At 32.7% G+C, this 105349-nt stretch overlaps 10 protein-coding genes and 2 pseudogenes across 20 annotated transcripts; 5 read left to right on the plus strand and 7 right to left on the minus strand.

Moving 5' to 3' along the window:
* Positions 1-7423: 7423 nt before the first annotated feature.
* Positions 7424-22924, plus strand: LOC123227023 (probable UDP-N-acetylglucosamine--peptide N-acetylglucosaminyltransferase SPINDLY). Of its 5 annotated transcripts, none has more exons than XM_044651634.1 (18): positions 7424-7878; positions 8475-8915; positions 10977-11138; positions 11249-11424; positions 11518-11593; positions 12409-12537; positions 12699-12818; positions 12922-12990; positions 13075-13156; positions 14264-14358; positions 15337-15401; positions 17055-17253; positions 17808-18002; positions 19481-19575; positions 19691-19826; positions 19909-20126; positions 20835-20962; positions 22013-22924. In XM_044651634.1, exons 2-18 carry the CDS (start codon positions 8505-8507, stop codon positions 22426-22428), a joined length of 2772 nt encoding a protein of 923 aa, XP_044507569.1. In that variant the 5' UTR covers positions 7424-7878; positions 8475-8504; the 3' UTR covers positions 22429-22924. The 5 variants fall into 5 exon arrangements, with proteins under 5 accessions (XP_044507569.1, XP_044507571.1, XP_044507568.1 ...); XM_044651636.1 differs by having other exon boundaries at positions 7424-7868; XM_044651633.1 differs by having other exon boundaries at positions 7425-7878; positions 8505-8915.
* A 135-nt stretch (positions 22925-23059) lies between these two features.
* On the minus strand, positions 23060-30760 carry LOC123227025 (peptidyl-prolyl cis-trans isomerase CYP18-2). Its single transcript, XM_044651639.1, has 6 exons — positions 30600-30760; positions 30405-30500; positions 30241-30302; positions 29849-29982; positions 24091-24175; positions 23060-23332 (listed from the first exon to the last, which is right to left on the minus strand). Exons 1-6 carry the CDS (start codon positions 30669-30671, stop codon positions 23287-23289), a joined length of 495 nt encoding a protein of 164 aa, XP_044507574.1. The 5' UTR covers positions 30672-30760; the 3' UTR covers positions 23060-23286.
* Positions 30761-32674: 1914 nt separating this feature from the next.
* LOC123227024 (casparian strip membrane protein 1) lies at positions 32675-33444 on the plus strand. Its single transcript, XM_044651638.1, is given in 4 exon segments — positions 32675-32759; positions 32762-32933; positions 33020-33143; positions 33205-33444. Coding segments are annotated over 4 exon segments (621 nt in total).
* A 4357-nt stretch (positions 33445-37801) lies between these two features.
* Positions 37802-39583, minus strand: LOC123227853 (increased DNA methylation 1-like). Its single transcript, XM_044652971.1, has one exon. The coding sequence runs from the start codon at positions 39581-39583 to the stop codon at positions 37802-37804; it is 1782 nt and encodes a 593-aa protein (XP_044508906.1).
* Positions 39584-42988: 3405 nt separating this feature from the next.
* On the minus strand, positions 42989-44794 carry LOC123227854 (increased DNA methylation 1-like). Its single transcript, XM_044652972.1, has one exon. The coding sequence runs from the start codon at positions 44792-44794 to the stop codon at positions 42989-42991; it is 1806 nt and encodes a 601-aa protein (XP_044508907.1).
* A 6206-nt stretch (positions 44795-51000) lies between these two features.
* Positions 51001-52212, minus strand: LOC123228230 (probable F-box protein At2g36090). Its single transcript, XM_044653551.1, has one exon. It carries the CDS (start codon positions 52138-52140, stop codon positions 51115-51117), a length of 1026 nt encoding a protein of 341 aa, XP_044509486.1. The 5' UTR covers positions 52141-52212; the 3' UTR covers positions 51001-51114.
* Positions 52213-61909: 9697 nt separating this feature from the next.
* LOC123227286 (small RNA-binding protein 11, chloroplastic-like) lies at positions 61910-63920 on the minus strand. The gene is made up of 4 exons (XM_044652022.1): positions 63722-63920; positions 63422-63490; positions 62442-62548; positions 61910-62351 (listed from the first exon to the last, which is right to left on the minus strand). The coding sequence occupies exons 1-4, from the start codon at positions 63834-63836 to the stop codon at positions 62202-62204; spliced, it is 441 nt and encodes a 146-aa protein (XP_044507957.1). The 5' UTR covers positions 63837-63920; the 3' UTR covers positions 61910-62201.
* A 3903-nt stretch (positions 63921-67823) lies between these two features.
* On the plus strand, positions 67824-87942 carry LOC123228112. 7 transcript variants are annotated; one of them, XR_006504614.1, is made up of 19 exons: positions 67825-68108; positions 68897-69386; positions 70593-70684; positions 77018-77182; positions 77285-77678; positions 78370-78488; positions 78586-78658; positions 78740-78960; positions 79052-79096; positions 79664-79736; positions 80826-81017; positions 81624-81724; positions 81829-81910; positions 82674-82823; positions 83388-83513; positions 86299-86469; positions 87151-87210; positions 87308-87502; positions 87580-87942. XR_006504614.1 is itself a non-coding variant. In XM_044653342.1 (18 exons), exons 1-18 carry the CDS (start codon positions 68065-68067, stop codon positions 87419-87421), a joined length of 2712 nt encoding a protein of 903 aa, XP_044509277.1. In that variant the 5' UTR covers positions 67825-68064; the 3' UTR covers positions 87422-87550. The 7 variants fall into 7 exon arrangements, 2 of the variants coding, with proteins under 2 accessions (XP_044509278.1, XP_044509277.1); XR_006504613.1 differs by having other exon boundaries at positions 87308-87485; XR_006504615.1 differs by having other exon boundaries at positions 80826-80999; positions 87308-87485.
* LOC123228114 (protein trichome birefringence-like 8) lies at positions 87385-89734 on the minus strand. The gene is made up of 4 exons (XM_044653344.1): positions 89289-89734; positions 88252-88641; positions 88012-88170; positions 87385-87836 (listed from the first exon to the last, which is right to left on the minus strand). The coding sequence occupies exons 1-4, from the start codon at positions 89687-89689 to the stop codon at positions 87509-87511; spliced, it is 1278 nt and encodes a 425-aa protein (XP_044509279.1). The 5' UTR covers positions 89690-89734; the 3' UTR covers positions 87385-87508.
* Positions 89735-92901: 3167 nt separating this feature from the next.
* LOC123228162 lies at positions 92902-93422 on the plus strand. The gene has a single exon (XM_044653441.1). It carries the CDS (start codon positions 92975-92977, stop codon positions 93161-93163), a length of 189 nt encoding a protein of 62 aa, XP_044509376.1. The 5' UTR covers positions 92902-92974; the 3' UTR covers positions 93164-93422.
* A 1657-nt stretch (positions 93423-95079) lies between these two features.
* LOC123228267 lies at positions 95080-98375 on the minus strand (annotated as a pseudogene).
* A 4448-nt stretch (positions 98376-102823) lies between these two features.
* The window catches only part of LOC123227855, a 3181-nt pseudogene continuing 655 nt past the window's right edge, over positions 102824-105349 (plus strand).

Here is a 105349-nt window from a genome sequence, read left to right on the forward strand (position 1 = left end):
TGATCGAAAGGTGTGTAATCAAATGTTTGTAAAATCCTTGCAATGTGATAAAAGGGGTAGATTTAATCTTGTTTGTAATGGTAACCCACAATATAACAGTGTATAAATATGGTGAAATATCTAAATGAAAATAAGTTGTGCATGCTCTCAAAATACTTGTTTTTGGAGTTCTCTCAATTTTTGTTTTCATTCCCTGTGTGTTTAGAAGATTTTTTATTATATCAGAGCCTGCAACTAGCATCAATGGTTATTTTTCATCTTTGTCTAACTCCTCATTTACTTTAGAGAGTATACATTTCAAGACCATTGTAAAACTATGTTGCTTGTTCAATAACTAATTTTTCGGTGTTGAATATGCAAGTAGTAACTCTAGAATTGATTGAAGAAAATTACCGCTATTGGAAAGCGCAAGCATTGTAAATGGTGGGAGTGTATGAGCTTGAAGATCACTAGAGTGTATGAACGGGAAGATCACTAGATTGGTGTGTTGCAATGTCCTTCACCATTTGTTGTTGCACATAATGATTCATGTACTTCTATTAAGCAACCGAATACTCCTTTTCATGTTTAGAAGAGATATAAGAAATAGTTAATGAGATGGCTTCTTGCATCTATTTCTAAATCTATGTTTAGCCATGTTTCTAAGTGTGAAAATGCTAGTATTGTGTGGACTGTTTTAGAGAATTATTTTGCAATACAGTCCAGGGTTAGAGTAATGAAACTTTAGAGTACTCTTCAAAATTTGAAAAAAATAAGGTTTACTAATTCTACATGAATATATAAAGAGGATGAAAGAGATAACAAAGGCTTTAGGAGTTAGTGGCCAACATGTGTCTGATGAAGAATTACTTAATTACATAACTGATGGACATGGATCAAAATTTGATCATGCAATAATCGTATAGGTTCGAAACTAGATTCATTAATCGAGCATATAACACTTGCTTGCACGAGATCATGGCTAAGAATGACTATGAGAGGTTAAGTCATTCATATCAAGAAATGATGCACGCCCGTTCACATAAGGCATATGATTGTGTGTCAAAGTAAAGAAGAATGGGTGTTCATAAGTCATGTTAATTTGTTTGTAGTAATGTCCCAATAATATTTAGGGACGTATAAGGTATGTAGTAGTACTGAATCAAGTTAAGAGAATGTGCACATGAATTAGACATGAGGAAATATGATTTAAAGGTGAAAAGCAAGATACAAGCCTAGGTTATATGTTTAGTGGCTCGAGTGCATGCACATAGGTTACATGAAAACCTATCACAACATAGTTTTTCATGAGGCTAGTTTTTATGCATGTTTTCCAACATTAGGGTATAACCATGTTTTGGAACTAATCCTGTAAGACACATAAGTAACTATTGATCTATAGTACATATGTGGGACCTAATCCTATAAAACATATGAGGACCTTGGATACCTATAGCACATGTTTGGGACATGTTCCATAGTTTCAATTTTAAGAACACCAACAAAAGCATGTTTCACATGATAGTTTGTCTTTTGATATGTTTTCATAAGGGTTGCTACGTGATAACATCTGTGAGTTTTCTCTATACACGCCTATAATAAGGCATAATTATGACACATCAATTCAATAATATGTGTAGGGAAAAAGGATTGTATAGTTGTGTAACTCACATTGCTAATGAGACTAATCCTTATTTCAACCTATACTAATTAATATAGAGAAAAAGTTTTTCAGAAAAAGTTTTTAAAAGAAAAATTCTTTCATCAACATTTTTACTTGTATTGTATGTAGAGTGCCATTACAGTAGAAAATCCAAAGGTGCAACCTAGATAACCAAGAGAATATCATTAAAATTATGGGTTCGAAAGTATTCCTAAATGAGTAAGTTAAGTTAGGAATTCCATGTTACTAGAGTTTGAAGTTTGAAGACATATTCTAGATGACCAAATTTTGGTAAAATGAGATTATAAGTATTTAAAAGGGAAAGTTATAGTGGTGTAGGATTAACTCCTACTTACTAAATGACTCGTCACTTACCCCTCTTTTTTTCATGTTTGCAAGTGAAATGTAAAGAGGATGATGGTTGCGAAGGGCGACTTAACACGAGAAATTAGCATGAGAGTATATAAGTCATTTTTAGTCTTTCGATTGTTAATGTTCATGAGTTTATATATTTGAACTTTACTTTATGTTATTTTAATTTGATTAGACACATTTTTAGGACGCTTGTTTTAAATGTTTACAATATTAATGATGATATTAAGGGTATTTTTGTAAATTATGCATAAGCTTTATTTTGTGCCAATTAAGGTAACTAATATAAAGCTATTTTAGTTAAGAATGGTAACACTTCTTTCTAGAAAGTAGTATTTATGAGAAAAGGGTGTCACATGTGTTGTCTTGTTAAGAATGTTGATGATTTTTAACTAACATAACGTATTAAACCTCACTACAAAACCCATGTATATATAATTATATTATATCTAATTATATGCCAATGTCTTAAAACTTCAATAACCAAACTTGTCTTAAATTTCACATTTTGTTAAGCATAGTGTCTATATCTTGACAATTGCTTTCCACGTGAGAAATTTGGTTGAAGTGTTTATTATTTATTATTTTTTGTTGATGACAGTAAATTATATAAAAATATATATGAGAGATAAAGAGATATCACTTACTATCACATTACTAGTGAAAAAAATTATAATTCAATTTATAATGTTTCAGTCTCTCCAAATCAGTAGCCACATTTTAAGAGAAAGACGGACAAATCAAATTTATGCGAGTCTGAACTCAAAACATATAATTTTTACTTAGTTTGACTTACGCCCAAGTCCATAAGGTGGAGACAGTCGTGGGTTGTGTCAAGCTAATTCCAATGTAGTCTACCGTGCATAGGTCTGCCGATTGACAAGTTTAGTGGATTGGGCAATTTGCTAGCATAGTAAAGCTTGTGTTACGACCTAAGACTTTTAGAGTTTTTAGGTTGCACCATTATGGATCAACCCATATAAATGTAAAATTTTTAATATAATTATTTATTATTTTTTAATGGGTTGTATTGCACCACCTATAGGCCTTGCCCCAAGGTCCCTAACATGGTCTGCAGGCTTAGCATAATCCACAATTTTGCGTGCATGCACCTACAAGCCATGTAAAAAATAAGGGGTGAGTCAGACAACAAACTAGTCTAGCCCCCTTGCCATGTCTAGGTGAGAGAGTATAAGCCTCAACTTAGCAGAAAATTTCAAGAGTAAATAATATTTTTTTCATCCAAGGTTTGGGCTAAAAACATTTTTCAAGCATTTGTTGATATAAATAATATTTTCTCACCCAATATCGCTATGTTTAAGAAAATAACGATATAAAAGTAACATAATAATTTTATCATCAATTAATTTAAAAAAAAAACTTTCAATCAAATCCAAATGTTTTAAACATATTAATAAACCTTTAAAAACTGACATATCAATTTTTAAAATCTTTTCAATTCTCATATATATTTTGAAACTATTATATGACCTCAATATTTGTAATATAACATTTATATTAATAATTTATTGTATTTTATTCAATTTTTTAGAGGATATAACTGTTATTTTTAAAAATATTAGAGATAGATTGATATTTCAAAAGCTATTAAAAGACCACCAGACTTTTTTTGAAGTGCTAACGACCCTTAAAAAATTCAAAATAACCTCAATAATTTAAAAGATTAATTTAACTTTTGATGTATAATTATGCCACAAATACACCCTTATTTATAGGAAAAGAAGAAGAAGGGGTGAGAGTGAAAAGAAAAGAAAATAAGAACTTTTTATATAATTTGAATATTTAAAATGTTATTTTTAATTTTTATTAGTTTAGGGTATAAAATAATTTTAAAAAATGAAATAATTGAAATAAAATATTAATTTCACTTACACTTCTATTTCATTAATCAAGTTAATTTTTGGGTGGAAAAGTGTAATTTATGCTTAGTTTAGGGTGAGAAAGTGTTATTTATAGGAGTGAGTTGGAGCCAATCGATTTCTAAAAATAAGAACCTAAACCTAGAATTTACAAAGTTCAATTCTAAGTAAAAACCAACGTTATAAGTTTCAGATAGGTTATGGTTTATATTCAGAGCCTATACTATATCAAATAGTTTAAAATATTTTTATTCTTTTTGGTAGCTTAACTCAGTAAAAAAGCATTTGGAATTTAACTTCTTGTTGAATATATGCAAGAGTAACCATGGCTAACTATTATTTTACAAATTAATAAAGGTAAAAGACTTATAAGGTTTCTATAAAATGCGGCATGTTAATATTAATAAAATCATAATTAATTGTTGAAGAGCAAAAACATATAAGATTACTAATTTAAAAGGCCTTTTCAGGATGATGTTCATTGAAATTAAGATCAAACTATCTAAAATAATTTAACGCTTAGAATATTTCTTTTACATGATATCTATTTATAGGTTTCGATTCCGGTTTTAATTCTTTATAAGGTGAAATCGGAACTGAAATTGAAACTATCTAGTTCCGAAAAACTAGAACCAAAATCTACTCAAGATAGACATATTTTGGGTAGAAATTGGAACCGAAAGCTGGGTATTTGCGGTTGTGATTCCAATTTGGTTTTTTTGTTCACCTTTTATTATTTATGTTAGGTAGGAATGGAAAAGTGTTTTAAGACCAAACCTTGGGTGGGAAATTGTGATTCACTCAAATTTGTGCTATGCTTTAGGTCTAATTCATAGCTTTTTGGGAAAATGATGTTTGTAATTTATAGAGGTGTCGATGGACCGGGCCGGGCTGGCTCAGGCTCGGCCCATCGGGCTAATAGGCCGGGTCGGGCCCAAATCCCAAACAGTAATGGGCTTTCGGTAGGGCTGGTCTATTAATATATAAAGATCAAATCCATATAAAAATGAGTCTTAAATGGGTCGGACCGGACTTTAAATATTTAAAAAAAATTATTTAAAAATTTTAAACACAAATTATTTTTCAAATTATAAAACATAAATAAATATATACTATGATAATATTCAAATAGATTGAATTCATTTGAGACTTGATCTATTTGTAATATTTGTAATGATAAAATAAAAATAAAAATAAAATTATAAACAAAAAGAATTATTATTTATGAATTCAGATATTTTCTGAAAGATAATTGATGAGAAAAAATGATATTAAAAATATAATGAAATAATTGAGATTTAGAGATTTGTAAATGAAAGTGGAAATGAAGAAAAATTGAATAGGTTTATATAAAAAAAATAAATTAATTAAAAAATTAAAAAAAAAAATGAAGTCTTGCTTCTCTCTGCCTAACAAGGCTTATGCCGCAACGCAAAAGGATACACAAGGCAGAAGCCTTGCTTCTGCCAGCAAAAATTTAAAAAAAAATTATTTTTAAACAGTATCAGATGGGACTGGGCTAACCCATGAGCTTAATATTAAAGTTCGAGGCCCAACCCTATAGGTCTAGCCCGACATGCTATAGTATCAGACCAAGCTTTTTTGTGCTGTACTTTTTTTTCGTGTTTTATGTCAGACCTTTATTTGACCTGACGCAATTGACGTGTCTATTTATGCATGAAAATTTTCTCCTTTATTGATTGAACGGGTATGACAATGTATACACTTAGTAATAACAAGAAATTTTATATTTATTGAAAAAGAATTCAAAGTTGCATTACGAAATAGAATTTGAGAAGACAAATTAAGCATAATTGGGAAATATAACAAAAGGCGGAATAACTATTCCCCACCCAATCTTTGATTTTAAAAGCACCAAAATTTTATAATTATAGAAATTAAGCATTAAAAGTGGCCGGTGAATGGAGCAGATAGGGGTGGAGATGAATCGAGCCAGGTTTGAACACTTCTTGACTCAAATTTAATTTGAATAAATAATGGTCTGACTCAAGTTCGTCAAACCAAAATTTGTTCTGGCTTGATTTTGACTCAAATGAGAAATAATTAAGCTCGGTTTGGTTTAAGTTTGACTTGATTTCATAGCTCGAATAAATAGTTCGAATTCGTAGCTTAGTTAAGCTCGAATTCATGATTCGAAGTTACGGCTTTGATTCGTGGTTCATTGACAAAATACTGTCATTTTACGCATATAATATTCAAAATTACTGATTTGAATCAAATCATAAATTTGAACTATAAATTCAAATTGAATACATTCTAGCTTGAGTTCAATTTGGTTTCAAAAAGTGAATCAAATCTTTTAATTTAAATTCGAATCAAATTAAACAAAACTGAATCAACTTTTAAGATTAAGTTGACTTATATTATATCTAGGCCTAGGAGCAGGCTCAGTGGTGGATAAAACTACTTAATTTACTTAGCCATGAAGAATATGAATAGAATGCTTGTGGAAGACGTACAAAATTTGTGGATATTTTGGGATCAACAACATAGTTCAAAAGAAGGCCAAATAGCTATTTCTCACCCAAGTTTTAATGTAAAAACAAATATCTATTACGTAATTTTAAAAACTTAAATGTGCACCCATGGGTTAATTACTGTTAAATTTTTCTGTTAGAGATAAAGATAAAATTATTATTTTATCATTACACCCTAAAACCCTAAAAATTTATATCATTCTCTTTTATTGGTTTAAAAAATTAATAATTTTCTCTTATGATTAAGTTTTGAAAAAATCAGTTTTTCCCTTCAAAGTTTCAAAATCCTCATACCATTTTCTGGTGATCGGCTTCACTCAAGCCATCTTCTTCCTTTGTTGTCAACAATGGATGACAACATCTTACCAGCGTAATTCGTTAGTGACGAAAGCACACCACAACAAATCTAAAAGACAAATTGTTTGATTCATCTTCTAGACGATGATAATACTAGACAAGTTTGTCTTCATGATTGCTTTCGTCACTGATGGATTGTGTCAATAAGATGTTGTCATCTATCATTAATGGCGGAGGAAGAAGTTGGTCATTAGAAGATGAAAGGAGGTTTTGAAACCCTTGGGGGAGGGAATTGATTTTTTCAAAATTTTATTTTAGAAAAAAAAAATTAATTTTTCAAATAAAAAAATATAAATTTTTAAGATTTAATAATAAAGCGATGATTTTATCCTTATTTTTTATAAAAAAATTAATATTAATTAATTTATAAATAAATATTTAAGTTTTTCAAACTTTCCAAATATACACTTGTTTTTATATTAAAATTTTGAGTGGGAAACAACCCTTTGGCCTTCAAAAGGACCCAAAAATAGATTCCCAATTGGTTTGGTTTTGCACGGAATCCCACGTGGGGTGTAAATACGTTACCCTTACTCAACCTTTGCACGGATCAAATTCATTAATGCCACCAACTCCTATGATAAATACCAACCCATTATAGGATTTGATAAAAAGAAAAGAATGATTCAATGGCAGGATAATAGGAGTTTTTCCGATAAAATTACGTGTAGATATTTTAAGTATATAAAATGAGAATATAAATGATGTATTAATGGGGAATAGAAATTAGAACAGAGAAATAAAATGATGGGCAGCCAGCCACGATGTAACTCTAAAACGACAACGACTTCTTAAATCTCACCCTGTGCACAGTTTTTAACACCAAGGCTCCCCTCCCTCCCTCCCTCACTTGTATTCAGTGTTACAACAAAAATTCAGTCAAACCGCGGCGGTTTAACTGACAATTATTTTTTGTAATTAACGAACGGACATCATACTCCTTTCTCTTATTTGTTTTTGTGAGAAGGAGACATCGAATCTAACCCTTCTGTTTCTGTGTTCCTGTTATCTTCCTGCTGTGTTGGTGTTGAGGTTTTCAGCACAGGGAGAGATGGAGAGGGGACTCTTCTAAGCCCATTTCAAAACGCACGAATCAACGAATGAGAAGACTTTGAACTGGTAAAAGCAGGCAAGGGCTAGCTTTTTTCACTTTTCTCACTTTTTCGCAAACATTTAGTTTGCATTACTAGTTAGGGTGGAGCTTCTTTTTTACTGTGAATGTGAGTTTCCCGGCCCTAATTTTTTCTGCCTTTTGGTTTTTATGTGTGTATTTATGTGGGATAATAGTTAATTAGAGATTTGATTGTGGGTAGAATTTGGTTAGATCCCATATTTTGTCATTCTTTTAAGTGAGATTTTCTTGGTTTAACGGACAGTTTTGTTTTAGCTGTTTATTCTTTTCAGGGTTTTCTCCATAAAGGATGTTGAGTTCGGTTAAACTGTGTCCATTTGGTTGTGGTGTAGCTACTACTGTTTTGCATGGTTAGGTTTTTTGTTACTGTTCAAGTTTTCATGGAACTGGTTTTGCCGATTTCTGTGTGTAAGAAGTGAATGAGTTAATATTATAATTCTTAGCTTCTAGGGGGTCAATTCTATTTCTTTTTCTCCGAAGGTTTCAAACTTTAGTTTATCTGAGTTCATTTTTTGAACTTTGAGATTTTGGATTATATGAGACTAAATTTAAAATATTTTTCTAAATCAAAATGGTGTTTTGATTTTTTTCAGTTAGAAGACTGACCTTTTAGATATTCCCAGATGGCATGGACGGAAAAAGATGTCAGCAATGGCCAAGAGAGAGACCCAATTCAAGAAAATGGATATTTGAAGGGATCAAAATCTTCTCCTGGTACCAGTGACTCTCCTGTGGCTGTCGCTTCAGCACAAAAAGAGTTTGAAGGGAAGGATAATCTCTCTTATGCGAACATTCTGCGATCAAGGAACAAGTTTGTTGATGCTCTTGCACTTTATGACCTTGTTTTGGAGAAAGATTGTCGCAATGTTGAGGCTCACGTTGGGAAAGGAATATGCCTGCAGATGCAGAAAATGGGAAGGCTTGCCTTTGACAGTTTTGCAGAGGCCATCAAGTTGGACCCGCACAATGCATGTGCTTACACACACTGTGGTATACTGTACAAAGATGAGGGACGCCTGGTCGAGGCTGCAGAGGTATGCTTATGGCAGTTAAGTCAATTTTACATTGATGACATTGTTGTACTATTTCATGACAGATAATTAGTATGTATTATGCTTATGTAATTATAGTGTCGAGACATTGGTGAAATTTGATATTTTTTGCTCCCACTTTATGTATTATATGTAGTTGGTGATACTATTTTGCTCTATGTTTTTATGATTGATGTGATGAACTCAGTTAATCAATGTTGCTTATAATATTGTTTCAAAATGGGTGAGTTACCGAATATAATGTGCAGTGATTTTTGGATCTTCATTTGTTGAGGCACATAACAAAATCGGTTACTCTTGACACTTCATCTTTTTGCATTCTTCTTGCCTTTTAAACCCAATTCTGTTAAGGAAATATGGGTTCAACCTTGTTCAATGTAGTTTAGGTTGAGCTTGATGTGACAAAGGCGAGTCTTGAAACTGTGCAACAAGACTAGTTAATGGTCCATCTAATTTGGGTAACAGTACACCCAACAGAAGCTCAGTTTGGCAACTCTGCCTGTAGAGAGATGCAGAATCTGGTGGTTCTGCCTGCACAGCAGTTGACTATCTTATCTTTGTACTGGTCTCAGTTGGCATTGCTTTCTTGCTGTGGTCTCTTTGTGAATTGGCACTAGAAGTCCATGTTACCACTTAAGGGATGCAACATCATTTCACTCCTTTATCAAAATAGATTAAAGGTGTGCTTGGGAATATATTTAGTTTAATTTGCTTCTGAATCATTGATGTGGTATATGGCCAAAGTAGTCAAAGTGCTTTTTCGAGGGACAAAAAACATTTGGAATGGCTTATGGAAAAGTACCTGAACTTTAAGTGCTTTCTTAATCTGATTATTTTCCAGAAATGCTCTGACACATTTCTACAAAAGCATCCTGCACGTTCATTGCCTTTGAAACAATCTCTATGTTTTTCATACCATTGCTGCAGGTCGTGCAACTTATTGAATGTCGTCCTTACCATTGCTGCAGGTTGTAGCAGTCCTTGTCCCACACTGCCCTTAAACTTTATTTTTTAAGTTATTACTGATAGCCATATGTAGTGACTGCAGTAGTTCTTCTCCATTGTTGCCAAACTGCTTGTGTGTTATTCTTGTGGGCGGTTCAGTCATGTTGACGGCAGGAAATTTTTGAATTTGATAAATTTATCTTTCTAAGGTGGAGACTGAGCTTTCTTGCTACGTTTTTTGGAGTTTGCTGTTAATTAAACTTTTCTCTGTTCCTATAACTGACAGCTTGCTCTTTCCCCTAGTGGTAAAATTCCTGACCATGCATTTGGCAAACTCATATGCTTCCATCTTTGTTGTCTACTGTCCCACTGCCTTGGCCTTCCCAATAATATCCTTTGTATTGCTAATTTTTTCTTGAAATACATGACTGCTTCTCTAGCTTGCCTGTGTTGCTATCTTTAGAATGTTTGATTGTTTGGACCCTAGCAATTTCATTTTTCATGCTTACCACCAGAGGATTTAGATTTAACAACTCCTATGACTGTTGAGTGAGTAAGCTTGCTTAGAAAGACAAATGGTTCCTTTCTATTGGAAGGTTCAATATTATCTAAGTTCTTTCTCACTGAAGTGGATGGAGGGGATAATTGTGGTCTTTGTTATGCTGAGATAGTCATCTTTGCTGCTTGGTGGGTTATTTGACTTCTGAATGCCTTTTCATTTCTCTAGTAGAAAAGAGATCTTTTTTTTCATTGTTGCATATATATTTGTTTCTCAATAGAGGTTCAATATCTTATAAATGTAGTTTTCAGAATTATTTAGATTCAATGAAAGTTCCAAATTCTTCTAGGTAGCTGGAGAAATTCTAGTTGACTGTCATGCTGATGTATTCGATTGCACTTCTGCTTTATTTATTGTGCTTATTTCTGATATATTTTAAATGCCATCCTCTTTCAAATTTTATATTCTGCTCTGTACACTGTTCTTAATAACTGAAATTAAATTTTGGCCCGTAAAGAATGAATTATATATATATTTCCTTCTAAAAAGTTTTTATTTTGTCTGATTATTACTAATGCTTGATCAATTTACTTGCACAGTCCTACCAAAAGGCGTTGAGCGCGGACCCCACATACAAGCCAGCTGCAGAGTGCCTAGCAATTGTTCTAACAGATCTTGGAACCAGCTTAAAGCTTGCTGGCAAAACTCAAGAGGGAATTCAGGAGTATTATGATGCCTTAAGAATAGATCCTCATTATGCTGTAATTCATGTTCTTTCTTATTCTAATCTTTTGTTGTTTTTTTCTTTTGTGGGTATACTTATTCAGTTTTGTCTTTTTTTGTTAAAAACACCTTAAATTTAAATGTGCAGCCAGCATATTACAACCTTGGTGTTGTCTACTCTGAAATGATGCAATATGATATGGCGCTTAGTTGCTATGAGAAGGCTGCATTGGAGAGGCCTTTGTACGCTGAAGCATACTGCAATATGGGTGTCATCTATAAAAATCGTGGTGACTTGGAGTCAGCCATCGCATGTTATGAGAGGTGTTCACCGGAATGTTCTCATTTTTGTATCTGTGCCTTATTGTTTTTTCTACCCCTTGCTGAGGCTATGTGTTCTAAATGCTGCTGTCTCAGGTGTCTTGCTGTGTCACCAAATTTTGAGATTGCAAAGAACAATATGGCCATAGCCTTGACAGATTTAGGAACAAAGGTGGTTTCTTGTGGTCAGATATCTTCTTGCAGTAACGAATGAAATTACATTTTGTATCTTTATGCCAGAATTTTGAAATTTCCATTTTTAAGTTTTAACTGACCTTTAGCTGAGGCAAAAATATTAATTAGATTGGCTGGAATCAGAATCCCCCCAACCTGGCCTCCCTTCTAAAAGAAAAGAAATGAAAATCTCTTTTGACTAAGTATCTAAGGTTTTTATGAAATTGATGTGAGCTTGAGCTTGAGCTTGTAATTTTGTCAAAAGATGAAAAATAAAGATGAAATTGATACTTGATGCTTAAGATGGATTAAGGTGCTAAACTGATTGAAAATCTTTGCTCACTTGTGTTAATCAGGGAATTATCTACTTAAAGGTATCTAAATTAACCCGACACTTTAGATTCAAACTATTGAATTTAACATGGTATGATAAAAGTGATTTTTTCCAGGTATGATGGGAACATGAGATGAACTTTTGGTAAAATTTCCAACCTTTACTTTGTGCGTGACCCTTTCAATCAGTTTCATCCTCATGTTTTTCTGGATAAACATTATTATACTGTTTCATTTTCAGTTTTGTTTCATTATGGCAAATTATAGATTCCAGTTAATGGTGGTGTTATTGTAAACTTTTATGTTATTTTCTTTCTAAAGTAATTCTCTGGTTTCTTTTTTCCATATGTTTTCTTTTATAAAGAAGTACACTGACCACTTTCCTGTCTGTCAACTGAATTCCATTGATCTTTTGTCTATCATGATTAGCTTTCAGATATCTTTAATCTGAATTTGGGTTCGCTGGTTTAATTTATTCAGGTTAAATTAGAGGGCGACATCAATCAAGGTGTGGCTTATTACAAGAAGGCTTTGTATTATAATTGGCACTATGCTGATGCTATGTATAATCTGGGGGTTGCTTATGGTGAAATGCTTAAATTTGACATGGTAGGGACATGTTTGTGCATGCATGTGCATCTGTTTATGTTATATTTGGAATGATGATCAACAAAGTTTTCCCTTTGGTTATATATGTAATATGGATCATACTTTTTTCTTTCTTAATCATTCTTCAGTTAAAATCTAATAATTAAAATTTTATTGTACAGGCAATTGTGTTCTATGAGCTTGCTTTTCATTTCAATCCCCATTGTGCTGAAGCATGCAACAATTTGGGAGTGATATACAAAGATCGAGAAAATCTTGATAAAGCTGTAGAGTGTTATCAGGCAAGTTTCAGTGCTTGTGTGGTATTTTTAATTTTTATTAGTCAGATGCTTGGGGTTTGTTCCTTTGGTTCTCATTGTGATTGTCATCATTTTCATTTTTCAGATGGCTTTATCAATTAAACCAAACTTTTCCCAGTCATTGAACAACCTTGGTGTTGTCTATACTGTCCAGGTTTGCTTTTGAATGGTTTCTAGTTTTATATATATGAAGAGGGCATACATGGAGAGAATTGCTGATTATCTTGTCTGTTGGCAGGGTAAGATAGATGCTGCTGCAAGCATGATTGAAAAAGCTATTGTTGCTAATCCAACATATGCTGAAGCATATAATAACTTAGGTCTCTCTCTCTCTCTCTCTCTCTCTTGCCAGCTTTCTTTTTTGCTCAATCACACTTTCTTTGGCTAAATTGTCAAAAATAATCCTGCACCTCAGACCTGAAGATGCAATCAATACAACTTTGAACTTGATTAATAAAAAGTTTTAAGAACGGGTAAAGAATCAGTTTCAACAGGTAAGCTTTTTGCTTTTCTTTGGTTCTCTGTCAATGGAAAATTGAAGACGCCCGTTCATTTTTTCTGTTGTAGTAGAGAAGGGTTGAGTTATATTTAATGGGTTCTGGCTAAAGGGCCTTTGCTTTTCTCATAATTATACATATAGTTGCACAAATATCGTTTTTGATATCCTAATCAGGATTTTGGTTATACTGATTGAGTGGACACCTGGTCCACATTTCTATCTCTCTTTCCTTTTATAGATACAAATTCCACACTTTGTATATAAATAATCACATTCAGCAAAGAGTGAATTTTCAAGAAACCCAAAAGTAAAAGAAACAGTGGTATGCACAAGGAGATTTTTGCTTTTGGGAGAGGAAAAAGGGCCAAGACCGTATGGAAAGTATGGCGTTAATTCTTCTTTGTGTGATTTGACTATAAAGAAATGACCATAGCTTTGAAGGGAAAAATTAAGAACACAACATCTTGCGGAACAATCCTTATATTCTAGCATCTTTATTGGTCTTTGTGTCTTTAAAATTTTAAAATTCTTCTTCTGTATTCAGCTTAATTGAAAAGGGTTGTAACATAATTATTTTCATGAGGGCGTTTTAGTGGTAAGGATTAGTAACATATTTATGAGGCTATGTAGATGTAGGTTCACACAGAGGGATGCACAGTTTTTGTCTTTTCTAGGGCTTTGTTATTTATGGACGCATGACTTCATGAACACAACTTTCAGTTGTTTCCTGTCCCAAAAATAACAAGAAAAAATGAAAAACTACAGATTGTCCAGATATAGTATTTATCCTGGTTTAAACTCCTTGTTGCTTTCTATATTGTTCTTGACTTTACATTTTCAAGTTGCCTTAGAGGACATAATGTTTTTGTTTTCTTCTTATATCCGAAGTTTCTGATGCGAATGTGTTCTTTATTATCTTTATTTGTAGGGGTACTCTATAGAGATGCTGGCAACATCACTCTAGCGATTGAAGCATACGAGCAATGTCTCAAGATAGACCCCGATTCTCGTAATGCAGGCCAGGTACCATGACTTCTTGGCCTTTCATGTGAAGTTTTAATGCTTGTAAAGTTCTTTTCCTTGTGATGGTTGCATGCCTTTAATAACATTTTCTACTGTTGTGAATATGGCATGTTATGTTGAAGGTCTAGCATGATTACCTTCCAGCATACTTGTTAATCATTTGACATGCAGACTATGTGGGATTCGGATTGATCATTTGATTTTTTTTTTAAACCATATTCAGTTGTTTCCTGACCTCCCCTGAGGTTTCAAAAAACATCAGCAAGACCCATAAAGTATGAGAAATCTTCAGTAAGTCCCCTTAGATTTGGCAAAATAATCAGTTACTTTCTTTTGACCATGAAATTCAGAGGTTTAACTCAACATGGTCAGGGGAGGTAAGTGATGATTTGATGAAATGTGAGGGGAGTGACAAATTTTTAATACTTGTGGGGTTGGATATTTATATATGTTGGATGTGAAATTATGAAAAGAAAGAATTAGCAATTCGATATGTGTTTTGCCCAAAAGTGTTTGATGCTGATGCTTTTTTGAAGGAAAATATCAATTCCTCAGAAGTTAGACTGTATCTTGGAATTATCTGTTGATCTGAAGTTAAACTGGTTATATTTTTACCAAACAGTTTTTTCATCATTTATTAAACTCCTTATCTTTATTAGAAGTTAAAGCAGACTTTGTTGCCTTCTGCATTGCTATTTTTACATTTGTTGAGATCTTTGTTGTGATCAAATTTGGAACTTGAGTTGTGGTACTATCTGCTATGAAAATTTGAGCTTGAGATTTCTTGCTTATCAAAAGTAGTCACTGTTTGAGTGCGTTTAGTTATTTTGAATATTTGTGACTGAAGACAACTTGATTGAAGGAGCAGATGCGTGTACACATTGATTCTGTGCTAAATATTTCTGTTCTATTTTTGTTGATCTGTCTTCTTATATTCTTGTTTTTTGTCTTTTCACATTGTTGCTTGTTTCTTTGCAGAATCGATTGCTTGCTATGAACTACATAAATGAGGGACATGATGATAAACTTTTTGAGGCACACAGGTTTCAATTAAATCCTTTCTGTTTGTCATGCTATTATATTTTTTCTTTATTTATTTATTTATAAGTGGTGACATTACTAAATTGTTAGAACATATGATAAAAACCTAAGTAGTTTGGATTAATGCTTAATTCATGAATCATTATTACAAATATCTTTCTGATCGATTTAAAAAAGATTCCTTCAACTGGTAGCAAGGTCTTACTGAAATACATTAAATGTGTTTCTCTCTCTCTCTCTTTTATTCTGTAGGATGTTGTAATATTTTATTTTTTTGATATTATGTGCAGTTCTTGTACATTACGTCTTTGAAAACAATGTAAACTTGGACTACTTTGGGTTGCTAGTAATTTTTACATGATAGCTTAAAGTAATTTTGTGGTTCATATATTAGCTAATCTAGTTCATGAATCCAAGCTGACAAAATTGTCACATGGTTTAAAACCTCTTAATTTTAAACTTGGAAATTACTCCATACAGCCACAATACACACAACAAAATGCAAATTAACCGGCATCTGAAACTCTCTCCAAATTAATTTCTAAATTCTGTAATTCTTTTTGTAACCATTCATATATAGGACATTAATCTACTTCATTGATTGCTTTTCTCACTTTCAAAATGTAGTAAAACCACAAACTAAACCCACTCATCTTCCAGTGGGGGAAGAGGAAGGGGGAGGAAGGTAGAGAGAATTGAGAAATTATGGATTTTGTCAATGCAAAAGTTTAGGGTAGTCATTTTTCAGAGAGTTTCAAATGTAAAGGTTAATATGCTGTTGTGTGAATAGTGGCTAATAGCACTAATTTCCGTAGAAATTCCCCTTGAGAGCTCAACAAAGTGCATATTACACCATGCTGCAGAGCATCTTATTTCTTCTATTCTTCTATCCTTTGTTTCTCCTTGAACATATTTAAGTGTATGTATACCTAGTAATTACCTAAATTTTTATTTTGATCTGCCTGCTTAGATCTACATGTACAACTTTATACTTTAGTATTATTATTAACCATAAAAAATTTGATGAAGTAACTAAAACCTGCATTCATTAAATTGCAATAAGGTTTTCATAAATCTTATTTTTTATACCCAAGTGTCAACCTCATTCAGAAGTTTTAATTGTCTGTGCTAGCGGTTGTCACAGTGTCAACCTCATTCAGAAGTTTTAATTGTCTGTGCTAGCGGTTGTCACAGTCTTGTTGATTTAATACTGTAAAGAGCTTCCTTTTATTTCATGTAATCTTGAGCTGTAGGCCTTCTCAGTTTGCAACCCCAGAATAAATTTTCTCCTTTTGCGATGGTTAGCTGACGACTCAACTTGGCATCTGATTTTTTTTTGATGGAGCTTTATCACTCCCATTGCCTTAGCCTTCTGTTATTTTTTTCTTGTCCTTTAATTTTTTTTTGTTTACTTTATATGCTTTGTTGTGTTTCTTGAAGGTTTTTTTCTAGTCTATTTGTTAACCTTAATGTTACCTGTTGCCTCTGTACAAATTGATATGTTTGAATAATGTTGTCACTTTGAGCTTTATCACTCACATATGCTTTATTGTACATTTTAGAGATGCATGTGTTTGAATAATGTTGTCACTTTTGTGGGTTGTGAAGTTTTGGCTTAAATGAGGTTTTATCTAAATTGAAGTTAATGCTTTTAGGGATTGGGGAGGACGCTTTATGAGGTTATTTCCTCAATACACATCATGGGACAACCCAAAAGATCCGGAGAGGCCCCTTGTGATTGGATACGTATCGCCAGATTATTTTACTCACTCTGTGTCGTATTTCATTGAAGCTCCACTTGTCTATCATGACTATGAAAATTACAAGGTGGCTGTTTATTCAGCAGTTGTGAAGGTATTCTGGATGTCTCCTGGCAGTGCTCCGCGTTACTCTGTACTTTGCTTTGGTTGCATGTCCATTGCTGGGAAGTTAATTTAAGTCTAATTTGCATGCATTTTCTTTCATCACATTTAGCAGAGTTTTAATGCCATTTATCTCTAGCAAAAAATGCATGTCCTTTTGTTTGATCTACCAAGTGCACTTGCTTACGAAGAAATTTATTATGGATTTTGTTAGAAAACCTAGTCTATGATAAGTATGCTTTTAATGGATTTTTTTTTTTTTTTTTGTGATGTATCTGTTTCTCCCTCTCAAAACCAAAGGAACCCTTGCACAATAGAAAGATAGCGCTGCCACCACCCCACCCCCCCACACCCCCCCCCCCCCCCCTTTTAATTGTTTTCTGGATCTGTTTTGTAATGAATGATGAATGACAAATGAGATAGTTGATTTTATTTTTTTTTGGGGATAAAAAGAGCAAGAGATCTTTGTAGTCTAAATTTAGTTGACTTTGGGCCTAATATGATTTTCTCTGTCTTTTTGGGATTGATTTTAGTATTGTATTGCAGGCTGATGCAAAAACTGTTAGGTTTAGGGAGAAAGTCTTGAAAAAGGGTGGAAAATGGAGAGATATCTATGGTATTGACGAAAAGAAGGTTGCTACCATGGTTAGAGAAGATAAAGTTGACATCTTGGTAGAACTTACTGGTCACACAGCTAATAATAAGTTGGGAATGATGGCATGCCGACCAGCCCCTGTTCAGGTACACTGAATCTTACCAACCAATTCAATTCTTCTTTTATTTTTTGCTGAAAACTTCTTTTCTATTTCTTTGGTGAAATTTCTGTATATTCTATATAAGAATCTACAATTCTGGAAATGTTACATAGGTCAGTGGAAGATGAATTAATAATCAGTGGATTGTAAAGAGCAGTTTTTGATTTTATCATTATTTGACGTAATCATCTTGCTTCTCCAAGAATTAATTGTTTGACTATTTTAGTTTCGAGAAATAGTTTTCCTTTTTTTTTCTTGTTAGGTTCCTTTTTGTTTTGGTGTCATCAATTTGCATATTTATTAACTCAATTTGTAATAAATTTACTTGGACCTTTTTTCATTTGATAATAGGTTACTCAGAAATTGACGTCACCAAGAGAATGAGCTATTGATAAGTTAGTGCCGATTGCCAGTGTTGTTTTGTTAGTGACTTATGGCAAAAGATGCTGATTTTTTAAAAATAAGAAACTATGAACTTTTATTAAATATGAAGCTGAGTAGATACAATTGTGGACCAAGTGTCTACAAACTAAAGCCAAGGAAAGAGAAAAAAATCTATTTACTATAGAGAATAATGGTGTGGCTTTTTGCAACCAAAAATATACTTAATGTTTTTTCTTTACACCCTTAAATGCCAGTATTAACTCTCATTTCTTTCTCTTTTCATTTTTTTGTATATGTTCTGTTGTTATTTCTACCCAAACTAAGTTGTTTTGTTACCTCTCATCCTCCTCAACACAGAAGAATGTTGTTTATGTAGCTGTCTGCTCAGGTGTATAAGTTTTTCCTTTGTTCTGGTCTTGGTTGTTGAGAAACACAGGAAGAAGTTGTGATAGATTGAGAAAATCGAGTCAGCTAAATATTTTAGTTCTTAATGGTGTTGGATCCTTTGGTGATTATGTTGTCTACTCCATTCATTGGTTGATTTTGCAAATTAATACCAGTAGCCTAAAGGAATTTCTTTTAAAAAGAGGAAGAAAGCAGTAAAAATGTTCAAAAAGATTTTTGAAGTCTAGTAATGAGTGAAGTACAATAATCAAGTATGCAAGAATTTCATCTCTTCCTAAGCAGACATGAGTTTGTAGCTCAGAGCAGTCACTGTCTGTTTCAAAATGTTGCAATCGGGTTTCTGTGTTTTCATGTTCTTACGCGTTTTTAGGTTTTCATTCAAGGTATTTCAATAATAAAAAGTACTTGTTAATTATGGATGTTGAGTATAAACTTTTGCATGTCATAGCCCCAACCCTGGAGTAATCATCCTTCCTTTAACTAAAACCCAAAAATTCAAAGAATTCAAACCAAAAGCCATCATAGTTGAGATTAAGAGAAAACGAAGTCTCAAATTTCTTAGCAAACGTAAGCTTGGAGGGAAAGGCTCGCTGGAAATAAGTTGTGTATTTGATATATTTTAACTGCTATATTGCTTTGCCCCTGATCTTGTTTTGCTTTGCCTTTATCTATAAGGTGACTTGGATTGGCTACCCAAACACAACCGGTCTGCCTGCAATTGATTATAGAATCACTGATTCACTGGCAGACCCTCCTGGTACAAAGCAGAAGTAGGTCTACATTCTAACTTTGTTAAGCATTTTCAAGATAATCTTTTTCCAGACTTGATCTTCTTGATACAATCCACTATACCATCTCTTTATGATATTCTTTTTAACTTGGCAGGCATGTTGAAGAGCTAGTTAGATTACCTGAATGCTTCCTTTGTTATACACCTTCACCAGAGGCTGGGCCTGTTTCCTCAACTCCTGCGCTTTCCAATGGCTTTATTACATTTGGTAGCTTTAATAATCTAGCAAAGGTATTTGTTAGGTCTTATCCAGACAAAATTTCCACCTTTTAATGGCTTTGTCTTACTTACCTTTTTGGTGTACCTTTACCAGATAACTCCCAAAGTTTTGCAAGTTTGGGCAAGGATACTTTGTGCTGTCCCCAACTCTCGGCTTGTAGTAAAATGTAAGCCTTTTTGTTGTGATAGTGTAAGGCAGAGATTTCTTTCAACATTGGAGCAACTGGGATTGGAATCACTACGTGTTGATCTTTTGCCTCTAATTCTTCTGAACCATGATCATATGCAAGCGTATTCTCTTATGGACATCAGGTAAATTGTGAGTTTATTTATTTACATTTGTAAATCAGTTTACAAAAAGTTTCTTTCTGTCATTTACATTTTGTTTCTTCAGTGTTGTTGTCCAGAGAAAGCAAAATTGCCCTATGTTATGGAATTATAGAATACCTTTTAATTTTCACTATTATTGATTATATGTCCATATGAAGGTCTATCTGTATATGTATGTTATTCCTTTCTTTTTATTCTCTTTTTTATATTTAAATTTTCTCTCTTTTCTAATATTTTTAATGGAATGACTTTGGTGTGAAAACATCTCCTCTTTTTAGATTTCAAACTTCATTACAAACTTGAATTGACTTAGGTGACTATCCAAATCATCAGATATTGAAGAACTTTTGGAGCATCTTAATTCTTCTTAGGATTCAATGGATGACATTTGTGAACTATATTAAGTTCTATGGATTTTTAACCTTATATTATAGTGTAAGTTGAACAATTTATCACATTTTTGCTTACCTTAATTGTACATTTTGCAATCAAGAAAGAAATAAATCTTGCGCTGGTGGCTAATGCTTACATGAGCATTTGAATTTGAGTATTTGACGCCATATAGTTTTGGCCTTGAAACCAGACTAGTATTTAGTCCAGTGGATTCATATTTATGTGATATGTTAGTTTATGCTACTTCAAATTTACAACTTGTTTGGAGGTTCTGACCTTACTATATCATTTCTGCAGCTTGGATACATTTCCATATGCTGGAACAACGACAACCTGTGAATCTTTATTCATGGGAGTTCCATGTATTACTATGGCTGGTTCTGTACATGCTCACAATGTCGGTGTGAGTCTTCTCAGTAAAGTAGGTAAGAAACTTATTTTTCTACCTTTTCCCTTTATGCCTATGTGATGTGATGTTACTTGCTTGAAGACTTCTGCTTGAGTTGTTTGCTGCCTTGTATTTGTTCAGTCTATTTGGTATGCAATTTCATGCCCGAATTATTTTCTTATTCTTCTTTTTTCTAAGACAATAATGTTATGGCCCCAAGCATTATGAATATATATGCAAAATCTGAAGTCCTATTCTTTAGCCAGACCAGGACATCTTTATAGAGACTCAAGATTCAGATGTAGTTAAACAATGTCATTCTGAAATTGAAGCCTTGATCTAGAGGGCTCACCCTTATATAATGACACCTGGAGTCACTAAATATATTCATAATTTCAATAAACTTAAACTACTATGAGCCTCCAATATAAGCATTAACTGAGGATTGAGGAAGTTGTGTCCTGATGACTTGTGTGGGCTGATGATGCTTAAAAATCTTTAATTATTTTAACTTGAATGTCTGGATTTAAACTATAGAAATGTAGCAGCATGAATGCCTTATTCAAGGAATGGAACAATGCTTCAGTATTTAAACAGAGTTGAGAAAACATAACTTGAGCTCTTGTGGGTTTGCCGTAACAATGATGTTACTTAAGGGAGAGTGTTGGAAATCCAGTGTTAATTGTGCAGGCATTGAGCTTAGGAATGTGATTAATTGATGTTTTCCTGTTTGTAAAGTAAGTTTGTGGTTTTCTTGTATAGATTAGATTGCATATATGTTGCTTTCAAATATAGGAAATCAAATTCCTGTATCTGTCATGTAATTTCATGGTAAAATTAAGAGAGAAATCATACAAATCTGCTACTCTTTGTTTTAGATTTGATTTGTAAAAGTCAACTTGCTGATGATTGCATATGTTGATGCTTTTGTATCTGCCGTTCCTTTTTTTTTTTGCAATTCTTTTAACTGCATCACTACCATTTTTCAATTGTGTACTTTATTGTGTTAATTGTACTTCTTTTGTTATTATTATTAGACTGTAGTTTTATGTTGTGTAAACTAACTTGCTGCCCAACTGAGAAACAGGCTTACCACATCTGATCGCTAAAAATGAAGATGAGTATGTCCGGTTGGCACTGCAATTGGCCTCTGACATTACAGCACTCTCAAACTTGAGGATGAGCCTTCGGGAACTAATGTCCAGGTCCCCTGTATGTGATGGGCAAAACTACATGCGTGGTCTGGAGTCAACATTCCGGAACATGTGGCATAGGTACTGTAAGGGCGATGTGCCATCTTTAGGTCGCTTGGAAATGCTTCAACAGCAAGAGTTATCTGAACAACCTGAGCCTAGTGGGAGCACATTCTTAAGTGACAGAACTTCCAGATCTGTCAATACTAATGGATTTAATCAGACTGCAACATCAATTTTAAAAACCTCTAATTGTGAAGAAAACGGAGTCCAGTTGAATCAGGGTACTAACACAGGCAAACTGAATTGAACTTTAGATTTGACTGACTGGCAATGGGATTGTATTCGGATGGATGCAGCTTACTGTATAACCATGGTACTTTGTAGTGTAATAGTCTGGTGGTAACAACGCGGCGGCCAAGTTGCTATTTGCGTAGGATCAGATTTTTTGGGATAAGAATGCTGCAAGTTCTCCACAATTTCTATTTTAGATGTCCAAGCAACATCGTGGATTGGAAGAGCTGAAAATTAGGTATATAAATGGCATTTTTCCCCTTAAGTATAGGAAATGGTTGGCATGTAAGTTATAGAAGGGAGTTTTTGTCCTCTCTGGTATGGTTTGGTTCTTAGATGTTACAGTGAATGGTTAGAACACCACCTGATGGGGGAATCTCTTTGGGCTTTGTTGGGTTCCCGAAAAAAAGGAGAGGAAAAACAGAAGGCAAAGAGGCTCCCTTGAGTTGACATTGATTATCAGAGTATTGATATAATGATTCAGTTGATTGCCTAGATTGCAATTTTGATTTTGCGAAACCCTCCCAAATATAATCACAGATTCAACTCTTACCCGTTTCTCATTGTGCTTAAGATTTCAGCATTATCCAATGAAATATGGCTATCATATTTTAATTTATTTCAAAAATCATAATTATCTAGCAAAGTTAATAAAAGATGCATCTTTTCTAAAATCTTTAAGAAGTGTGTTACACGATTTCCAATTTGGAAAAAAAACTGAAAATCCATATCCTTCAAGTATTATCATTTTCCTTGTATTTTAAAAGAGAAGTCCAGAACTTGTGTTCTGAATAAGATTATTTGGTACATTGAAAATCAGAGGTTACACCATTTTGGAATCATTGGAATAAGGATAACCAACAGCAACATGGCATCAATCTTTAACAGAGGTCCTTAGTATCTTCACATCATGGATGGGCCTGTAAAAGTTTAAAATATAAATATATGGTGAGAATAATTTTGCATAAACACAAAGTCAAATGTTCTTGAATAGCAGAACTGAAAATCTGAGCAATAACATTACAAGCATTTGATTAAGCATATTGAAGACTAAATAAATACCCTGGCAATAATAGAAATATGAACAGTGTGAACAATGAATCTCTTACAATCCACATGCTGAAAATCTTGATTACTTCTAACATTATCCAGCAAATTTCATTAGCCTCTCTAACATTCTAACCCATGTTTACCAATTTAATTTTGTTTCAACGTACAGCAGTGCCTTAAAAGACATCATATGAGCAACCAATTGTTTCTAACAGGAACACATTAAGATAACAGTATGACAATATTCCATTCACTTCTACAAATTATAAAACTTAATACAAAGTGCTTAAGAGGGCACATTTCAGGCTGACATGAGTTGCCAACTTAATCTCCAAATTTAGGTTTTTTGCGCAGGGGCATAAACCAATGGCGCAGAGGATTTTCGAACAGTTCAGATAACTCAGCCAAGTGGACCAAAGTGGTATGGAGTTTCAAAATGATGAACTAACAAAGTAACTAATAGTATTAAATTTCAGTACTCTATCAAGCATATAAAATCACTCCCACACTGAAATGCAATTTTATTAAACGCCAAAGTGAAATTATAACCGCCATAAAATGTAACGGATTGTACTAAATTAAGGACTCAAAAAGAAAAATAAATAAATAAATGTAAGAAAACACATACCTATCATCTTTATCAGTCTGGACACTGCCTAATCTTTTGATCACTTCCATTCCCCTACATACTCTTCCAAATATAGTGTGTTTTCCTGAAAAATTCAGAAAGAAAAGTAGCAATAATATTAAATTAACTCATCAAGGTAAAGCATGACTGAAATCGTACCAGAAAGATTAAATACTAAAAGGAAATTTAAACAACTGCATCAATAAAATTCAGATAAAATTCATCTGGGAAAGGTCTGCTTATAATTAAGAGAAAGATAGGCAGTTCTTGCGTTCAAGACACTGGTAGTGCTAGGAGAACCTACTGCTTCAAAACACGCTTCTAATTTGAAAAAACAATAAACAAGACAGTAAAAGGACTTTACAGTCCTATTTATGTTGAAACAAACTCTGAAAACTTTTATTTTCTGTCTCACAGTCATAATGGCACAAGGAACAGAAACTGGTGATCTTGCACAGGGAGATCCTGCCACTAACACAAGAAACAATCTACCCCTGCCAAAGCCTCATGCTGTCAGTGCTGCAGTGAATCCTAGGTCCCCACCACACTTTGTCCCTGACTTCATTTTGACCTCACCCCTCCTTTCACTACATTTCAAAAGACTGACTAATCAAGCCAAAATTTACTATTTTTCCTCCCATCTACACCATCACCAAGGCCACACAAGGAAACCTCCAAAGTAGACCTCTCTTTTCAAAGGCAGAATTCATCATTAGAGGAACCCACATTACCATGAAAGACCTTAATTAGTGTTGGAAGATATTAGTTGTTTCAAGTTTAGAAAGTATTGAGTCCAATAAAATAGGAAAAGAATTATTAATGTATTGCATTTTCTTTTTTCTTCAATTTATTTCCTTACTTTTAGATTGTATTTCCTTAACTTTGTGTAACATCTTTGTATAAATTCCCTTGATAAATGAATAGAAAGTGTAGAAGAAATTATTCAAACCAAGAAACCACTGTTTTGTGGTATCCGAGCCTCAATCTCATGGCAAAAATCTTCTCCTATGTTAGAGGTTACCAGACAAACAAAAGAGTTGTCAGAAACACTATCAGAAAGTAATGAATTGCCAAAAAACTCAAACATCACTGGAAAAAGCATAAATGTCCTAAACAATCACAAATGTCGTCGAAAAAGGCACAAATGCAAACCGGAAGTTCAACGATCTTGACGGAAACCTACCAGAAAACATCACAAATCTCATAAACTTCTGAATGACCACACCATATATTGGAAAAGCACAGACGCTGCCAATGATTTTCTAAGATATTACAGAAGTGACCAATCTGCCAATATCACCCTGGGCTGCTAATATCACCCTTTTGGCAAATTTTAAAAAGCCCCTGGTGGAAAATTAAAAAAAAGCCCATTGTGGCAGATTTAAAAAATAAACTTGTAGCAAATTTCAAAAAACCATTCTAGTGGCAAATTTCAAAAAACCCATGTCAATTCTTTTCAGGAAGAAAACCTAAAAGTCTTTCACCTTATTCAAGAGCTGCTACCATTGTCGATGCCATTTGATCTCAATCTATTACTACTAATTTCATTTGACATTTTTTTTTTTTTTTTACCGATTTACCCACAAAGCCACAGATCCTTATATATGGAAAATATTATCTTAAATTTCACAATATCTATGATTAATATGGGTAACCTTTACTGGTCTTTTTTATCTAAAAGGCTTATTGAAAATGACTAAGTCTATGAATAATATGGTGGACTATACTGAGTGCGATGGAAGTTTGAAGGCGTTAGTGGTAGATGGTAAAACATCTCTAGTTGTAGGAAAAGGGAGAATTGTCTTATCAACCCTAAATTAAACTCAATGAGGCATTCCAAAGTTGAAGAGCAATCTTTTGTTGGTTAGTAGGTTGATCAAAGATATGGATTGTATAGTAACTTTTTCTTCTTATTGTGTGTTTCAGGACCAATTTTTGAGGATAATCGACAATGCTAAAGAATTGGAGGGGCTCTATTATGTCTCCGGCAGTGAAGCTCATCCAATAAATAGGTCTCTCAATAAATCTTTTTTTTACAATATTTTCTAACTCAAAATTAATACTTTGGAATAAATGCCTTGGTCACCCTAGCATCTCATATGTAAAATCATTATATCCTCATATGTTTACCAATAAACATATTGTTTTTAAATCTCATTATCTAGTTAATTCACACAAACCTTCCACATGTTTTCATTTGATACATTGTGATATTTAGGATCTAACGAGAAGAACAAATGTATCCAATACTTAATGGTTATGACATTCATTGATGATAACACTCAGGTATTGTTGGGTTTATCTAATGAAGTTAAACTTGAAGCTAGCACTGTTTTCAAAACGTTTCACAAATCGATCCTAAATGTTTTTCATACACCCATCCATCTCTATGCCAACAATGGTCGTGACTATTTCTCACACGACCTTACAGAATACCTAAATTCTAATGACATTATCCATCAAAGCACTTGTGCTCATACATCCCAACACAATGGAATTGCTAAAAGAAAGACCTGTCACCTTCTTGAAGTTGTCCGATCTATAATTTTTTTCTAGCCTTGTCTTAAATTTCTATTGGGGCAAAGTTGTTCTTATGCTTTATACCTAATTAAACGATTACCTTCTAAAGTTTTCCAATTCTGCACCCCATCATGTGTTCTTTTGTCCCATTACCCTCATGTTCGAATAATAAACTCTCTTTAACCAAAAATATTCTGGTACATTGCCTATGTCCATAACCATAATCCCCACCATCATAAACTTCAACCTAAAGCGTTAAAATGTATTTTTTATTGGGTATTCACCAACACAAAAAGGATACAAATGCCATTAACCTCCTACAAGTAAATTGTTTGTAACTTCAAATGTCTCAATTCTTGAAGATAAACCCTACTATCCCTATGCTCCTCTTTAAGGGGAGAGGATAAGCGAAGAGAAATATTGGAATCCTACAATATCATTATTAATTTCCCTTCCCATTCCAATCACAAACTCTCAAGTCATCTTAAAGATCCATTTGTCCCATGTCAGTCTGTAACCGTTGGGATTCAATAAGACCCTTCCTTTCCAAGTCATCTTGTAAGTGTAGGATTGAACCTTTTCTTGTGTCACCCAAAACCATATCTAAACCCAAACCAATGACTATTCAAAAGGAAAGTTCGAATTCAAGGAAATTGATTTTGGTTTACTCTTAAACACTAAAATTAGTACCTCAACATTGTCAAATGTCTGAACCAAAGAAGTCTTGATGAGGTATCACTTCCAACAAATGGTTTGAATCTTTCTATTGCTCTCAAGAAAAAGGTGAGATCTTGTACTAAACACCTACTTTCTAACTTTTGTACACATTCTAGATTGGCTTCCAGTTTCAGAGCATTTGCTGAAACAGTTGATGGAGTGAATACACTAAGAAATATTTAAGCCTTGAAAGAACCAAAATGGAGTGAAGTAATTCATGAATAAATGAGAGCTTTAGTGGACAATGGTACATGAGATGCTGTAAATTTGCATGCAAATAAGAAAATTGTGAGGTGCAAATGGGTGTTCATAGTCAAATACAAAGATGATGGTAGCATTGAATGGTAAAAACAATGTTGATAGCACAGGCATTTGCATAGGCCTATGGGATCGACGATGAAAAAGCTTACTCCGGTGGCAAAACTAAATTCTATTCTTGTACTATTATCTATTGCAATTAACCTTGATTGGGAGCTCATACAACTTAATATTAAAAATGTTTTCTTGAATGGTGATTTTGATGAGGAAATATATACAAGGATGCCACCTAGATTTGAAGAAAAAGGAAGAGTTGGGAGAGTTTGCAAACAAAAGAAATCATTTTATGGTCTAAAACATTCACCATGGGCGTGGTTCACAAAACTTGATACGACTCTTGGCAAATTGGGGTATCAATAGAGTTAGGTAGAACGAACTTTACTTATAGAAATTAATTCTAGGGGTAAGAGATATGCATTAACTGTTTATGTGAATGATATCACAATTACTAACGATGATTGCGCAAAGATGATGAACCTCAAACAGCAGTTTGAGGCAAAATTCAAAGTTAAAACCATAGGCTCTATGAGATACTTTCCTAGTATGGAAATGGCAAGGTGCAAAGAAGAAAGCTTCATTTCTCAAAGGAAATATACTCTTGATCTCTTGAAGGAAACAAGAATGTTAAGGTGTAAACCAACGAGCACAACTTTGGATAGAGATTGGAAATGTAATATGGTGCTACTCTAGTAGGTAAAGGGAGATACCAAAGGTTGGTAGGACTGTTGATCTATTTATCACTTACTCGATCCAATCTTGCTTATATTGTTAGTATGGTAAGTCAATATATGCATTCTCCTACTTGGACACACCTTAGTGCAGTTATGCATATTCTGAGATACTTAAAAGGGACTTGTAGGAAGGGATTTTTGTCTCGAAAGAGCGAGAACAAAGAGATAGTTGGCTTCACTAACACTGATTGGGCTAGTTCACCAAAAGATAGTTGCTTAGTTTTTGTACAAAATATGAGGTAATTTAGTAACTTAGAGAGAAGCAAAAGGCAATCAATGGTTGCCTGAAGTAGTGCAAAGGCTAAGTTTAGGGTGACTGCTCAAGGAATTAATGAATTGATATGTTTAGAGAGAATTTTCTAAGGACTTATAGCCACTCTATAGTGATGGACAATCTGCTATTCGTATAGTACATTACCCAATTCAACATGATTGAATAAAGCATGTAAGAATAGACAAAAAACTTTATCAAATGAGCAATTGAAGGAGGAATCAAGCTAACATACATTCTATCCATAGCATAAGAAGTCGACATTTTGACCAAAACTATGCTAAAACCAAGTTTTGAATCATTAATACAGAAGCTGGGAATGATTAACATCTATTCACTAGCTTGAAAGAAACTGTTGGAAAATGTTTCAAGTTTAGAAAGTATTGATTGAGTTCAGTAGATTAAGAAAAGAATTATTGCAATATTTTATTTACTTCTTTCTTTGATTTATTTCCTTTTATATAGTTTGTAGTTCTTTAAATTTGTGTTATATCTTTGTATAAATTCCCTTGATGAATGAATAAAAAGTGTGGAAGAAATTATTCAAACCAAGAAACCATTATTTCAATTAGTATTTAGAAATGAAGAATGAATGGCAATACATATAATTCATGCAATCATATATATATGAATCAAGCGAAAAAACTTAATAATATACTTTATATCTCCCACCCTAAGTCAAAAAAGAACCAAAAAAACTGTCAAGTTTATACCACTTAAAGAATTAGCTTTGTATTTGCAAGATTACCAAGTCATTACGCATGATGCTAACAATTGTAGATAATAAAACTCAAGACATCAGAGCTTTGGTTTAATGAACATACAAGATATAAAAGAAATGCTAAATAAGACTATCAAATATTCTTTGGTCCGGTGGCTTGGGGTGAGTAATTTATATCCAACTGCCTTAAAACCTGATTGGGAGATGATAATTAATACAAAATTTGACATAAAAAAGTCCACCCTGTTCAGCTCAGTTAAGCCTAAGACACTGACTGGGTGTGTACAATTGCTAACTCTGCTTTAATTTACTTGAAACAAAATCTGCAGATAAGGTCACAAGAGTAGCTCACAGCTTTCAAATTGAATAAGATATCATATTAACTTTCAACTACACAATTAAATTCACATGTTTTAAAATTCCCTAATAGATGCAAAAATACTTATGGTAGCTAAAAATATATAAAATGACTGATATTACCATCTAGATGAGCAGCTGGTGCCAAAGTTATAAAGAACTGGCTTCCATTGGTATTAGGACCAGCATTCGCCATGGATAATATACCAGCTCCTGTATGTTTTAACTCTGGTTTTATTTCATCTTCAAACTTATGGCTGAAAATTGAAATGCAGAAAAATTAAAGGACACATACAACATAAGAACCATTAAATACCAGAAGAAAATAAATAAAACATTCACAATAGTAAAAAAATTAACTGGTGAAACTAAACCTAAGGTCAAAGAATTATTCCCCTTATGCTTTATAAAAGAACATATTTTAGTTTATTAATAATTAAAAAAAATCTTGAAATACGATGGTGACTAACTGAATATTAAAAGTAAAGAATGAAAAACTGTTAAAAAACATATACCCATATATGGATTCTCCTCCTCTTCCAGTCCCAGTTGGATCTCCACCTTGCACTATAAAATCCTAAACCATGGGGAAAAAAAAAAAAGGAAAGAAAAAAAATTAATGATAAATTTCTTTTAAAAATTAAGTAAGAATTTAAACCCAATTAAGCAGAAGAAATACCTTGATAATTCTGTGAAATTTGGTGTTATCGTAATAACCTCTACGAGATAGTTCAATGAAGTTTCTGCAAGTTCTTGGTGCATGCTTGTAGTATAGCTGCAACGATTTTTAATTGCTTTCATGTTTTCAAAAATTCAGAAAAAATGTAAAAATTAACATTAAAATTAAAAACAAAAATGATGGGGAGAGAGGCACCTCAACAGTGAAAGTACCCGTGGAGGTCTCCAAAGTCACCTCCGGTGGCTCACCTTCGGCATTTCCCCACATCTTCTTGGGTTTAAAATTAAGCTGAGACTGATGCTGAGTCAGAATAATAGAGAGTGCGCCAAGGTTTTTCCCTGAACTCGGGTCGGGTCAAACAGTTTCTGGAATGGGCCGGGTCAACGATTTTTAATTTTACCTCTAATATATAAAAGAAATTTGTAGTAAACACAATCATATTTAATCAATGTTTTAGATAAGGCGATAAAATTTTTTTCGCGTAAACGTTTTTAAGTAAACATACAGTAGTTTTACTTTTATAAGTAAATTTTTTTATAACTCCAAAAATACCCTTTGACTTATTACGTCATTTTTAACTATTTCGTGTGTGGGATATCAAGGGTCATACAGGGTGCGTGCACAGGGTGTGTGGGTGCGCGCACAAGGTGTGTGCGAAGTGCGTACAGGGTATGTGGGTACGTGAAAAGTGCATGAGTGCATGCGAAGTACGTGAGTGTGTGCAGGTGCATACGCACCCTCATATATATATATATATATATATATATATATATATATATATATATATATATATATATATATTTATATTTGTTACGCACCCACGCACTTTGTACGCACCCATGTATCCTGTACTCATCCTACGTATCCTGTATTCATCTTACGCATCTTGCACGCACTCACGCACCCTGTACGCATCAATACACTGTGATACGTACATGTAAATTACTGAAAATTACGTAATAAGTCAGAGAGAGTATTTTTGGAATTAAAAATAAATTTGCTTATAAAAATAAAATTATTACACGTTTGCTTAAAAAAGTTTACGCGGAAAAATTTTTGTTTATTTTAATTAATATTCAAAATTAAATGGATATATTTAAGTTTGAATTTGATTTTTATATGTTTAGGGTTTACATAAATTCTGAAAATTCTGCCATGTGAACGAATTGGGTTGACTTTTTAAAACACAGTTTCAATTGGAGGTCTTTTTATTTTGGGCCAAAAGACTTAATCTCATCGAGGATTGTTAAAAAAACAAAGTTGTATTTATTAAGTTTTGAAAATTTAAATACTTATTTATTTATTAAAATTTATTCTTAAGGGTAAGAATAAAAATATTATTTAACTGAAAATATTAAAAAAATAAAAAATTATCTTATTTTTTTTTAATTAAAAAATATAACAATTTTTTTTAATTTAAAGTTTGAAAAATAATAATTTCTCTTTTAAGTTTTTTTTTATTAACCAAAACGATAAAGTTTGTCATCTTTAATTGTGTTCTCTCCCCCTTTCTACCAATCTCTCTCCTAGTCGTCTTTATCAAAGACAAAAACGACTCAAATATTTCATCTTCATTTTGTCGAAAATGACTAGAGAGGGCAATAGGAGAGACTGGAGGGAGGGAGAGAGAGAGAGAACATCAACAATTGGAGAGTAAATGGTTATTAGAGAAGAGGAGAAAAAAAAAAACTTTTAGAGGAAAATAGTTATTTTTTAAATCTTAGGTGGACAAAATTGTTAGATTTTTAAAATTAAGAGAAAAATATAATAATTTTTAGTATTTAAAATATTTTTAATTAAATGATATTTTTATCCCTACTTTAAAAATGAATTTTAACAAATTGATGAATATTTGAGTTTTTTTTTAAATTTAATGGGCAGAATTTTGTTAATTCAGCAAACCTTGGGTGGGAATTAGTCTTTTGGCACGTTTTAACGCATGTGATGTGAATGAATTGGGTCAAGCGGAATGGCAGAAATCTAGAGTAACTTGGATGAGAAAGAATTATATGGTTCAGTTGACTGGTACGAAAACTCCCACTCCCTCTTTTCATTCTTATATTCGTACAACCACTCCCCTTTCTTTCCATTATGTACCAAACAACACCAAATATTAATCAAACTTCCCTAACCAGAACTGTTCTTTCCTTTTCTATATAACCCTCTTACTCATTCATTCAACCTCCTCATCTTAACACATTTCACTTCTCTAATCATCCAACATTCTCAACTTCTCATCTCAAGCTTCAAGTCTCTTTCACTCGACAAAAATGAGGAGTGATTCAACTACCATTGATGCCCCTGAATCAAATGCTGTTGCCAAAGGAAAAGCGCCTCTTATGCCGGCTTCAAAGTCAGAAAAAGTTCATATCTGAAGGGCTTAGCAATATTTGACTTCCTTTAGAGGATAGGTGCCATTGTGACAACTCTAGCTGCAGCTGCCGCTATGGGAACTAGTGATGAAACTCTCCCTTTCTTCACTCAGTTCTTTCAGTTTCAAGCTAGTTATGATGATCTTCCCACCTTTATGTATGTTATTTCCCTCACATGCAACATCGCAGTATCAAATTTAATCAGAAGTGCTACTGTCACCTCTGACATTTGCATTTTTGCAGGTTTTTTGTGATTACAATGGCAATAGTGGGTGGCTACCTAGGCCTTTCCCTTCCCTTCTCCGTTGTGACCATTGTTCGCCCTAGCGCAACAGGACCAAGACTCCTCTTAATCATTCTGGATACAGTAAGCTCACCTTGCATAAAATTTCTTGAGATGTAAGATAATTTTCGCAATGACATAACAGGAAGATTTTCAATTTTATTTGCTGATGGCACTAACTCTAACTACAGCTGGGGGTTCAGCTGCTGCTGCCATAGTTTACTTGGCACACAATGGCAATGCAAACACAAATTGGCTAGCTATTTGTCAGCAATTTGGTGATTTCTGCCAGAAAGTCAGTGGGGCTGTGGTAGCATCTTTCATTGCTGTTGTGCTCTTTGTGGTGATGGTGGTGCTGTCAGCTTTGGCTCTCCGAGGGCATTAAAAAATTAAAACTGGTTGAAAATGATTTTCATGCTTTTATGATACCCTCGGTGTGTCCAGAAATTTGAGTTTTGTTATATACATACTACATATATATATATATATATATATATATATATATATATCAGAACATCTGAGTCTAAAGAAGTTACGTTTTGATCAGGTTTGAAACATTAAGATTGTGCTGATTGATCACAGAGATCTTCCTTCATATGTACACTCAAGAACATTTCATTACTTCTTGGATTACAAATTTGTCAACTTAATTTGCTAGAAGCAATACCGAATTGGGCCTGGAATTTGTCTACTTAACCGTGCAGTGGTTGACCAAGTTGCCCCAGGTTGGCAAAAAAGGGCTTCTTCACTAATGGCTTATGGCACATGACTGTATCTCGGAAATCCAGGAAAGCATAGTTGCAGTACTTGGTCTCTCACATTTTGTCGTCTTTGACCCGAACTTTGTAATCCATGTACTTGGCAGACTAGGGACTTGAGGCAACGTTAGAAAATTTATTGATACGGACTAACTGAACATTTTCTGAATTGGAGATTAAAATTTTGAAATTTGGGTTTAATCTAAAATCTTGGCATCCTGTATCATCCCCTCGCGTTATCACCTATACTATTATACATGACGTTAAACAAAATAACCCGAACACGATATATTATGAAAGGTCAATCTAAACATTCTCCAATTTGTAAACAAGTTAACCTAAACACAATTCAAACTAAAATTCGTCTATAGAAAACCTTATGGGTTCTTTGGCTTATCAAGTACCATTATTGAATAAAAAGTTTCTAATATTTAAAAATTATTCTAGTATCTAAGAAAGTTTAGGCTTGCCATTACAGAAATGAAATTCTAATACGAGTTTGAGTTAATTTATTTCTTCTAGGAGACATGTCGGAACCATTTCTATTGAGTGTTGCGACTCAATTACACGTTCAAGGAGAAAAATAAGTTCTCTCTATTAGAAATTTCCGATATGATTAACATTAATTATGTTTTATTTCATAAAATCAAGTGATTAAATAGTTTAATATCAGTTTTACAGATGAAACTTGAATGATTAATAAAGATAAATCTAATTCATTTAAAAGTTATGATCTAAGTGGATAGTATAAATATTAACCTTGAAGTTTATTGGATTTGATAAGTCAATTAACCTATTATATATTTCGACTGAATGCAATATTATTATAGTATAGTTTACTCATTCAAAACTGTCATTAAAAGAGATTTTTGGAATAAAAGACTAAGTCATATTGAGAGATAATATATAATTTCAATAACTTTATAAATTTAAATTATGTGAAAATCTAATTATTTCTTTTTCTAAAGTTTGTTTTAGTAATTTAAAATATATGCATACATCAGAGATTATAGATAGGTGATTTGTTTTATTAAGTTGACACTCTCTTCATCTTCCTCTGGAAGTATTGTGAGATTCTGCGGTTTAGTAAAAGAAAACCGGCTTGAATCGCACGAATTCTTTAATTCCTATTATGTTACCTTTTTCAGCATTTTTTTTCAAGTATAAGCATTATGTTTCTCAACCTCTACAAGGATACATTCATTCTCAGCTAATTCATTCCTCCTTCAAAGCTAATTCTTGCTCTTTTAGCTTGTTTCTTCCAAGAGCACATGGCAAAATCTGTCTTAAGTTTTGAAGAAGATAGCTTAAAGCAGACTCAAGATCATCAGCTGCGTGATTGGCTTGGGAAGCTTAGAGAGGTTTTTTATGAAGCTGAGGACGTTTTAGAAGAATTCGAGTTACAAACTTCGAGGAGCAAAGTGATGAAAAGCAACAGAAGAGGTCAATAAGAAAGGTATGTCACTGCTTTTCGAGTTCTAATTCTATTGTATTTGGCTCTGAAATGGCTCATAAACTCAAGGAGATTAGGCAAAGGTTAGATCAGATTTCAGATGATAGGCAAAAATTTTCTCTTTCTCAGAATTACGTTGATGTTAGGCATGTAATTCCAAAGGAGAGAGGGAGAGACTGATTCCTTCTTCCAAGCCTCTGAAATCATTGGAAGAGAGGAGGATAATGAATTAGAAGAGTTACAAGATGTTGCTGTGAGATGAATGAAAGATTTATAGTTAAGGTGCTTCATAGAGGATTTTGAAGAAATATATCTTTTATATTATAGGTTTAAAATGGATGATCTTATGCTTGATCTTGTAATATCAGTGCCCAAAAGTTAGTGTGCTATAATAAAATCCAGAAGTCAAATAGCTGATGAGAGCTTTGACATTTTACATTCATTAACTTGGATTATGAACATCAAGAACCTTGAGAAGTTCTAGTTAACAGATCAAAGATGGTTTGATCTGTTATTGTTCTGGAAAAATACTAACATATTGGTGTATCAATTATCAATACATGCATACCCAAATTCAAGCACCTCCGGCTGCTATTCTTAGAATCTATGAAGTTTAAAGTCTTGCCAAACTCTGTCCATACATTGATACATTTAAGATACCTTAAGAGAGAATTTTTTGTTGAAGAAACTTGCTAAATCTATTTGTCAGCTTCAGAAGTCGGAAACATTTTTATTTGGAACTTGTTTCAAGCATAAGAAATTGCCTCGAAATATAAGAAAGATGATCTCCCTTGGACATTTGGAAAGAACCTCAAAAGAGTGACATCTAGGAGAAAATGGAATCGATTGTTTTAGTTCTCTTTAATTTTTGCATTTCTTTTCCTGCCAGAATCTGGTAACATTGTCCCAAGGAATGGAAGGTTTCACAGGCCTCCGAACATTGATCATTACAGATTGCCCTCTGACCTTGTTGCCATCTGGTATCAAGTACCTAAAGAGATTAGAGAAGCTATTTCTAAAGATGTGTGGGCAACTTGATTTGAAGATGGGGTTTCAAGGAGAAGATGAAGATAATCTTCGGTTGGGAGTTCAAACATCTATAATCATAATTCTTTGCTCAAGAATCCACACATGAAATCAGTTTTGTACGAGAATGCATCAATAATGCAATGGCATTAAAGGTTTTTTTTTTGGTAGTTACGTATTATATTAACAAAAACAAAGTGGCGAAAGTCACGGGAAACAATCTAAGTTCAACCAAACCCTTAAGAAAGGGAGGCTAGCACAACAAACAGAAAACAAACCAAAGACCCCACTGCCAAAGGAGCAGGCTCACACGCACGAAACAAAACAACTGGCCCTAAGGAGCCATCCCTTGAAGGCCTATCTAAGTTCTACAGAGATAGAGTTCAAGAGGTTGTTCTTACATGGGTTTAGGAATCCTACATACATAGTTTCTAGGCTAGGCCTGCTCAACAAACCCAAAAAGACATAATCAAGGGCTGTACAATCTAAACACACTAATTTTCACATTGTGAGAAATTGTCCAGCAGCCTGGAATCATTGGTGGCATGGGCAGGCTTGTTGATGGAGACGCCAGCAGTGAAGTTGTTAGGAGCAGAGCAGAATAGCACAAAGTCGGGGTAGGAGTCAACAAGGTTGTTGCAGGAACAGACCACAGAGCACAGAATCGGGGCTGGCACCCTGGGCAGCACCCTATATTGCTTCTGATGTTCAGCCAACCATTCAACAAAAATTTGTAGCAGATACCCAGAAAATGTAGCAGGAGGACAGCAGACTTGCCAGGAAAAAACTGCCCAGCCTGCAGGAATAAACTACATCAGGTCGCCAATCTTCCCAGGCAAATGAAGAGCATCCTGCTTATCCCAAAGGAATTAAGATTGTTCACAGTGTGCAGCTTATCGAACATGGGCCAGCTATCTGTAATTTCCAACCAAAAAAAGGAGCTGCTAAGCCTGCTGGCGTGCTCTTGCAGAAGAACAGCAACCCAGGTTCCTGCAAGAGCAGAAAATCTGCTGGAATTTCCAGTAGAACCAGACCAGGTCACAGCAAACTTAATCAATTGCAGGCATGATTTTGCAGCAGACCTGGGGTCAATTTCCAGAGTATCAAGGACTGAAGGGAGGTAATCAAAACCCTGCACTACAGTCTCACATCACCAGTACTCTTCAAAGAAGCAGAAGACAGCAGGAAAGAACATTAAGTCCACCTGGATGCTGTCCAGCTTCCAGTTTGCAATGCAGGGCAGAATGTTGAGATGGCACATATTTCTTCCTGAATCCGAATAGGTAATAGACATCTTGGTATTCCAAAAATTATATATTCTACAGTTCCATTAAAAGCACATATATCTGCATTAAGATCCTAATTAAACAGTATGAAACAAGAACATCTAAGTCTGAAAAACGTAAATTTCATTAGGTTTGAAACAAAAAAACTGACATAATTGATAACAAAGATCATCCTTCACATCTGCACTGAAAAAAATTCCATTTTATACAGCTCTCTGCTCAATCAGCAACAAGAAATACGGAAGTGGGGCTGGGGCTGAGAAATTTCGTATCAGCACTTGCATTTGTTGGCCAAGTAGCTCCTGGTTGACAATTGCTTAACAGCTTGTGACACATGATTGTATCCTGGAAATCCAGTAAAGTATACTTCAAGTACTCAAGTCTCTCACATTCTGTCATTTTGGAGAATCCGAACCTCGTAGTCCAAGTATTTAGTACATTAGGGGCTGAAGGCAATACCAATTTCATCACTCCCATTCCAAAAAGCTGCCTCTCAAGCTCACCCATCAAACTCTGACACATTCCTTGTCTGCGATACTGGAACTTGGTAGCAACTAATGGTACCTCAGCAACCTCTTCAAACACTCTAACAGTGGCTACAGAAACTATTTCTCCTTTCTTCTCCACAACAGCTGTGTAGAATCCTTCAAAGTTTTTATGCCTCATCTCTGATTTATTATTTAAGATCACATCTTCAACAAGATCTTTTCCCATTAGAGGATCCTCAGCTGGCTCAAAACACTCATGCATAACGTCAATCGCATCCTTTATCTTTCTCTGGTTCTCTTTCAGGACCATACCATTCTTCAATAATCTCCAAGTTAAATCATCCACACCTAGTGATATAGGCAGTCCTGTAAGGTTATTGAGGCTAGTAAAAACATGTCCACACCTATTACTACAAAACCATTTATCATGAGCATAATTTTTTGCCACAACCTCTCCTCTCTTCCTCAGACAACCCATATGATATTTATGCTCGCATTGATGACAAGTCCGTACAACACCATCATCAACGGAATTCTCCCTTGATATGTCAAACTTTCCCTCACCACAGATCGCACAACAGCATGAAGGGCAGAACCAGTCTCCAGTAGGAACCTCCTTTAGGCCAAGGCAGTCCTTGTGATAAGTGGTAGGACATAAATCACATATGATTAATTCACCTCCATAGTGGCAAACACAACAAGCATCATAACTCACATCTTGATGATTACCATCACTTGCCGATTCATTATTGATCAACAGTTCCTTTTGACAGTCCAACAAAGACCTCCCATCTTCAAGAAAAATGTTAGCAGCAGGCCTATGCTTCTTGCTACCCAGATGAGCCTCAAAATCACTCATGGTAAACACCTTATTGCAACATTTACACTTGATCCCCGTACAACAAATCCACCCTTCACCCAAATTCCCACTATAACACACCAATGCCCCTGGCGTTACCACTTTCTTTTCAATCAACTTGGACAATACAACCCTAAGATTAAACCTTGAACTTTCAGAAATCACCTGCACGCCGGCTAGCTTCTTTCGCTTTTGAAGCTCTCTCAATTTCTTCAAAGTTTTCAACGGTTTCCCTCTTTTGGATTCTTTTAAATTTTCTGACATCTCCCTCGTCCTCTTCTTTCTTGACTGTGACGCATGTGAAGACTCAGAACAAGACTCCATATGCTTTTTATTTAAATCAGAAAAAGCAACTTCTTTGGGAAGTTCTTCATCAATGCAAGCTTTGCAGGCTGTTCTAAGAGAGTAATAAACTTTCCCATTGGGCGAAGTGTACCGCAATTCTTTCCTTCCTCCCTTATCTGCGTACCACAGACTCCATCTCATAGCCAAGAGAAAGTTCTTGGCTTCGTCACTACAATTGTTGTTCTTGTTCTTCCTTCCGCCAGGGCCGCTGTGGAGATACCACTGGACAACCGCTTCTGCCCCTGGAGAAGAAAGAGGCAATCCTGGTTTACCCATCGATTCTTTAGAATGTTTGACAGCAAACGCCATGAAAATAGAGAGAAAAAGAAAACATGCAGCGAAAAACAGAGATTGGAACAGCGATTTGTTGGAGGTTGAATTTATTTCTGAAACGATTACAACTCCTTGAGCAATAAGGAGAAAGTCTACTTGCAATACAAGTAATGTTTCTAACGGCTCTTTAAAAAAAAAAATGTAAAAGAAAAATACTTAAAGAGTTTTTTTCCATTTGTTTTAAATTATTTTCCCTTTTTGTAAATAGTATAATATAATATATATTAAAACTTTGGGAAATTAATTAAAATGACCATATCCCATGGGTCAAAGGAAAATTGACCAAAATACCTAGTTCAATGCCCAAATTACCATTCATATATTATATATAAACCCTAACCCTATATAAGAAAAAATGCATTCACATTTACTATCTCACTCAATAGTTGACCTTGTGATTTTAATCCAAAGGAAATAAGTTCATTATTGTGATTTCAATCTAAAGAAAATAAATTTATGATATCGAGGTATTTATAAAAATATTAACTTAAAACTTTAATTATATGTTGATTATGCAATAATTTATGGTGTGTTAAATACTAGTTTGGAATTGTGTTTAAAAATTACCATGGTAAAAAAATGTAGAAGGTATTTTGATATTATAATTGTAGGGGGTTAAATGATATTTTACAATGTGAGAATGTTATTAGATATTAGACCATGTATGGGGTGAAGTGATATTTTACAATATGGGATTATTTGATATTTGGCAATGTAAGGGGTACATAGTGTTTTACTCGAAATGTGTAGAAGATTAAATTGATATTTATCAAATTTTGTATGTTTTTTAGTTGAAACACTATTAATTACAAAACATAGAGGAACTTCTAAATGATTGTAATATATATAAAATAGGGGTAAATTGATATTTTATGATGGGGGTAAATGATATTTTATGATATTGGGGTAAATTGATATATTTTAAAATTTATATCGAATTATTCAAAGTATATTGTTAGTTATAATATCTAGTAGAATTTTGAAATATGTATAATTTTTCTATAAAACTCTACATCCCTAAAACCATATAACCCTTAAAACCTAAAACCCTACCACCCCTAATATTGAAAAACTCTTAAATTGATTTTGTAAAGACATTTAAAGACCAATTAATATTTATTAAAAAATTAGGTCAAAAGTATAATTAGAGTAGCTCATAAGTTAAACTATACGAAAAGTTGGTTTATGATTATGATTTGTTTTAAATAAATAGAGACATTTATCATAATTCATTAAGGGCTTTAAGGCTTTGAAACACTAGCCACCTACCCTAGAAAGAAAAAATTCTCTCAAAACTTTCACTTTTTATTCAATCTTTAGTGATCTACCAATCACTTATTTCTCAAACAAACCTTTATATTGTCATTTATTTGTGGTTGTTTTTGTGTGAACGAGTAAAGACTCTACTACATTGTAGGGAGTAGTGAAAGTATTAGAGATAAATTCGTGATGGATTCTGATTTAAATGAGTCATCATATGCAAGGTTGCAATCCGAAACTCTCTTTTTATATGTATAATAATCATTATTTATCTTGGGGATAAGGTTTAATGGTCCAAAATTTTTATTTTTCACCTTATTTTGTTACCAATGTCAATTACAATTTGGATTATGAAAACCTAACAAATTGAAGAATTAAAATTTTCACTTGCATAAACAAAGCTGAACATGTCGCTTGTTTTCCACAAAAAATAGTTTAATAGAAATCATTCTAAGTTGTTTATTTAATGGCTTGTGTGTGAAATGTGCACTTAATGCGTATTATTGATAATCTTACATTGGTTAGGAACCAAGTTGGGAGTATATAAGTTTAAGGGAAAGTTGGATAGGAGAGACCCGCTAATACTTATGGAGGTGGGCATTAGTCTATTTGAATGTCCATCTTAGTAAAGCCTATCCTAAATGACTAGAGGGGATGTTGATCAGTTTGGTTCTGAGTTGTGTCAGATTCATGCCGTAGTATAAGTTAGCTTTTAAGATAAGAGAGGCTACGTTCACTAGTATTTGGACTGCTTAGTGTTTGTACAACAAAAACAAAGAATTCTAAACGGGTATATTAAACAAGAAACCTTTCTGATGAAACCATGAGTTTCCAAGACTTGGTTTTGAGAAGAAATTGGGGGCATCAGGCTACTTCATCCACTGAAGTTGCCAATACAATCCATTTGAAATTTATCAACGTTATGTAAATAGAATAACATTATGGAAATGTTGAATTAAATTAATATTAATTTGAGAAATGAGTTTATATTTGTTCAAGTACATGCCTTGAGGACCAAGCAACTTAGTAATTTTCTCTGCACAGATTCGTCTAGCTATTTTGCACATGTTTACATGGCACTGGCTTCTTTCAGGTATTCACAATCGCAAACACTAAACCATCTATCATTGTGTTTTTCTTCCGAAGAATTCCTCTTTCAAATATATCTCTTTGGATGTCAAATATTAAATGCTACAAGAACGAAGCAATGTTTGATCTAAATCAGGAAACAACTTAAGCTTTTTCTGCCTAGAATTGATGGCTTTCAAATAACCAATTTCATTAACATTAATGCTAATCCTTAAGAGCAATGTCATATGTAGACACTTTTAGTATATAATTCAGGTACACAGATAATGTGTCATCATTTAATTGGGGGTTACTTTATCTTTAATTTAAAATCATTCAGTGACATAATAACACATCGTCTGTACATTCAAATTGTGTACTAAAACTTTATACACAGTCTTATTGAATCCTTAAACCCTCTGGTTTATCATTAATATGATCAATTAAAACTCTGCCCATTGTACCAAAACTCTGAAAAAAAAAAAATTTAGCTTTCAGTGAATTGTGAAAGTGTTCAATAGACAACAGAAAAGGTTCAAGACTGTCCTACTTTGAGTGAAAGCTGCAGACTTGATGACTGCTCATATCCCAGAGGTTAATCTTGATGAATAAATGTCATCACATAATAATGCTTTATTTTTTCTGGTGAAAGAAATGTGGTGGCCGGTTCTCTGCATTGTTGGTGTGTTATTTCTTCGTTTATTTTCCATGAGCTACATTGTGATTCCTGCAAGTTTCCATATTCAGGTTAACGTCACACCAACATCTCTGTTCTCCATTCTCATCTTGATTGTATTTTGCATCTGTCTGGTATGAGTGCTTGAATATTTTATGAGAGCTAAACATTAAAACAATTTTATACAAGGAATGCTTCAATAATTCAGTCACATTAAAGTTCATATATTCTACAATTCCTCTAAAAACATAAATATCTGCACCAAAATTCTAATTAGACAAGAACATCTAAGTCTGAAAAACGTACATTTCATTAGGTTTGAAACAACAAGACTGCTAATTGATCACAAAAATCCTCCTTCACATACAACTCTCTGCTCAATTTGCAACAAGAAATACAGAGGTGGGACTGGGGCTAAGAAATTTCCTATCAGAGGTGGGGCTGGAACAAGAAATACAGCTTGCTGTTGTTGGCCAAATTGCTCCTGGTTGACACTTACTTAACAGCTTGTGACACATGATTGTATCCTGGAAATCCAGGAAAGAATACTTCGAGTACTCAAGTCTGTCACATTCTGTCATTTTTGAAAACCCGAATTTTGTAGTCCATGTATTTAGCACACTAGGGGCTGAAGGCAATACCAATTTCATCACTCCCATTCCAACAAGCTGCCTCTCAAGCTCACCCATCAAACTCTGACACATTCCCTGTCTTCGATACTGGAAGTTGGTAGCAACTAATGGTACCTCAGCAACCTCCTCAAACACCCTAACAGAAGCTACAGAAACTATTTCTCCTTTCCTCTCCACAACAGCTGTGTAGAATCCTTCAAAGTTTTTATGCTTCATCTCTGATTTATTATTTAAGATAACATCTTCAACAAGATCTTTTCCTGTTAGAGGATCCTTAGCTGGCTCAAAACACTCATGCATAACATCAATAGCATCCTTTAACATTCCTTGGTCCTCTTTCAAGGGCATACCATTCTTCAATAATCTCCAGATTAAATCATCCACACCTAGTGGTATAGGCAGTCCTGTAAGATTATTGAGGCTACTAAAAACATGTCCACACCTATTACTACAAAACCATTTATCATGAGCATAATTTTCGGTAATAACCTCCCCTCTCCTCCTCAAACAACCCATATGATATTTATGCTCGCATTGATGACAAGTCCGAACAACACCATCATCCACAGAATTCTCCCTTGATATGTCAAATTTTCCTTCACCACAGATCACACAACAACATGAGGGGCAGAACCAGTCTCCACTAGGGACCTCCTTTAGGCCAAGGCAATCCTTGTGATAAGTGGTAGGACATAAATCACATATGATTAATTCACCTCCATAGTGGCAAACACAACAAACATCATAACTCACATCTTGATGATTACCATCACTTGCCGATTCGTTATTGATCAACAGTTCCTTTTGACAGTCCAACAAAGACCTCCCATCTTCAAGAAAAATGTTAGCAGCAGGCCTATGCTTCTTGCTACCCAGATGAGCCTCAAAATCACTCATGGTAAACACCTTGTTGCAACATTTACACTTGATCCCCGCACTACAAATCCACCCTTCACCCAAATTCCCACTATAACACACCAATGCCCCTGGCTTTACCACTTTCTTTTCGATCAACTTAGACAATACAACTCTAAGATTAACCCTTGAAGTTCCAGAAATCACCTGCACGCGGGCTGGATTCTTACGCTTTTGAAGATCTTTTAATTTCTTCAGAGTTTTCAACGGTTTTCCTCTTTTGGATTCTTTTAAATTTTCTGACATCTCCCTCTTCCTCTTCTTTCTTGACTGTGACGCATGTGAAGACTCAGAACAAGACTCCATATGCTTTTTATTTAAATCAGAAAAAGCAACTTCTTTAGGAAGTTCTTCATCAATGCAAGCTTTGCAGGCTGTTCTAAGAGAGTAATAAACTTTCCCATTGGGCGAAGTGTACCGCAATTCTTTCCTTCCTCCCGTATCTGCGTACCACAGACTCCATCTCATGGATAAGAGAAAGTTCTTGGCTTCGTCACTACAATTGTTGTTCTTGTTCTTCCTCCTGCCAGGGCCGCCGTGGAGATACCACTGGACAACCGCTTCTGCCCCTGGAGAAGAAAGAGGCAATCCTGGTTTTCCCATTGATTCTTTAGAATGTTTGACAGCAAACGCCATGAAAACGAGAGAAGAAGAAATCATAGAGCGAATAAATTGAGTGGAACAGGGATTTGCTGCGGGTTGAATTTAATTTCTGAAAGGATTACAACTCCTTGAGCAATAAGGAGAAGAATCTACTTGCAACACAAGTAATGTTACAAACGACTCTTTTAAAAAAAAAAAGAAATAGTAGAAGAAAATTACTAAGAAAATATTTTCTAATTGTTTTAAATTATTCTCCTTTTTATAAATAATATGATATAATAATATTTAAAATTTTATTATTTCTATCCTTAATAAAAATTCTAAATTTGCTTAATGTCTAGGTTCTATTAAATGCTACTATGATTGTACATCTAATTTCCTATTTTATAAGAAACATTTCATATGAATATTGTTAAGTTGGAAGCCCAGCCTAGGCCCAGGCCCAGGCCCAAATACTTTGTAAAACTAAGATAATCAAGGTTAATATTGTAATTTCAGATTAATTAATTACAATCATTTTGAAATATAATAATTAAACCTATAATTATTATTACGAGTAAATTAAGGTTTCTCCGCCAACTACAATTATTACTATGGGTAAATTAGTCAACCCAAGGGAGTACTGGAGTGTTACTTGTCCAAATATCAGTTTTTTGGATATGTATTTTCTTCTGCCTTTAATATGGTGTAAAAGGAACTGTAGGATCTTGGTAATTTCCCCTGTTGATCTATTTTTAACTTTCAGAAACTTGACAATATTAAATGAGCTAGATTTTAACACTTTCAGGTATCTTCTTTCTTAATTTGATTTTGTTGATTGAGAAATGTGTCCTTGAGAATCTGGCTCATGACTCTATTGTCAGAGTTACACATTCTTTCCTCGGTTATTTTGAAAACATAAATATCTATTTATAGATAATTAAAATTAATAATATTTATTAATTCTAAAAATAAAATTATCATGTAATTAATAATATTAAAAAAATAAAATTTTATCACATTTTTTTTTCTCAATTTGAAAAATTAATAATTTCTTTCATGTTTAAGTTTTGAAAAGTTGCATTTCTCCCTTAGGTTTATCTTCTCCGGCTCTCTCTCCCTCCACAGCTCTCTCCTTCCAGTGGCCGAAGCCTATTGGTGGATATTTAGGTTTTTAAAACTTTTTGGGTGAGAGTTTGGAATTTGACTAAACCTTGGGTGGAAATAAGTCTTTTGGCTATTTTTTTTACTGTTAGGATGATCAATTTATAGACCATTTTTATCAAGCATCGCTGAAAGTACACCAATCATGAGGAATGTATAGTACTATCAAAGCGTGGCGATGTTATGTGTACAGTTCTTTTGCCTTTGCTGTTGACATCAGTAATAACAACGGCGTTAGGCTTTCTGTTCTAAGCTTGGCTCCCTTCGGAAGGTTGGGGTTCCTTGTTTTCAACTTCCAAGTAGAACGTGCATGGAAATTGAGAAGTTTGCTTTTATTCAATGCAAAGAGAGAATTTTCTCCTCTTACTGGCTTACACTCCTTTTCTGATTTTGTCATGCTCTTTAGTTGGGTGAGATTCCAATCTTGTTTGCTTATAAATCTAAGTTTTAAAGAGTGATGTAAATGGCCTCCACTAAATATTCTTTTAAGCCCTACTAATTAATTTTTCACATAATCTTCAATGATTAGCAAAAATAATTATGCATCCACATTTCCCCCCAAAAGAAGTTGTATGTTAGAATCTAAAACTTTTCTCTCGTAATATATATCAACTCAAACTCAATATTTTTCTCTTTGTTACAATCCTGATATCACTAAAATTTTTATTTATTTCAACTCCTCAAAACAATTTTTATCATTGTAAACATCACAAAAGCAACAAAATTTAAAACCTAACATTCTTTACTTTTCCAACTTCGAGTTTCATTTGCATAAGTTATCAAAATAAAGTCATTATCCACCACAACAATGGTATCATCATTGCCTTTTTGAAAGCTATCATTTTTTCTCTCACTCGTTTGGAATGTGCTTAAATCCGTCTTTTCTTACCACAAAAATAATACTATTTATTTTTGTAATCTTTGACTTTTTACTTAGATTTCTCTCTAAATTTATTATCACTCCCTTGAATTCTCTCTCAATTATAACCCTCAGCAGTTAGATCACTATCTCTAAGTGATGAGTTCTTTGTTTTTATAAACTATTCATTCTCACACAATAAGTTAGTCATATCATCTTAATTTACAAGAGACTTACTACCAACAAAGCTCAACCCAAAGTTTTATGGGATCTAGGCAAAAAGAGAACAATAAAGTTTTCTTTATCTTCTAACTCATCAACATATATGGTTAACAATTGAGAAATTAGTCCATTAAATTTGTTTAGGTAATCATAAAGACTTATACCTTCTTCCATCTTTATACTCAATAAATTCCCTTGAGCTTACCTCACAAACTCTTTGGATAATTTGATGCATAAATTCCCTCAAGCTTACCCCACAAACTCTCTGGTATAATCTTAGTCAACATATTATATTTTATTTTGGGGGCTAAGACCAATCTAATAATATTATCTACTCTCTTTTAAATCATACTTCAGTTACTATCAATCATTCTTGAAACTTAACATCTCCTAATATCTTATTTATTCCGTTGTTGTAACGAATGTTAAAATCAAATTTTACTATAACATAAAATATTCACTTTTTCCTTTACATAGAGGAATCTCAAATTTAAAATATTAGACATATCTCCTAACATTTTGGAATATGTCTCATGCAAACTAAACCTCGAAACTTCTCATTTGAATCAACTCTTCCTCAAATTAGGTTTGTCTTTTCCTATGTTACAAACCTCAATCTAACACCACTTATTGGGATGCAAAACTCAATTGAAAAAGAAAACACATAAATATTTGGTTCCGATCCAACAATATGTTCATAAAATAAGTGGTTTCTTTACAATAACATTAATTTGACTCAATTGGTTTGAGTATTTTCTATGAAAGAGTTAAGAAATGGTTTTTTTTTTTTTTTTCAATCCATAAGTAAGGTAATTTTAGAATAACATAGATTTATTTTTAATGGGGCTAATTAGAGAATTAATGGAATAACTTATAATAAGTAATTCTAAACATTAAACTATGCATATACCCTTTTGGTACATAATTTAAATATACAGATTATGTGTTATTATGTAATTAAATGATAATTAAATATAAATAATACATAATTACATGATGATATATTATTTATGTATTCAAATTGTGTATTAAAAGTGTGTACACAAAACATTTATCAAATATAATAATAATTTATACTAATAATCGTCAAGATAATTTATCTTTAAGATAATCTTTTAATTTTGATAATAAAATATTTTCAAAACTAAACCTCACATAAGATCATCTTATTTTCTAACCATTATAAGTGACTCTAATGTTACACCTGCGTTTCTCTCATGAAAATAGAAAGTGAAGCATTGGTTTTATTCAGGCACTTCGCTAGGACGATCCAAACCCTATTTGACAAGCAAGTTAAGAAGGTAAGATTGAACAACACAGCTAAAAAATTCCTCTCAAAAGGCTTTCAAGAATTTCTTTCAAAACAAGGAATACTTCATCAAATGGCTAGTACATATGCACTGCAACAAAACAGTGCAGTGGAGAGAAAACACAAATACCCGCTTGAAGAAGGTATTGAGGTGAATGCATTCCAACAGCGGCATATCTTATAATCTTGCTTCCAACACCCACACTGCAAGGAAGGTCTCCATATGAGGTAATAGTCAATGAACCCCTTTGTGTTTTCCGATGTGTATACTATACCTATGTTAAGCCCAAGCCATTCGATAAATATGTTGCACAGGGGATACAAGGTACTAAATATGGAGAACAAGAAGATTTATGAGACCAGGGATGTATTTTTCTATGAAAACATGTTTCCATTTCATAAGAGGTAGCTAGGCAACAAAAGAACTAAGCATAGAAACAAATATGCTAGTACACATTGGTTGGAGGATTTATGAATGAATGAGACACTGATGAAAACAATGAAATTCCAATGGGAATCGAGGAAGAACCTGACCAAAAATAGAGCTTGGGCAAAGTGATGCAAACAATCATGTGGACAAAGTTGCAGCAAGCTCGATTCCTCAACAACATGGACAGGCTACAAGTGGAACCAGTTGAGAAGCCATGTGTGTATCACAGACTCGTTTAACGATTGCAATATCTCACATTAACTAGGCCTGACATCACGTTTGGAGTGCATCACTTGAGTTAGTTCAGGGCTGATCCACTATAAACCCATATCGCAATGGCTACCCGTTCAGTAAGCTACCTCAAGAGCTCTCTTGAACAAGGAATCTTCATTCAAAGAAACAATTCCCTTCAACTACGAGCTTACTGTGATTCAAAATGGGCTACATGCCCCAGTTCTAGACATTTAGTCATTGGTTTCAGCACATTTCTAGGAAAGAGACTGTAAACTTTGAGATCAAAGAAACAACAAACAATCGCCCTTTCATCTGGAGAGGCTGACTCACAATAGAAACATCCTAACAAAATACAGGCCAAGAGTGTTGCATCAGCTGTTAGACTTTGGAATATCTTTGTTGCGTGATTTGAGTGGCTACTATTGGCTTACTTTTAGGATTCAATTTAGGAGTTTACTAAATTAAATAAATATTAAAATAAAATCAAAACAAAAATAACTACGAAATTAAAAGATTATGTGAGCTTAAGGGTCGATAGAATTGAGACTTGAGAGACAATTGAAGAGAGTGAGGTGTGATAGAAGAACTGAAGAAAATAAAAGAAAGCAGTTGCAAAACAATTACTTTACCATGAGATGGAGAGGGAGAGGAGGAGAGTAAGTGCAGCAAAACAATTACTTTCTTTTTTTTCAATTTTAATTTGCGGGTCGTAATTAATTAGTTTGTGGGCCTTCCGTGAGGCCCATCCAAAAAATGTGGGTCAATTTGAGCCCACGACTACCATGTCTAACTACGGTCCAAACTACAATTTTGAAATTGTAGGGTAGATAACTATGTATACGTTTGTAAATGCAATGGTTAACAATAGTGAAGCAACGATTCTAATAGCACAAACTTGCATTCGGGGGTATAAATGGCTATTTCTAAAAGACGTGGGGGCAACAATACTTTTAGTTACTCTTTGTAGGTTAGAATTAGATTCTCGCCAAACTCTGCCCTCTAAGTTGATTTTCAGGTTAAGATATAGTTTCTTAATGCCCATGTCCGACAGATACTTTTTTGAAAATCATTTGGATTAATTGAAGTATATGCCATTTTTGGTATTTTTGATAGCCCAAAAGGACTTATTCCCATCCAATCATTACCCTTTTCTTAAGTTTTCCCTTGTTAACTTAAAAAAACTCAAATATTTATTCATTTATTAATTTTTAAGGTTATTATCAAAAGTAAAATTATCATTTAAAAATATTTAAAAAATCTAAAAATTTATTACATTTCCTTTTTTAATTTACAACTCTAATAATTCTCCACCGCCACCTATTCAAGGTTAAAAATGTAACAAATTCCTCTTAAGGTTTTTATCTCTCATGAAGTCGACCCTTTGTCATTTAGAAGACGAATGATTCATCTGGACGACTTCCCCCACCATGAAGGTCGAATACAACCAGCCATGAAGACGAAGCAGACGTGACAAAGATGGCCATCTTCGTCGAGAGAGAGTGCGTCCGATCTGGGAGAAAATGAAAATGATCATCTTCACATCTGATATAAGAGAAAAGAGGGTGCGTCCAATAATTGAGTGTGGGAGAATGGTCGTTGGTGCCTGAAGATTGACGAGAGAAGAAGATGTTGGGTCGATTGGCTATCGACATGAACAGAGATGCTTGTCGAAGAAGAGAAAAAAACTTTAAAAGAAAATTATCACTTTTCAAACTTTAGATGTGATGAAATTATTAAATTTTTAAACTTAGAGGGAAAATGTGACAATTTTTTAAGTTTTAAAAATATTTTTATTAAATAACGATTTTATCTTTAACAATAATTATAAAATTAACAAATAGATAAATGTTTAAATTTTTTAAAATTAATAAATAAATTTTTTTAAAAAAATAATCTTTTAGTGGAAATAAGTCCTTTATCATTTTTTATACTCTATAATTCTTTATTATTATTATTATTATTTTGATAAGTTATTCTATCATTCTTCCCCCACATCATAATCTGTACAATTATCTCAATAATTTAACCTTTCTTATTATACCAAATTTACAAAGTTTTTAACTGCATATATTTTTTTGTCACTATATCTTCACTCCCTGTCGAAGGGATTAATTAAAAAAAAGTTGAAAAAATAATGTACAATGCAAGATTTCATTTTATCTCAAAAAAATAAAAATCCCAATAAAAGTAAATATTAATATTCCACAAGCTACGCAAAACATATCTAATTTTCCTTCCGTCTTCAATCTCTTCTCCTTTCTTTCTCTTCTCATTTCCATATACTCCTCGTACCTTTTCTTTCCCTTCATTTCCCTCCCCTTCACGTTTCCCCTTTTACCCTCGAATCCCCTACCAAAAATTACCAAACTATCCTTTCCAGTCAGATGCACTCCTTCCATATCCTCGACATGCAAACTCACTTCCCTCAAGTGCATATTCCCTCCCTTGGTCCCGCCGCACGTGACCACAATCTCGCAGTGCAATAACTCACTACGCGACCCCTTTTTACCGCCCGATAAAATCGAACCGAACCGGATTTGAATTTCTCCACTTAGCCAGTGACGCTGTACGCTCACCGCCTTGTAACTCGATAGATTCATCGCCTGAAATCTAATTGGGTCGATCAAGATCCAGCTTAACATAAAATCTTCTTCCAAATCTCGACAAGTGTCCTCCGTATTCGGATATGGTATCGGTGTCGGAACTGCGTTTTTCGGGTCAACTATGTCAACTCTAAACGGAGAGCACATGAACCACCCGCTCTCCGTCTCAGTTTCGACAACTTTACTACAAACGAGCTGGTTGCAGTAGTAAATATCAACCGCTGAGATTAACTCTGATGGATGGTAACGATCAAGGTTGGTGGCGGCGGTGATGTCGGGTTCGGGATTAGTGAAGGAGTTAGAGAAGAAGGAGTAGGGGCCGCGAGGGGCGAAAGTGGAGATAAGTTGTTGAATACGTGGCGTGTCGGTGGACGGCCACGTGTTGCGGCAAATGTTTGTCCAGAGAGTTTGTTTAGCAGTCAGGGAGGAGAGTTGGGAGGAGACGCAGGCAGCTGAGGCCAGAGTAGGGCCGTCTAAACGTGTTAAGATATGAGTTTCCAAGATGTCTGGATGGAGGGAGGATATGGAACAGGTGACGGCGCTGGATGACGGTGGTGCTACTTCAACGGAGGAAGTCATATTAGGACGACGGCGTTTCAAGCTTTTGATGAGTTTTGACTTCGATTCAAAATGGTTTGGAGGTCGGAGTTTATATAGGAGATGGAGGGGGAGGAGCTGTTTTGTAAATGACTTTTGAGTTTGAATTTAATTACAAGCTTGCCATACCTTTCGATGTCGTTTTGAATAGCACTTGATATTAATATAGATGGCAGTAATGTCAAATTGACTTAAGCATATTATTATTAGAGATGGCAATTGGGTAATTTAAATTGAATGTCCAAATAATTACCATTTATAGATAGTATTAGAAATATTGTATAAAACTATATGTTTATATTTTTTAAATATAATTTAAATATACAGATAATATTTACCATATAATTAAATAATTAATACGATGACTCATTATCAATATATTTAAATTATAAATAAAAAATATTGATAAATACTTTTAAATATAGACTAATTTCATATATTAAGCCTATTTTTAGCACCATAATTCCCAATTTCCATCCCTAGTCTCTAAAGAAAGTGTCTTGTTAAACATTTGCAATCATGTAGCAATCGAGTGACACTAACATTGCATATATACCCAACTCATCTCCATCTTTCTCCTCTTTTTTTCTATTTTTATTTTCTAACTGCTTGAACCAAACCTACTACTCTCGTAAATCATCTTTATTTAAGTAATATTACATTTATAAATAAAATTTTCTAATTTATTTATATAAAATGATGTAATAACAAGCAGTTTATGGGGAATTTAATATTTAGCCTAATTGGATTTTGGCCTCAAAAACAACATCTTGCAAAGAGAATTAAAGTCGCACGTACAAGGAAAATTAGAACTTAACTAAGCCAATTTTTTGTACTGAAGAGGTTCGTAAAATTTGTGAAACATTAGAACTATGTTATTATATTTCAAGACTTATTCGCTCAATCAAATTGGGGAATCCAGTGAAATTGGTACTCATAAATTTTATGTTGCAACCTGAATATTTAAAAGTTGGAAGAAAGTGGATTGATTGTTATTACACAAAAGATGTGTGTTGGTTCATGCAAAACGAGCCCAAGCGTCCTGCCATTTTGCTTAAATTTCTAACTTCACATCAACCTTAATGAAGGTTTTTCAATAATCCATGGCAATTTAGTAATTTCAGGAGAAAACCGGGTTGGATTTTGGTCGTTTTGAAAGTTGATAAATGGTCCAAGGGAGAATATATTATTTGTTGTCTGATTAAATTAATACAATATTATAATCAATAATTATCATCATCTAAATATAATAATCTCAATAAATTAATAATTAATTCATGGATTTTGATTGATTTAATACTATATATTTTCATTCTTTCTATATAATATATATATATATATATATGAACCGGTGAAAGGTTACATCATTGCTTCAATATTAATAAAACAGCTTGGCTGAAAATGGACGTAATTAAGTTCAAATTTGGTATCACAATGAGATGGATATTATAAATTTTATTTTCGCCACAAGACTTGTTCCCACATTACGTTTGGTTTATTCACAAATTTTTATTTGTAAAATTTAAAAAACTTAAATATTTATTATTTTTAATTAAGATTTAGAATAAAAATGTTATTTAATGATTTTAAAAATTTTATATTTTGTTCATCTGCAGTTGCCCCTGTAGCTTTTGAAAAAATCAATTTCACCCCTCTTCGGCGCCCTCTCCTTCTATCTTCGTCATTTTCCTTTATATTGATCTTCTCCTTTGTCTAAGATCCAACCAATGTCAGCCTTACCTTCTCTTCAATACTTGAGTTATCCTCTAATGATGTTACAATTGTCTTATCTCCTTTTTTCTTTAGAAATCAAATAAGAATCGTTTGTAAAGAGGAATTTGAAATGACCTGAAGAGATGTTGATGATGTCAATCTTTGGTCAAATAAAGACGAGTTATCTTTATTTTTCTGTTCAACAAAAATGGCCATTGGAAATCAACATCTAACTTGTTGGTTAAAACAAAAACGATCATTAAAGAAGAAAAAAAACCTTGTAGAAAAATGAAAACTTTCTAAATTTTATGTGAAAAAAATTAATTTTTAAATTTTTTTTATTAAATAATAATTTTATCATTAATCTTAATAAATAATTTTAATAAAAAAAATATTTGAGCGTTTTAAATTTCACGGTGAGAATTTAGAGATAAGACTAAACTTACGGGAGAAAAAGTTTTTTGGCAGTTTATTTTTAGCAAACAAATTAGTCGTCTAGTGAGCAGTTGAGTGCCGGTGGATACAAATTGTCAAGCTTCTATATTGAGTTTTTCTGGCATTTATATTCCGTGGAAAATTTATTATTAATTAATATTAAACTTGGCAGCTCGTGCACGTACCGAAACATGGCGTATTCGTCACGATTCAAAATCATATATAAATATAACCCCTTTGATAATTTTGATTTTTCTATTAATGGGTTCGACATGTTTCGAATTTAAGTTCACATTCTTTTATATTAATTTCTAAAAAATCCATCATAACCAAAAAAAAATCACATCTTTCGATTTTTTTTTCAAAACCCTCTCAAATAAAAGATTATTATTGCATGAGTAAATAGTATATAATAAAATTACGTGTATATATTTTTAGGATGTAAAATATATATGTAAATAATATATCATTATATGATTTGATAATTTTAAATTAAAGATAAATTAATATTAATCATATAATGATATATCATCTATATAGTTATTTTATATGTTCAAAATGTGTACTTATATCATTGTTCAATAGTATGTTGTTCAAGCTACAATAAAATCAGTATTTATTAACTAGAATTTAGGTCCCTTTGAGGTTCAGATATGTGTGACATCGTTCGGATTGATCAAATTTTGAGTAATTTTTGTACCAAAAAACCATAAAGAAGGGAGTAGAGGTGTCGGTGGTTAAGTTGACGATGCGTTGAAGAATGGTTGTCGGTGGAAAAAATAATTATCGAAAAGAGAGAATGTATTTTTTTTTTATGTAAGTGTAATATTTTTAAACTTTAAAGAGGTGATTATTAACTCTAAAATATAAAAATCCTAGATGATAGAGTTGAAAAAGTAATTTTTTTGAAATTAAGTTGAGAAGAAATTGTTAGTATTATAAACTAAGGTGAAAAAATAAAATAAATTTTTTTTTTAGATAAAATTATTAAATAACTTTTTTATCTTTGATAATAATAACAAAATTTAATAGATAAGTAAATATTTGAGTTTTTAAAACTTAACGGATAAAAGTTTCAGTGGGAAAAAGTCTTTTTGGTCTAAAATAAATTATATTTATTTACAAGAATTTAAGAAGTGGATTTTAGGTTTGCATTTATGGTTTTTCAAGGATGTAACTTATAATTTATTCAAAATTTTTCTTAATTATTATTTGTTAGGTCTATTTAAAAGAAAGTTAAAGAAGATTTTATGACAAAATTTTAAACAATCATAATCATGCTAATATAATAATAAATTTGACTAAATGGTCCAAAATTATGTATCATAACAAATATAAATTAATTCTGAATTTGGGATAATTAGGAAGGAACGGGGGATATCAGAAATAGTCTATTATATTAATTAATTAATAATTAAGCTAAATTACTTTTCAGATTTTATCTGGATAGGCGGTCAATTTTCATTTATGTAAGTGACATTGATGTTGAGCTGATTTTCAACTTGAAGGATCTGTGCTTTGATTAAGTCATAGATATTAATTTAAATAGGCCGAATGAGTATTTCTCACCCAAAGTATGCAGATTTTTCAAATTTCCTCTCGTTAATTTTGAAAATCTTATTTACTCACTCATAAATAGTTAAATTTAATAGTTTTAAAGATAAAATCGTTATTTTATCTGAAATATTAAAAATAAACTTAAATTTGATTTTATTTTTCACTCATAAACCCTAAAAATTAATAATTTCTCCCAGCCTAAATTTTCAAAAATAAAATTTCCCCCTTAGGGTTTCTAAACTTTCAAATCTAATTTTTTTGACAATAATTGACGATCCCCAAGCACCTACTCTTCCTCTTCGACGTCTCGTCCTTTTGATCGTGCATATTCTGACACCGTGTGGTGTTGTCATCGATGAAGACGATACTCTTCATCGATGACGACACCACATGACATCGGACGATGCACGACCAAAAGGAGGAGGCATCAGAGAGGAAGAATATGTGCTTAGAGATCGTTGGTCGTTATTGGAAAAATTGGATCTGAAAATTTGGAAATCCTAAGGGAAAAATACAGTTTTTGAAAATTTGGGTTGGGGAAAAATTATTAGTTTTTAGGGTTTAGAGGAGAAAATGATATGACTAACGGACTCAGTTAATTTTAACTATTTATAGGTAGGTAAATGAGACTTTCAAAATTAACGGAGGAAAAACTTGATAAATTAACATACATTGGGGGGGGGGGGGGGTGTGGGGGAGGGGGGAATAAATCCTTTGACCATTTAAATAATACACAAAAAAATTATTTCCACGCCTTAGGTTGGGTATAAATTGTAACTTTAATCTATTAATTTTTGAAAACTCAAATATTTATAATTTCATTAAAATTTTCGATTAGGATTAAAAGTAAAACTATTTTTTATAAAAAATATTAGATAAATTAAAATTTTATCTTATTTTCATCCCTTAATTTTAAAAAATAATTTTTTTTAAAACCTAAGTTTTGAAAATTACCATTTTCCTCTATTTTTTTTTCTCTTCTCTAGCAATCGTCTCTATTTCGACAAATGCTAGAAACCCTACCACCTTCTTCTCCTATTGATGCACAAAGATTGATGACCACTTTCATTGAACGAAGACAAATCGTCTATGTCTGATTAAGAGATATCATCTTCATCTCTTCAAGCTGAACCAATACGATTCATCTTCATTCGAGTGAACATTGGCATGGGAGAGTCATCTTTGTTCAATATTATGATAGAATGAATGAGATCTAGAGAAGTTAAAGAAGACGAATGAGATTTGTTGAGATTCTATCGATTCTGCCTATCGTTTGTCGTCAGTTGTAACAAAGAGCTTTAAAGAAATGTCGTTGGACTTAGAGAAGGTAGCCGAAGTGGATATTGTTGCCAAAAAATGGGTTAATTTTTGAGTTAACCCTTATAGAGGGAAATGATAACTTTTCAAAATTTAGATTTTGGAGAAAATTGTTATTTTTTAAAATTTAGGTGTGAAAAAGAAATAAGATTTTAATTTGCCAAATATTTTTTAATAAATAATTATTTTACTCTTAACCCTAACTAAGAATTTTAACAGAAGAGTGGTATTTAAATTTTTAAAAGTTAGTAAATAAGGGTTGGGGTTTACACCAAATCTTGGGTTGGAATAAGCCTTTTGGTGTAAATAATATAAAGAACAATATTCTTTTCAAACTACATATTTCCAATGATGTAATCCAAAGTGTGAACTTAAGGCAACATATAAAGTATGCTTTCGAAAATCTAACCAAACCTACCAGTTTCGTCAAATTTTAATTAACAAAATTGATAAAATATCACAACTTTCAAAGAAAAAAATTGAATTCAAACCTTTGTTTGTTAAAAAATTACTAAATTTGTCGTAACATATTTTTAGTTTGAACGTAAAAAGGTTTCGTAGGGACAAAAAAATGGTTAATAAATCGTCGCTCTTCATGTATCAACATAAATTAAAATTTAATTTGTTGGAAACCCAATTATAAACACTTGATTAAATTTAAATTAAATAATATTAAATTGGGTTCATGTCATTTCAAATTGAATTAAATTTGAAGCAAAATTAACTTAAATCGGGGTGTGTGTTGACCATGTTAAAACGAGCAATTGAGCTGTCATCAATGAAATTACACCTAATCAGTGGTTGCATTGTTGAATCCAAGGCTTTTGTTGCTTAGATTTATGATTCTTTACCAACAATTAAATACTGTAGCTAAGCATAGATCCAGATTATATCAAAATAATTTAAAATTAATAAAATTATATATATAATTTTTTATAATTTTATATATAGATAATAATATATTATTATATAATTAAATATTATTTTGTTTTTAATTTTTAATTATCTGATTATATAATAATATATCATTATTTATATATAAAATTATATACCTAACACTTTTGATTTAAAATACTTGTTGGGAAAACTAGAATCGGCCGATAAAAAAAAAAAACCTTTCTTGACAAAAATATCTAATCTAGAGTTAATTTTTTTTTTTTAGAGATTTGGAATTTTCTACCTAATTTAGATTTAGAATCTTTTTTTTTTTATATTTATATAGTGTGAATGCAAAACACACATAACAATTTATAGTTTAATATCGAGTAATACTATATATATTTATTTTGAATATATAAATAAATACATATTTATGCGTCATTTTTAAGAGGTTTGTAAAAAGAGCAATGTTATATGTACTTAGTTTGAGTATTAAAATATGTTTATAGATAATATGTCATTATCTAATTGACCCCTTTTAACAAAGTGATGCCTTCTATAGGTTATGTTTGCATGTGTGGAAAAATGGCCATCTAAGGTTCACCTTAGGATCCTTTTGTGGAAGGTCTAGATGAAGATGTTTTATCTAAACTAATTTTTTTGCCATCTAGTGGACAATTAAGAAAGCAATGTGTTAGAGATTTTTGACATGTTGATGTGTTTAGCGAGACATCCTTTTTCTAGTGTCAAACCATTGATAAAGTTTCTCATCACCCACTTATTTATGCAATTAAGAGTCATTTGCAAGATGGACAGTGATAACAGTGTTGAAGATTTGATAATAGATCTTGATATCCACTATGATGGAGCATGCAAAATAATTGTGAAGTAAAAATTGGAAACAAAGTGGTGTTTTTGTATGGTAACCCCCTACCCAAGAGCTTTTATCCATAGTTATTGTATCAATAGCTCTGGATAATATTCCGATAAAGTGAGAACAAAGGTTACAGAAAGTGTCTTAAAAAGAAGTTGGTTCAAAAAGAAACCTTCAAAAGAATTGTTAAGTTTGAGAGGTTTGTCGTTTATTGTAGGATAAAATTAGACTAATCTTAAATATGGATGAGATAATATTTATTTGTGTTTTTCTCGTGTTCCCCCTTTTCCTTAATAATACTTTATAATTATAGGATTCATAAAATTTATTACAATGTTATTGGTTATAGTCTGACATGTAAATTCAAAAATTAATTTTTTAAACTGTTACAATTAAAGATAAGATTATGATCAAGGTTGATATGAAAAGAGAATAAAAGGTCAGTTGTCCTACACCTAATATTTTTGACCTTTTCCTTCCTGTCACCATAATTGCCTTTAAAAAAATGACTTATTGATCTCTGCTTTCAGCAAGGGTAGAAAGAAAGTGCTGCTAGCATGATACAATGTCGTGTGGCATGGGCTGAAATGGCGGTGCTTATCATAATATAATAGGATTAAAAATATTAATTAATATTTTATTATTTTTTCATTCCTTGACTTCCAAGAGTGATTAGGTTTATGAATGTTTTTCAAGGAGTACTTTTAATTAAACATATTCTTTTATTATAAATAAAACTAAATATATGTTGTCACGCCCCTTACTCACACTCTATGTAGGTATATTAAGGGAAACAATCAAATATTCAATGTTTCCCAAACAAAGCAAATATATATATAGTAAAAGTTTTTTTTAGTTGCTTTTTTTTAATAAGAAAACTTTATTTGAATCAGATCGTTCTTTTAGAGTAAAACTAATTACACTCTATCAAGTAGAAGAAATTTCAGATTTAATGCCCAGTTCTATAACTACAATACCAAATAAGTGAAAAGTTTAATTTCAGAGTAATATTATGTATACCCACTTTAGATACACAAATATATACATACTTATATAAATATTACACGATTAGATGTTATTTTATCTTTAATTTAAAATCTCCTAATTATATAATGATATATATAAATATGTATATATTTATATATTTAAAATAAATACATATAATTTTATTATTAATTTTAATATGATATCGGTGAACTTGAACTCATGCTCTTATGTTTGATACCCCTCTCTTTTATCACCCAATCTAGGGTTTTTTAGTTATCGTATATTGAATGAATCAATTTCTCATGCTTTGAAATGAGATAAAAGTTTCTGACAATTTATTTATCTTAAATTTATTAGCTATTTAATGTTGATTTTGACTCGACTATTCTTACACCCCATTTCATTGTCATAAATTTTAAATCTTATGAAGTAAATAGAAAAGTTTATTACCGTTTGAAGCGTTTTTAAGTGTCAATTATGTCATAAATCAGAGTAAAAGCCTTAACTAAATACGACCCAAGGAGCCCTCAGTCCATTTGGCTCGAGGACTTGACTTGATCAGAACTTGTAACATAAGAGCTTAATAAAGTACAGTTTATGAAAATATAGCTTTTTTATGAGTAAGTTGGTGGCTGTTTGATCAGAAAGAAAGATGTAGAAGGGTTTTCTATTATTAATTTGCCAAAAGGGTTCAAATAATGTAATTTAGACCTTTTCTTTTCAGCCATTTACCACTTGAAATTCTTCATTCCATTCTTTCCTTTAACCAAGAGATTTACAAACCTGTGGAAGATTCTCCCTCACCTTGCTTTCGACCTTTCGAGTTTTCATAATCCCTCACATTTCAAGCCGTGTCATATTGTATTATAACCAACTTGTTAATATCAACCAAATAACTCTCACTTGTTCTAACAATATTGATCATCTCTTTATCAACCAAGCCATCGACCATCTTGTCTCAAAAATGCTCACTTCCTTCAGTTTTATGGATACTTGGACTATGCCGCAGCTTTAAATATTGCTGGGGTTTCACATTAGTTAAGCTTCCGGCTATATGAAGTGTAAGTGTTAAAATTCATACAACAGATAAAACAGAACATCAACTTTCTCCTTTTATGAAATTGAAGCTGATAATATGCCATTTGAAAATTACTTATCCATGATTCCTACTTATGTCAAAACCTACTTGCTGCTTCTGCTAATGATACATCTATAGAAGTTGAAGTGCAGAAGGTATCAACATAACTACAATGAGATATTGATTTTAATTCTCAATCACTTTTAACTTTCTTATACATTTATTTTAGTCTTAACTAAACACTTAGCTTTCCTGATCTTATCTTCATTTGTTACTTCATGATTTTAATCTTTATTCTAATTTTGTATGATTTTACTCTAAGATATTGAGTTTCCCTGTTCAATAAAAATAGGAACACAATGGATGATGATAGAGGATCACCACCAGTGCCAACATAAAGGGTTGACAAGTGAAGCAATAGCCTTAGGCCTCCTCAAGAATGAAGGCCCTAATTAAAAACATTATATTTGCAATTTACATATCAAATATTCAAACTTATAAATAACTTTATTTCTTTTTCATTACTCATAATGAAAAGCCGATTCTTTGTTTCAACATTGTTTTTACTTATTGATTCTCTCAATATTGATTTTTATTTTCTCTAGAAGTTATAAACAGAGCTTGAGTAAGAAAATTAGTTCAACCTTGCCATCACATTATAGTTACAAATAATTTTAACATCAATAAGGTTTCCTTTTCTAATTACAGGATTTGTTATTACATATCCAATAGAACTAATATTAATTCATTAAATTTGGAAAACATCTTGCAAGGTCTCCTGATTTAAAGTATTCACTTTATCTCCACTAGCATCTTGAATATGGCAATCATAGGTAACTATCCAAAAAGAATATAATGTACATTTGCAAATAAAATGGATTGATTTACTAAGATAAGTTTCAATAACGTAATTAAAGAGAAAATCAGAAATTAAAAATTGATAGTAACTCTTCAGACATAGCAAAATTCAGATATCAACTAGTTCAACACAAAACTGGCATTTTTAACAAATCTTACAACCAAATATCGCAAAGATAAAAATAGGTTCACACTATTATATCTATTTCAACATCCACAAAAACCACTGATCCATAGCAATATCAAGAACATACATGGTATAGTTAGCTGATCTTATTCAAGAGATTTTTATGAATGCAGTATTCTGGTGCATGTTCTTACTCTAAAAGATGTGATTTTCAGGTGTTAATTGTCTTGTTGATTGAAGAAATCGACTTTGACTCTGTCAGACAATTGTTCCGGAGGTCCTCTTGCAATGGGCATTCCGCCACTTTCAAACTTGTCTTTGGGTTTGGGTTTTGCAAAGTCCACAAATATTACACGTCCATTAATTGTCTGGAAGTGATGTCAAACCCATCAAATTACTTAGATAACTCAAAATGGATAGCATTTTGTAATAAGAGGAGGATCTTTAATAATTCTTACCTTTCCATTCAACCCAGTGAGGGCTTTCTCGGCCTCTTCTTCTGATGCAAATGTCACAAATCCAAACCCTTTTGATCTATCTGAAACTCTGTCCATCACAACTTTGGCTGCCAAAGGAGGAAAAAAAACCCAAAAAATAAATGTTAAATTCTATTTAAATGAATACAATCCTACCATTGCATTAATTCATTTGACCTCATTGCATATTTCTATGAAAACTTATCTATTCATACTTTTCAAGAAATGCATCTAAACACTTCAACTCATTTTGCTTTTAGTATATATATGTGTGTGTCTGTTCAGCTCAAGGAAACCTTCAATAGATCAAATTTAAAAACAAGGTAAATAATTTTTTTTTCTGAAAGTTACAAACACGAACCAAAGGAAAGTTTTAGTTGCCAGCATTGATTTTTTTTTCATTGCCTATCAACTCTAAAAGAAAAAAAAGGGTCCATTTGATTTCTAATCCCAAAATAATTTTCAAAAAACTTAAATATGATCTAAATTTTTAATTGTATTTTAGTGTTCTTCAGATTTGAAAATGTGTTTGACATAATATTCAAAAACTGTTTTTAGATTAAAAAGAGTAGAAAATTATGAAAACAACTTGTAATCATTTACTGATTTTACACCAGTCTTTAGGATTCTATCTGAGAACTGTTTTTGAAAACACTTTGACTAATTTCTATTAGAGGCATTTTCATAAGTGATAAGACTTTTTGTATTCCTTATTATCAAAAACTAAAAACAGTATTTAAATTGTATGTCTAACATACCCTTAGAGCTATCCTATTAACTCTCCACTTTAAAGAATGTTTCTCCTTGGAAATTTGATCCATAATCTTGTGTACAATCCTATGATATGAAACAACTAAACAATCACTTATCCAACATGTGAATAATATTGCATTGAATATGAGTAATTGGAGAAAGGTAATTAAAAATATTTAATATGATAGAGAGTAAAAGTGAAAAAAAACCTTCAATAACTTGACCGTATTGAGAAAATGTTTGTGATAATCCCTCATCTGAAGTGGAAAATGATAAACCTGCAACAAAAAGATTTCATTTTCATTAAACATACTTAAAAAACGAGGTCATTGGTGCAATCGGTCGAACACATAGCGAACAGAAAAAGGAAGCACATGATGAAGTAATATCAGACTCGAAACCTCTATTTAAAAGAAGTGAACTCATGTGTTGAAGTTAAGCTAACAAAAATATAAATTTCAAAAGTGAAATGAAATTGAAGCGGATGAAATTGATGAGACAAAAAGAACCTCCAACGAAGAGCTTAGAGGCAATAGCTCTGCAAGATATGAAAAGCGCCGGGGGAATAAGGGAACGGCTTTCGATACCAGTGGAGGATTTAACAATCTTCCTAAGCGCCGCCATGTGAGTCTCAGATTTTACCAAGTTCTTTGCTAACAGAATGGCGCAGATAGTTTCTTTAGTCGGTTTTTTTTTTAACGTTCATAGTATGTCATCCCTTATACTGCAAGAGAATTACATTTTCGCACCTTAATTACTTTGGTTTTTTTTTTTTTTTGTTCCTTCCTAACTTTCTTATTTTCAAATAAGGCCAAAGGACCAGTTCCGACCCAAAGTATATATTTTTCCTAAGTTTCCTTATTAACTTTGAAAATCTTATTTACCTATTCATAGACTATTAAAATTAATTGAGTTTGTTAGTTATATTATTCTCCCCCTAAACCCTAAAAACTAACAATTTCCTCTCAATCTAAGTTTTAAGAAACAATATTTTTCTCCTAAGGTTTCCAATTTTCAAATCTAAATTTTCAATGTCGTTTCTTCCTCTTCAACGACCTCTAGGTGACACCTCTTCTTCTTTGGCACAACCTCCTTTTGGCGGCTCTCTTGGGCATAGTTGTCGATGAAGGTGTCTTTATAGACGACCACACCTAGGAGAGCCGTCGGAAAGAGGCCATGCCGAAGAGAAGAGGTGTCACCTAGAGGTCATTGGAGAGAAAGAAACGAAGTCAAAAAATTGAATCTGAAAAACTAAAAACCCTAGGGGGAAAATATTAGTTTTGAAAACTTGGGTTGGAGAAAATTATTAATTTTTAGAGTTTAGAGGGGCAAATAAAATCAAATTTAAGTTTATTTTTAATAATACAGACAAAATAATAATTTTTCCCTTGAAACCGTTAATTTTAACTGCTTATAGATGGATAAATGAGGTTTTCAAAGTTAACGAAGAGAAACTTAAGAAAACAACATACCTTCATTAGGAAGTAGTCCTTTGGCCTTCAAATAATTTCTTCACGGTTGGAGAACACCCTAGGCAGGAAGAAAACACCCGAGAGAAATCTGACTACATTTTTGATAGCCATAAAATTCCTAGGGGAGTCCACAAATCTGGAAGTGACAACTTCCATATCTAAGTTGTGAAATATGGGGCGATAATTGTACATACTTAGGGGCTTGTACAAATAACGAGATATCTCATTTATTTGTCATCGAATAATATAAAAGAGGAATCTAACTATATTTTTTGGACTTTGAAAAACAACAAAAGCAACTATGTGTTTTTTCTTTGTTTTTTTAACCGTTCATCATGTATCTCTCCATGAATTATTTTAATTTTAAAATTCGAGTAAATTACATTTTTCCACCCAAAGTTTAGTTTAAAAGTGTTGTTCCACTCTTAGTTGACATAAATAACATTTTTTTATCCAAAATCAAACTTTGTTTATAAAACTAAAACTGAGGGTAAAATAATAATTTTATAATTCAATAATTTTGAAAAAAATAAATCCTTTTACACTATCAACTTTAAATATTTAAAACATATTAATTTAACTAATAGAAAGGTTTAAAAATTCATAAAACAATCTCTGAAATCTTTTTGGACATTATAATCATAGTGTTACTTATGTAGAAATTATTTTATTCACCCCCATATTTTGGAAAAACTATATGACCCCAATATTTTATAATATTATATTTATATCTCTAGTTTATTGTATTATATTTGTTTTTTAGATATATAACTATCATTTTTTGAACTATCAAGGGATATATTACAATTTTAAAAATACCCTTAAACTTTTTTAAAATTTCAAAAAGCCCTTGGAATTACTATTCACCTATACAGGTTGAAAATCTTGTATGGCCCCAATAGTTTATAATATGAAATTTACACCCTTTATTGTTGCATTATATTTATTTTTTGGGGGTGTAATTGTTACTTTTAAACTATCAAAGGGCATATTAAAAATTTATAAAATATAAAAACACCCCTCAACTTTTTTGAATTTCCAAACCCCCCTTAAATTATCAGATTCACCCCAATTAAAATTGAAAATTCTATTATGACCCCCATAATTTGTAATAGGACAATTATATCCTTAATTTGTTGTATCCTATTCAATTATTTGGGGTGTAATTATTATTTTTGAAACTATTAAGTGACATATTAAAATTTCACAAATTTCAAAAATACCTTTATACTTTTTTTAAATTTTCAAAAACCTTTGAAAACTTTTTGTTACCAATTCTAACAATTTCAAAAATTATAGTTTGTTTATCCAAACATACAATTATATATCACTAACACATTTATCCATACTTCTTTTGTTACAATTACTATTAGGCCAAACAACTATTTCCCACCAAAGGTATGCTGCAATCTCAAGTTTCCACCCTTTAACTATGGAAATATCAAACACCCACCCATAGTCGATTAAATTTAACGAAACCCTAACTACTGAAAATTTAATCTCATTTCCCCTCCTAAAAGTTTAAAAACTAACATTTTTCCCTAAGCTAAGTTTGAAAAGATTGTATTTCCCCTCCTAGGGTTTAGTTTCCAAACCTTTTCACTTTCTCCGACGCCATCGCCGGCCGTCTCCCCCTCCCGATGATTTATCTTCCACCGACAGCCCCCCTCAACTCCACCCCAACCCATCCGGCGCAGAGAGACATTGTCTGGGAAGACGATCGTCTTCCCAAACGATGACGACTGGGAAGATGAAGAACTTCATTCTTCGTCTTCCATGACTTCTCCGACGTCGATCGGACATCCAAATGGGAGGAAAGAGATCGCCAAAAGGAGAGGATGTTTCGGGAGGGAGAGACTGTCGACAATTGAGCCAGAGATTTCAAAATGAAACCTTAGGGTGAAACTGCCATTTTTTAAAACTTAGGTTGAGGAAAAATTTTAGTTTTTAAAGTTTAGGGGGGCAAAAGAGATTATATTTTAGTTTATTTTTAATATTATAGAGAAAATAACGATTTTACCTTTACCACCGTTAATTTTAACTGCTCATGGGTGGGTGTTTGGTATTTCCATAGTTAAAGTGTGAAAACTTGAGATTGCAACATACCTTGGGTGGGAAATAGTTGTTTGGCCTTACTATTATCACTTGTTATTATTCTCGATTTGAAACCGAAAAGTGATGAAGAAGTTAAAGGTGAAAGAAAAGAATGATAAGTGAGACTTTATGTAATTTAGATATTTAAAGGGTTTATTCTTAATTTTTGTAAATTTAAAGTTTCTTTTAAATAAATGAAATAGTGTTAATAAAATGGTTATTTTGCTTCTTTTTTTCTTTTCAATAATCTTGTTTGATTTGGGATATAAAATGTTGTTTATGTCAATTAGAGGTGGAAAAATATAATTTACTCTTAAATTTTTAATAAAAATATATCGCCCAAATTTTTTTTATATTTTTCTTAGCAAAACTATCATCATCATCCTTGGCACTAGAAAAATAAAATAAAGAGAAAACAAAAGCAAAATTCTCTTTCTATCTCCATAAATTAAAGAGAAAAATAGAAAACAAAAGCAAAGAAGGTGGCAAAAGTTGGTTAAGAAATAAAAAAGGAAATGTTTTCATGTATTTTAAATCATGTTCTCACCCTTAGCAACAGGGAGAGAAGGTTGAATGTAATAGAAAGGGATTGGTGAGCATGAGATGGTGATAAATGATCATGGCAATGGAAGTCATCAACTTCATCAATGATATGTGTCTAGTTCGTGTGGGATTTATCATAAATGTTTATGTAATATGACTTTCTTATTATTTTATGTATCGCTTTTCTTTTACAGAAGTGAATGATAAGTGAGTAATTAGATTTTTCAAAGTTATGGATGAAAAATTATCATTTCATCAAAGTTGGGTGGGAAATGGGTCTTTTTTATAACGTTTATAGAAGGAAACTCACCTCAAAATTTGATATATTAAAATGATATTATTAATATAAATTTTCTTTAAATTCACTAGCTATTAAATCAAAATTCGAAGTTGGGCCGTGGATTGTGATTAGCCCAGGCCCACACGTGTTATTTCCAAATGCCAGCACATAATATTCCCATGGTGGAACGATTATGTGGCCTACAAAAGTCGCCTATGTGACTCTGGCAACTACAACACTTTTCTTGGCTAAATAGAACCAAACACTTGACACCAGTCACACCACGTATCGCACAAAACTTCGACAGCTCCTTTGTCCCCGAGGGAAAGGCATATCTGCTCAGTGGTCATTTGTATTCGGATAAAACGCTTTCTGCTACGTCACCTTATTCTCTCACTTAACTTTCCTTTCCATTTTCCCGCTAACCAAACAGCTTCTGTTCTACTGATTTTCTTTCTGTTACATGGCAGTTAAGTTACATTATCATTCCTTCGTCTCTAGTTCCAGGTATACTTACTTCCTAAGTACTTTTAGTCTTTGTTTTTGAATTATTCAGTGTTGTTGCTGATGTTTTTGCTAATTAATAATTAATCTTGTTAAATATCGTTTTATAATTGCTTTCGAAGGGCAGTTTTTGATTTTAAATTGAAATGAATCGTTTCTGTGCGTGATTCGAAATGGCGTTAGAGCTAATAAGAATTGACTGCTACTAATAATTTGGTGAAGTAAAGGAATAGTTTAGTTGGTTTCTCTATTTTTTTTCTTTTCTTCTTTTCAAAAAGATTGGGAACATAAGTGAATTTAGTGTTTTCTATATGATATTTTGTTGGTTACAATACTGAACACATTTTCTATGTTTTTAATTGTAATGCAGAAAATATGTTTGAAAAAATGTTAATTAACAGCTGCTAGTTACTTTGCTATCTCATTTCCGTGACTTTCTCACTAACCAAACAGGAGTATGTTTATTACACTGGCTGCTATTTTAATAGTAAACTTTGCGATTCAATTCAGTGTTACAGATTGCTTCTTCGTTTATCATAAGCATGTTGTTTTGGTTATAATAGAAAGAAAAAGGTGTGAAAATAAGGTCATGGTGTAGGGATGTTATGGATATATCATTTGACTAATTGCTTGTCTTGTTATAAAATGGACTAGGGATATCTAATATATGGAAGAATAAAGAAAGAAATAAATAAGATGCTCTATGCAAACTTTTTACAAGACTAGCAATATTTGCTTAAATCTGAGGATTGAGACAACCTGTAATCATAGCTTGAATTTTGTATATGCAGTTCATCAAATCCATGTCTTTCACGAAATTCAATTAGCACATGCATTTCCTTTAGAAAAGGGGCTGGGTTGGAGTACCTAGTTAGTAATTGTGGCAATGCAAGGAAGAAGAACTTTCTGAGACTTGCTATGTTTGATAAAGGAAATTACAGTCTTAATCACCACTTGGTGGGTTGTAGTAAAAATTTTGCGAACCTCTGTAAATCAAGAAGAGTGGGACATTTCTTGCCCCTTGCATCTGCAGATGATGGTGTAACTGTCAATGGAAGTCCTCAAGCAAGTACCGATACCAATGTTGAGGAAATCAAGGTTAAACTAAATCAATCACTCCAAGGCAAAGATTGCTGTGATGGACTTGTTCAATCTTTACACGACGCAGCTAGAGTTTTCGAGCTTGCCATTAAAGAACAAGGCTCACAATCAAACATGGCTTGGCTATCAACTTGGATGGGTGTAGATCGGAATGCATGGATAAAAACACTCTCTTATCAGGTTTTTCTACAAAATTTTGAAACTTATTGTTTGGTATACATTAGTGCTTCATAGCCATGCATGCATAGTGTCATATAGTTACTATATAATACATATTGATTGTGGACCTAAATGTTTGCATTTCACCTCCTCAATGCAACCCATCTTCTTATATGTTTGTCTTAAGAAATCAATATGTTGTAATTGAAAATTTGAGTGTCTGACATCACTTTGTAAATTCTCTAGTAGCTTTTTTCTAAAAGAAAAAAAGCTTTGACATTTGGTCATATTTATTGATGTGTACGTCTTATGAGAAGATGCATTCCTATGATTTCCATGTTCTTGTTTATCGATGTCAAAATCTTACCTCAACTTTCTCATATCTGTTCTATAATGCCATTGACGTGTTCTAAACTGTAAGAATCTATAATTCATATTTCTTCTTTTAGTTGTTTAATCTATTACTATTGCTTTTTGATGATTTTGTGTCTTTATTTTGGCATTGGAGACCACTTTTTATTGTATGATTTAATTGTATTAACTAGAGGAAGAAACAACCATTTTGCTTTTATCTCTTATTCCAATTATGTTCTTGGTTCAATATTGTTTTGTATAATATGGTTTATGATCCCATCATCAGTAGTTTGCTTAGTTTAATTAGGCTAACATTCTCCTAAGATTTGTGAAACCAAAGTGTGTTTATTGTTTGGTTATATTTAATTTTCAGTTTGACTAAGTAACCCATTAAAAGTTTATCCATTACCAGTTAGTGAAATGTAGGCACTTTTGCTACTAAAACCTATTTTTAAGATTTCATAGTGTTTGCTAGAGTACTTTTAGTTACAATCCAACATTTCCCCCCAACCCACCCACCCAAAAAAAAAAAAATTATAATCATAATAAGCATCACGATCATTGCTTTTCTTTGGCTAGCCTATTTCATAACATGTTTTCAAACTGTTTTGAAATTTCTCATTCCTAAATTTTTATGTTCAATTAGGTGGACTGCAATGGGACTTAAACACTGTTATTTATTTACCTATTTTGCTTCCCCCTGCCCACCACACCACCCCCCCCCCCCCCCCCCCCCCCCCCCCCTTTTCTCTCTTTCTATTGGCGGGAATGGCGAACTCTTTGTGCTAATTAACAAGCTAACGTTTTAACTTATCCATTCATTCTATATTTAATTGCAAACATCATTTAACATAGAGTTTCATAAATTTTCAGGCTTCTGTATATTCCTTATTACAAGCTGCAAGTGATGTCTCATCCCGAGGTGAAGATAGAGACAGGGATATATATGTTTTTGTCCAAAGAAGGTTGAATCAATTGTACTTGAGATCACCAGTCTTTGTTTCTCACTGGCATTTTAACATATTAGCCTTTTGTCAAGTTGAGTCTTTTATCTGTCCAAACCTTAAATTTTTTTTTAAAATCATTTATAAAAAACTCTCCTAACTAGAACTATTGCATACCAACACATGGCAGGCTCTCTCCTTTTGATGATACAAGGATATGACACTTGTTTCTTTATGTTGATTGAGAAGGAAGATAATTCACTTTGTATGTTATGATGGTTTAAAACAAGGAGAAAATATGCTGATCACAACCCTAGGAATTAAAAACAAATCCCTGAATTTAGGAGAAGAAATTTTCATCAAATTGGAAAGATATTATAGTAGATTGTATTTGGGCAAAGCAAGGCTACTAGAATCCTAGTTGGAAGGAAATGAATAGACTAATTTTAGGAAGTATCCTATAGTTGATTATTACTTAATAATGATGAAATTCCACACTTCCTCTCAAACTAGGTTGTAGATTTTGATTATTCCTAGCTTGGATATTAGGTCTTCAAAGTTAGTCCTAGGTAAGGCTTTGGTAAAGATGCCCATTTTTTGAAGGGTAGTATGTATGTAAGACCAATGAGAATATTTCTTCCTAAATTTTTTTTTATGAAGTGTCTACATATCTTCATATGTTTTGTTCTATCATGATAGGCCAAAACTTTGGCAATACTTATTGTGGCTTGAATACTAGACGTCTTCCTAGATTTTCTACTAGAATTTTTAGTTTGTCAGTGACCCTTTTTAGGCACATTTCTTCTCAAATTTTGTGTGTCATAACTCTAAATTTTGCTTTTGCATTGCTTCTAACATAACTGATTGTTTCTTAATTCGCCAAATAACCAAATTCCCCGTACATAAATGTACTAACTTGAGGTTGTTCTTTAGTCATTGATTGAGCCGTCCAAATTTGCACTTGGATAAACCTTAATGCCTTTGTTCTATGTCCTCCCAAAATAAAGGCCATTTCTTGGAGTCATTTTAAGGTAGTTGAGAATATGATAGACTTCCTCGATGTGCTCTCAATTGGGTTATTTGTGATTGATGTTAATAGGCATGTTTGTAGGTTTACAACTAATTATTTATACTTCTTTGGTAAATCAAGCATATACATCCATTAAGAAACTACAAATCCCATTTTTCTAATCCTAAGGAAGCATTTAAGATTTTCCAAATCCTTGATCTCTAACTCATGAGCAATTTATCTCTTAAATTTACTTATTAGTTAGAATGATGTTGTTTGCATACATCATGATGATGGAAACTTTGCCTTCGATTAAGTGTTTCACAAACAAAGTGTGATTGGCTTGACATTGGGAGTAGCCAAATTTTTTAACCACCTTGGTAAACCGATTAGACTAGGTGTTAGGGGACTGTTTAAGACCATATAGGAATTTCCTCAATTAGCAGACCTTGTTGATTTTCATTTTGCCTTCCAAACCCAAAGAAATCTCCATGTACACTCCTTCCAAATCACCAATAAGGAAAACGTTCTTGGTATCCAATTAGAATAGTTGCTAGTTTTGGTCGATTGCCAATTACAGAAGGACACGAATGGTGTTTAATATAACAAGTAGGGCAAGTTTCCTAATAGTCGATTATGTAGGATTGAGTAAATCCTTTAGCTATTAGTTTATTTTTGAATATGTCAATGTCTCCATTATCTTTGTACTTGATAGAGAAAATCCATTTGCACTCGATTTTTCCTTTTGTAGATCAATCAATTTCCATGTCCTATTCTTTTCAAGGGCACAAATTTCTTTTTCATTGGCTTTCCTCCACTCAAGTTTCTACAAAACGTCATGGACATTATTAGGACTCTAGACATCAGTAAGGCTTGAAGCAAATGCTTAAAATCTTAGAGATAGATACTTATTGGAGATAAAGTTATAAATGGGATGATTTGTGCATAAGTGAATTCATCTCTACAAGGCTATTAGCAAATCAAGATCATATAACTCATTAAGATTAGAATCTTTGTTAACTAAAAGTGTTTATGTTGTAGTTTAGTTTAGGTTTGGTTTTTGAGCAATTTTGCATTGTGAATGATGCTCTTTATCATCTTGAGTTTTCCTATTTCTTTTTGTATAGACAATGAACTCATTATTGTTTACAATCTAAAACAAATCATAAATGAAACGTTGTTTGGTTTGATATTGTTGGGGAAAAGATTTAGAGAAGAGAAAATAGGTTGGGGTATCATTTGATGTTCTAGATTTGTTTGAGGCTTAATATGTGTTTGGAGTCCAGACAACCAATTTGTTGTATCCCAAAATTAATATTCAATATTGAGATTCTCCCTCCTTAATATCAGTTTTTTGGTAGTAAGATTTATTTTCAATGAATATTACATTCATTGAATTTTAGATTTTTTTGTGACAAGAGAGTAGCATTTATAGCCTTTCTAGTTTGGTTATATCTAGGAAGGTGCACTTGATGGCCTTGGGATCAAGCTTATTTCATTGTTGTTGGGATATCTGAACAAAGATGAAACAACCAAATGCTTTGAGTGCAATAATGGAGATGAGTTGAGTGTTCGTATAGGATTAAGGAAGACTTCACTTGGTATTTGGAAGTTTAAGACATTAGAAGACATTATGTTGATTAGGTAAGTTGCTATAAGAACTGTTGGAATATGTACGTCCCACATTGGGAAGAAAAAAAATAAAAGAGTATATGATGTAGTAGGTATCCAAGTTAGAGTGACTTAAGTCATCTTAACAATTAGAACTAAAACATGTTAAATCTCATAATTAATAAAGATGTTGACTTAAATCATTTTAACAATTGGGAACCAAAACATGTTATAACCCATGATTAATGAAAATGTTTTTCCACACTCGTAAAAAGGCCCCAAGATTTTTAACAACTTCTCACTAGAAGAATTTTGTAACATTGGTGTGAGAGCCTTTTTCATTTTAAGTAGGTGTCTGTTTTTCTTTTCAACTATCGTATTTTGTTAAGGATAATCAACACATAAGCTTTGGTGAATTATGATAGGAACCCAACCCTTTATTCATCTAAAACAAAAAAGTAAAGCACAAAAACATAATAACTAAAAAATATTTTATTAATAAGAAAGTTACAAAGATAAACCGAACAATTCGAGAAGTTCGAAACCTCTCATTCTAGACAATTTGAAAAGTTTGGGGCCTCTCATTTTTTAGCAATTTAAGGTGCTAGAGACCTCTCTGAATCAACCAAAATTGACTGTTCAAATTACAAAACCCTAATATATTTTTTTCGTCTCCTTCTTTTGAAACCTGAAGGCCTTATTTATAATAAAACTACTTTAAACTATCCTGTAGATTGAGGACAAGTGTCCCAATCATAACATTTTTCTTCCTTTTAAAATTGTCTTGTCCTCAAGGTGGGTAATTTTTCTTTTCTCTTCATTTTTTTTTTTTTGATTTTTTTTAGGTACCCCCTTCTATATATATGTAGATTTTTTTCCCTTCATTTCAGTTTCCCATGCCTGCCAATTGTTCCCTACTTTTCTATTTAATTTTTAGTTTCTTTTCCTAATCATCCAACTTTCTACAGCTTTTTCCATAATAAACGCCACCTGCTTTTCTTCTCTCTCTTTTTCTTTCATCTACTTTCTTCTCGGCTTCGTCTTCTCGTTTCAGCTAGCTCTCCATTGTTTCCATTCTATCTTCTTCTCTTCTTCTTTTGTTTTTGTTTTCGGACACTTTTCTGGCATGCGTTGTCAACTTATTTTTTTTGCTTCTTCCACTTTTGGTGGAGTTTTGTCCATAGTCGGCCGGAGTTTTATCACAAATCCGTCACCGCGTCGTTGATCTCGTTCAGATTTTGATTTTTTTTTTTGTCGCTCTCTTTTCTTCTTCTTTTGTTTTCTTTTTTATGGCCACCTTTCCAATGTCGATTCTAGTAACTTTTCATTTTTTCGATTGTCGGTCTGTCTGCCATGTCAGATCTACTGCTCTGATACCATTTAATAGAAACTCAACCTTTATTCAACAAAAACAGAAAATAAAACACAAAAAATATAGTAAAATAAAAACTATTTTATTAATTAGAGGGTTACAAAGATAATCTGGATAATTCAAAGAGTCCGGGACCTCTTATTCCTAATAGTTTGAGGAGTCTGGGTCAATTCGAGGTGTCATAGACCTCTTTGAATTAGCCAAAATTGACTATTCAAATTACTAAACCCTAATATATATTTTTCTCTTCTCTCTTTTGAAACCTAAAGACCTTATTTATGATAAACTATCCTATGGATTGAGTACAAGTGTCCCATTCCTGTCAAATTATTATTCCCTCTTTTTGCGAAAATTCCCCAATAGTAGAATCAAAGTAATCTCTTGCAGTATCTGTTATTGGTATTTGGATATTGGTTTGGAATTACATATGAATAATGTTAATTGAATTTTTTATAGATTTGGCTCACTTTTGATTTTTCTTTCGTGAGGGAAATCCTTCAGATTCTAGAGTGATAATCTACAAAGGACCCAAACCATCTAGTTTGTGTTATATTTTTTATTCTAGGTGGCCCCTAAATATCACTATGTATAATGGAAAAAGGATGAGAAGATTTATATAGTCGGATTAGATAGGAGTTACTAGTATACTTGGAAAATTAACAGGTTTCACACCGAAATGAGTTTGAATTTTTGCCAAACAATGATGGAAGATTTTTCTTTAGATACAAGAATTAGTATGTCCCATAACATCCTCATTTTATTTAGAGTAGAAAAAAAACCTTTTCCCCATAATTGTTTGTTAAGGTTATCTCCTAAGAGAATTATTTACTCTAAAGAGGTAGAGTCCTACGCACCTTTCAACATTGTCAATTGTCTTCCCCAAACCAATTCCTAAAAGCACATGGATTAGTTAAAAATTTGGCAGCACATTTTCTTGCCTCAATGAGCTTACTAATGGACAGCTAATTAAAATCTAGGCTAGGGACTAAGAGGTTTGATTCAAGAATAAGATCTTTAAAAATTATAACAAAACCTGAACCAACCACCTTGGAGAGAACCATCAACAATCCAAACAAAAAAATTTCATGACCTGGATAATATTAATGAAATATAGAAGCATCCCTAATCATGTTATCTGAAGCCTTTGAGTCCACAATCTATGAGTTTTTATTATTTTTTTGGGTCACTAAAAGCAATTATGAAATTACCTTTGTGTTAAGGTATTAGTGGCAAATGGAGTAGGAGAGGGAGATGAGACTTGCAGTGACTATTGCAACATCTTTTGTAATGCTTCTAACTATTCCTTGCTAAATGGGTTGGGATTTGCATAATTTTGATTTTTGGCAGTGGCTGCTCCAATGAGATAGTCCTTTTTGCCTTTTCCACAAATGAGCATCCTGATCGATTAAGACCATTGGATGAAGTTCTATTTGTGGAGCTTGTGGCAAATTATTTGGAGAATGATCTTGATATGGATCTTGGGAGAATCACATCTCAAAAGCTAGTTATTGAGATTGGAGAGTTCAAGACTATATAAATCTCATACTTTTCAATTTGAGATTTAAGTCTCATATCTTACACTTAGGATCCTAACAAATCCCTTTTGGCAAGTTGCTATCGGTGCCAACAACGACCACTGGAGTGGAGGTGACCTTCAATGTTGAACTTTCTTTCCCGCCTACCATATCGGACTTTGATTGTCCTGAATTTCAAAGCTTAATTTGAAAGCTTTGATACCATGTTGATTGAGAAGGAAGATAATTCACTTCATTTGTTATAAGGGTTCAGAACAAGAAGAATAAATAGGCTGATGGTAGCTCTAGAAAAGGAACACAGATCCCTGATTTTCAAAGATGTCTACATCAATTCAAAAGAGGAAATACGGTACATTGTGATCAAGTATAAAAAGCTACTAGAATCTTACCTAGAAAGAAACAAATATATTTTAAGGAAGTATCCTATAGCTGATTATTACTAAATAACGATGAAAGTCTACACTTTATTTGGGTACTGATGCTTATTTATATTTTAAATCATTATTGGCATTAATTCTTTGTCTTTCATGGCTCAGTTTTTTGGAAGCTCAGTTAAAAAGTTTCAGAATTTTGAAACAGGCATCACTATTCACTTTCTAATTATCCTAAACCCTGGCTAAAAACTTGCACTTTGCTAATCAGTGAGACTATCAAAGATCTTCTGCAGTTACTGGTTGTGTTTGTCCCTTTTGTAATTTAAGTAAAATCTAATTGTAATGTTGGTTAATATGTGTTCCCATTTGATGCCATTTATAGATTATCTGTAGTGAGAGATCCAATTTGTCCTTCAATTTAGTGAATTTGATTTGACCATCGCACTGTTGCAGCTTATTGCGACAATCTGCTCCTCTAGAGAGCATAATTAGGGAGAAACTATCAGCCAAGCAACCTGAAGCTTATGAATGGTTTTGGTCTGAGCAAATTCCAGTGGTTGTGACATCCTTTGTGAATTATTTTGAAGAGGACCAGCGTTTTGCTGCTGCTACTGCTGTGTATGTTTCTACTTCTGTGTTTTTTCTTGTTGAAGTTTATAAATTAATTGATGACTGAAAAGTTTCCTGTGGTAATAGTTTTACTTTTAAATTTGAATTCAGGACTGCGAAAGGTATGTCCTTGGGCTCTGGAAATGCTAGCGACATTTCACTCCTCATGCTTGCATTGACCTGCATTGCTGCAATCACAAAACTTGGTCCAGCCAAAGTTTCTTGTTCTCAGTTCTTCTCCATGATTCCTGATGTAACTGGTAGATTCATGGACATGCTGGTTGATATTATTCCCATACACAAAGCTTATGATTCTGTAAAAGAAATTGGTCTCCGCAGAGAATTTCTTGTCCATTTTGGTCCTCAGGCTTCGGCATGTAGAGTGAAGAATGATCAGGGTTCCAAAGAGGTTATTTTTTGGGTTGATCTTGTACAGAAGCAGCTTCAGCGAGCCATAGATAGAGAAAAAATATGGTCAAGACTAACGACATCCGAAAGCATTGAGGTGAGTGATCACCTTTAAGAGAGAATCCGTGGTTTTGTCAACCCTTCAAATGGTGGTATATTGAATGAAAAATATGAACAAGATATGTTTGATACCAATTTTCCCCTAGGAAAATGCAAGCGTGTAGGAGCAATAATATGTTATGATGAGAAGATTTTATTGATAGTCAAAATAATCACCAATATATGCTGTTGGTTATCTTGTAGGAATAACGGTTAGGATATGTTAGGAAGAAGAAAAGGGAAGAAAAGGAGTTAGATTAGGAAGTGTTGAGATCCCATTCATCTTCTATTTTCCTTTATACATTTTGATTTCATTCAAATTCTCATGAAATGTGCATATATATCCAGAAAGCTTGAACTGAAGCATACACTCATTGGATGTTCTCCACCTATTACTTTTTCTCCACCATTTATTTCTGTAAGTTTATCTATTTCGGTGGCCTGACTGGGAAAAGAGAATCTAGAAATGTTGTAAAAGTGTAAAAGTCAACAGTATGTTTCTCCTACATAAGTATGTTATTGAAATCATTTTACATCACTTGGAAAAATTAAAATAAAAAATCACTTTTAAATGAAATGCTTAACATGACAGATGACTGGTGACTATGCTAAATTCCTGTACTGTTCTGCATGGATGCACTATCAACATTTAAAACCTGTTATCCAAAGTATACAATGATTTACTGCAGGTTTTGGAGAGAGATTTGGCAATATTTGGATTCTTTATTGCCTTAGGCAGAAGTACACAGTCCTTTCTATCTGTAAATGGATTTGATGTCATAGACGATCCCCTTGAAGGCTTCATTAGGTAACTTTTGGTATATCACAAGTTTCTTTTCTTTCAGGTCTATTTTTGCGTTTTATGGTTTCTGTGTTTGTACTCAGTTTCTGGTTCCTTGATGTAGGTACCTTATTGGAGGCAGTGTGTTATACTATCCTCAACTCTCAACAATAAGTTCTTATCAATTGTATGTGGAGGTCAGCATGTATGGTTATTCCCAACACATAAACGTGCTTCATGTTGAATTTTTGTAACCCATCATGCCTTTCAATTGACAGGTAGTTTGTGAAGTGCTGGATTGGCTTCCTTTCTATAATGGTAACATTGGCACCCCAAGACAGTCCCATGGCCACAAAAGCAAACGAGAAGGTCCCCCTAATGCTGAAGCTATCCCCCAAGTATTAGATGTGTGCTCTCATTGGATTCAGAGCTTTATTAAATACAGTAATTGGCTGGAGAACCCTTCAAATGTTAAGGCAGCAAAATTCTTGTCCAGGGGGTAATATAGCTTATTGTTCTCTATTTATAGAATGATGCAGGATCTAATATAAATAAAGTAATTTTAACAATCTTCCATCTTTAATGTCTAGGCATAACAAGTTGACAGACTGCATGAAAGAATTTGGCATGTCAAAGTGAGCTGATTTTTTTTTTTTATATAATTCTCTCTTTTCCTCTTTCTCTCATATGCACATAGATTCACAATTCTTACAGGGATATGATATGGAATCAGTAATATATTGTCTGAATGTATAAACTGGTCAATGAAATATTGGTTACACATCAATATTTACAACTTGCAAGATTCTTGAAGAGCTGTCAGAATGCTTTACTAGTTTGAGGAGGTTTGAATTCAACCAGTATGAAAAAAGCAATATTCTGAGAGTTTGAGGAGAGTCCTAGGAAGATTCTATTAAAGTTGGAATAAGATTCTCAGAGGCAGTATTTTTTAGTTGATAAACTGCTATCGGAGTTTCATGAACCATTTTCGTATTGCAGTGATTTGTTTCTTCTTCTTCTTCTTCTTCTTTTTTTAATTCAAGATTTTATATTGTTATTGTTGATTTATTTGAACTCTGTAGTATAGAAAATTTTGTAACCCCATTTTTCTCGTGTTAAATATTTGTCACAATTATAGGAACATTATAATTTTTAAATTGTTAGTGTTTTCAGATAATCCTTACACAGAAAATGTCTTGCAGAAGTGAGATGACAGAGAGCACTGAATCTGGAACTCATTCACCAGCTGAGAAAGATTCAGATTCTTTTGATAAGGTTGATCTTTTCCATTAAAATATATTCATTTACAAATCTAGCATATCTAATAGTATTATGTCAATTACTTTGTTATGCCTCTTCCTGCTAGATTTTTGCCAAGGGATTTCAAAATACTAGCATTCAAGCTGATCAATTAGTCATCAACTATGCATTATAACCTAATCTTTCAAATAATTCTTTAAACAAAATTTAACAAGTTGTGAAGTTAGCATAGTAATTTAGTGAGATATTGTGTTTCTTTGGCTGGTGAACTATTTGTGGAAGATTTTTCCATCACATTGAAAGGCCAACTTTGCTAAGTAGTTGAAATTGTGGTTTGAACTTGGTTTGCTTTTAGGTTTTTAAATCGCTTCAATAAATTAATCTTTTGAGATTTTGAAGATTTCATGTTAGGAATAATAGTAATTCATAAGCACTTCTAGTAGTAGATAATAATGTAACTGTCTTTTTACTTGGATAAGAGTATGATTACGAAAAAACAACTGGAAAGACACTACCTGTTCTAAATGGGTAGAAGTTAATTGTTGGCTTCTGTGTTGGACTTAGGGATATACATGTAAGCAATAGAATCCTTCACAAGCTAAGCATCATTGCTTTAGCATTTATACTCATGTTGAAAAATGCTCATTTAGCATTTTTCAGTGGGCTGATATTTGAGACCATATGATGCTATTTTTTTAAATGCTTAAAAAATAAATAAACTATGGTGTTCACTGGGTTTTGTGACTTGGTATTGATTAATTTCCATCAGTAAACAAAATCTTCTGTAATTACTCAGAAACTGTAAGGTTCTGATCAGAAAGTACACTGCATGATTAATGAATTTGATATTAAAATTAAGTACCGGTAATTTAACTCCTCTCAGTTGTATCATTTTACCTATATTTGGAAGCATGACTATAAAGGCTGACTTCATCTGTTTCAAGATTTAACATGTCTCAAAATTTGCCTACTGCAATATGCTCTGTATGGGTGGCCTTTCAATATTGGTGTTTAACCTGTATATGTGGGTTTAGCTTCCTATATGCTAGTCCTGCTATGCCGCCTTTATTCTGATTATGCAGTGTCATTTACATTCAATGTTAGGCATTGGAGAGTGTTGAAGAAGCTCTGATAAGACTTGAAAAATTGCTTCAAGAACTGCATTTGGCAAGTTCTAGTTCTGGAAAAGAGCAACTGAAAGCTGCCTGTTCTGATCTTGAGAAAATAAGAAAACTTAAGAAGGAGACTGAGTTCCTAGAGGCTTCTTTCAGAGCAAAAGTAGCTTCTCTTAAGCAGGCATTAAACACTTTCTTTTATTTACAATCATGCACCCAAAAACATTCTTTATTTGCTTTATTTTTCAGTTGAGACATTCTTTTTTTCTTAAAAATAAATATTGGTTGTACTTCAAAATAATACCCATGATTTGTCTTTTATGTTTATTACTATCAGTAATATGTTTTCAATGAATAAGTATGTTAATCACATACCTGTAGACCAGGAACCATCTAAGTTCAATGCATCCTCTTTGGAAACTTCTGTTCCTATTAATAGTCTGGTTGCTCATATTACTTTTGCTACACTTCTTCAAAGTGTGATCCTAATAAATCCTTGCTGATTAATCATTTTAACATCAAGTAGTAATTCAGCACTCTAGTACTCCCCTGTTCCGAAGAAGTCAGTGAAATAGGAAGCTCTTTGCTGGTTTTTTTTTTTTTTTTGGGGGGGGGGGGGGGGGGGGGGGGGGGGGAGGAATAAATTTTCCTTATATTCAATATTTTAATACTTAGTTAAAAAAAGTGTTACACTGATGTTCCATCCATGGGGCTCATTTATGTATATTCAGTATCTTTTTGAAATTTGAATATATTTCTTATTGCCATTGATACACTGATCTTCCAGGGAGATGATGACAGTGATTCCCAGTCTTCCAGTAGTGAACAGAAAATATACTTGAAGGGCAAAAAGAGAAGCACTAACATAATGCAAGATTGGGCCAAGAGGTATGAAGTTTCTGTGGTTGCCAACATGCTTAAACCTTCCTGTCGAGGGCATTGTTTGATTATATCACACTGAACTGCTAGTTCTTCTACTTTTTTCTTTTCAGTAAATCTCGTGGATTGTTGAGCTTCTTTATGTGCCTTCCCACCAGGAAGCCTGAGCCTGAATTATCCGTTGTCGATGAATATGTATGCTCAGTCTCCTTAATAAGTCATTTAGCGTTGTTGTCTTTGCAATTATTATTTCAGTATCATATTGTATACTTCCTTAATTATTTTCAGAAGTCTGTTGCCAACTGGATTAGTTAAAATATTGGTAGTATGTAAAGCCACAACATAAAAATTCCTTTCTCTGGAGTTTTCAATGTTTAATCAAATAATAAATGAAACTTCCTTAGAATATTGATGTAGCTTTCATGTATTTTAATGGTCCATCGAATTCTCAGTATTAACTATTTACTCAATTATCAGAAGCAAAATCGATGTATATCTTAACATTTTTCTTTCAGCCTTTGGAAGTTACTTGCCTACTGTTCAGTTCTGCTTTATAAACAGAAAATGGAATACATATTTGTTTCCATATAACCTATGATCCTTAAAGTTTAGATATTATTAGATCCTCTTTCCTGATTAGTAGTTATTGAGCCGAAATTTTCCATTGTGGAGTTACTAATAACCTCAGTTGAATTTGACAAAAGCTCATTCCAAATTTAGTTTTATTAGTTAAGCAAATAAAACATATTTAATGAAGCTTAGTATTATCTGTGTATTGCCTTGACGTGCTTTTATGAGGTTTTATTGGCTACATAAATTTTTCTTCAGTTCATGGGATAATAAACATTGATGCTTTAGACCAGACTTTGTTTAACTTTATTTAGTTTAAGAATGTGGAAATTCAAATATAATATTCCTGTTAATAGTTGGTGAGCTTTGTTAAAATTGGTCTGTGCAGGGAAATAAATATATTGGGCTGACAACTTCAAACGTAGGCGTTGCAAACTCAGAGTCCAATGAAATTCGCCGCTTTGAACTTCTAAGACATGAGCTTATTGAACTTGAGAAAAGAGTTCAAAGAAGTGCTGATCAGTCACAAAATGAGGAGGTATATCCAATAATTTGAGAACCAAGTTTTTTCATACATTGTTTTGGTTTTAGTTTTATTGTTAGAGATGTCAGTTTGAATACCATACTATATGAAAAAAGGCAAGAAGCTTATCCTGTGTAAATTTACAATGTGTTATATTCATATTTCTCCTTTCAATTTGTAATATTATGTTATTTTTATATGCATTTCCTTTAATTGTAGTCCTTTTGTGAACTTTAAAGAGAATTTGGCCAAAATGGAATATGTGCATCCCTTGTTGTGTCTCTTCTATTGGGATTGAATATTCCTATATGTGTAGGGACATAAACTTTGAGATATCTATACCAAATTGTTGATGCTTTCTAGTGAATTCAATGTTGTCTTGACACCTAGGTAATGCCCTCTTGATTTTGTCTTGGGATTTCTATTACCAAAAAGGTATATTATTCTAGCTTACTGATGCTTTATTTGAAAAAATCTCTCAGTGGCAAGGGGAGAGGATTTTTTGGTACTTTTAACTTGATATTTTTATAATGTCGGCAACACATTCCAATTGGCTAATTATAATTTTATCTTTTGCAGGATATAAAGGTTCTGAATGATGGTGCTAACCACAGTGATGCAGCTAGAGACACTCAAGTGGTCCAGGTTCAGAAGAACAAAAGTATCATTGAAAGATCAATTGACAAACTAAAAGAAGCTAGCACGGTATGAATATCTAACAAATTTCCAGCAGTCAATATCTTTGGCATGTCTAATTGTCTTTTCCAAATTCTAGTACTAAAATACATAATAAATGGGGTAAAAAATCACTTTGCAATTTGAATCTTAGTAAGTTTTTGTATAAAGGTAAGGTTGATAGACAATTTTGGGATATGGAGCATATTTTAAGTGTGAGTGAGAGACTAATTTGAACATCCCTTAATGTTCTTGTTACTTGGGCAAGGTTATGTGTTGAATCTTTGTGATAGGTGAGTCATGTGATTAGTTGCTCTTGAATTTACAATCCATGAGTTTGCAAAAATTCCATCCAAGATTTAATCTAATGGAAATACGAAGCTGACCTGAATGCGCCAATGAACATAACCTGATGGTTGTTCGGTGATCCCAAAAGAGCTCTTAACTTCTCAATCTCATTTGGGGGTGAATCCTCTTTGCTCTGAAGATTTTGCTTCCACATGTTGAGTTGTAGTTAAGTGCATTTGCCTTTGTTTTTTCAGTTGTAGGCCTTTGTTCCCCCATGCTTTGGTAAGAGATTATCCGTGAAGGTCACGAGTGTGTCTGACATTTTTGCAATAGGTGAAGTGATGCACCATAAGATGTCCCTATTGGTGGCTTCAAGACAGTTTGTCTTCATATTGTCAAAGTGTCAATGACAATTCTTGTTCTTGACTATTGTTTTTGGAATTCATAGTTGAGACTTGTAATGATTGGGGTTGGAGAATGATTCATTTTCTACTCTCCTTTGTATGAACTATGGAGAAAATTTCATAAAGATGGGAATTCCTTGGCAAGATTTTGAACTCATTTGGTCGAATTCAAATATTGAGGCCTGCAAAAAAATCATAAACGCGATCCTTTTCAATAAGTTTTTTTAGGATTACTACATCTTTAGGAGACTTTGTTACTATTTTGAGTTCTTAACATAGGGGTTTTAGCGTATAAGCATATTTTGTGGCTATCTTGTTTCTTGCTTTGCTCCCCAGTCTTGATTTTTGTTTTGTTCACTTGGATTGTTTCAAGAGCTTTCAAAAACATGTATGTTGAACGGTCTCTGGTAGGAACCAATTCTTATTCAACAAAAACATAGAATAAAAACACAAAATATACAATAGAATAAAACTATCTCATTAATCAAAAGATTACAAGGATAAAACGAACAATTCGAGGAGTTTGGGACTTCCAATTCTGGATAGTTCAAAGAGTCCGGGACCTCCCATTTTCGGTCATTCAAGGTGTCGGAGACCTCCCTGAATTAGCTAAGTGGGACCTCTAATTTTCTTTTGATTATAAAGAAGAATTTGGGACCTCTAATTTTCTTACCATTTGAGGCACTGGAGGCCTCCCACAATCAACCAAGATTGACTATTCAAATTATCAAAGCCTAATACATTTTTCCTTCCCCTCCCTTTTAAAACCTACACACTCTATTTATAATAAAACTAGCCTATGGATTGAGGACAGGTGTCTCAATCCTAACAATCTCCTATATAGCTTTTGTGCTGGATAAGAACATACATGTATCATTGATCTCTGGTGTCATTGAATTCCGCAGCCAAACCATAATCATTGAGGCTTCCTCATCCCAAGCATTAAAGAACGGATCTCCCCTTTTGGTCCAATTTTCAGAAGATGACTTAGCTTGCCTCTGTCTTTCAGGATAGTGTAAACAAGTTGTGGTCATTTCATATAATCTTCCCCCTCAATCGGTACACTAATTGAATTTGGTGCAGGTTTCCATTAGATTGTCATAGTTGCACTTCCCAAAAATGTGCAGTAGTAAGTGATTCAATAGCCTTAGACATTGGAAGTTTATATGAATTTATAATTCCCTTCCTGCCCTCTGAAAAGAAGCCAACAAATAACCGACAAGAAGAAACTTTTTAGCTGAAACTGGTCTTGAAAAACTGACAAGTCGTTTAGCACAGAAACTGTGCTTCTGAAAAATGACACATCGGTTAGGCTTGGTGGTTGAGTCTTCTCCTGGAAAAAATACACATTGGTTGGGTTTTCCTCTTCACAAAAGAAATTGACATGTCTAGATTTTCTTCTTCTAGAAATTCTGACAAAAGCACAGTGTGTCTCTTCATGATCCCCCACAATGCGAACCATATGATCAGGTGTCATAAGGGTCCAGCAATCACCACGACGTGCCAAATGGTGACAGACAGCGACAGGAAGTCAGGTGGCAACAGACACTGATGACAAGTTGGGTAGTGACAGACAGTGACGATGTGTCATGACAATGAAGGCCACCACAGAGCAACCGGGATCAGCTACAGCTACAGCCATGACAGCCATAGCAGTGAGAAACAATCAATGGCAATGACGGCACACTGAGAAAAGGAAAACAGTTTCCTAGAGCATTGATACCATATTGAAACAGAAATAAATAGATTGTTGAGACAGAAATAGATAAATTGAAGAGATGAATTAGAGAAAAACTGCCTCTTTTTTTATATTATGAACACAACTTCTAGGGCTGAATTTATACCACTGCTGATTGTGATATGAATTTGAACCAATGACCCTGGAATGACATCGTCGGCAACGGCTATTGTTACAACATAAGAAACAAAGTAACAACCAAATCCCTTGATTAGGGTTTCCACTCATATCTTTGCTAAAATAAATTTGCAGAACCCCTAAAAGGGCACTTTCTCTGATGTTTGCTGATAATTATTCTTTAAGTTGATATCTGAATTTAGAGTTTTCTGGTTCTTTACCTTTATTGCTTATTCTAAGAGGTGTTATGTCGTGAATTAATGAGCAGGATGTCTGGCAAGGAACTCAGCTTCTGGCTATTGATGTTGCTGCTGCCATGGGGTTGCTTAGGAGGGCACTGGTTGGAGATGAATTAACAGACAAAGAAAAGAAAGCTCTCCGGCGAACTCTCACTGACTTAGCATCTGTAGTACCTATTGGTCTTTTAATGCTTCTGCCTGTAAGTTAAATTCCTTTTCTCATTATTGATCTTCTGCTTATAGTCATTCATCTTCCTCAAATTCTCTTTAGTTGCTGTATCATGATTACATGAGTTTATTTACTTTTCTGTTCATATTGAATCAATAACCGTCTTTGATACATTAATTTGAGTATCGGTGGTAACACTGTTCTATTACGTACCTCCTGGGGTTCTTAGATGAGGTGCTTAAGTCTTAAATTTAGGAAGTTGAAGTATCTAACAGAATTTTGGTCTTAAAATTTTGGAAGTTGAAGTGTCTAACAGAATTTTGATCTTAAAATTTTGGAAGTTGAAGTGTCAACAGAATTTTGAACACCTGAAAGGAACATATAGACAAGTTTCATTCTAGTGGGTCTGTAGGTTCTTGATGATTTTACACATTTGGAGTAGCTTATCTTAACGCTGTGTACCACATCCTGGCCTTTTGGTACATTAATTTTAGGTCCATTGCAGTAACAGGCCCTGTTATAGGTTGCTGAATTGCTGGGCACATTAGTTTCTTGCTAACAAAAAAGCAGTGAAAATAGTAGGAAAGAATGGTGTGCTATCTATGCATAGATATTTAAGTCTCTTTGATTAAGGGAAATATTTATTTATACAGTCGCTTCACCTTTGATCATTGTGATGATGACAATCTGAAGGATAGGTTTTGTGCCACAGGTTACTGCAGTTGGTCATGCAGCCATGTTGGCTGCTATTCAGAGATATGTGCCAGCTTTGGTATGTGTTTTTCGCTGTAGCATTTATTTTTGTTGAAATAGATCTTCAGACTTCAAATCAGCACAAATCACAAAGCCAATTGTGTTGTTCATAACAGATACCTTCCACCTATGGACCAGAAAGGCTAGATCTCTTGAGGCAGCTTGAGAAAGTTAAGGAAATGGAAACCAGTGAAGTGGACCCTGATGAAAATGTGGGTGAACTAATCTGAGTAGCACTGGCACAATTTGTTAAAATACATCCCTAAAAAATTTGAATCCAGATCTCAAAGTGAGGTAATATTTTTGCCCAGGTAAAATCACTTTCTTCTGAATTCCATGGATAATAGGTAAGCATAGAGAAGCTCATTCCATGTGTCTGGCACTCCAGGTAGGCACCAATGGCTGCAGTCTTGGGGAGCACCAGCAGGGGTGCCTGGCTCACGATGGGATGAGGGGTGTCCGTCACTCCTGAACTCTGTCAGATATGTAATGTTTAATAACTGAACCTTCCTGTTTTTGTTTTTCATCTGCTTGATTACGTTTGAAATGAAACGGTTGTTGAGGGGCTCAACTCCAAGTCTTGTGGTGATTGTTTCTGGTTTTCTGTCTCTATCACAAAAACCTCCTTTATTCCATGCTCCATTCCTGCAAAGGTCATATGTAAAGCTAATTCTGGCTGTTCTTGCAGACATTCATGTACCCTCTTAGATTGAATACTCAAAAAGAGGTAAAAACATATTTTTATCCTAAAGTCTACTTAGAGCAATTTACTTTTATGTTCAGTAATGCTAACTAAAATGTACAGAAGTTTAATGCTTGCCTGTAATGTACTGGAGAGTAGCTTCTAAAGAAAGTGTGACTTCTTTCTTGATCTAGGTTCTTTATTAACCAAGACTTTAGGGTTTGCAGAGACCTTCGAAATGCTTCCATCACATCCATGGTCATATTTATCTTCCCTCCTTCCTGAAAATAGATGCCCCTAAGGACACAACACCTCTTTAATTTCCTGTAAGACAGTTAAGAGCTAGAAAATTTATGTGAGGGAAATTATAGTTCATACATCTTTGAAGTTTTATCTTCATTCCACCAATGTCCATCGTTGAATATTAGGATATCTGCTCCGATCCATTTTTTGGAAAACCAATGTAACTCGTCAACTCTAATTGTCCTTAGAACTTCCTGTGACGAGTTCTGTGGTGGGCGACCGATGACAACGAGGAAAGGTACTCTGTAATATTCAACTGTCATGTTGTATTCATAAAAACGCATAGAGAGAAAGCCCTTGTGTTTAGTTATGGGTTTTCCATTTTCCTCATATATTGTGGACTTGTTAGGAACCGCTTGAGCAAGCATGCACACGAAGGACTGCCACTGGTTTCTCCCAATTGAATCACCGGCAAACACTATCCGACCATTCCGGATCCGTTCCAAAAGATCACCTGCATTGAATCTGGGATTTGCAGGAACAATTAGTTCAATGACAAGAGATTAACAAAAGAGAGAAAGTAAAGCTGGTTAAGTTTATAGGCAGATGTGGTTATTTTATGGTTAAAACTTTGGCACGCGGCTCCCAAGTCAACAAACTTAAATCACAAGGAATAGTTGTCTAATTGGTGTCTAGACCAGAGTAATGATATAAAGAATTGTTTATTTGGCCATAAATAAGCACGGTAACAGAGATATCTCAGCACCCAGCCGACAACTCATGAATTCATTAGCCTGCCCTCCACTGTAGGGCAGAGTTGACAATATTGATCAACTGGCATACCTCTCTATGAATACACCAAATAGAGATAATAATTCAATTTACGAAATTGGGTCTTCAACCTATCCCTCTCTGAATCTAAGAGGGATTTTTTAATAAAGATATAAATAAGATGGTTAAAATCTCTATATGAGATGAAAACAGAGATAAATATATCTTCGGTTTGTCTTTTTTCAAACTTATCCCCACCCTCCCTAGCCTTAAACCATTAGGTATGGTACATTTATATCTATTATTTTTCTATTATATCTCTATCCAACCCATGACAAAAACTTGAAACATGAGGATTGAAATAGAGGTGTGCATGCATACCATAACCATGCATCAGATACCTTGGAAGATCACAGCCGTGTGGTTGCCATCGCCATTTAAGGTATTCTCCATCTTCCCGGCCATTCTGACGGCATCTAAAACCGGGATCCAGAAATGGGCAGTTTTCGTTGTACGATTGAAGACGGTAATAGTCATCACGAACCCATCTCCCATATGAGTAATCACAAACTCCTGCCAATGGTTTTTTATTGTTTGGTAAAATTTGAGGCCACAAACTAAAACGAAAAACAGTCTCCGGCTCGATTTCAAAAGAGCCTAATATAATTAAAATAACAGCCGACGAACTTAAGAGTAAAAAAAGGGCTAGAGTATGTTTAAATTTCGACTTAAGTATGAAGGAAAAAGAGTGGAAGTTCCTCTCAAATATGGACTCATTCGAGTTAGAGGGAGGAAGATCCATAAGAAAAGGATGAATATGAATGAGAATGAAAGAGAGGAGTTGATGGAGAAGATTAATGGCTAAGGATTTGCCTTCTAAATATAGAGATTGACTTTAAATTTTTGGTAAATTAATCAGCAAATCTAAATCATGATTAATTAATTAAACGTTTTAAGAGACTACGTGCATGGCATGTTTTTAACTTCCATATTAGACAATTGTTCGCACCCCTCAAGTTTGGGAGTATTACCTCGCGGTCCTGTAATTTAAAACATTACGATAGAACCACTGATTCTAATATGCCTTTACTTTAGACCACAAGCTCTAGGTGGATGAAATCAATTATATTACCCTTAAGGGATAGTTTGAGTGATAAAAATATGAGATTCCAAGTAGGGGAGTGAGAGTTTAAATTTATTTCGACAATATTTTAAAATTAAATTTTTAACTTATTTGATACAATAATTATGGGATTAGTCATTGAACTCTAGATTTTATTTATTTGATATAGTCAATTCAATCTCAAAAGGATGGTTTAAATCAAGTAAAGTTTTCATGTTACAAAAAAAATTAATTTTATCTTTCACGGTTTTTTTTACCCTTATAACAAAATGTTTAATTAAAGAGCAACTATGTGTACCCACTTTGGGTATACAAATGTATGCACATTCATATGTGTCATCATATGATTGGTTATTATTTTATTCTTAATTCAAAATCATTCAATCACATGATGACACATATAAATATGTATATATTTGTGTACCTAAAGTGGGTACACATAGTTTTATTGTTAATTAAATAACAAATACTTTGACCAATAAAATTATACGTATATTTTTTTGTTTATATAATGATTTATCATTTGTATATCTAAATTATGTATAATATATATATATATATAGTCGCCCTTACTTTGACGCCAAAATCCTAACAAAAAGGGTTTTTTTTAATTTTCACTATAACTACCGAGGCTTTATTTTTAAGTCTACTTTAGGGGCAATATTGATATTAACCATTGTTTCAATTAAAGAGATGAAGCTTCTGCTCACTTGTCGTTTCATGCATAATTAATTTATTTTGTTATTTCTTTTCCAGTGGTCTGTAAGTACAACTTTTTTATATTATTTTTAAACAGTCAACACCCATTGATTATGATTATAATTGCATAAGATTAACATAATCAAATCTTGTTTAATCTAAGATTTTCTTTAATTACTTTATTTCATGAGATTAAGAGTTGACTTCTAGTTTATTTGAGGGAATTTTATGATATAGCATGAAAAACACATATGATGCTTTACTTGTTTAAACTTTTGCATTTAAACAAAAATAAATAAATCTGTTTTTAAAATTATATTTCCTAAAACCCAATAATAAGCTTATACAAATATACACATATATGATGTATCATTATATGATTTGATATTACTTTTTCTTAATTTTAAATTATTTAATTACTTGATAATACATATTAAATATGTACTAAATTATGTATTTAAAAAAATACATATAATTTTATTGATTCAATTAAAAATTAATAAATTAAAGGTTTTTAGAAGTAATTAATTACCTATCATAACTATAAATAATCCCCTCTGTCATATAATAACACCCATTAAAATGGTATTAAGAGATCAAAAAATTAATACTCTCCAGCATTTCTTTCACTGTTAAATTAATTAATACGAGAATTTCTTTATCCTCAATTTTCCACAAATAAATAAATGTATGCATAATCTATTTAAACAGTAAAATCTGACCAAAACCCTTAAAAATTACGATTTAGTTTAATTTGTAAAATAATTTGATTTGAGTAGATAAATTTTTGAAAAATAGTTTTCAATTTGGATTATAGTTTAAACGATTTTCAACTCAAACTAAATTATAAATTATATTTTTTAAAATATATATATAATTTATTTGACAAAAAATTTTAATAAATAATTAGATGTATAATTTATTTTTTAATATTTATTTAATATTTTTTATATATTATATATATATATATTATATTTATTTTATACGTTTATATTATATTATAGAAAAATATAATTTTATTAATTTTATTAAATAATTATATTAATAAATGAGTAATTTCAATAAATTCAAATATTAATCTGAATCATATTTTTTAGTTAAATTTTAAAATTTTTAAAATTATTTTTTTAAGTTTAATTTAAAAATCGCAAACTGTACTAATGCCCCCTCTCTGAAATAGACGAATATAGGATGTAATCACTAGTGTAATTTTAATCAAATTTCCAACCTGTATTATCTTATAATTTCTTTATTACCTGTAACTTAATATTTTAAATCATTTCATTATTATTTTCATTGTATTTTTTTTATTGTAATTAATTTTAAATCCTCAAAATACAACAAAATATTTTAATTATATATGAAAATACCCATATATAGAGTTTTCACCTTAGGCTAAAATTTCCATCTCATACGGGGGTGGTTTGAAAGAGCCTAATTTGGGTGTGTACGATCTAATTTAACATAATTTAAGTTTTTTAAAAATTAAATTAAAATTAAAATTTTAAAAATTTTTAAACGAAATTTAAAAAAATATAATTTTATATAGTTTAGAGTACCATTTAAAATTATTAAAATTATTTATTTCTAAATATATATTATTTAATAAAATTAAATTTTTTAGAATATAATATAAATAAATAAAATAAATATAAATAAATCAAATTATACAATTAATTATTTATACGATAATTGTATCAAATATATATAAGATTTGGTTTAGTTTAAAAATTATCTAAACTAAAAAAATTGATTTAAAAAAATTTTAATATAAACTAAACCAAATGAAATTATAATTTTTAAAAATTTTAACCAATTTTATAATTTGAATTAAATTATGCATACTTCGTCACTTCCATATAAAAGTTGTAATATAGTTGGAGCTCTATATTTAGGGTTGAATTCGAATCGAACCATTTAAACTCTAGTTTAAACTTGGTTCGAATGAGTTCGAAACGAGTCAACCCTATACAAGCTCACTCTAGCTCAAACTATTTGTCAAATTTGTCAATTAATAACAAAATAGTTAAAAACTCAAGCTCAAAACAAGTCAAACCGAATTCAAGCCAAGTTCAGACTTAGCTTCCATAAGCTTAAGCTCGAACTTGAGTTTTACTATATATAAACCAAACCGGGTACGAATCCAATCCTGTATACTTAAGAAAATATTTTTTTTTAAAACTGTGTATAAATTTAATAATTGAATGTTTAGACATCATTCAGCCAAATCGCTATTGTGGCTGGGTGCTGCTCTCAAAAACCAAAATGGTATTGTGGTCGTATCCGCCGACGCCGAAGCAATTAGCGACGACTGCCGTACTCTTCATCACTGGTGCTTCACTCTTTGGCGCCGGAGCTTACCTCTCATTCCTCAACATAGCTCCACAACAAGCTCGTGCCAAAGCTCGTAGAGACTTCATCAAAGATCGCCTTAGAAAGCGTCTAGATGACTAGCAACACCAATCCCTAATTTCTGGTTCTTCTCTTTTGAATTGTGTCAATTCGCGACTGAAAAATGAATTTGTTTATGTTGGAAAGTTTATGTAAAAGAATATAAGCTAATTGTTTGTTATTTTAAATTTCTGATTAGCGAAGATTTTTACCCAAATTTTAGCAGAAAATTAGGTTTGATTACTTTTGGTTTGTGTAATTATAACGATATCTTGAATTTTCTATATTGGTGAAATTTATATTGAAAGTTTTGGGCTTGTAATTGTCTCTTATTAATATGAATCCAATTGTAGTTTCTTTGTTAGTATTAATTTTTATTTTTATTTATATATATATAACACTGCAGTCTTTAAAATAATGTGGCATTTATATATTTAGAAAATTTATTTATGAGAATCTTAACTGTTGATCAAGTTCTACTTTTTTATGTTCTAATAAATGGTTAGGGGATGTGGAAGTTAGTTGAGGAACTATGAATTTTATATGTGCTTGTGAGTTGTGAAATTTGGTTTGTGAGTCTGGTTTGTTCATGATTGTAAGCATTGATATATTCATTATAGTGAGAGAATTTGGGATTCGTTTGGAAGTCTAGCAACAATTAGTTTGGAGATGGACTAATTTGCTCATGAAGGCGATCGTAGATGAATATAGCCATTTTGTGTTTGACTGGGGTCAATTATGGGTAAAGAACTAATGAAAATGAATGTTGAGGCAGGATTAATTCAATTGGTAGGATTCATTTGTAGCATGCTTTATTTGGATTATATAGTAAAATAGGAATCATAAAATTCCGTCCTTGATTAATTTTGATACTGACTGGTAACATATGACAGATCTCTAAAACAGAAACTTGAAAACTTTATTTTTGATGACCATGTTCTACTGATTAGCTTGTGACTAGATCGGCTTGTGGAGCTGATGCCTTTATGTCCCACTTGTTATTTAATTAATATTCCTTGTTTTGGATTTGCCTGGTAAAACCCCGATCTTGAGAAACTGGAGCACCAATAGAATGCTCTAAAAGTGATGAGTCTATCTAGTTTTTAGCAAAGAGAACTTAGAAGAGGTGACTTTTTCTTTTCACATAGTCTTGTTTGAGGAAAGAGCTTTCCACAATTATTTTCACAGCTATTTTTAAGTGAGATGTATTCTTCAGAGGCATGGGGCCTTGGTTTCTTTATGCACTTTAACTAGGAGAAAGGAAAGACACCATTGATGGTGTCGTTGCTGCAAGTAACTGGTCAATAGTCCTAGAATCTTTGTAGTAAGTTCTGAATTTTCTAAGGCTTCGATCTTTGAAATTTTAGACTCCACAGTGGAAGATAATTTCCTTTCAATTGTGCAGTCTGTACTCCTTATAGCTTCAGAAGAACCAGAAAGGGAGTGTTTTTTATTCCTCTTAATTACCTTATGTGTAATGGAATTAGTTCTGATGTAGCAGAATAGTTCATATTTTTGCTCTAAATCATATGTAAAGTTTAGCACATACTTCATATATACATCTATCATGCTACTTTTCCTGTTTCATTTTGCTTTCTATGCAGTACATGAAGAGAGAAGTAAGTTTGATAATATTCAAAACTTTTCCATTTCTGTTGGTAAGATATAGAACTTCTCTGTTCTATTTTGGATTCCATCAAATTGAAATTGTTTACTGTTTTTCTTGGCCGGGTTTAATCAAGCTTTTTTACATCATTTATTTTTCTCCTGCAACTCCATCATGGTACCACGGTTCTGTTAACTTCATATGCACCACTTCTAGCTGAAGGGAGCCAGAACAGCTTCATCTTGGCTGAAAATATAAGACTTGCTTACGACTAGGAGGTTCAATGGATTCAGGGACATTGTCATTGCTAACTTTGATCTTGTAGAATATATATTTGATATTATATAAGCCTTAACTAACAAAAACAAAGGAATGGAAAATCACGCAGGGAATCAACTTAATTACACCTCAGTTATAATAGGAAGTTTTTGTACAGGAGAAGTTTCAACATACTTCCTATAAACACAACATTTCTAGCCATAATGCAGCAATCGCTGCAACTTCAACTGCTCTAGGTAATGACAAACAAACCATTAATCGAAAAGACAACTCTTAACAGTCTAAATCTTATCTTTTCCTGTATATGCCATTGACAAGCCCTCATCGCCTTTGAAGAACAGCCATGAATTTGCAGGTATGATTGCAAGTCGAGGGGCTGTGGAAGAATCGTGAACAATGTGAATTATCCACGCAGAAGCATGGCCTCACCATCTGGATTTCCTTGCATTCTGGCCCTCACCTCTGGACTCTGATAGTCTTGATTTCACGAGGCTCCCTGGCACAATAGGGGGTCGCTCTTGAGCCATGTTGCCTTGATCTCGTGAAGGGCGTGTTGGACTAGCGTATACTCTGGAAGGTCCTAATCTAGAACCGGACAAAAGTTGGTCCCTAAGACCTTTTGCTGACTTAAACCCATTTAATTCATCTCCATAAACTTGTGCTTGCTTCTCTGCTTCAGCCAGTCTTCCCCACTGTAAGTCATCTCCTGAATTTTGGAAACTTTCAGCTTGGATTCCCCAATCAACTCCATCTGATATGCTCCGCTGCAATGAAGTGCTTCTTCTAGGTGCTTTGCCAGAGGTAGACTTCCTTCCCTTGATTTCATCTTCATCAAATGGAAGCAGTCTTTGATCACAAGTAGCTCCAGGGGGATAAGCCCACTTGTAGCTCTTGTTATTATTGTCCATATTTAATTCGATGGAATGAAGATCACTTTCAGCCGAGTCTTCTTCACAATCCACTCCATCTTCTACTTCTCCATCATTCTCATTTTCTTCATTCTGATGCGAACCAAAGCAGGTTCTGCTTAAATAGGCTGCAATCTCCTCATTGGTTGGTTTTGGCTGATTAACAGAAAGACGCCCTTTTTCTTTTACCTTTTTGGTTCCCATAAAAGCTTCAAGTTGACTCTTCAGTTTATCAACAGCTGCATTTTTGTCTTCGAGCTGATGTTTAGCCTCTGAAAGTTTCATTTGTGCTCTCTCTTCGCGCAATACATTAGCTAACTGCATCATTTCCCTTTCCTTTTCAACCTCTTCACGAACTACAGCAGATTCTCTCTTGAGTTCTTCTACTTGAGCTTGATCATCACCAATATCTCTGGCCAACTCATCACATACATGTTCAATAGCCACTCTTGCTCTCTTCTCATTGTCAAGTTCTTTCACTGCCTTAAGAAATGACGCTTTAGTCTCAGCCAGCTCTTTGCCAAGCTTCTTATTCAAGCTTTCAAACCGTCTCCTCAACTTCCTTTCAACCTCAAGTTCCCCTGCAACGGACTCAATGGCAGCCTCAACCACTTCCTGCTCTTTGTCTTTCCATGCTGCCTTTTCTTCAGCAAAACACTTCATCAGATAGTTGATCTCATTCTGGTCTGAGCGCTGTTCTTGGATAACCTGATTGACTTGCAAGCGCGCTCTCTCAAGTTCGGCATGTAAGGCTGAGACAAGGGACATGCTAGAAGATGGCCGATCTTCTTGACCCCACATGCGGTTAATAATTTTGAGTAGCTCTTTAGATGTTGTCAAGGCATTGCTAACATCCTTCAAACGGACTCTTAACTCCAACGGTTGAGCCACCAGGAGTCTGGGGTCGAGATCTTGTCTCAATCTGCTTCATCAAATAAAGAGATTAGAACACTTCTCCATTCAAAAGTTTAAACTGTAAAATCTAAGTTCCATTCTTGTAAAAATAACATTCAACAACCTAAAAGATCCTCCTTTTAAAGACTGAGTTAGAAACTTCAGTTGGCTTACCTCCATTAAACTGGCATTGCTAACAGAATCCACAGCTCTTCCATTGTGTTCCATTAACCTAAGCATTTGTGAAATGGACGACCCTCTTCTGTGCCGACTTCCTGTTCCAGATCGATCCATCCTCTACAAAAACAATTAAATATAACACAAAGCGTCAATAATTTCACTCCAAAACTCCATTGACAACAATAACACATAATTCTATTGCATCCCATCAAATCGTGACAAGCCCCAGCAGCTCCAATTCCAACCATTTGATTGATTTTATCTCACTTAAATCATCAACTTAAACAACCACACAATCTATTCATACTATAGCCAAAAAAAAAAAAAACCCACATATTTAGATCCAAGAAATCATTGGTAATCTATCAACACTCCAATAGAAAACAAGACTCTAATAAGCACAGAATTGCCATCTCTATCACACATCAGAAGCAATGAATTATTTTATTTGTTGTCAACATCAAGGATTGGAGTCTGAGATAAAAAATTTTTAAAAACAGTTTGTCATTTTGCAAAAATCGAACCACCCCATCAAATCTTCACTAAAATTCACAATCAAATCACAATGAAAATTAAACTACCTTCTCATCAACATCATCAAGTACTAGGAAAAAAAAAAAAAAGAGAGAACTTTAAAATGCCCACCGAACAAAACCAAAATTTGAAAGTAAACCCACCTCAGAAACCGGACTATGAGAAGGATCCGACAAATGCGGAGGCAAAGAGCCCGAATGCAAAGATCTCGCCGCCGCCGCCCTTTCTCTCTCTCTCGCTCTCGCCTCTCTTCTCAATCTCCTCTCATCAAACTCACCGCCACCACTCTCTTTAACTTTTGGTGACGGCATCTCGTTCATTTCCCACAAAGTAGCCGCCAATTTCCTCGCCGAAACCGGCTGCTGCAACTGTTGCTTACTTTTCCCGCCGCCGCCACTTTCACTGTGCAAGTCCACCGCACGTAATGCGGCCGCGGAAGATGGCGTCCGCATAAGCCTCCATGTGGGTACCGGCGTACTGGATCCCCCCCTTTTCCCAATGAGAATCGCGCGCTTAAACCGATAGTTCTGAATAATTGACGACGAAGCCGAAGAAGGCGAAGGTGAACAGGCACGTTTTCGGATTTTCCCAGGAAGAAAATTAGTGTTGTTTTGTCTTAACATCATTAAAACTTAGATCTGAAAGGCAAGCTTAACATGAAGAAGAAAGAGAGTAGCAAAATCACCGAGGGGAAATGAAAAGAGCGTGAGGAGATCAACAAAGGGTGAAGGGGACAAGAAGAAGTGAGAAATTTGAGGTGAATGGAGAGGCGTTTGATTGCTTCCACTAGTTACAGACTTTACAAACTTTGATTCTTTTTTTTTTTTTTGAAAAGAAAAGAGGAAAGAGAAGGACGAGAGAGAAAACAGAGATGGTGGAGATCAGTGAGATTAACACGTGTTATTTTTTAATTTGCTGATGTGTTCAAAAGCATGGATTTGATTATGATTGATGTTTGGTGTTCATCATACTTATGGCCCCTTCCCTTTGGGGATATTTTCAAATTGAAATAAAGAAGTACAGTAATTTAAAATTATTAAATTATATAATAATATATATAAATATATATTTATGTATTTAAAATAAATATATATAATTTTATTAATTTTGGGTAATTTAGTTTAACAATCTACTCCTCTTGCCAAAATAGGCATGCAGCCAACTGCCAACCACCAACAGCCTCAGTGTTTGGTGCCTCTTGGCAAACAATAACCAGAGTTCTGTCAGCACAATTAGACATGACAAATGGGATGGGCTGGTTATCTCCGATCTTAAGCACGAAAACATAGTTTAACTCAAAAGGATATGGCTGATATTATAATGAGTTGTGTCAGTCAGACCTGTGGCTTTTTAAGGGCTGGTCTTGCGCCTGCACATTGGGCCATGGGTTCGCTAGATTTATTATTATTTACATAATTATTAAAAAATTAATTTAATAATAATTATAATATAAAAGTTATATTTTTAATTAAAATTCCCACAACCTGACCCTACATAGGTATGGTCAGGTTGTGGGTTTTATATATTTTCAAGCAATGTGCCTTGAATATTTGTAACTTGTATAGACCTTAAACTCGATCTAATCCATTGACATCTTTAGTTGCAATACTCGATTTATAACAAGTGTTGTTTAGACACAAGAGTCTCGTGAGTTCACCCTGTGAGCTTCTCATTCAACTTATTTTCAAACACAATAAGATTATGTATATATATTTTGAGTATATAAATAAATATATATTTAATTTATATTATCAAGTGATCAATAAATTTAAATTAAAACTAAAATAATATATAATTATATAATGATAAATATTAAATATGTATTTATTTATGTATTCAAAATATATAAACATAATATTACTCTTTTAATAGTTTAAAAAAGGTTTGGGTTTAAGATTGTCAATGGTCTTATAACATCAAACTTTAGTATAATTTGATGATGGAGTTGATTAGCCTATGGAAAATAACAATCCAACATAGTAAAAAAAAATAAAATTACCATCTGTGTCAGTGCCACTAGACTTGAAAATATATTAAACAAATTAGTCTTAGAGCTATGGCATCACAAAATCACCTCTAATCATTAACTTGAAACAATGTCAAAAATAAGATTGTTTGAGCTTAATGTTCTCTAGCTTTGATCTAAAAACTACAAAATCTACCAACCAATTTCTCACCTTCACCTATACAAAACCATTCAACAAACAAAAAGGTTTAAGGATTTAGTTTTTCATAGGTTTAGGGTTGAACTCAAATCAAGTTTTTTCAAATTCAAAAAAGAGTTTGGTTAAAACAAACTCGAGATTAAATTCAAGTTTGAGAGTTAAATATTTTTAAACTCAATCTTTAAGGATGTACGAATTTTCACACTTACAAAATTGAACAATATGAATAAATCAATGAAAACAATATTATTTTGATCAGTACGTATAAAATGATATTATTTTACCCTGTTATAGTTTTTTTTTTTTTTTCAGTGTAACCCAAGATTTTATTGTTTGAAATGAATCATAAATCTTAGGTTTAAATATAGAAGGATACCCATAAATACACAACATCAAATAGTTTCTTCTTACCAAACTAATTTAAATAAATGTGAATCATACTCAATTGCACAAAAGTTATGGGGCATAACTGTTTTAAAGCTCAAAACAATAAAACCTACTAAATAAAACACCAACATCCTTGGGTACATCAACATTAATTATTCATAAATCCTGTAAAAAAGATAGTAAAAATTTTAAATGAAATTAAAGGAGATTTGGTTCAACCACCTTGAGGTAGCTCTTGGCAAAATTAATTAAAAGCCAAAAGACTAATTCCCACCCAAGGATTGTTGAAATGATAATTTTTATCTTTTAAGTTTTAAAAAACCAAATTTCCGCCTGTCATCTACTTTGTTATTAAATTCATTAAGTAAAAAAGCAAGAAAGTCATTTTGTATAAATATTTCCATTTTATTTTTCTTTTCAAAATGACATATGTTTAGGGGTGAATCACAATTTTTAAAAATGTTTGAGGTGTTAATAAAAATTTTCAAGAGGTTTTTAGAAATTTTAGGGGTGCTTGAGATTTTTAAAATTTTACTATGCCCTTTAGCAGTTTCAAAAATGACTATTATACCCCTAAAAACAATCAAAATGTAATATTTAAGGTTGGCTAGAGGTTTTTATTTTTTAAAGGGTTTAATATATTAGTTTTAAACTAGTAAGGATGTATTGGTAATTTGATATTTATATTAATTATTAATGATATTTTTGTAATTTCAATAAAAATGTAAAAATTTCATTCTATAAAAACCAAACAAAATTTATTATCAAAAGTAAATGGTCGTTACTAAACTCAAGATTTACCTATTCAGTATGATTGATTCGACTAAAAAGATAGTCTAACTCTAATAGAATCATTTTTTACAAAAAAAAATGAAACTCAAATAGCAAAAATTTATAATTTTATAAAACTATGGTTGGAAAGTTGTGATTCAAAAATATATTAATTAATATTTATGGCTTATTTGTATGGTTCAACAATATTTATGTGCTTAATAAACAATCACATGTAGGGATTATGATAATGAGTTAATGAGGGTTGATTGGATTAGATTATGACATGTGTTCCTCAAAAGCTTATACAATATTAAATCTTTTTAAAAATAAAATTTGGCACCTCTTTTAGGGTTTTACTAAATTACAAGTAAATTTGGTTTTGAAGTTCATTAGAAGTTATCCTGTAAGCTTAAGTAGTTTTACCTATCTACCATTTCTATATTGTGAGATGGGTTCTATTTATCTATTAATCTTTATAATATCAAATTAAGAAATAAATAAATATCCAATAAATTTACATTGATAGTTCAAAGAAAAAATAATTAATAATAATAATAATAATTGTATAAATTTATTTTATTATCTGATGATGTGATAATATTTGATTGTATGATTTTAAAGTGAGAAAAAAAAAAAAATAATTATATCATCTAATTATAAGCTACTATCTTAATTTGTATATATAAGTTTGTATAATTTATTTATACACTACTTATTTGTCTCAACTTGAATTAAATGTGATTGATGAAAAAATTCAATTGTATGATACTCAAATTTTTACCCAATAAACAATTATGATAATTTAAATCGTCCTAATAACATTAGACACACGTGTGGGATACATTAAATGTAAAGTGGAAAATGACGCTTTTTTAATGTGTCATGAACATAGTTCTTGATTGTCACATGTTATTCATCTACGTGGAAAAGTGAATAATTTCTAGAATCCTACTCACACTTTAAAAATTAAGGGCAATTATATATGATCAAATTTATCCTTGGCAAAATATACGAGATCTACATTAGAAAAGCGTTTAGCCATTGCATAATTAACAATTAGTTATATGAATAGTAACTAGATATATACCAATTATATGCTAGGTGATTTCAAATACAAGTAGAAGCTCGTGTCTTAAGTAGTTAGAAGAGTGGGTCTTGATAATTCTAATTGCTTTGTTTCCATAATCTCGTTGACGTGCTATTTATATCTCATATTTTTGTGGAATAACCTTCAACCTTCATTGCTTTTCTTTATAAAATAACAATTATCTCCTATCTTTTAAGATGACACTATAACAAATGTTCTTAGAAACTAATTTGATTATACATCTTGATTTAAAGTACTAAAATTTAGGTAGATCTTTTCATGTAATTACACGTTTATCATTTTCTCTTGCTTTATAAATACAAGATCGTACAAAGGAAAAATGACAACATTTTTGTATTTGAAACAATTATCCTGTTGAATTTTCTTAAAAAAATAATATAATAGTTGACGTAGACTTCCGATCAATAAACTAAATTACTTTAAAAATCTCATTTTATTAAATATTACTTTCATAAAATTACATCTCTAATCTATGTACTTCTTATTGGAGGAATTTTCACCACCAACAACCAAATTATTTAGCTCTCAACTGTTTTGCAAGCTTACAATGAAATAATGAATAATTATTGTAGCCAGAGTTTCTTCATATTCTTCCTTGGGGATCATTTAGTATTAAACCTGGTCACTTTGTTCTAAAAGTATTAAAACTATTTTTATATTTATCAAAATCATCCTAATAATATAAAATATCCCCATTGAAAATAGAGATATCCATGGGTCGAGTCATTTTTGGTGTAACAAATTGGCTCATGTATGAGTCAGCCCAAAGCCACAGGGCATTTCAATAAGGAATTTTCACCATTCAATATAATATAGTAATATTCTAAAAAAAAAAAAAAGTTATGATATCACCCACTTGCTCCAAGGTCAAGAACAGTACAAGGAATTTTTTTAGCCTTTTACTAGGTCCCCATCTCATCATTTTCGCCTTTAGCCCACCTTCCTCAGCTTTACACTTCCACATTCTTTTTAATTTGTTCTCTCTCACTCACTCTTCCAAAATCATTTCTTCAACAATGGAGGTCGCCTTTTTGCTTTTGCTGTTTTCTCTCTTTTCTTTATCCTCCTCAGAAGCCAAAGTAATTCCCAGGTTTCCTTCAAAGCTTTCAGCTTCTGATTCTGCAAATACAAATCATCAGCCTTTCAAAACAAAATACTTCAGTCAGATACTCGACCACTTTAATTTCAATCCCCAAAGTTACCAAACTTTCCAGCAAAAATACTTATCAACGACTCCTTCTGGGGCGGCGCCACCAACAATTCTCCAATCTTTGTTTACACCGGCAATGAAGGAGACATTAACTGGTTCGCTCAGAACACTGGCTTCATGTTCGACATAGCTCCTCATTTTAAAGCCCTTCTTGTTTTTCTTGAGGTGACTCTTCTTCTTCATTTCTAAATGTAGATCTGTACAAATGTATATATGTTTGGTTGCCAAGAAAATTTTGCAAATTGCAGCACAGGTTTTATGGAAAATCTATTCCGTTTGGAGGTGATAAAAAGATTGCTTATAGCAATTCAAGCACGCTCGGATATTTAAGTTCGACACAGGCGTTGGCGGATTATGCAACTTTGATTATCGATTTGAAGAAGAATTTGTCTGCAACTGAGTCTCCTGTGGTGGTTTTTGGAGGTCCTATGGAGGAAGTATGATTCTTACTACTTACATTATTTAATACATGAATGATTAACATTTTCCAGCTAAAGGTTGTCCTGCAATCTATATGTATATATGATTCCCGATCTGTGAAATCAGTATTAAAATGGAAATGATTTGGCATGGCAGTGCTGGCAGCGTGGTTTAGGCTGAAATATCCTCATGTCGCCATTGGAGCATTGGCGTCTTCTGCTCCAATCCTCAGCTTCGAAAACATAATTTCCCCATATAGTTTCAATCGCATTATCACCAGAGACTTCAGGGTATCTTTCTTTCTCTTTCTTTGGAGCTGTTGTCACCATTTTTATTCCCTTTATCCATGCTTCATGACTTTATTGATGTGATGTAGATAAGGTTTTTTTCTTCTGGTATATACATATCTTCATTTAGATATTTGTAGGGAGATTTTTTTTAGAAATTGAATTGAAATCAATTACTTTCTATCTTCGAAATGGACCTCTAAATACTATTAAAGTAGATGATTTTAATAATATTTTATTATAAAAATTAAAAAATTATTTAAAATAAATTATTTAAAAAATTATTTAAAAATAAATAATTATCATATTTTGATAAAAATAAATATTGTAATTAAAAGTAATAAAAAAATATTAATAAATTAATTTATTTAAATATCCTTAAAATAATTATTTTAAAATATTTTTATATTATTTATTATATTAATTGAAAACAAGTTTATTTTTATCTTAAAAATTAATAAATAAAAATAAAGTTATCTTGATAATATTTTAATGTTTAAGATAAAGTTAGTAATTAGATTACTGACTATATTATTTGTTTACATTACTATTAATAATAAAATATATTATAATATTTTATTATTAATATATCAAATAAAGTAATAATATAAATAATAAAAGTTAAATTATCTAGAATAATTTTTTTATTGATTAGAACTAAACTACCTCTTTATGTGAACAGAAGAGGATCCAAGGTGGTAAAGAGATTTCCTAACTTGTCTAATTTTATTTGCATGTGAAAAATAAATAAATCAGAGTGAAAGCGAAAATTGTTACAAAGTGATAAAAGGATCGTGGCAGAAGATTGAAGAGAAAGCAAGGCAACATGGAGGTCTTGAAGAACTCAGAAAATCTTTTAGAATATGCAAGTAAGATCAGGAACACTTATCAATAGATAAATAAATTATTAAATAATATATAAATATATCTAATAATTTAATTATTTATAATTGCAGAAATTATATCAGTGTTGATGCCCTGGAAAGTTGGCTTTCTACGGCTTATATTTACACAGCAATGACAGATTATCCAACACCTTCCAATTTTCTCAGCCCCTTGCCAGCTTATCCAGTAAAGCAGGTTTTTTAAAAAATTTATTTTGATTAAAATTTGTAGATTTTTTAATATTGGATAATTAATATCAATGTCAAAGCAAGAAGAAAGAGTGTTGACCTTTGACTACGATGGATGCAGATGTGTAAAGCAATCGATGATCGGACGGCTGGAAATGACATGTTTGCCAAGTTGTACGGTGCACTGAACATATACTACAATTACAGTGGAAGTTCCACGTGTTTTAATCTGGACGATGATTCTGATCCTCACGGCCTTGGAGAATGGTCTTGGCAGGTAAAATATTAAAAATATTTTTAGGAACATAAAAACATTTAGTTTGATTTACACACTATAATTACAAATAGGATATAAGATATAAGATATATCATATTTTTTATTAGTTTAAAAAATTAGTAATTATTATTCATGATTAAGTTTAAA

This window comes from Mangifera indica, chromosome 10, assembly GCF_011075055.1.
Source record: "Mangifera indica cultivar Alphonso chromosome 10, CATAS_Mindica_2.1, whole genome shotgun sequence".
Lineage (NCBI taxonomy): Eukaryota > Viridiplantae > Streptophyta > Magnoliopsida > Sapindales > Anacardiaceae > Mangifera > Mangifera indica.

Coding starts and splice junctions, on each gene's coding strand:
- LOC123228230 (XM_044653551.1), bottom strand. CDS start 52,140: ATGACTTCCTCCGTTGAAGTAGCACCACCGTCATCCAGCGCCGTCACC.
- LOC123228162 (XM_044653441.1), top strand. CDS start 92,975: ATGGTATTGTGGTCGTATCCGCCGACGCCGAAGCAATTAGCGACGACT.
- LOC123227853 (XM_044652971.1), bottom strand. CDS start 39,583: ATGGCGTTTGCTGTCAAACATTCTAAAGAATCGATGGGTAAACCAGGA.
- LOC123228112 (XM_044653342.1), top strand. CDS start 68,065: ATGGCAGTTAAGTTACATTATCATTCCTTCGTCTCTAGTTCCAG. Junction 70,685..77,017: donor TATGTTTTTGTCCAAAGAAG/GTTGAATCAATT, acceptor GCACTGTTGCAG/CTTATTGCGACAATCTGCTC. Junction 77,183..77,284: donor TTTGCTGCTGCTACTGCTGT/GTATGTTTCTAC, acceptor ATTTGAATTCAG/GACTGCGAAAGGTATGTCCT.
- LOC123227025 (XM_044651639.1), bottom strand. CDS start 30,671: ATGTGGGGAAATGCCGAAGGTGAGCCACCGGAGGTGACTTTGGAGACC. Junction 29,983..30,240: donor GGAGGAGAATCCATATATGG/GTATATGTTTTT, acceptor TTCAATTTTCAG/CCATAAGTTTGAAGATGAAA. Junction 23,333..24,090: donor CAGACTGATAAAGATGATAG/GTATGTGTTTTC, acceptor AAACTTTTACAG/GCCCATCCATGATGTGAAGA.
- LOC123228114 (XM_044653344.1), bottom strand. CDS start 89,689: ATGGATCTTCCTCCCTCTAACTCGAATGAGTCCATATTTGAGAGGAAC. Junction 88,642..89,288: donor CACGGCTGTGATCTTCCAAG/GTATCTGATGCA, acceptor TGCAAATCCCAG/ATTCAATGCAGGTGATCTTT. Junction 87,837..88,011: donor TACTCTCCAGTACATTACAG/GCAAGCATTAAA, acceptor TGACCTTTGCAG/GAATGGAGCATGGAATAAAG.
- LOC123227023 (XM_044651634.1), top strand. CDS start 8,505: ATGGCATGGACGGAAAAAGATGTCAGCAATGGCCAAGAGAGAGACCCA. Junction 12,991..13,074: donor GTGTTGTCTATACTGTCCAG/GTTTGCTTTTGA, acceptor GTCTGTTGGCAG/GGTAAGATAGATGCTGCTGC. Junction 17,254..17,807: donor TTTATTCAGCAGTTGTGAAG/GTATTCTGGATG, acceptor ATTGTATTGCAG/GCTGATGCAAAAACTGTTAG.
- LOC123227286 (XM_044652022.1), bottom strand. CDS start 63,836: ATGGCGGCGCTTAGGAAGATTGTTAAATCCTCCACTGGTATCGAAAGC. Junction 63,491..63,721: donor CTCTAAGCTCTTCGTTGGAG/GTTCTTTTTGTC, acceptor TTTTTGTTGCAG/GTTTATCATTTTCCACTTCA. Junction 62,352..62,441: donor TCACTGGGTTGAATGGAAAG/GTAAGAATTATT, acceptor CATCACTTCCAG/ACAATTAATGGACGTGTAAT.
- LOC123227854 (XM_044652972.1), bottom strand. CDS start 44,794: ATGGCGTTTGCTGTCAAACATTCTAAAGAATCAATGGGAAAACCAGGA.